The 144,179-nt window shown below is 41.2% G+C and overlaps 1 protein-coding gene across 2 annotated transcripts; it reads right to left on the bottom strand.

Moving 5' to 3' along the window:
- Positions 1–31,779: 31,779 nt before the first annotated feature.
- SCN10A (sodium voltage-gated channel alpha subunit 10) lies at positions 31,780–133,372 on the bottom strand. 2 transcript variants are annotated; one of them, XM_031952469.1, is made up of 28 exons: positions 133,134–133,372; positions 121,718–122,052; positions 120,873–120,991; positions 119,423–119,503; positions 110,464–110,592; positions 108,228–108,319; positions 105,947–106,165; positions 102,481–102,544; positions 95,863–96,016; positions 93,078–93,275; positions 92,083–92,238; positions 80,300–80,665; positions 78,812–78,938; positions 75,613–75,851; positions 73,177–73,350; positions 68,453–68,803; positions 67,755–68,222; positions 62,283–62,417; positions 60,697–60,820; positions 56,428–56,582; positions 54,063–54,236; positions 51,693–51,815; positions 47,778–48,059; positions 43,077–43,130; positions 41,513–41,650; positions 40,507–40,611; positions 38,463–38,733; positions 31,780–36,752 (listed from the first exon to the last, which is right to left on the bottom strand). In XM_031952469.1, exons 2-28 carry the CDS (start codon positions 122,000–122,002, stop codon positions 35,518–35,520), a joined length of 6,018 nt encoding a protein of 2,005 aa, XP_031808329.1. In that variant the 5' UTR covers positions 122,003–122,052; positions 133,134–133,372; the 3' UTR covers positions 31,780–35,517. The 2 variants fall into 2 exon arrangements, with proteins under 2 accessions (XP_031808329.1, XP_031808336.1); XM_031952476.1 differs by having other exon boundaries at positions 95,875–96,016.
- Positions 133,373–144,179: the final 10,807 nt, after the last annotated feature.

The raw sequence follows: 144,179 nt of genomic DNA, 5'->3' as shown, positions 1-144,179 counted from the left end.
TGCTTAGGGTCACACAGCCAGACTTTAGTCCATCTCCGAGGGTCACGTCCAGCTCTCTGCCCACTGCACCCTCTGCCTCTCGTTACATAATAATAATGACAGTGGTGACAGGACAGAGCTCATCTCCTCTGATCCTGAGTCAGCTACACAGGCGACTCTTCCACTTCCGGAGGAGACGGCACATGCTTTTCCCCAATATCAGGGTGGTCTCACACAAGTCCAGGAAGACCTGCTTTCTCATGGCCATGGCAGAAACGGCTCAGGAGGGGAGTTTGCTGCCTCCCGGATGGCACCGGGAAGTCCCAAAGCAGTGGATCCAATGGCACCCCCAGGCGACTCCCCCCCCCGGGTGCCCTGAGGTGGCTGTGAGGGCTGCTCTGCCTTCCCTCTCATTCTCCTCTGAGCCAGGAGCAGGGATGAGATCTGGGCCCCTACACGTGGATGTGGGCGCCGGGCATGGCTTCAGATTCTTTCGGGGCCTATGTCCGACACTGGAGCCCAGAGACCTTCGGAGGGTCACATTCTGTGTGTTTTCTGCTATGATTGCTCGTTTGTCTTCAAAAAACAGCCCTGAAGCTGCTTCCCAAGGTTGCGTTCTCAACAGCAGGAGAGCCTCGAGTACCCCCAGGGGAGGGGCCCAATGCCGGGACCAGGGAAGGGCACGGCTGCCGGGAGTGTCTGCCAGGGGGTGGGGCGTGAGGCTGGCCCGGAAGGATGAGGAGGGAGATGGGCATCCAAGGGAGGGGCAGAGCCGAAACGCGGCCCAGGAGAGGTTGGACACGGTCAGTTCATGTCTGTCTTCATTTTGGGGACTGACCCAGGTTCCCCCCTCTCCTGGCTGGGCTTCAGCCTTTGCTTCCACTCTAGCACAAACTCCATCTTCTCTTTATCTCCACTCCCTCCCTGTGTTATCACCCCTTCCTCCCATTAGAATGTAAGCTCTCTGAAGGCAGGGACTAGCAGGCTTTTGCTCAGATCTGTATTCTCAGCTTTAACACAGCACTTGTTGCCTTGCTGCCTTGCCCAGGGGATCATGGGATTTTAGAGCTGAAGGTCACCCATCCCAATATCCCTCCTTTTGGAGAAAAATAAATTGAGGGTCAGAAAGGGAAAGCCATGGACAGCAAGAAAAAGCCCAGTGCAAATTTGTAGCTAGGCCCAAAGGGCTGTTAAACCCTTGGATCCAGCAGTGCCGCTGTATCCCAAACAGATCACAAGAAAGGGAAAAGGACTCACGTGTGCAAAATGTTTGTGGCGGCCCTTCTTGTGGCGGCAAGGGACTGGAAACAGAGGGGACGCCCATCAGCCGAGGAATGGCTGAATAAGCTATGATATAGAATGTTAGGGAATATTATTGTTCTATAAGAAATGATTAATAGGCTGATTTCAGAAAAGCCTGGAAATATTTATATGGAACCGACGCTGACTGAAGCAAACAGACCCAGGAGGACGTTGTACACAGCAACAACAAGATTGTGTGATTTCTCCACAATTCAGTAATCCAAAGCAACCCCAATCAATTCTGGATGAAAAATGCCGTCTGCGGCCAGAGAGAGAACCATGGAGTCTGAATGTGGATCAACACACACTATTTTCACCTTTTTCCTTTCTCACAGTTTTCCTCTTTTGTTCTGATTTTTCTCTCCCAACATGACTCATAAGAAAATATGTAAAAAGTGAGTGTACATGGATAACTAAAAAGGAAAGGAAAAAAGGTAGAACTGGAGGATCTGAGTTCAGATCTCAGCTTTGCCATGGACGGCCCCTGTGACTCTTGACAAATCATTTCCCTATTATGGATTCATTTATGAAATGAAGGAGCTGGAAAAGGGATCTCAGGGTGCTCTTTGAGCTCTAGTTTATGAGTCTATAAATCTAGTGATCTTTCTATGAATAACCAATAAATGTCTATTAAATGTCTTATTTTCTAGACACTGTATTAATTTCTCGGGACACCGGTAAAGGTCAAAGTCAATCTCTGCCATTAAAGAACAGCCATCTTCCCTCAAGTCCCACTTCAAAGAGAGAGTTCCCAGTTATCCCATTTCATTTCCCATTGATGTTCCCGCCTTTGGTGAGTCTGGGGATCTCATTCTAGGCTCTTCCCAAGCCCACCTTAGGCCCTGACCTCTCCTTTCCCTAGTGGCTCAAAATCAGAATGCTGCACCTCTCGTTAGCCATTAAAACTCGAGTCCGAATGAAGACTCCAAAGGCAGATTTGGGAAAGGGAGATAGGAGCTTCTGCATAGGTCAGATTTTGATTTTTACCGAGGGCCACCGGCCAGGGCAGATAATCATAGCAGGTCACTGGACAGGAAGTCAGCCACTTACTCACTGTGGGGCTTTAACTTTTCTGGGATTCACTTTCTTCATCTTAGATGACAGTCAGTGATTCTCATTTGAACACAAACAGTAACTCACTCTTCCTTGGCTGCTCCTGGGGATTCCTCTTTAGTTACGAACCCTAGGAGTCTTAGGCAACAGGGCACAGAAAGCAGGTGGCACAGTAGACACAGATTGTCCCTGAAGAGGAGATGACAAGGTCCATCTCTCTTCCTTCTTTTCAGAGGGGGGGCCTAGGGGTATGATACACTGTATATACTCTTGGACTCAGCTAATAAGCTGGTGGTGGTGGTTGGTTTTCACTGGACTCCTTCCACCTTTTTTTAATTCTTTGCTATAAATGCTGGTTCTTGGGAAGGGGACGGGGAAAGGAGATATTTGGAAATGAAAATGATGTAAAACCAAAAGAAATCAATAAAAAAATTAAAAACCCAATACATAGAGTTACCACCACAACAGATAGGAACCACTACAAGAAGAATGAATCCCGAGCAACTGACAAGCTGATAATGGTCCCAGAAAAGAGTGAATAAAGCAGGTCTTGCTCCCCTGAGCAGAAAGGGAAAGTAGAAAGGATCAATTATGATCCCAGGAAGTGGTGATTTTGCTGAACTGATTTTCTTTGATAAATTTCCAGATAGTGGGAAAATTCCTATTTGCAGAAATGAATGAGATGTTCAGACATGAGGCAACAGAAGAATGTAACATTTTAAAAGTCAGGCGGTATGGAATGGGAGTCACGAATGGCCACAGCCTTTCTGTGTGACTTTCCACAAATCACTTCTGTCTTGCTTGAATCCCCTAGGAGGAGAAGGTTGCTCTAGATATGCTCTAGATATCTCTAGAGTGCCAACCAGCTCTAACTTCCCAGGAGTCTTCTCTCTCTCTCTCTCTCTTTCTCTCTCTCTCTCTCTCTCTCTCTCTCTCTCTCTCTCTCTCTCTCTCTCTCTCTTTCTCTCTCTCTCCTCTCTCTCTCTCTCTCTCTCTCTCTCTCTCTCTCTCTCTCTTTCTCTCTCTCTCCTTCTCTCTCTCTCTCTCTCTCTCTCTCTCTCTCTCTCTCTCTCTCTCTCTCTCTCTCTCTCTCTCTCTCTTCTCTCTCTCTCCTTCTCTCTCTCTCTCTCTCTCTCTCTCTCTCTCTCTCTTCTCTCCTTCTCTCTCTCTCTCTCTCTCTCTCTCTCTCTCTCTTTTTCTCTCTCTCTTTCTCTTTTCTCTCTCCTCTCTCTCTCTCTCTCTCTCTCTCTCTCTCTCTCTCTCTCTCCTCTCTCTCTCTCTCTCTCTCTCTCTCCTTCCTCCTTCTCTTCTCTCTTTCTCTTCTCTCCTGCTGGAAAAGCCAGCAGTCTTGTTTAACGATCTACCCCCTAATGGGAGAAAGGCAGATGGCAGACCCAGAAGAAGCCACAAAGATGATTTTACCCAACCTCCTTGGCCCCGAGGAGCTACCTTGCCCAAATCCCTGACGAGCCCAGGCCAAGTGTTAGAACATTTCCGATGATGGAGGGCTCACTACTCCACTGGCCAGTCACAAGGCAGGCTGACTGTTCCATTGCTGGACAGTTCTCAAAGTGTTAGAATGTTCCTGTAATGAATCACCCAGGAAGAATGTGGAGTCAACCTTCACAGCTGCCGGTCCCTCTCTCCTGGCTGCCCGGCTCCCTAGTCTCTCGTTCCTCACCCTTGCCAAGTTCAGCAGGGAAACCCCTTCCCCCAACTCTTAAGTCTATATGGCTCAGACAAGGACAGAAACTTTTCCAAAGGAATTGTGATCAAGAAATTGAAACCATCAAAATGTGGAATTCCGGACCGGCTGGAGGACGGGGTCAGACCCAAACCTCCACAAGATCTAGTCTCAGATGGACTTGGCTGGCTAGGGTAATTCCCATCCCCTTTGTTTCCTTCTTCAGCCCTCTCTGGATGGCTCAGAGGCCATCCAGTCCAACTTCTCATTTTACAGATGACAAAACTGAGACCAAGATCGCCCAAGATCACAAAATGGCAAGTAGAAGCAGAATTTGAACCCAGTTCCAATTGCCCTGAAATCTATTCCCCGATTCATTGCTGGTTGTTAGTCATTTCCTCCACCCACAGCCTTTGGCTTTTTCAATCATTCATCCAACAAATGTATATTTTGTACCTACTATGTGCAGAGCATTGTGCTAGGTACTGGCTTAGGTAGAAGAGCCTGAGATCTTTGAGTAGTGAATCTCCCTCAGACTCTAGTAATATCAACAAGTTAGGACAGAAGGAGAAAAAAAAGTATAAAGACAAATGATATTCCTCCCCTCGAGGAAAGAGACGTGGAAGCTCCTTGCGGCCAAAGGCCTGTTTTTGTCCTTTGTGTGGCCAGTGCTAAGCACAGTGGCTGGCACGCAGTAGGTGCTTCTTTGATAATGTCTCCACTACCGTTTGAAGCCAGTGACCTTGTCCAAGAGGCAGCGTGGTATATACTGCAAGGAGCTCTGGGTCTGTGGCCAGACAAGCCGGGCCTGGATCCTGCCTCTGCCACCTGTCGTTCCAAACAAGTCACAAAACCTCTCGGTGTCTCGGTTTCCTCATCCGTCCAACAAGCGGGGCTGGGCTCAGAGTCCCAGAAGTTCTAAATCGTCATCCCCCTGTCTTCTCTCCTCCTGGAGCAACTACCTCCAGCCCTGAGACCTTGGCTCACATGACAGAGACTCTGGATCGCACCACCATAGCGGTCACCTATTTTGACAACACACGTTTGTCAATGACCCTCGAAAAATGCAGGGCCCGGAACTGAGCACAATGCTTCAGATGTCATTTGACCGGGACAGAGGACGGGGAGGGAGCTGGCTGATCCCCTCATCATTCCGGACACTAGATTCCTGCTGCTCTTGGAGCCTTAACTGGCAGGAGGGCTCGGAACAGGCACATCGCCCTGTTGGCCAACACTGGCTTTGTGGGCTAGCGAAAACCCCAGGGAAGCCGGCCAGGCCAGATTTCACAGCCCTCATATTTGCTTTCTTTTTCTTTTTCACTTAAATGCTTATAATCTGTCATGATTTAAATTTTTACTGATCAGAACCTTGCCAACCCTGAAATCATAACTCCTGCCCCCGTCCCCTCCTCTCCATTCACACATCACCTCTCACCCAGAAACCATTGCAATAGATTCCTAATTGGGCTCCCTGCAACTAGACTTTCCATTCTCAGACCAATCATCCACACGGCTGTCAAAATAATTTCCCTAAAGCTCAAGGAGTAAGGTGTAGCAGAGAGAGTGCAGGCTATTGTAATTCTGACACATTAACTGTGTGACTCTGGGCATGTCACTTAATCTCTGCCTCAATTTCCCCATCTGTAAAGTGGGGATAATAAAACCGCCTATTTCCTAGGGCCGTTGTGAGGACTAAATGATTATAAAGTGCCTTGGGAACCTTTAAGTGATTATAACAATTATTATAAATATTATTTACCACCAGTATTAAGGAGATTCTGTGATGGCAGCCATTTTAAATGTTTTTGTAATGTCAATGCCTTGTATATAGTAGATAATAAATGCTTGTTGAATGAGATTGATTTGGGTCATTCATCGTATTCATTATTTCTCTCATGTCTGAGTCACAAGCTTGACAAACAAATGCTAAAATAGTACCAGTTTACATTTAAGGACAAAAGTCCAGTGGCCTGCCACTAAAAAAGTCAAAGGACTTTTTATAGGCTGACACCGATCAGTAGCGTACACAATAGTGTAAACTTCACAAGCCTCAGAACTGGAAGGAACGACGAACGACGGATGGCATCTGTCCCAGACTCTTTATTTTACAGATGGGGAAACCGAGGCCTGGAGAGATGAATGGGTTTGCTCAGAATCACAGGCACTGTCTCTATTGAGGCAGACCTAGGATCTGAGCCCACGTCATCAGACTTGGATGTAGTGTTCTTTCCATCCCGCCTGCTTGACCACTTGGGAATCAGGCCAGTTTTGGTCAAAGGGATGTAAAGAAATACTCCGCCAAAGAGAGTCACAGGCTCGGCGCCAGGAGGACCTGAGTTCGAATATTGCTTGTAGGGAAGTTCCTTAACCTCTTTTACCCCTTCTTTTCTGTAAAATGGGGGTAAGAACTTGTCTGCCACATACTAAGGTTTTAATAAATGTTTGATGACTGATAATAGGGTTGTTGGGAGGACTGAATAACACAATACATCAAAACCATGTTTCAATCTTAAAATGCTATATATATTTTATTATTATTATTGCAAAATCCACCTACATGCTATCTGTGGCACTACTCAAATAACCCAGCCAAAAGAAATGGTTAGTTTTGTGTTAGTTTTTCATAGGGAACCTGGGCTAGGTCTTGGTGATCACCTGTTTTCACCAAGTGCTCATAAAACATTTGCTTCTTTATCCTGCTAGAACCTGTTGAGGGTTATTGGCGTTACCTAAAAGGAGCCATCCCCCTGTCTTCTCTTCTCCCGGACAAACCATCTCCAGCCCTGAGACCTTGGCTCGAGTGACAGAGACTTTGGATGGCACCACCATATCAATCACCTATTTTGACAACACACGTTTGACATCGTTTGGACTTAATGGCATTATAAGAATGGAAAGACCAGTCTATAAGCAATGGAAACGTAAGACTATGGAGGATATCTAGGAGAGTTAGGGGAGGAGGGGGTTAAAGGTGCAAAGTCATGTTCTGAGAGTGTTCTCCTCTCTACCTGACCCTAATCCTAGCCATACTTTAAGATCCAGGTCAAGTCTTGCCTCCTTCTTGAAGCCTTCCCCAGCCACTCACACTGATCATCTTTAGACTCCTTGGTGTCTGCCCCACTCACTCTGCCACCCAATCACACACTGTCTTGTATTATTACCCAGAAGTAAGCAAACAGTGATGGACCTCAGAAGCCACGCAGCCCAGCCCCTTTATTTTCTAGAGGCTCAGAGAAATAAAATTTGAGGTCACAAAATGAGTCTTTTCCAGACCCAGGTCTCCTATCTCCTAACTTTCAGTTTGTTTTTTTTCCCCATTTTCCCATATAACTCTTGGCAATCTTGCTAAAGGGGGCGCACCCCTCTGCCCGTGCCTCTCTGGCCCCCTTGTCACTCTTCTTACACTCCCTCCCCCACACCCACTCAATAGTCCGGCCAAACCAGACCTCTTTCTGTCTCTCATTATATGCCTATTTCCAATTTCCATGCCTTTGCCCAGGATGCTCCCCAAGCCTGGAATACATTCTCAGATCCCTTTCTCCCTCTAAGATGCAGCTCAAGCACCATTTTCTACACGAAGCCCTTCCCTGCTGGCAGCCCCACCCAGCACCTCCTATCTATTTTGTCCACATCGCACCTATATTCATATTGTCCAGACTTCCAATAGAACGTAAGCTCCTTGAGATCAGAGCAATTCCCAAAAGCAATAGCCATTGGATGTCCAGAGCTTAAAACAGATCTGGCATACAGTTGTATCTATTAAGTGCTTGTCGATTGGCTGCTTGATTGACAGTGAGATATTATAACAAAGCTTCCAAGTTCCATAAGAACTAAAGAATCACCCAATTTTTAAAAATCGGATTCTTAATAGAGGAAGAAGTGAATTTCCCAATATTATTATGTCATAGCAATAACGTGATACTCTCTAACAATAATAATGTAATAATAACACCTTATGTAACACTCCACATCCTAAATCTTCACCTCTACACACGGAGTCTCTTGGGTGTCCATGATTCCTCAAAGATAAGGCACAACGTCACCCATCCAGATGAGTTTTGTTGAAAACCCTCTCAGTCAGTCACTATTTCCCCTTTCTCACTGGGCCCAATCAGATCTGTTTCCACAGGACAAATAAAAGTCTGGTGTCTAGTCTGGGAATAATCCCAGATCTATTTCATCTCACCCAAAGGGAAATGCTTATCTCTATTTAGAAAAGACACAAGCAGAGTCCAGACTCGGATTTCCTAATATTTCATACTTCAGCAAAGTCTCTGAACCCCCATAAGTCCCTGGGATCTCTCAGTGGGGACCTCCCTTTCCATTTCTCCCTCTCCCCCTCCCAGGTACAGTCCAAGCTCCTCCGGGCGCTGAACCCTGCCTTCCCTCCTCCCCATAATCCTCATTCCCAACTTCATTGATTATGTTATCTCAGGCAGGTCTGATCCCAGTCCCACCTTATTGGGACTGTGTGATGAGCACTTTCTAAATCAAATGACAGGAGTGTTAACTATTATTTATAATCATAATTTTGGTTACTTGAGTTGGATGGAGCCTCGGTCAATTGGCCCAACCCATACCGAGCACAATCTATATGATATTCCTTGAAAAGTCCGCTAGTGACAAACGACTCATTCCTTAGCAAAGCACCTCACTCCCCTTTTGGACAGCTCTAACAATTAGGAAGTTTTTCCTTCCAGCAACTGAAATCAGCCTCTTTCCTGCTCTGGCACCTGGCTCTGGGATCATGCAGAGTGGGCTAATCCCTCTCTCCCCACTCACTCCCGTGACAGTCCATCTGAAGGCAGCCACTATGGCCCCTGAGTCTTCCCTTCTCCAGGCTACACCTCCCTAATTCCTTCCACAGATCCTTGATCTGCATGATTTCCAATTCCCTCAACGTCCTGGGAGCTTTCCCCTGGGCCTGCTCTAGCTCATCAGTCTTCTTCCTAAAATCTAGCTTTCCAAACTGGACACGGTCCCTTCCAGAGACCAGGGAATCTGATTATTTAAGAGTCTAAGGCCCTCTCTGCCCCCCTCCCCACTTTCTCTAACCTGAAAAACAATAGTATTGCACTTGATCTCCCAGGGCTAAGTATTCTCAGATGGAAGAGCCGAAGAGGAGGAGGACACAGTAATGGAGACGACAGACAAATGTGTCACCCCCTTCTGGGTGACATGAATGTATTTCAATAGCTGCCTTCTGACGGGAAGACTTAAACAAAGGAATGAAATGCTAAGGGCAGAAATTTAGGCGCTCGGGTGGGCTGGTGGTGAGATAGCGGGGCTCTCTCAGCGCCTCTTAAATCAGGGGTGGGATTATTCTCTAAGACAGCTATTCACTTCATCTAGATATAAGACCGGCTGTGGACAGCCCACTCAAAGGGCCTTTTTGCAGCTAATAAGAACAATATTCACAACAATCACAACGATCTGCATGTGTTGTAGGTTCTTTGATCAGATAGACTGAATTCAGAAAGACCACCGAGGTTATCCAGTCTATGCTCCTCACTTTACAAAAGGGGAAACCGAGGCCCAGGGAAAGGAGTGGCAGAGAGAGAAGCAGTTTTTGTCCTCCCAGTTTTGTTTAAGCTCGTTGCCTCTCAGAGACTTACTGATTTCCCTTGGACTGATGTACCTTTATTGCCTTTTAACAATGGACAGAGAGAAGGACATTGAGTCAGGAAAATCCTACCTCATGCACTTAAGTGTGTGACTGTGGGCAAAGTCACTTCCTCAGCCTCAGTTTCCTCATCTGGTAAATTGTGACACTGATAGTATCTACATCATAGGATTGTTGTGGGGATCAAATGAATATTATATCTATAGCTTTATATATAGGGATCAAATGAACATATATATAGGATTGTGGTGGGGATCAAATGAATATATATATATATATATATGTGGGGGTTTATATATATATATATATATATATATAAACCCCCACATATGTATATACATATATATGGCATTTCACACATTTTTAACTAGCTATACAAATGCCGGCTATTATTCTTTCTGAAAGCAGTTTGAAGCTAGGCTGATTGTAAGCTCGGCTGCGTAGACAGCCCTATTCAAAGGTACTGGGCAAGGGGGAAATGCTCTATGGAGCTGTTCCTCAATCATGTTTTCAGACTTTATATTAATGCATCTATTAAGTGCCTCCTGTGTGCAGAGATGTGCTTTGCTGGGGAAATGATTACATTTCCTTGGGATTCAGCGTCTTTATCAGTAAATGGCCTGAGATGGGAAGACCTCTTTCTGGGATGGGAAGACCCCCTTTCTGGGATGGGATCCAGGGATTTAGGGGGGCAGGTTTCAGCCGCTTTGGGGAGTTTCTAAAGTCTTCCCCCCAGGAAATTCTCAGGTGGGTCTGGACTCCCTTCTTTACCTCCTCCTAGGGCTAGACTCGGAGGCGGGGCTAGCCCAACGGGGTCCTGCCATAGCCCAGTGGGGAGCCCGATGTGCTGCCGGGACCCGTTCCCGGAGCATGGAAAAGCCTCCTCGGGCGCCGGCTGGCCAAAGCGCACGGCGCAGGTGAGGCCGCCGCGGCCTCCGACTGGCTGGCGAGGCAGCTGGGTTTCCGTGAACGTCTTTCTCCCGGGCCCCTCCGCCGGTCCTGAGGGACGTTTGTGCCCAAAGCCTCCGAGAGAAGAGCACGTGGGCAAGAGGATGCCTTAGGGCAGGGGAGGGAGCCCGGGCCTGGCAGTGCGGGACTGCCGCCGTCCCATTCGTGGGGTAGGGGGGCAACCTCCCGCCGCAGGTTCCCACGCAGGGACGCCCAGGACCTAGCAAGGAGGGGGATGGAAAGGGGCCCTTTCAGCCCCATCTTCAGTCTCCAGTCCCCGGCTCGAGTTAACCCACTAGTCCCGGGACACCAGGGGCCTCCAGAAACCCGCAGAAACGCCTCCACAGACGGCGAGGTGCCCCCCCCCCCCCCCCCAGCTCCATCAAGAGAGAGAACACAGAGTCAAGAACCATCTCTAACCACCGCCCCCTCCAGCACAGGTAGTAGAGATCTCTTCCAGTCCAAGTCACAACACACGACCAAAAGGCTTTGCACACAGTAGGTGCAAACGAAAAACCGTGTGAAAGGTATCCAAAGAAAGCGAGATCTTTCTCTCTTCAGAGAGATTATCGAGATTTCCCCCTTCCATCCCCCCCACCCCCCTACACACACACACACACACACACACACACACACACACACACACACACACACACACACACCAGAGAAAACAGCAATCGGACAGAAATCGGGAAGACACCTGCTCCAAAGATGAGGGGACCTCTTCCCACCATTCCAAGCTTCTCTTGCCTGTCAGCTAACGTCCTCCCCCTCCTGTCCAACCTGAGAACCCCCAGTCCCCGGAGCCCCCTCCCCCAGTCGTTCCCTCCACCCCCCCCCCCCAGTCAAGGCTGTTCTGACCTTGGGGGCTGTTCCGTTCCACAAACCTCAGGGTCCGAGTCTTCCTCAAACCCCAGAAGAAAAATAAAGACCACGATAGCTGGGGGGGGGGGTCGAAAACCCGGGGGCTTCGTTCCTTTCTTCCACTGGCCCCCAACATCGCCACAGTGACGGAAGGAAGCTTCTACCAGGGGACTGGGATTGAGGCGGGGGAGAGGGATGGGGGAGACGAGACACGCCTGGAGACGTTTCAGCCCCGGAAGGGGGGAGGGACGAGGGTGGAGGGAGGGTCCAAGCTTTGGAGCTGCGTCCCTTTCCGCGGGGGGCGGGGAGGGGGACGAAGTCCAGGATAAGGGGTCATGGGAACGCAGAGGGAGACTCCGGGGGAGGGGATTCTCCCGGGGAAACCTCCGGAGGGGGTGCTGGGGAGCCCCGGAGGGGCGCGGGAGGAGGAGGGGGCGCGGGGTGGCGCACCCCGGTCCCAGGGGGGCCCGAGCGCCCCAGGGCGGGGCGGGGCGGCGGCAGCCCGGGCCGCGGGAGGGGGAAATCCAGCCCCAAGGCGAGCCGCCGTCGGCCAGTCCGGGGACAAGAAAGTTGGGCGCCCCGGGGCCGGCAAGGCGCCCGGGACGGCGGCTGCCTCGGGGCCCGGGTCCGGGTGGGGCGGGCTGCTGTTGCAACGCCCGCGCTTGCCACCTGCCGCCCGCCGGGCTCTCCTGGCGCCCCTCCGTTGCTCCGGCTCGGGCTCCGGGCACCGGTCCCCCTGGGCGGCCTTTCCCCAGCGCCCCCCGCCTTTTTCCTCCTGCTCCCGCTCGCTCGGTTCCCGGCCGCCCGCTGCTGCTGCCGGGGCCGCTCCCGGGGAGGCGCGGGCAGGAGGGCCGGCGGGCGGGCCGCCTGCCTCCGGGGGCGGGGCGGGGCGGGGGGGGGGGGCAGGGTCCGGCCTCGCCCGCGGCTCCGGGCGCTCGGCCGCGGCCGCCTGGCGGGCTGGCCTCCCCCGACGGCGGTTTTCCCGCCCTCTGCGCCGGGCCGTGCGCGCGGGGCTGCCGGCTGACTGCGCCTCCTCCCAGCCGGGCTCCACACTGCGCTCGCCTCCTCCGCTCCTGCCCCTGCTCTCGGCTTTGGGCCGGGCCTCGCGCCGCTCCGGGGGGGGGTGGGCGGAGGGGGGCTGGCCCCCTCCCTCCCCGCCCGGCCCCGCCCCGCCGGCCGGAACTTTCGGCCGGGACGCGCTGTCCCCGGCTAGACACGGGCGGCCCGGGTTGGCCAGTGGGCTTGCACGCCGGCCTGTACGGGCACTCCCGGGGCCACCGGCCCCGCCCGCGTCCTCCCCGGCACCCGGACGGGAACGACTCCGTGTGCGGTCCTCACGGACTCCCCCCCACACCCAGGGCTATCCACAGCTGGAGAGCCCGGGCTTGGAGTCAGAGGAACGGGGCTCCAGCCTCCATCCGACGCTGAGGAGCCTCGTGTCCCCGGGCCGTTCTCCAGAGCTCCCCGAGCTCCTCTAAAATAAAGCGCAGGCCCACCTTTCACCTTTGACGCAAACTAGCAGGATGTCCCCGGACTTAACCCTTTGGCCCTAACTTTTCTGCTGTTTTGTTGTTCGGCCGTTTCGGTCGTGGCCGACACTTTGTTGATCCCATTTGGGCTCTTCCTGGCAGAAATAACCGGAGTGGTTGGCCTTTTCATCTCCAGCTCATTTTACAGATGAGGAAACTGAGGCAAACAGGATCAGGTGACTTGCCCAGGTACCAAGGCTAGTAAGTGTTTGAGGTAAGATTTGAACTCACGAAGAGAAATCTTCCTGATTCCAAGGCGGCCATTCCCTACGCTGTCCCGCCAGCTGCCGTAACTTCTAAGACCCTTTACTGGAGGTATCATAGTGGGCATTTCAAATACAGCAGGAGTTATAATCTCCTCAAGAAATGCCCAGTTGTGATCCAGCAAATGGAGGAATTAGCTTAGACAGATGTCCTCTAAGAATATCTCTTCTACCTCAAACACTTTTGATTCTTGTTTCTTTTCTTTTTTTTACTTCCTTTACTTTGGCCCCTCCAAGATTTCCTGGAGGTCAAATAGAACCAGCTTCAAGGGGGCAGCTTCTCCACATCCCTCCAGAAATAGGGGGAGGACGTGGCCTTTGTCCTGGTGGCTGAGTCTAGACCGACTCTGGGGAGTGATAGACTGATAGACTGGTACTGGAGAGATGGCTCTGGGTGAGCAGGGTAGGGGTATGGCCATTTCTAAGAGGAAATCAAAGAAGGTGCCAAGGAGAATGGGTAGGGATTCAATCTAGCGCGGGGGTAAGAAGGCACATGGGGTGTTTGGGAGATAGTCAAAGCTAGCTCCAAGGCTGTGTAGGAACATGGAAGTCAGGGGGAAGGGCAGTACCACGGACAGAAATAGTGAAGAAGGAACATACTTAGTGGAAAATGTAACAAGCTCAGCTTCTGGACCTGTTGGGGTGGGGGGTGGGATATGAGGGGTGGATATTCTGGAGGTAGTGGAACATAGGAGTCTGAAGAGAGGTTATAACTGGTTTCTTGTCCATAGGGAAGTTGAGGAAGGTGGAGGAGGAAGTGAATTATTTTTTCAAGGGAGGAAGAATGAAGAGAGGAGGGGAATTAAGGGCAAATCCTTGGGGAAATCCTATGTGTGGGACCAGAAAGAAGATTAGGAATCCCTAAAAAAGATAGAGAGGATGCTGCTCGAGAAGTAGGGAGAGAACCGAGAGACCAAAGTGACTCTGAAGCCAAGGGAGGAGAGAGCTGAAGCATTAGGAAGTGGTTCAGTCTTGAAAAAGCAGCAGGGGGTGGGAGAAGAGGAGTATGGGAAAAAGGCCATTGGTTGTGATAAAGAGAAAGTGTTTGTAGTTGTGGAGGAGTAAAAGGATAGAGATTGGGTTATAAGACTGAGGAGGCAGTAACAGTTTTGAGTTTCGATAACTTTTCTCCTAAAAGTTTACCAATGGGAAGAGGAATATAGATATATGAGTCAAAGTCATGGGTTTGAATATTACTTCAGACATAGGACTGCAACATCCTTCATCCATCATTGGAAAGGGTCTCATAGACCATTTCCTGGACTTCCTAATTTTACTGATATGGAAACTAAGGCCCAAGGAAGCTGGGTTCCCAAGGTTACTCAGGCAGTTAAATTCTGGAGCTAGAATTTGAATCTAAATCTTCTGTCTTCAGAGACAGTGCATTTATTAATTATATGGCCCAGTCATTTCCCCTCTCTCATCTTTAGTTCCTTCGCTTGTAAAATAGGAAAAAATTATAGCACCTGTCTCAAAGGATTCCAATGAAATAACATGCAGACATTGCTGAGTGATATGACAATATCTAATATTTATATGGTGCTTACTATCTGTCAGACATGGTACCTGATAGATAATATAATATGAGATATTAATATAATAATTATTATCTCATTCAAACTTCACAACTTTGGGAGCTAGGTGCTATTATTATATCCATTTCACCGATAAGGAAACTGAGGCAAACAACAGACAAGTGATTTACCCAGGGACATACAGCTAGTCCTTGTCTGAGGTCAGATTTGAATTCATATTTTCTTGAATATTCTATCTACTGTGCCTACTACTAGTTATTACCATTATTATCTAAATGGTATAGATGGGTCAAGAGAAAAAAATAATTGGGAGATCTGGATATGTTTATTCCAACGAAGAGAGGAAGGAAGGAAGGAAGGAAGGAAGAGGAGGAAGATATAGATCTGGTAGCTAAGAGGAAAGAGAAGGGAGGGTGGGAAGAAAGAAGCAATAAAATATTATGTTCAGGAAGTAGAGCCCCTGAAACACATTCGTTATTACTTGGATGGACATCAAAGGACAGAGGCAGAGCAGTCAGTGTCTTCTGTAAGAGGGAGTGAGCTACACTTACACCTAGGGGTGGTGACAGTGAAGATAAGTCATTTCCAGCCCCTTGTAATCACCTTCGACTAAAATGATCATCGTTGTTGTGTTCCCTGGATTCCTGGGTGGATGGTGTACAGAGTTGAAAGGACCCTTGTGTACATGGATCAGATGTCTCCTCCTACTATAGCCTCCCATCCCCTCCACCTCCCTCTGTCTCCTGCAGGAACCACAGCTTTGCTCTCTCTGTTCCTGGCTCCAACCACTCCCATGTCCATTCCTGAGCCTCCGTTCCCTTCCACTCACCCAGGGAATGGCAAATGCCAGATGCTTGATACTTCTGACCTTGATTCTTGGAGGCAGGGAGAGCAGCTCCTGGATTCATATCCTGCTCTTCTCTGGAGCTCAATTTCCTTGCCTGTAAAATGAGGGAGAGACGGTACGATGCAGTGAAGAATGTTGGGAGTCGGAGGACCTGAGTTCAAATCCTCACCGCCACTTTTTACTCATGTGATATTGACTGTCATTGTTCCTTTGTAGCGTCAGTTTCCTTAGCTGTAAAATGAAGATATTTAACTTTATGGTCTCCAAGGTCTTTTCTGGTTCTAAGTAGATGAGCCCATGATCCAAAGAAAGCTACAAAATTCATCCAGGCACTTGCAGGTCATTCCGAGACCTGCTACAATCCTACTACTAGTCGTGCTTCCTTGAGTCAAATATTTATGCATGCTAGGTCATCCAATGAACTAATGAATGAGTGAGTGAAAGTATTTATAAAGCACTTACTGTGTGTCCAACGTTTTGCTAAGGAAGGAGATTTCAAAACAAATAAGAGAGTCCCTGATGAGAAGGTTAAGGATGTATGTGAATTTAGAGGTCATTGAATCCAACCCCACTGGTTTACAGATAAGGAAACTGAGTTCCAGAGTGATTTGCCCAAAATCATTCAGGCAATTAGAGGCTTAGAGGGGATTTAACCTCCTATCTTCTGACTCCAAATATTGCACTTCTTTCCACTGTGCCTCAGTCTTTCCACTATGCTGAGGCTTCCTCCTGAGAAAAGTTTTTCAAATCTGCCAGGAGGAAGAGAAGAGACAGTGGACAAGAAGCCCCAGAGAGCTGCTTGTTGAAAAATGGGAACTAGTCAGTGGATAGAGTGCAGGTCTGAAGTCAAGAAGACTCATCTTTGAATTCAAATCTGACTATGTGATGCTGGGCGAGTCACTTATCTCTGTTTGCCTCAGTTTCTTCATCTGTCAAATGAGCTGGAGACGGAAGTGGCCAATCACTCCCGTATCCCTCCCAAGAAAATTCCAAATGGAATCACAGAATTGGACATGACTGAATAACAACAATGTTGACTCTTGTCTACTAATTCAACTAGGAAATATTTGCTGTATTTAATGGCCATTTAAAAACTGTAATCCAGATGGTTTTATGTGATTATAGCAAGTAAAGATGGGGGACCAGCTTCGGAGTAGAATCCATATATCTTTTAAGTTTTTTGGAGGCAGTTTGGAGCTAATGGTACAAATCATCCAATTTCCAATAGTGTGGGAACCAAGCCGGCTGAAGGCTGAAACAAAGATCTGGAGGGAGGGCTCTTTGGAGGCGCCTGCTGGAACTCAAGCCCTCTCCTGCTTCTGGCCCTCTCCTGGGGGATGCTTGGGCGTGTCAACCCTTTGCAGACAGGGCCTTGGGAGTTTACAGCTGGACACTGCCCACCGCTGGCCCGGAGTTTAACCAACAGCTCCCACTGCTGGCCTTCGAGGAGATGGCTGAGGATTCTTAGTCCTTCAGTTCATCCTGCAAAGGAAGGTGAAGATGGATGGTGTGGGCACATAGGGAGAGAAGGAAGGAACCCGAATTCTGTGCTGTTTGCCAGGGAAAGCAGGGAAATGAGGCTGGGAGCCTAAAGGCTCCCTGATCTTTCTTCCTAACATCAAAGAAGACCCAAGGGGAAGGAAGGACAACTTTGACGGGTCCTACTCAACAAAGATATTTTAATATCCTGCCATGTGCCAGGCTTGCCGAACACCGGAGTTCAAAGTTCTCCCAGTGGTCTTAGAGCAGAGACAATTCCCTTCTTTGTCTTGACACTTCCAGTGTGGACCGTCTGACACATGGGGAGTTCTTAGGAAACATTTGTCCCTTGATTGATTTCATGCTACATTCCTTGGTGGGATTTTAGTGCCTTAAACTGTGCCTGAGACAAAGGAGATGTTTAATAAATGATTATTTGACTGAGTCAACTAGGAGTAGACATTCTGATGATATTTTAATAAGATGAATTTTAATAAAATAAAATTTAATAATATAAAAATAACATTTTAATAATAAAATGAAAATAATTTTTATGCAGATTAGCTCACTGGAATCTCACAATAGCTCTGGAAAGTAGTCATTAATACTTTAAGTAGGGTAGTACTTTTAAGTATTATCATTCCCATTTTTACAAATGAGGAATCTGAGACTCAGAGAGGATAGATACTGCCTATGGTCCCACAGCCAGGCGAAGGTGAGATTTCAAATGTCCAAGAATCTACCCTGTCTCCCAGATGAGTTAATATGAGATAATTTGAGGAGAGGGAAAATGCTAACAACCTGGGGAAGAGAGAAAGAAAGTGAAGATGAAGAAAGGCTTCCCTTAGGAGGTATAGTCTAAATTGACAAGTAGGGATTTGGAGAGATTGGCTGTGTGATATTGGGCAAGTCATTTAACCTATCTGCCTCATTTTCTTTAACTGTAAAGAGGGGATATTAACAACACCTACAGCTGTTGTGAGGATCAAATAATATGATACTTGTAAAGTACTTAGCATAGCTCCTGACACATAGTAAGTGTTACATAACTGCTTCTTTTGCCTTGTTCTCCCTACCCCCCTCAAGAATAGAGCAGTTTCTTTTGAGATTTTTTTAAAATGTAGTTTAATTTTCTTTTAGTTTTCAACATTTACTTTTATAAGATTTTGCTTTTATCTCCCTCCTTCCCCTCCCCAAACTCTCTCCAAGATGGTAAGCAATCTTATATAGGTTATACTAGTACAGTCATATTAAATATTTTCCACATTAGTCATGCTGTGATAGAAAAATTGGAACTAAAGGGAAAAACCACAAGAAAGGAAAAAAAAAACCCAAAGTGAAAATAGTATCTTTTATCTGCATTCACACTCTATAGTTCTTTCTCTGGAGGTGGATGGCATTTTCCATCATGGTTTTCTGAAATTTTCTTGGATCACTGAATTGCTGAAAAGAGCTCAATCCATCAGAGTCGATCATCGCACAATGTCGCTTTTACGGTGTCCAATGTTCTCCCGGTTCTGCTCACTTCATTCAGCATCAGTTCATGTAAGTCCACGTTTTTCTGAAATCAGCCTTTTCTTAGGGCACAACAGCGTTCTATTACATCGATTTACTGCAATTTGTTCAGCCGTTCTCCAATAAATGGATATCCTCTCTGACTCTTGGTTTTGAGAATGTCAGAAGTGATGAGCTGTCACAGAAAGGGCACAGAGTTAGTGCTGGGTAAGACGCGCGATCTCAGTTTCTTTATATATAAAATATGGACTGGATACCTCCAAGCATGTTACTCTCTTTCTCAGTGACTTCAGTAGCTCCCTATTGATTCAAGCTAAAATGCATATTTCTCTACTTGTTAAGACCAATCCTGCTCATCTCTCTAGGCTTATTACCGATGATTCCCCCTCATGTTATCCTCAGCCCGGTAGAGTACAGCCTGAATCTCTGTACGCAACATTGTCTGCCACCCTGCCTTGGCAAGGGCTGGCACCCTTGCCCCCTCTCTCCTCATCTCTACTCCAGGGACCGTCTAGCTACATTCTCCCTTTTAAAATTAACATTTGATTTTGAAAATAATAATAGGTAACATTCAAGTTATGTGTTAAAGTTTGCCAAGAAGCTTTGCATATTATCACCCTTGGGATAATCTTTTTATCCCTTTACCTCTTAGATTTAATCTTTCACCAAGTCCTGAAGGCTTTATTTCTTCAGCCTAGTTCCCTGGGTCTATAGTGCCCACCTTCCTCTTCCTCAACTTCCCAATTTCTGCCTTTCTTTTGAAGTGCCAGCCACTCACCACCTCCTCTGAGGAAACCTCTTGTGCCCTTGCCCCCAGTTGGTGACATCCCCTTTCCCTTAGTCCTTTGCTGGCACTAAGTTTCATTCAGTATTAATGGTGTTTATCTGAGGATACAGTGAATAAGGCTGGCTGAAATCCCATCTACCTTTGGTATTTCTTTCTTTTTAATCTATCTATCATCTCTCTCTCTCTCTCTCTCTCTCTCTCTCTCTCTCTCTCTCTCTCTCCCCATCTGTCTGTCTGTCTTTATTAAAGCTTTTTATTTTTCAAACATATGTGTGGACAATTCTTCAACATTGGCCCCTGCAAAAACCTTGCCTTCCAAATCCCCTCCATGCCCTTCTCTCGATGGCAAGTAGTCCAATATATGATAAACATGGTACAAATCATGTTAAATCCAATATAAGTATTGGATTAAATCCAATATAAGATGATTTATATAATCATCGTGCTGCATAAGAAAAATCAGATCAAACCAGTAAAAAAAAAGAGAGAAGTGAAATAAAAGGCAAACAAACAACAACAAAAAGAGTGCACATTTGGTATTTCTTAGCTGTGTACCTAAGGTAGAAGACCCGAGTTCAAATCTGGCCTTTGACATTCAGTAGCTGGGTGATCTGGGCCAGTTACTCACTTTGAGCTGCCTCAGTTGTCTCATATTTTAAATGGGAATAATAATAGCACTTATCGCCAGGTTTATGATGAAAATTAAAAGGAGATTTTTTTTTTTATAAAATGCTTTGCAAACCTCAAAGTGCTATATAAATGCCAGCTGTGGTGATGGTGATGATGAAGTCTTTATCCCCTTGAGCCTCTGGCAATAATTCAGGCTGCCTAAGGCACAGTGGTAGCAACCTTGCTTGGGGGAAGGAAGCCATCACCTAGGAAACCACTGGTCCTTGACTTCCTGTTTCCCCAGTAGACTGGAAGTTCCATGAGGGCAGGGCTTGTTTTTCCCAGGGCTCCCCCCACAAGCAGCTATCGAAGTGTAATTGGGTCTTTTCCCTGTTCTCTGTTTCCACTTTCATTTCTCCCCTCTGTTGCTTCCTTTCCTGACTTTCTTTAAGACTCTGCTGGAAAGTAGCCCTCTTCAGGGGGCTTTTCCTGGGCCCCCCCAGTGGTTTGTACCTTCTCCTCTAAGGTTATCTCCATGTATCTTATACTGTGCCTGCTTTTTTTTATTATATCTTTTTATTTACAAGTTATATGCATGGGTAATTTTGCAGCATTGACAATTGCCAAACCTTTTGTTCCAGTTTTTCTCCTCCTTCCTCCCACCCTCTCTCCCAGATGGCAGGTTGACCAATACATGTTAAAGTATAAGTTAAATACAATATAAGGATACATGTCCATACAGTTATTTTGCTGTACAAAAACAATCGGACTTTGAGATAGTGTACAATTAGCCTGCGAAGGAAATCAAAAACGGAAGTGGACAAAAATAGAGGGATTGGGAATTCTATGTAGTGGTTCTTAGTCATCTCCCAGAGTTCTTTCCCTGGGTGTAGCTGGTTCAGTTCATTACTGCTCCATTGGAACTGATTTGGTTCATCTCATTGCTGAAGAGCCACGTCCATCAGAATTGATCATCATATAGTATTGTTGAAGTATATAATGTTCTCCTGGTTCTGCTCGATTCACTCAGCATCAGTTCGTGTAAGTCTCTCCAGGCCTTTCTGGAATCATCCTGCTGGTCATTTCTTACAGAGCAATAATATTCCATAATATTCATATACCACAATTTATTCAGCCATTCTCCAATTGATGGGCATCCACCCAGTTTCCAGTTTCTGGCCACTACAAAGAGACCTGCCACAAACATTCTTTGTGCCTGCTTTTCTAAGTGATTTCTTCCTCATTAGACTGTGAGCTCCTTGAGGGCAGGGACTGTGTTTTGTATTTCCAGAGCTATTGGGGCTTAACAAATGTTTATTGATCATTGGTTGGATTTTATAGCTGGAGGAGATCTCTTTGTGCTTCTGATCCAACCCAACTTAAAAAAGGGACCCCTCCACTCTAACACACTTGAGAAAGAGTCATCCAGATCCGTTATTGAGGAGAACCTCCTCCCTCCCAAGGATGCCCGTTATGCTTTTGGATAATTCCTGTTATTCAGTTCTTTTTCCTGCCATCACTTGTGACCTATCTCCCTCCTCCTGGTACCCCTCGTGCCTGGTTCTATCCTTTAGGGCCAAGCGGAACAAGATTAATCCTTCCATGCACAGACAGCCTTGACACATTTGGACACGACCACCTTATTTTAGGGGAATCTTCTTTTCTCCAGGGTAGCTATTGGCAATTTCTTCCCTTGGTTCTTCTATGATGTGGACTCAAGGTCTTTCAGCTTTGAGCTAGGGACAGAGCTCATGGGAACAGAGATTAGAAGATGAGACACTGAAAGCCAGAAGGGACCTGAGAAATTGAGACCAATTCCCCCATTTTACAAATGTGCAACTGGGAACTCAGAGAGATTCAGTCGTGTGCCAGGTGAATTTGCCTGGAAATCAAACATGGGTCTCCTGTCTCCAAGGGCAACTCTTTCCCCTCTGAACTACGGTGACTTCCTCTCCAATTTATCCATATTCTAGCTGAACTAGGGCTCCCAGAAGGGACCATGATGTTCCAGATGTCACCTGAGCAGGGTGGAAGAGAAGGGGGACACTCATCCTTCTCCCGGGAGCTATGCCCCATAATGCAGCCCGAGGCACTTATCACCACATCAGACCCGGCAGGACACTAAAAACCCAAGAGATTTTCTCTCAGTATTTAAAAGTGGTTTCTGTCCCACTGAACATGTGCAGGCCCCAGTCCCCACCCGCTCTGCTGGCTTCTACAGGAATCGCTTCAAGCATGAGGACCATGGGAGCATCCTCGGCCCTTCTAAAACCTGACACAAAATATCAGAAAACATGATGGGCTCTGCTTCCGCTAACACCCCGCCCTGTGCCGGAGCGGGGCCCCATCCCTCCGGTTTTTACTTGTGATATTTCCTCCTCTTGTTCGGCTGTCTCGGAGAGGGAGCTTGCTAAGTGCTTCTCTCCTGGCCAATCTTTCTTCCCACAGTAACAAAGCAGAACCTGTCATGTCACTAGATGAGATTTTGGTAGGCAAAATGTATTCATCACAGCTCCGTTTCACACTTAGCAAAAGGAAAGGTCTGACTTGTGTCACTGGGAATTAAAAGCCTTGGGTTGGAATACCAGCTCTGCCCCTTATTGTCTCTTGTGATCCTGAGCCTCGATTTCCCCATATTGGATCAGGATGGAGATCATCCAAACCTGGGGCCCGGGATCTCTTGGGTGGAGCTTGGCTTTCTGGCATTGTCCAGGTTCAGGCAGATTGATGGATACCCCAGACTGGGGGCTTCCTCCTGGTGCTCTCAAGGATCCTCTCTCCCAGGCTGCCAGTCTATGGCTAACGAGGGAAGCTGCTTATTGGTTATTAGACAGGATGGGAGGAAGCTTCCTGTCACTGTTGGTCAGGCTTGAAAAAATACAGAGCACGGTACGGGCAGCCTTCTTCCGGGTTATTACGCCCTGAGTCTGGCTCTCTAGTTTCCTTTGCAGATCTTTTCATGCTACAGTGAAACAGGGGTCAGATTCCCTCTGGCGGCTCAGGAGGTTGGCACTGGACTGTGTGTGCCATGCCTTGTGCAGGCCAGGATCTCCCTCCGGCCCCCAACTGGAGGACTCGGTGCCCAGAAGAGATTTAGGGAGGCCTTCCCAGGAGTGGAAAGCCCGGCCAGCTTGATGCTCAGCTGCTGTGGGTTTTTCAAGGGACCTCAGTCATCCTACCTACTTGGCTACAGCATTTGGAGGCTGAAGCCTGGGAAACCGGAGTCCCTTGTCTTCTTCCCAATAATGGAGGAGGGAGTGACAGAATTCTGGTAACGGTTGGCTGAGTCCCCCACCCTCGCAGCCATTGAGAGGAATAAGAAATGTGTTCCCAGCCCTAGACTCTAAAGTCAGTCAATCGGTAAGCATTCATTGAGCATGTACTATATACGGAGGCCTGTGTCTTTCCTCCGACTTGCCCCTTGCCTAAAATGCCCTGACTCTTGGATTCCTCTCTTCTTCCAGAACTCAGTTCGTGGGCCTCCTCCTCCAGGACGCCTCCTCCCACCCCTGCCAAATAGCTTTGTTTTGTGAATACACATATGTGCACATGAAATGGAAGCTTCTCCAGGGCAGGGAGGCTTTCGTTTGTGTTTTTGGATCCCATGCTGAGTCTTGATTTGTCCCCTGCTCAGATCACAGCAAGCCCAGCCCGGTCAAATGCCACCTCCAGATGTCAGAGCTGGGTATTTGCCAAGTGAAGAGGGAGCCAGCATCTGCGCTGCCCTCAGCAGAGCCCCTCGGACTCGGGAGGGTCTGGTCCTCGTGCCTTTGAATCCCGCAGGGACTATGATGGTTCCCACAAGGAGAGAATCCGAGAGAAGTGAGCTCAGGGAGGGTGTTGCTGACCCAGGGTGATGTTGGGACTTGATGGTGGTCTGCAGAGAGAAGGTCCCGTCCAATGTCCACAACTGGTCAGAACTCCAAGCCAGTGAGGCTCTTGTCTCATGCCCCTGGATGGCCTGGATGGGAGGTGGCAAAAAGGCTCCAGTAGCTGCTCGCTCTCAACAACTCCTCACCTACTTATCCAGAGCATGAAGTGAGTAGTCGTTGCTCCTGAGACTCTAGGCCTGGAACCCTCTGAGGCCGTCAATCTAACCCTTTTGCTTTACAAATAAGGAAACTGAGGCACAGAGAGATGGAATGCCTTGTGATACTCACTCAAGTAGGAAGAAGCAGCAAATACAGCAGCCTGGCTCCAGCAAGTCAGGGAGACCCCCCCCCACACACACACACACAATCATAGTGCCGTGGCTAAAAGGCCGGAGTCACAGGTTTCAAGTTGAGAGACCTCAAAATCTCCTAATTCTGTAGGTGAGAAGTTGGGGTCCAGAAAAATGGAGAGACCTTAGGAGCCAGGTGCTCTTACTCCAAGCGCAGTACAGACAAACCATCTCACCTAGCAGAGGCTCTCATTGTCAGGGCATCTTCCTGAACCCCAAGCTTAGATTTGCCTCCTTGGCTCCTGCCCCTTCCTTGTGCCTAAGGCTTCAGCTGGAGTCAAGGAGAACACACCAAACCCTTCTGTGATGGTGAAGGCAGAATCCTCCAGGCCAGAGAACCCCAGCTCCTTCTATTGTTTTGCTTACAACCCCATCTTGGGGATCTTCCCTGGCTGGTGGCCCACATCTGGACGCTCTTCTTCTTCTCGAGGTGAAGGGGGAAGAATCTGTCTGATTTCAGCCTGGGTTGCAGGTCCAGGCCTGATCCACCCCCTCCGCCCTGAAGCAACCACAAAGGAAAGAGGAAGAAAGAAAGGAAGACATGAAGGAAGCGGGAAGGAAGAAAGGAAATTAGGAAAAAGAAAGAGAAGAAGAAAGTGTGGAAGGGAGGAAAGAAAGAAGAAAGGGCTTTCCTTTGGAGACAAGCTTCAGGTCCCCAGAACAGCTCTTCCCCAAACTATAAATTGTAAGAACGATTCATTTATAACATAGCTGGCTCTGAAACCAGGATGCTGGTAGACAAACCTCAATCTTGACCTTGATCTTGAAGGATGAGTAAGGTTTGGAAAGTGGGAGAAAGCAATGCACACATCCCTAAGTGGGAGCCACTGTGTGTCGAGCAGCTGAATCCCCCTTGTTGGGAGAGAAGTGAAGAGAGAGCCTCCCCCCCACCTCTTTCCCTCCAAGTTGAGGCCTTCACCATCACCTCTCACTCTCACTATTGCTATAGCCGCCTAATTGGAATTTCCAGAATTGGGCCACTCCTCTGCTCGATTTCCGCTGTTTCCTCTTGCCTTTAGGACAATTTAAGTCCATTTAAGAATTCCCACAATCTGGTTCTGGGGTTACCTTTCCTGACTTACTTCCCATTGCTCCCCCTCATACACTCTTCCCACGGAACTGGCTCTCTGGCTCCCAGTATTCAGCCTTCCATCTCCTACCTGCATATGTGCATTCCTCATCTCCATCTACCTTTCAAGGGGCCACATTTTAAGGGAAGCTTTTCTTACCTCCCAGTTCCTGCCCTTAAATTGTGTTGTGTTTATTTATCAGGGCAAACTGCTGAGTAAATTGAGGGACAGAAATCATACCCTCCCAGGGAAATGTCATCTTCTGGATGGGAGCCAGGGTTTAGTTCCATTTTGATCTGCACTCCAAGTCCCTGGCACATAGTAGGCCAATTTTGTTGGATTGACTCACAAAACAAAATGGCGGTGGGGACCAGATAAGACTGGCGAGATGTTGAATTAGTACAGACCAAAATGAAGGGCTATGGAGAGATGATCCCCATCCAACGTCCACAACTGGTCAGAACTCCCCGCTAACGAGACTCTTGTCTTGTGCCCCTGCTCCAGCCACAGGGGCAGCACAGCTAAGAGATGCTCCCTGCTACAGGGACAGGCAGGACAAGAGCATTGTGGGACCAGCGAAGGGTCTCCAATAGAAAGACTAGATTTTGACACATCCCACCAGTCTGGCTGATCCTCTTTTGCAGGGGCTGTGGGATGATACCCTCCCCTCTAGTTCTTTCCTTTTTTCCTACACCTTCTGACTGATGAAGTCACCAGTAAAGCCAATGACAGGTTTTTATCCCAGAGCCTGCTTTTAGCTGAAAAGGTCTTTCAGCAGATGGATGAATAGCTGAACTTCCACAGCACAATTGTGCTTTGCATCCGCTGACAGCACCTGCTACATCTAGGGCTGTCAGGTCACAGAAGAAAAAGGGACAAAATAATTTGGGGGAGAAAAGGAGCTCAGCAAGAGCCTGGAGCAGCTCACTGGAGTAGTGGAGGGCACTCAGTCTGAAGTCACAAAGATGAAAGTTCAAATCCCACTTCAGGTACTTACTACCTGTGTGATCCTGGGCAAGCCACTTGCCTCGGTAAAATGGGGATAATAACAGCACCTTCTTGTAGGGTTTTTTGAGGAACAAATGATATAATATTTATCAAGTGTTTAGGACAGTGCCTGGAGCACAGTAGGTGTTCTGTAAATACTCAATCCTTTACTCTTTTCTCTTCATTTAGGAGATGAAGTTTGAGAATAGCTTCCCCCATCCCCTCACTACAAACAGGCTACCATATTGGTCTGGTATCCATATCTTTGGATAGAATGGAAACTCCTTGAAGGCAGGGATCTTTTGCTCTTATTTTTGTATCTCTAGCAACTAGCACAATCCTTGGCACATAGTAGGTGCTTAAAAACGAATACTTGTTTGTGTCTAGGTAGTTGGTACATATGAACCTGACTATAGAACTGCCTGTTTCCCTCTAAGTTTCTTGTTTCCCTGCTTTTGCTCCCATGATTTCTCCAAGCACATTTTCAATTGTATTAACAGCTATTTAAGCTTTATTAATAATAAGCATTTTGGCTGATCTCCCGCTGCTATCTCCTTTCTGGAAAGTTGGTCTTTGCCTCCTGGGCTGTCTAACCAAACGTGGAAGTGAGCCCGGCAGAGGCCCCCTGGCCCTGGTACCGGTGCCCTCCGCTGCCCTGCTGCGGATCCCTTGTCAGGCCGGCCAGCCAGCACCACCCAGTGGTCAGCTCCTGGGCCAGTTCACCAGCGGGTCCAAGTTTTCACCTTGGCCAGTTCCAAGCTGGAGGCGGGAGGCGTCTGTGAGTGGGAGACGTTCTATGAGTGGGAGGCAGCTCCAGCCCTCCATTCTCCTGTCACTCTGCCTTTGAGAAAGCTGGCTTCCTAAGCCCACCCTAGCTATTGGGAGCTGCGCACTCCACAGCTCTCTCTTTCACAGGCTGATGTGCCCTTAGAGAGAAGGCAGTTGTGGCTCCTTCATGCTGTTCTGACCTTTCCAGTTCTTTGGCATGAAGTAAAAAGGTAATGTTTCTACACAGTCAGTGTGCTGCTGTGGAAAGTTCCTGGGCTCTGGCGTCGGGCTGAGCTCCAATCCTGGTTCTAAACCTTCTTCCCTCTGACCTGGGGCACAGTCCTTGTCTCTGGCCCTCAGTTACTACACCGGGGAAAGCAGAGGGCTGGAGCAACTGTCCTCAAAGGCATCTTCCAGCTCTCAACCCTACTGTCTTCAAATTTCCTTCTCTCCCTCTCTTCTAACCCTCCGCAGTCTGGCTTCTGACTCCATCACTGAAGAGAAACTGCTCTGTCCATCTTCCTCTCTGTTAGGTCCTTCCTTTCTCAGTTTCCTTTGCTGGTTCTTTCCTCAGAAAGTTCCACTAACCGTGGGTGTGCCACAAGGCTTTTTTTTTTGCCACCACATGTACTTTTCTCCCTCCTCTGCTCCCCTCCATTTGCGTCCTCCCGCACAGATGTTTGTTGACAAGTGAGGGATAGGACTAAAGCATATGGGACAGGTGCTCCCAGACCCTGGAGACTGGATTACCTGCGTCCTCTCCTTCCCCCAACCAAAGAGTTCTAATGTTTTTCTTAGACCTGGTCCTTTAGCCCTGTGGTGTGCTCTAGCTCCCAGAGACACTAGAGGGCAAAAATGAGTCAGATGCCTGCACTCTGTGCCTCTTGGTCTTGGTCTTTGGACAGCAGAGGGCTCAGCAAGGCAGGTAATGGCCCATCTTTCCACTGAAGCCCCCTCCTTATCCCAAGACCTGTGCATCCCCCCAAAAAATTGGTGAAAGAGGCCACGTCTCCTTCTTAAATAGCTTCTTCCTGTTCTGGGAATTTCATCTCACCCATCCTGCTGCCCAGTATCCTGATGGGGATTCCGATGTTTTCTGTTTGATTCTATGATTTAACTTTTATACCATTAAGATTCATAATAATAGAGGCAGTGTGGTATAATGGATAAGGAGCGAGTGTTGTTGTCAGGAAAATGTGGGCTTCAGTCCTGTCTGTGATACAAATACAGGTTGCATGACCTGCCACATAGAGTCAACTTCTCAGGGTTCTAAGATATCCCTTTAGAACATATCAAAATAATACAACGTCATTTAGAAGCTGATGCATTTGCACTGGGAGGAATCACATAAAAAGTGGTGTAAAAAGAGATCTTAAAGGAAAGACCCACATGTGCAAAAATGTTTGTGGCAGCCCTTTGTGTAGTGGCCAGAAACTGGAAACTGAGTGGATGCCCATCAGTTGGAGAATGGCTGAGTAAGTTATGGTACATGAAGGTTATGGAATATTATTGCTCTGTAAGAAATGACCAGCAGGATGATTTCATAAAGGTCTGGAGAGACTGACAGGAACTGATGCTGAGGGAAGTGAGCAGAACCAGGAGATCATTGTACACAGCAACAACAAAATTACACAATGAGCAATTCTGATGGATGTGGCTCTTTCCAACAATGAGACAATTCAGGCCAGTTCCAATATCTTGGGTTGGAGAGAGCCATCTACACCCAGAGAGAGACTGTGGGGACTGAGGGTGGATCACAACATAACATTCTCACTCTTTTTGTTGTTGTTTGCTTGCATTTTGTTTTCTTACTCATTTTCTTTCCTTTTTGATCTGATTTTTCTTGTGCAGCAAGAGGATTGTATAAATATTTGTATGATTGTATAAATTGTATGATTGTATAAATATATATAAATATTGGATTTTTATATATTTTAACATGTATAACATATATTGAATTGCTTGCCATCTAGGGGAAGGAATGGGGGGAGGGGGGAAATCTGAAACATAAGGCTATGCAGAGGTCAAGGTTGAAAAAATTATCCATGCATAGGTTTTGAAAATAAAAAGCTTGAAAAAAAATAAAAAAAGAAAGCTGGGAGTGAGTTGGATTCTGAAGAAGGGTAGGCATTCTAAGGGGTAGATGTGATGAGGGAGTGCATTGGAGTCATGGAGCACAGCCTATGCAAATGCATGGAAGTGGGAGATGGGTGAGAAATACGAGCAAGGAAACCAATTTGGCTGATTATAAAATGAATGCAGAGTGAGAGCACATAATAATCCTGCAACACCAGTTTGGGGAGCAGCCCTTGGGCAACTGTGAAATGCAGATCAAAGGAGAGATTTGAGGCTAGGGACTAAATGGGAGTCTTACTTAATGAGTCAGAATTGGCCATGGGAAGAGAGAGAGAAAACATGCTTCCTGCCCTCAAGGAGCTCCCAGTTTAACAGGAGATACAGCAAGCAAACAGCTATTCCAATCAAGGTGTATAGGAGAAATTGGAGACAGAAGGAAAGCAGCAGCATTGAGGGACCAGGACAAGCTTCTTGAAAGTGGGATTTTAGCAGGAAGAGCAAAGTCAGGAGACAGAGAGGAGGAGGAGGGAGACCGAGTCAGGCTTGCAGGACAGGGAGAGAAAATGTCCAGAGCTGGAAGACGGAGGGTCTTGTGTGAGGAAGAACTGGGAGGCAGCATGGGGCACAAATCTGTAAGATGGACTGGAGTTGGATGGGTGGTTCCCTGGCCACCCAAGGGCCCTTCCTCCCACCTTCCACCCTGAGAATCAGATTCCAGAGAAAGAACTGATGATGTCAGACATGGGGATCCACATAAGGGAACTTGTATTTTATTCTAGGGTGAAGATGGAACTCCTGGAATCTCAAAGGCAGAAGGAGGAGGCAGAGGGCTCCAGAGATGAGGAAATGAGTGAATAATCATAACAACAACGGCATTTACATAGCGCTTAGAGGTTTGCAGAGCACTCTCCCAACAACAAACTGCCTGCCCCTGACTTTCCTCCTATTCCTAAGTCCTGCTCTGGGCCCCATCGGGTTGCCAGGAGAAGCTTAAGGGAGCTAGGGGAGGGCAGAGAGCCAAGAACTCAGTCCCTCCCTGAGAATTACTTGAGGGGACATGCTGATTTCAAAGAAATTAACTTTAATTCAGGAGAATGATTGGGCTGCCAGGTCCCTCCTGGAGAATGGCTGTGTTCCCAGAGAACAGGCCAGCTCAGAAGGCAGAGACCTTGGCAAGCACACGCAAGGAAAGGCTGCGGTCAGGTCATCTTGCCTGTTCCTTGGAGAAACAGACCTGCCCACCTGGCCCCAACAACCAAATTGAGAGCAGCTGTAGGATATGGGGACCCTTGGTCTCCGCATCCTCACCTCCTGTTCTGAGGAATCAGCCAGATCTACTTGTAAGTGCTGATCAGCACCTGGACAGCTCAGCTCTGGACTGAAGCTAGTTGGGGATGTGGGGTGAATCTTGTCCTACAAGTGCAATGGTATCCTTGGGAGTCACCTACCAACTGCTGGATGGCAAGGCAACACCAGACCCGGCCCTTCTTCTGACCTCTTCCCACACCCGACCCCACAGGATCTCAATTTGCTCCTGGCAGCATCTTGGGGGTTTGCCTGAACCCTTTGTCCTAGCAGATGCTTCCTAGACCTTTCCTCAAAGATGTTACTGGTGGTCCTTTAGTTCATAGAATCTCTAACAAAAAAGTAGAACTAGGGTAAGTGAATCAGTGCTTTATCTCAGGGTGTTAAGTTTCGAGGGTGCAAAAGGCATCCTCATCCTAAAGAAGCACAAAAACAAACATATTCAGCATTGAATTTGGGGGATATTTAAAAATAGATGTGTGATTATAAGGAATGTCTGCCCCTTCTCTGCATTTACATTTAGGGAATAGGGGTGATAGGAGGGGTGAGACAACTTTACACAGGGACTGGGATTGTGATTTCATTGGTCGAGGGAAGTCCCAGGTGAGGAAACTCCCTTTAACAAATGCAGATCAGCACTTTCTCTGCAACCTCTGATCTTTAAAAAAAAAAAAAGTTATTTATGCTTATTTATTTTAAATTAATATATTTTATATATATTTATATTAATTTATATAAATATATGTATATATTTCTATCTAATTGATATATTTTTATTATTTTAATTAATATATTCTTTCAACCTCTAGTTTTAGAGAATTGCCTGGAACTCTAGGAGGTTAAATGCCCCTCCCAAGGTCACACAACCAGGATACATCAGTTAGTCAATAAATATTATCTGCCAGACACTGTGCTAACCTCTGGGGATATAAATAAAGGCAGAAAGCATCCTTGGTCTCAAGGAGCTCATAGTCTAAAAAGGAGACAACTTGCAAGTAGTGATGTGCAATCAAACTATAAACAGGACAAACTGGAGGCAATAAGCTGAGGGACGGCGCTCTCATTAAGGGAGAGCAGGAAAGGTTTTTAATAGAAGGTGAAATTTTAGCTGGAACCTGAAGGAAGCCAGGAATCTGACAGGTGGAGGATGAGGAGGGAAGGCAATCCAGGCAGGGCGGAGTGCTAGAGAACGTGCTTGGAGGCCAGAGAAAGTCTTGTTTGAGGAACAGTCAGGAGGTCAGTGTTGCTGGATTGCAGAGTAAGTGGTAGAGACTGAAGCATAAGGTATAAAAAACATAGAGGGTGGGGTGGGCAGGTGATGAATGGCTTTGAACAATCAACGGACGTTAAGCACTAAATACAAGATTTTATATCTGATCTTGGAGGCACTAGGGAGCCATTGTGGATTATTGAAGGGGGCTGTTGATGGTGATGATACCATCAGACCCAAGCTTGGGAAGGTCACTTTGAAGACTGTGGCAGGCAGAGCAGCCAGCTAACTCCTGAGTGTTCCAGGTGTGAGATGAAAAGGCTTTCAAATAGCCCGGGCTGGAAGCAGCGGCAGAGAGGACACGAGTGTGGATCCAAGAAGTATCATCAAGAGCAAATCCACTGAAGTTGGCAGCAGATGAGATGAGGGGCCAAGGGAGCGGGAAGAGCTGAGAATGACTCCTGTGAAGTGCTCGGCAAACCTCTAAGTGCTATGTAAATGCCATTGTTATTGCTGTAGGGATTTTTCATTCTATTCTTCATCTCTGGGGCCCTCTGCCTCCTCCTTCTGCCTTTGAGATTCCGGGGGCTCCGTCTTCACCCTAAAATAAAATACAAGCTTCCTTACGCAGCATCCCCACATCTGCCATCATCAGTAATATATTTAAGATGTACAACAGGAGCCCTGGTATTGCATAATTTGGGTCCCCTTGTTTATAAATCACATCTCACATGGCACAGGCTGTAGAGATGAGGAGTAGATTGGTCTGTACTTCATGACTGGCTGGGAAACTTTCCTTCTAGTAAGGAAACACTGGCTTAATGCACTAGAAGGTTTTGTGTTTGTTTTTTAAAGCACAAGGCCATGGACTGTGACAGTCTGAGAAGTTGTACTAAGCTGTCCCTTCATCCTCATGTTATAAAAAAGGGCAGAGAAAAGCAAGTTAAAAAATAAAAAGAACAGAACATGGTATTCTTAGATGAAGAGCAAGAATAAGGCATCTTCACGTCCCAAGCAAAGTCTGGAAATCATTGTCTCTGACTGTCCATGGAAGGCTTTTAGCCTGAAGTAAGAAGCCTTAGCTATCTATAAATCATGGAGAACTGGTCTTAAATATATATTCACTTATAAAAAAACTCTCTTGCTCCTCCCTAAATACTGTTCCCTAGGAGGCTCCTGTACTTCCTCTCTCTAGTTCCAGCTCTTCTTGAACATTCTTCTCGTTGAAGAAAGCTTTTTTTAAATAACTTTTTATAAATTTTGTAATTTGCTCATTGTCGTTGAAAGAACACTGAACCCGGAAACAAAGACCTGACTTCCATTTTGGCTTAGCCTGAGATAGTAGTTGACTTGTGCTTCATTCCCAGAACTACCATCATGACTCAGTAGGATTTCTAGGAGTTGGGGATGCCCAACTCCTCCAAAGGCAAATACCCAGGCTGAGACCTTGCCATGTCCTCGACATATCCCGGATGTTGGGGGCGTCAAAGAAGACTAGCTACCATCCAATGGGTGAGGACCTCGGCAGCTCAGGGTGAAAATGGAGTGAAACAGTGGGAAACTCCTGGAGTGCAATCCCGAGCTAACCAGGAGGAACAAATTGCTTGAGAGTTGGGGACTAGAGAGAGAATGTGTATTTGGTCTCTGCAGTGAGCCCTAATGTGAATGGGGGAATCTCAAGTAAATCTGAATTAGAGTCCATGGGCTTTGCGCCAGTAGTGAGACCAGCAGCGGGAGCAGTGACAAGGAGACCCTGGTCCACCATTAAGATCTGTATTCTCAGAGCTGAATGAACTCAGGGCTTGTCACCTAGTAAGTGCGCAGCCAGTGCTTTTCATTCGTTCCTTTTGATCTGAAGGGCCAATATCTGTTCTGTCTGAAGTTTTGGCAAGGGGGTCGAGGGTGGCGGGCTGAGGATGTGGGGGGTGAGCGTAAGGTGGGCAGCCCCAGCGTTCAGAATGCGTGAGAAATCAGCAATAAAAGCGTGCCCGATGCCCTGTGAGTGCATGTGAGTCTATGGCAGACACCATGGATGGGACAGCCCTTTGCAAAGCCCTATGCAACTCCAAGGGATTATTTTATCATAACTATTTTGGGGACATGAAATGGGCTTTGCCTTCAAGAGATTGTATCCTACAAAGAGAAAAACAAGTTGTAGACAGATAATGATAGGGACTGGTACTATGACTGTAGTGGTGGAGAGAGGGGACTTAATGCCTTGCTACCCACGCTGGTGGGTACCTCTCCCTAATTCACAGTCTTAGAGAGTTGTCTGGGGCACTGAGACATTTAAGAGGGAACGTGACTTGTCCAGAGTCACACAGCCAGAACGCATCAGAAGTGGGTTCCTGAGGAAATATAGGTCTTTGAAAATCATTGTTAGTCAAGATTAGTTATTATTGCTGTTATTTTATCTCTGCTGCCATGCTATGTTTTCTTGTTTTTACTATTAATAGTCGATTAAAAGAGAATGCTCTAAATCTTGTTTTTCTGCCCACCTGCTTTCTCCTTTTTTAGGGACTAGAACAAGGAAAGAAGGGGAGAGTACAATGGTCATGGTCAGTGAGCAAGGGAGAAGGAAAGGGTGTTGAGAGTTATCTGTGCCCAAGGGAATGTTGGGTCCTGATTCTGAGCTGAGCTGAAGAAATAAATGATATTCACTAACGAATCCTAGGTCAGATCAGCCCAGCTCACTCAGGGACTGGAGGGGCTCCTGGATTTTCTTCTCCTTTCTTCTTATTACATTCAACATCCTACAACTGCCTCCCTGATGCTCAGTTTTCTCATTTAAAAGGTAAGGGGCTGGGATTAGAGCAAATCTAAATTTTCTTCCAGCTCTAGAGTCAAAAAGGCACATTTCAGCTTGATGTTGGAAATGTCCAAAGAGAAGGAGCAGTAACCTCTGCTCTCTTGGTCTCAGATACCATCTCTCCATGAGCAATTAGAAGTAATGACTGCAATTAATCTAGCTATAAAATAGCAAAGGCAGAGGAAGGGAAGGGGGTAGTGTTAATGATAAATACCAATCTCATTTCATTTAAAAATGTGCTTTAAAATGGGATGTTGGTCTTGACAGTAAATCTCCTTTTTTTTTTAAAAAAAAAATCTACTTTAATAGCTGTACCAAGTTCTTTTATAGCATCTCCAGGGAGTAGTACATTGGGCCAGAGGGGTGACACTGGATCTCTAGCATGCAGCCATGCAAAGTTCTAACTAAGGTCTCAGGTCCCCATAGGTGATGCTCGCTGGCCTGCCTCTGAACTCCAACATGCTGGTAATCATTCCGATCCTGAGAGTTTTCCCCTTCAGAGTCTCCGCTCCTCTTGTTTTCCCAGCAGAGAAAGGTCAGAGGAAAGAGGAAGAAACTCCTTGTGGCCTCAGTGACAAAGCTCGGAGAATAAAGTTCTTTATTCTTTACAAAGATGTTGGAATTCACTTCTGTATCCCACCCTGTCTATGATGAAGATTGAGTCTTAGGGCAGGTAGGTCAAATAAAAAAATTAATAAAGTTCAAGGTCTGGATTTTCTCTCTTCCTCCTCTCCAGGATTGTAAGAAATCCAGTTTCAGTTACCAAAATGAAAAAGAAAAGAACATGAAAACGCAATGTCCTTGTTTTAATTTTTAAATGAAGTTGGGGCTTTGGGACTTCTGGCAGAACAGTTGGTTCTCCCCTCCCTGGGGATGTGGTCCTGACATATCCATTTGCTCTTTCCCAGACCTCCTCCCCTCTGGCCCCTGGCATGCATTTATGAGAGGTGGGCTGAGCCTGAGGGGCCATCTGTGGTCAGGGAAAAAAGCTAAGGGTGCATCAAGAATTGTGTATGAGTCCGTGCCGAGCATATTTAGGAGCTGTCCACGGTGCTATATCGATGAGGCTTTGTCCACAACCTGGGAAGGTTGCTCATAGCCAGCATCTTCCTCCTTTAGGCCGGTATCAGATGTGTCCAGCTGTCCTTCCTCACTGAGGCCTCTGGTGACACTGTCGTAAGATGGGGGGAAGGACATGGTTGATGCAGTTTCTGACTTGTCCGGAAGCCCGCTGTTTTCCTTCATCATGAATTCAATCAAGCCTTCATCTTCAGTGGCCCTCTCACACACCCGTTCCCCAGAATTATTAGGACGTGCATCGACGACCTGCCGGAAGGACTGCTGGATGAGGTAATTTCTGTAGGCCCTTTGAATGATGGAAGCGGACACATTTTCCTGTTTTGATCTCAGAGTCGTTGCGATTGGTTCATAGGACTCTTTAGAAGGATTAGCCGCCATGAACTTTTCCTCCATTTGGGCTTTCAGTGTGTCCATATCCCCAGATTCTCCCAGCACTCTCTTGGTAAAGGCAAACAAGATGTCTAAGCAGTGGATCTTGTCCCCCGTGACCAAAGGCAGGTCCATCTGGATGAGCGTATTCTGGTTAGGTTTTGGAATGCGCAGAGGTTCTGTCAGAGCATCTGCAAAATCTGAGAGGGCTGAGAACGTAATGAACTGCGTGGCCTCTGGGTCAAACTTTTCCCAGGTCTCGTAGAACATGTCGAAGTCGTCCTCGCTCAGCGGCTCCGTGCTCTCCTCCGTGGCCACGTTGAAGTTCTCCAGGATGACGGCGATGTACATGTTGACCACGATGAGGAAGGAGACGATGATGTAACTGACAAAGAAGGCGATCCCGATTGTGGGATTTCCACAGTTTCCTTTGGATTTATTGGAGTTTATTAGATCTGGGTCACAATATGGCTGCCCCCTGTTGAGGATGGGGCTGAGCAGCCCGTCCCAGCCGGCCGACGTGGTGATCTGGAAGAGGCAGAGCATGCTGTTGGCGAACGTCTGGAAGTTGAACATGTCGTCGATGCCGGCCTCCTGCTTCACATAGGCAAAGTTGGCCATGCCGAAGATGGAGTAGATGAACATGACCAGGAAGAGCAGCAGGCCGATGTTGAAGAGGGCGGGGAGGGACATCATGAGGGCGAAGAGCAGCGTGCGGATCCCCTTGGCCGCTCGGATCAGCCGCAGGATGCGGCCGATGCGGGCCAGGCGGATGACTCGGAACAGTGTCGGGGAAAAATAATTTTCCAGTGACTTCATGATGCCAGAAAACACCAAACCTTTAAAAGAAAGGGGAAGGGGGCTGTAAATCTTTAAAATTCTAGGACCCAAATCAGAACAAGGACAACATAAATTGTCATCTCTTGGTCAGTTCCTTGACTACTATATTTCTTCTTTCCTCCCTTCCCCTTCTTTCTTGCTTGCTCCTTTTCTCCCTCCTCCCTTCTTTCTCCCCCTTCCTCTCCCCTCCCCTCCCTCCTTCCTACTTTCCCTCCTCCCTTTCTCCCCATCTCTCTCCTCCCTCTCTCCCTTCTTTCTTCCTTCCTTCTCTTTAGTACAGGGCCCTGTCCATAGTGCATGCTAGATAAATGATTGTTAACTGAGAGGCTGATTGAATCCTACTATATACATCTTAGAAAAGCATTACTGCCAGAGATGTCACAGTGAACTTGGATGTAAGTCCTGGGAGAATTTGCTAAGCAACCATTGTCCAGTGTTAGTCTAGAAGCTTTTAGTCCCTTTGAAAATGACTTGGGGGAGAATCCATTTGGCGCTAATGGAAGCTAAAAGAGACTGGAGAAATGAGCAGTGAGAGGGAAGCATGATGTATTTCCAGGTATTTTTCCTCCTCTTCATTTCCACCACCCCAACCAAGTGAAATTTTGGAAAGGAAAAACAAGGATTTTTGATAATTTTGTGGTCATGGTTATAATCTGAACCTAGATTAGGGAGATTTTTACATAACTGAGTATCTGAAAAAGTCAGGTCCCAGTTTTCTTTCCAGCAGGAAAATATCATTAGAACAAAGCCAATGTTTATGGCAATAAAATACAGAGTTTGCTGGAGAACATGACTCCTGGTTTCCATCTGGGAGGGACACCAGCAAACATGGCTAATGTCTACACAGACTGCTATCTTTAAACTGTACTGGTTCACTTCCCATAATGCATTCTCTGGATTATATAGAACAGTTTTCTTCCCCCCGCCTTTTAAAGGGGGGCTGGATGTGTGATTTCACTGTTACTGGGAATCCTCAGTGAGGAAATTCCTTCTTTCAATGGAGATGGGCAAGTGTTCTGGAAGGTGGAGTTTCAGAGAGTTGCCTGGAACGCTGAAAGATCAAGTCACTCTATGAACCACTACACAGAATTCCCAATCCCTCTATTTTTGTCTGCCTGCATTTTTGATTTCCTTCACAAGTTAATTGTACATTATTTCAAAGTCTAATTCTTTTTGTGCAGCAAAATAACTGTATGGACATGTATACTTATATTGTATATAATTTATGCTTTAACATATTTAACATGTATTGGTCAACCTGCCATCTGGGAGAGGGGATGGGGGGAAAGAGGGGAAAAATAGGAACAAAAGGATTTGCAACTGTCAATGCTGAAAAATTACCCATGCATATATCTTGTAAATAAAAAGCTATAATTTAAAAAAAGAAAGATCAAGTCACTTTCCCAAGATCACATGGCTCTGACACACGTCAGAGATGAAACTTGAACCCAGCACCTCCTGACTCTGGGACCAATTCCTTCACTACTCTCACGGCACACAGTTTGCTTTAACAATCTCCGAAGCACTTGCTCCAAGCAAAATGGCTCAGCACTAAGAAGACTTCAGAGGTCAAGGGACTTTGAGGGGGGTTCCTGGATCAATGAGGGAAGTTCAAAGAAGCTCCCCTCGTGTCTCCCTCATCAGTTTCTAAGCCAACTCTGCCCAGATCACAAGCTCAGGACTCCCCTTCCCTCCACACGATCACTTACTTGCGATTGAGAGGACCACAACAATTAAATCAAATATGTTCCACCCATTGATGAAGTAGTAATGTCTCAGAGCAAACACCTTCAGAACACACTCTGTCGTGAAGACGGCAACGAAAAACTGGTTGATCCGGTTAAGGATTCTGGTTTTCTCTTTACTCTGGTCATCTGTCTCCACCATCATGGTGATCATATTAAGGCAGATGAGAACCATGATGGCCACATCGAAGGCTTGCCGGGTCACGATATCAAACACGAAGCCTTGGTATTTATTCTGGGAAAAAGAGAAGGGGTCACGTTGGCCAGACAATAAGCATTTATTAATGTGTAAACGAGGTTTAGAAATGGGAACTCCGTAGCACAGTAGAATTTGCTGGTGCTCACCCCAAAATGCTTTCAGGATAAGAATACTGAGCATGTGAATGTGTGTATTTGTGTATATGTGTGTTCTTTTATGTGTGTTTGTGGAGGGAGTGAAGAACGGGGATGGACAAGACTATGAACCTCAGAACATGTGGCATCTCCTATCGCAGAGGAGGAAGCCCCTATGTGGTAGCTTCCCATTTAATAAATGAGTCTAGTTCACTCAATCCATACTTAGCTGTGTCTGGTAAATAGAAGTATTTTCCATGTCCTGGAGCAAAGCTCTGGACATCCTCCCCTGGTCGTAGGTCTGGGTAAGGGTTCTTCAGCTAGTACATATTTTCTTTTCTTTTCTTTTTTTGCTAAGGCAATTGGGGTTAAGTGACTCTCCCAGGGTCACACAACCAGGAAGTGTTCAGTGTCTGAGATCAAATTTGAACTCAGGTCCTCCTGACTTCAGGGTTGGTGCTCTGTCCACTACTCCAACTAGCTTATATGTATTTTCTTACCTTTGGTTTCCTGCTTTTTTCATCCTTCATCAATCTGCCCCCAAGCTATGTTGATTCTTCCATCAAAGAATCTCTCCATCCTCATTGTCACAATCTAATTTAGTTCTTCAATGTCTCCTCCCTGGATTAATTTCCTGGATCCCTAAGTGTTCTTCCAGAGTCTCACACCCTTCCTATTCATGGGGAATAAAAGTAGGTCTAGGGGCATCTCGGGGGCACAGTGGATAGAGCGCCAGCCACGAAGTCAGGAGGACCTGAATTCAAATCTGATCTCAGACACTTAACACTTCCTGGCTGTGTGACCCTGGGTGAGTCATTAAACCCCAATTGCCTCAGGAAAAAAAAAAAGTAGGTCTAATGAAAATGATTGGTTTTGGAGTCAAAGGGCATGAGTTTGAATATTGGATCTGAAACTGACAATGTGATCTATCTTAGATAATTTTAGTCACTTAGCTCTTCTTTTCCAGACTTCTAAAATGAGGGACTAGATGACCTCTGACTTTGTTCCCTGCTCTTCATCTATTATCCTACAGTCCTATGACAAGAATTATATTTAGCTGTAATAAAGAAAGCAAGATTGGCAATAGAAGAAGAGATTGGAAAGGGTAGAAGAAACAAGTTATTGTGTTATTGATGGTTTAGTTCTTTCTTAAACAACTGTGAATACTCTGGAGTTGATGGAGCCATGTGGGACTTTATTTTGTATTTCCTTTTCTCATCTGAAGTTTTGCTGTTGTCAGTGGCTTTTTGGTGAATTGGTTTCTTTGGCCATGTAACCACATTCTAATACGAGACCTTCTTCAGCAAAGCAGACCAGGAACACCTCTGGAACTTAGAGTCTTGGGGAGTTCACTAGGAGCATCAAAAGTTTACGCATTGCTCAGGGTCACAAAGCCAGTAAGTGTCAGAGATAGGATTTGAATCCTGGTCTTCTTGACTCCAAGACTGATCTGCTAGCCACTATACCACACTGCCTCCCTGTTGATGACTATTAAGTGTATAAGAAAACAAATATATATATATATATATATATATACACACATATACAGAGAGAGAGAGAGAGAGAAAGAAAGAAAGAAAGAGAGAGAGAAGGAGAGAAAGAAAGAGAGAGAGAGAGAAAGAGAGAGAGAGAGAGAGAGAGAGAGAGAGAGAGAACAAGAAATTCTAAGACTTACCAGTGGTCTTGGGATTGGTTTTTGAGGCTTTTTGGATCCCAGTTTTTTCATGGCATTATAATATTTCTTTTGTTCTTCAGTCATGAATATATCTTGACCACCTAAGTACAAGAGTTAATATTATCATTAACAAAGAGAATGGCCAGCTGCACACACACACACACACACACACACACACACACACATACACCTCTAAAGTTTCATAGACTCAAATATATTTGGAACTGGAAAGAACCTAAGACAGCTCCTAATCCAGGCTCTAGGAGTCCATGGAAAGTCACTCTTCTGGACAGTGACCATATTTAACTCCACTCTCCTCCCCCAATGACTTAAACTCTTAATCTCATCATCGGCTCCAAGTCTAGGACCACAAGCCTATGTCCACCTGTAAATTCTAATTCTCTTTCCACAAGAATAATCATAGTCAGTCAGGGGCCAGACCTTGTTTGGGACAAACCTGTGGCCAGCTATAGAGGCAGAGAAGGATGCCCTTTATCAAGTCTTGGGATTGTAGTCATATACAATAGCCTCAGACAACTGCCCATCCGACCTGCCTTTCAACCTAATTGTCCCCAGTCCAGCGTAAACATGTTTATGTTCAGTCCTCATCCATGAGGGCAGAGACCATGCCATAGGCTAAACCTTTATCCCCTCCATTATCAAGTGTACACAGTAGAGTTAATAATTGTTTTCTTGAATGACTTGAGTGAATCCCTGGGTAGAAGAGAAACAGGGACTCAAAAGGTTCTTTCCTGGCCACCTCCACCTCCAGGCTACCACCACTAGTCAGAGAGAAAGATGGGAATTCCTTGAGCTCAAAGACTCTTGCTTTTTTATCCCTTGCAGTTAGCACAGTGCCTGGCACTTAGTTTGTAATATTTATTGACTATTGGCTAGTGGAAACGACTCCTGCACCAGTCTTCGAGGGCTGAAGCTAGCGACTCAGAAAGCCACAGATAGGATCACTGAAGAGCTTCAAGAGATTATCCACTTAAGGGAGACTTATCTTTTTCTTTTGTTGATTGAAATTGTCGATTATAACTCCAACGAAGAGGTTCAGTGTGAAGAAACCCCCAAAGATGATGAAGATGACAAAATACAGGTACATGTACAGGTTGGCCTCCCACAGGGGCTGCTCCTCTTGCTATGGCCAAACAGAACAGAAGCATTAGGAGCCCAAGCCACAAGTTTGTGTGGACAAAGATAAACTGAGTTATTATGAACCCAGGGAGATCGTCCAAGGACTGGTGGCCCAAGAGTTCAGGTTTGCCTCAGTCCCAAAATGGACCTAGAAGGGAAGCTCATGGCAGGAAATGAGATAAAGTCGTGAGAAGATTGGATTGAAAAGCAAAACAAAACAAAACAAAACAAAACCTTCCCAAACCCCAAACAAACCAAAATAAAACAAAAAAACCAACCCACAAATGAGACTTTGATGACTGAGCAGAATCTTGACCACTGATAGGTGGGCATTGATGACTCCTGGGAGATTCTGTGCCTATGGGGACACTAAGAAGGGCTTCCTTTCCTTTTTGCTTCAGTCACCAAAGTTAAAGGTTGTTTTGAGATCTCACTTCTCCATAAACTAAAACCACAGAGGAAGAAGGTAAGAGGTTCTAAGATGGCAACTTTCTCCAAGCATCTTTCCCCCTATCCTGACACTAGGCCTGAAATCAGCCCCCTTAAAGAGCCATTCCTTGGCTAAGTCATGGGCTTATCTAGGCCCCTGTCTCAAAATGCAAATTTTGAGGGGGAGAGAGAGGAGAGACATGGTTAGTTTATATTATCTTGGGGAGAATGATTATGTCAAATAGATGCAAGGGAGGTGAGAGTTGGAAAATATTTTCACCCTCTTCCATGCTCCCTCCATCCCTTACATGGGTACCTTTCTCTCCAAGGCTCCCTTCCCACTCCTCAGCATTTATGTTATAACTACCGCTTTGTCAATATTATTTCCCTCATTGGAACATAAGCCCCTTGAGAACAGAAATCATTTTTGCCTTCATTTTGGCATCTCCATTATTTAGCCCAGCGCCTGGCCCAGAAGAAGTCCTTGAAAAATGCTTGTTGACTGATTGATTGATTGCTACTATTAATTGCATCACATCAAATGAAGAATTGCTCTCTCTAGTCTCCTCTTTTCCAATCTCACAACAGCTCAGGGAGAACCTCTCACAATCTCTAGCCTCTCGTCAAATCCTTCCTCCGAGAGGAGGCCCAAGGACAGAGGGAGCTCCAGCAATTGGGACGATTTGGCAACAGCTGGTGCTATGGACGGGGGTCCCCTCTGGGGCAGCTGGGAAGGGCTTTTTTGGAGGTGGGAGGAAGACAGTTCCAGTCACCTAAGCCTCATTCCCAATCCACAATAAATTCTATAATTTATTCTATATAATATATAATTCTATATATATAATAATATAATATATAATTCTATATAATAAATTCTAGCACGTGGCCACTGCTTTTGCCTTCACCTATGAAACAGGGGGATCATGATGTTGGTACGGACTGAGAACGATTACATGAAGACGTGAGATGGCAAGAATTCTACTCCAAGCTCACCGACTTACCTTCCGGGAATCCACAGCAGCATACATGATATCCATCCACCCTTTGAATGTTGCCTGTAAACAAAGGACAGATGGCAAGTCTTAAGAGTTGGGCAGCAGCATGGGCCTGAAATCCTAGTTTCAAATACTTTCTATCTTATGTCCCCAGACAGTTGGCAAAGAGTTGCCAACTGCCTCAGTTGCCTTCTCTCTCTCTCTCTCTCTCTCTCTCTCTCTCTCTCTCTCTGTCTCTCTGTCTCTCTCTCTGTATATATATATATATATATATATATATATGTATATGTATGTATATATATATATATATATACACACACACACACACAGACACAGACACGGACACACACAAACTGCTTTGCATATAGAACTGAAGGAGCTTCCAAGGCTCTCAAACACGGTGAGGAGACAGGAGCCTGTGGTAGGGCAGAGGAGAAGGTTCCTAGAGATGTGGATAATCACTTTATGTCAGGAAATATGGATTTAGCCATTGTGTGGGTCTGACCCAAAGCCTTTTGCATAGGTGGGGAATAGGGGAAAGAATGCTGAATTGGGAATGTGGGGATCTGGGTTAAAATCCTGCCTCTGACCATACCTGGGTAACCTTGGATTTGACACTTAAAATTTCAGATCCAAGTTTTCTCTTCTGTTAAACAAGGGAGTTGGACTAGATGAGCTTAAAGATTCTGTTCAGCTCGACATTTATGGTTTAAATCCCAGACCTGTTATTTACTGCCCATGTGTCATTAGTGGCACCGTGGATAGAGTGACAGGTTGGGAGTCAGGAAAAAAAACGAGTTTAAATCCAGCCTGAGACACTAGCTATGTGACTGGGCAAGTCACTCCTCCTTAGTCTCCTCATCCCCCACATGGGGATAATAATAGCTCTTACCTCCCAAGATTGTTTTGAGGACCAAGTGGAATAATTACTGTAAAATGTTTAGCACAGGGCCTTAAAGGTAGCAGGTACTAAATAAATGTTAGATTGACCTCTGTGGGTTCCTCATCTACAAAATAAGAAGGCTGGACTAGCTGATCTTTTAGGAGCTTTTCCATTCTAACTTTGTGATCTGATGATTCTAGTTGATGCCTGACATATATGTTTGATGGGGAGGAGGAGTCAGTTTTTTATATTTCTATATTTCTGCTTTCTATAAGACTCTCCATAATCATGGCTCTGGCACATCATTCATCCTGGCTTATATTTGAACAAAAATCCCTCCTATATTATCCCTAACAAGCAGTGCTACCGCCTTCCTTTGAAGACCATTAATGGTGAAAAGCCCATGACATTTCAGGCAATGCTTCCCATATGGGGGAAATTTTCCTTAGAACCTGAATTTGTATAAATCAGAATAATCAATTTCCCATAACAATCTTGTAGGTATTTGAAGACAGTTATCCCATCTTTCCCAAGGTTCATTTCCTCCAGACTAAATATCCTTGGTTCCTTCAATGGCTTTGCCTAAAACATGGTAGCCAGATGAAGGACCTCGTTTCAGATATATAGGGTGAGCAAGGAACGCACCTTGAAGCCAATGGCTCTCATGTTGAAAATATAATGGTCAAACAAAGGAATGGGGAACTCCCATTAAGGAAATACTCTTTGCTAATACAGAGCAACACCCGTCCTGTGACTTAAGAGTCTTGTAGGGTTGCCTGCATCACTAAGAGCTTAAATGATCTGCCAAAGGTCAAACAGCCAATATTTGTCAGAGATGAGATTTGAATTGCAAGCCCATTTCTCTAGCCATCCTTCACCAGGATGGTTCTTTTTATGGATACCATGCTTCTCTCAGATTAGTTTGTCCTTTGTTTGTCAGGCTATACTGCCTATTCCTACTGAGTTTTGTAAGTCTGTATGTCTCTAGTGTCTCATCAGATGGCTGCCATCTTACTTGTACCAACCTGCCCTTTATACGTAGCTGTCACTTGACAGTGGAAGAAACATAAACGTTATATATTCTCTGTAGTCCCTGGAAAGTTTCTCCTAGAGAGGAAGTGAAACAGTTTCCTTTCCATCCCTCCATGCTAGAAGGGATAACCCTCCTTTCTCTGTCGTTCTTAATAGTAGCTCTTGTGGATAACAGTCTGTTTGCCATAACCAGGGATTAGTTGTGATGGTGGAGGAGTGTCTTTGGTGAGGTTTTATTTATTGAAAGGGTTTCCACCTTTTATTTTTCTCTCCGTTTCCTCAGTTTTTTGTGAGCTTCCTCTTGCTTGCTCAGCTGGCTTTTATTCCTAATTAGTAGAGGTAGGATTCCAGTGCTCCAATGCCAATAGATTGCTGGTAGCTATTGTCTGTAAGCAGCTCTTAAACAGAAATCAAGCTGACAGCCCTCTCTCACCTCTGAGATTGCCCACTTTAATCTCTTTCCCAGGGTCCTTCTGTTCCTGACATATTACTTGAGCAAGATTCAGATGTGATGTTGTCTGTGAAAGTAGATCACGTAAATGGATGATTGACCCAAAGCACAGCCTCAAGATGTCAGGAAGCTAGTGCAGGAAGCGCCGTCAGTAGGCTGTTTTCATGAGGGGTTGCTATTGGCCAGACCCTCGGCATGGCAGCCACCCCAGGACATCAACACCGTTATTGGCTCCCTAGGGATGTTGAGTGATGTGAATTGTGCCCATAGGGCCCTCTGTGTCCATAGCAGCTGATGTTCTGCTGGAGACTTGGTCGCCATGTCTTGCATTTACCATCTTGGATAAATCCTTGTGTCCCCACTGCTGAGCTGCCATCCTGTAAATCTTATTCCATTGATTTGTGGGGTCCCATCTCTTAGTGGAAAAGGGATAGAGGAATCTGGAACACAAGGGGGATGGCCCAGCCAGCTCTGCTAGGAGGGTCCTGAGTTCCCTGCTGGTGGACTGAGGTATAGCCGGTGGGGAGGAGCTGTTCAGTCTTCTGGTTGAGATAGTGCCAGGATGGTGTCTGAAGATATCCATGTTGTACAGTGGAAACTGTATGGACTTTAGAGTCCATATCACTCCTATGCAACCATGTCAACCTCTCTGAACCTCAGACTTCTCATTAAAATGGAGAGAAAGACCTTTGCCTGCTGTATCTTACAGAGTTGTGGAGATGTCATCATTGTAGGGAATGATCAGTGTAGAAACTCCTTTTGATGGTCAAGAAAGAGGCTGGTTTTGGGGTCAAAGGATATAAGCTCAAAACCTAGTACCACAAATTTTAACATGGGGGATCTTGGATAAGTCATTTCTCTCTAAACCTATATTCTCCTCTGTAAGATGAGGCATGAAAGGGTCATGGAGTTAGGAGAGACTTTAGAGGCCAGCCTCATCATTGTGTGCACAAGGAAACAACCATGGAGGTTGAATGAAGGGGTTGGGCCAGCCGGCCCTGACAAATCCCTTCTAGCTCCAGATCTAACAGCTACCACACAGAGAGCCACCCTCCTGCAGCTTCTTTGTCTTAGAGAGATGCCCAACTTGCCCAATGTCCCACAACCTGAATGTCAGCAGCGGGACTTGAGTCTCCTGAATCCAAGACTAGACAGACCTCTGTCCACCTGTGGAAACCTTAAAATGCTATAAAATCCCATGAGTTCTCGGTACCATGCCCCGGTTCCCGGAATGAGGCAGTGGCTTGATGGCATCTAGGAAGGGCAACAGAGCAAAGTTTTGCAGAATCACAAATTTAGAATATATAGGGCTTCAGTCATCTGGTCCAAGCCTCTCATTGTAAAGAAGAATTAACATACAGAGCTGGGCTTCAAAACAGGTCCTCTGGCTTCAGACCTAATGTTCTTCCCCTGTACTTTGCCTGATCTCTTACTGATTATATTTAATTAATTAATTAACCAATTAATTAAATTTTTAAAAATTAATTAATTAAATATTCATTAATCCTTTGCTTATTTTGCTGTAGCTGTAGACTTGAGAAATTGATGCAGCAGATCCCTCAGGATTCCTGTAGCGAGGAACGGATACATGCCCTGGGAAACAACAGCTTTTGTACTGGGCCCAGTGAGCAGGAATTGGACATGTTTTCTGTTCTGAACCTTGCAACCCAGGGCAAGCATCGGGGAACAGAAGCAAAGGACTCAAGCTGGAGAAGTCATTTTCTGGGGGGGATCTGTAGGAGGAGATACCACTACATGGCTGGGAGGATGGGATGAAAGTTCTCTTTCTCATCTCTTCTGCTCTGCTTATTCTTTAAATATCTTTTGCCTTGGGCTAACAAACCTCTGGCTGGTTTGGTAAAACAACATTTGTGAGGGTTTAAATGAAAGCTGATTTAAAACATGCCTTTAACCTAAAGTTTTCTATGCTTAGAATATATAATGATTAGATTACTTAGATTGAATAGAAGACTTGTCCATTTCTTTCTATCATTCTTTTTTTGTTTGGGTTTTTTGTTGTTGTTGTTGTTGAGGCAATTGTTAAATGACTTGCCCAGGGTGACACAGCTAAGAAGTATTAAGTGTCTGAGGCCAGATTTGAATTCAGGTTCTCCTGGTCTTTCTGACTCCAGGTGGGGTGCTCTATCCACTGCACCACCTAGTTGCCCCTCTTTCTGTCATTCTTAAAGACAAATGGAATGGCAGAATGCTCGGTGACCTTCGGTTTTTGCAAACTCTTGCTGCCGTTTGGCTTTTGGATGCCATATTTCTATGACTTCTCCTTGGCCATTGCCTCTATCACATTACTCTCCCATTGACAATAGACAAGAAAAGGACTTACCACCTGCAGAAGAGCAAGGTAACCTATTCCCACATTATTAAAGTTGACTTTCACAGTGTCCCAGAAGAGACCTGAAGCACTCTGGTTATTACATTGGGTCTTGTCATTGGCGATGGACACATTCACAGGGGAGAAGTCTCCCACGGTGAGGTTAACGCATCTGCCAAATTTTCCTGAAAACAGGTTCACTCCCATGATGCTGAAGATGAGCCAGAAGATGAGGCAGACCAGAAGGACATTCATGATGGAGGGGATTGCACCAACCAGGGCATCTACGACCACCTGGAAAGAGAGAAAGACACAGAGAGAGACAGAGACAGAGAGGGAGAGAAGTAGAGACAGAGAGACAGGGAGAGACAGATACAAAGATAAGAGAAAGCCAGAGACAAAGAGACAAAGAGATAGACACAGAGAGAAGAAAGACAGAGACAGAGACAGAGAAGAGGGGGAGAGGGAAAAAGGGAGAGGAAGAGAGATAACAATGACTATATTTACTTATAAAATGGACAAGTTACAGAAAAAATGTACTGATTGGACAATAGAATAATTTCTGTCTTTGGTAAAATATCAAAATTAGACACTCATTAAGGCTGCAGAATTGGGTTTCCTCAGGGTTTTTAGAAAAAACGTCTGACTTTCACTAGTTAGGGATGGATTCAAAATACTTCTCCTAGGACAAAGAACACCAGAGTCCAGCAGTGTGGTGGAATGGATAGAGCACCCCCTGGAGTCAGAAAGACCAGGGTTCAAATCCTGTCTCAACCTGCTTGTCAGCAATATAATTCTGGACAAATCTGTTAACCTTCCTGAGCCTCAGTTTTCTTAATTATAAAAAAGGGGCTAACAAGATTGCTTTGCCAATCTCACAGGGTTGTTGGGAGGCTCAAATAAGGCTCAAATATATGTATAAAGCACTTTACAAAGCTTCAAGGATTATGTGAGCATCAGTAACTAAGAGATAAAGACAATTTCATAAGCATAGTGAACACACACACACACACACACACACACACACACACACGCTCCGGATCCTTGCTTTGATATAATGAATCACAACCTGGAAACTGGTGCTGTGTCTCTCCAAAGCAGACCCAGATGCACCTGCCACTGGTGACTGTAGCTGCTTTTTTCCCCCAAGTGTTTTTAGGTATGAAAAGTGCTTTCCTTACATTCTCTCACTTGAGCCTCCCAGGAGGTGGCTACTCTACATATGGTTATGAATGAGGAAATTGAAACACAGAGAGATTAAGTGACTTGTGCAGAGTGACAAACGTAGCAAGATTTCAGATTCCTGATTTGAACTCAACTTCATTCTGTCTTCCAATCCATGGAGTTCTATCCATGCTAATGTGATTCTTCTTGAGCTGTTGTTGTTTGTCCCTCGTTCTGGTAGAAGACCATGATAGCAGGGAGCTGATGCTATGACATGCAAGGGAATTGGATTTGAATGAGGGAGGGCTGGGCAAGCTCACCAGCCTCAGTTTCCCCTCCAGAGCCATCTAGGTTTAGTGGCCAGATCTAGATTGAGACCATGTAGTCGTCTCTACCCCAAACATCAATACTATGAGAGTCTTTCCTTTTCTTCCTCTTACCTCTTACCCAGGCATTTATACTTGGATTTGAGCTCTTAGCTACTTTTACCAGTTACCAGTTACTAAGGTAACCCTGGTTCTCAAAGTTCTTCTATGGAGCAGGACCTTTCCCTTTTTCAAACATCAATGATTTCTTTGTGGCTACTCAGTCAGCAGGATTTTCCTTTTAGGATAGAGTTTCTACCAAGGATCTCTAGAGAACTTTTTAGATGTACATTACTTTAGGGCCACTTTTGCACTGGGGAAATGGGGAAATTCAGTGATACCAGTCTTCTTCCAGAATCAAGAACCTTTTTAATATGACATGGCAACAGAGAAAATTCATGGCTAGGAGAGCCACAATGAGTTGAGCTCCTCTCCAGCACTCAGTCTCACATAGATGCTTGCCTGTCCGCCCATACGTGTGGGGTAGAACCCCAGTCTAGCGCCTACAATTATAATTTTTATTATTCTTGTGACACATTGCTTTTATTACTGATCATTGTTGCAGGAATTCTGGAGGCAGGGCAGACACACACATGCACATTAAGGCAGATTATGGCAAGAAACCAGCCACTTTGGAAGTTTGGTAGATAGGACCTACCCAGGTAATAATCAGAACTGACATTTGTAGAGTGCTTTGAGATTTGCAAAATGTTTTATGCATTATCTCATTTACGTAGGACTACCTGATTCGAGACTGGAAATGCAGTCAAATTAATTTTAAAAGCCCTTTTATTTGATAAAAGTTACAACTGTGACTTCAGAAATAATTGAATCAATTAGGATTGCCCTTTTCCTCATTATTAAAATGAGGAAAGAGTATAATGTTCTCAAAAGAACCACTATCCCAGAAATGAGTTTGAATTTTGGCTCTGCTCCCAAATGCCTGTTTAACATTTGCATGAACAACAATGATGTGGTGGGAAAGAGGGAAGGAACATTGGGAGCTGCAGCAAGCAGCTGGTTTGGATGCATTGTCAGTTACCTATGCATACAGAAAGTGCTTATCCAATATTTGTGGGATTGGATTGGATCAAATGTAGGAAAGAAGGAGAAAGTAAGACTGAATAGGGAAGGTGGGACTATATAGTATACGGTCTTCAGTGCTGGGATGAAGAAACTAGAATTGTCCTATAAACAACAGGGAGCCATGGAAGATTTTGGAGCAGAGAAGTAACATAATTGGAACCACACATTTGTTAGGTTCCTCTGCTGGTGCTGTACATTGGATTGGAGAGAGGACAAGAGGTTTTTGAGATAGAGAGCTCAGATTTGTCTGGTGAGGCAGTTCTTGGATATGAACCTTAAGGAAAATAAATACAAACAAATGAATGAAAGAATGAATAGATAGATAGATAGATAAATGTGAATCATTGGCATGAAATTGACTATGATGTAGGTCCAGCTTGGAATTCCTTCCAAGGGGCTCTTTCTATAGGGATTAGGAGGACCTGACCCAGCCTTATTCTAAGTGTATTTACTTACCCAAAAAATGTAGCCACTATCAGAAACAATAGCTAGAATTTATAGCATCTTAAGATTTATAGAATGTTCATATACATTATTTCATTTGATTCTCATAACAAGCCTAAGAGTTGGGTGCTACAAATCAGCCTTTCTCCATTTTGCAAATCAACAAATTGAAAGTTGGAGAGGTCGAATGTTTTGCCCAGGATCACATAGACAGTGAGTCTCTGAGGCTAGATATGAATTCATCTTCCCGACTCTAGATCAAACTACATCATGCAGCCTCTCATTTATGGAACTCATCTTTTACAGGTAGATTGTGGGAGCTACTTAAATGACATAAACAGACCTGGGGCTAAAAGGTCCATGAAACATGCAAATGTCCAAACCTGGATGAAAAAAAACCCTTAAGGAGTGAGAGGACACTCAGCTGTGGTGGGGACTTTTATTCACATGTTCATTTACATTCAAAAGGGCCTTTCCCACTTGATGGATACAGCTGGATAGGAATTGAGAAATCTTTCTGAATATCTCAGTTGGATTGATGCAGAGAAACCACCTTAGCCAGACTACGATAAGCACCAATTTTTTTGTGTGTATCAGGCTTGATAAGGGTCAATCAGTAGAAAGAGATCTGCATTTAAGTCTGAAGATCTAGGGTCAGATCCTAACTTTGCTCTCTGTGTGATCTTCAGTCAGTCACTTCATTTCTATGGGGATCCATTTCCTCATCTCTAAAGCGAAAGGAGTTGGACTTGATGGTCTCTAAGGTCTTTTCCAGCTCTTAATCTATAAACCCAGGGGAAAGGAAATGGCGGGTTTCAAATGCTTTAGAAGGGAGATCATTTTACCATGTTTCCCATTTCAGCCTTACCCTCATGCCTTCAAAGCGTGACAGTGCTCTCAGGGGCCTCAGCGCCCGGAGGGTCCGCAGGGATTTAATGGGACCAATGTCAGAGTAGCCAAGAGTAGTTGCTATGAGGCTTATCATTGAAACCTGGAAGAAAGCAGAAAAGTTAGAGAACGTCATTCTTTGAATTAGTTTTCTTTACAAAGAGGAAAAAACCCAACCCACAGAATTGGGAGAGTGAATGCAGTGGAGGCCATCAGGGTTCTGCTGGTAAAGGTTTCACTGATTCTTTGGGGGGAAGGAGGGAATGTATCCATGACACTTTTAATCCATTGTTAATTTTCCATCATTTTCTCATGCCCAGTTAACAAAAAAAGCCAACAACAAATTAACTTAACTTGTAGCATTTGTTGATTTTTGAGGTTAAATGCTCACATTGAAAATTCAACAATTAACTCCATGAGCTGGGATAATCTGACTCCAACCTAGGCTTGGACCACAGTGGAAATCTCAAGAGATCTCCACACACTAAAACATTGGCTGAGTCACATCAAATAGGGACAAATGTAAAATTGTACACTTGGGTTAAGAAATTGAACTTGCCAAATGTGGAATGAATGAAGCACAGAGAGAAACATTTCATGGGAAAAAGGTCTTTGCGTTTTGATGGGAAAAAAGAACTTGGACAGCCCTCCATGAACTCAAGAAAAGAGAAATGTTCTGAATCCAAAGTTAATAGCAAAGCTCTGGGATGGTCAGCTGTAAATGATTATTAATTTCAGCAGTGCAATGATCCATGACTACTCTGAGGTACTTATGATGAAGAATCCTATCCATGTCCAGAGAAAAATCTGATTGTATCTGAATACAAATTGAATCATTCTTTCTCTCTGTTTCTGTCTCTGTTTGTCTGTCTTTCTGTCTCTTTGTCTCTCTCTTTCTCTCTCTTTCTGTGTCTCTGTCTTTCTGTCTCTCTGTCTCTCTCTCCCTCTCTCTTCTCTACTCTCCCCTTTCTCCTCTCTCTTTTTTTGGTCTCTTTCTCATAAACATCATTTTCTTGATGGTTTCTTTTATTAGGGTGGGAGATCTACATTTTCTCTCACAATATGATTTTTACCAAAATATTTTGCATAATTTCACATGTGGTTTCTTAATAGTGGCTGGGGATGGGGATAAGGTAGAAAATCTAGAACTCAAAAGTTTAAAAAAAATGTAAAAAAATTGTTTTAAATGTAACCAGGGAAAATATTAAATAAATAAATAAATAAATAAATAAATAAGACAACTTGTCTTATAGAAGATGGATCCCAGAAAATCTAGAGCAGAACTACTGGATGGAAGATGCAGAGTAGATTTAGTCCTGAGTAACAATGAAACCTCTCTAGAAGGTGTATATAAGAAAAACTTCCTTTTCTCCTTCACTGGGGGTTTTCAGGTAGATTCTGTGTGGACACTTGCCAGGGATATTTCAGGTCTCAGTTGGACTGGAGGTCCACTGAAGTCTCTAGCAATACTGAAAACCAGTGAATTTGCAATTCTTGTGACTTGAAGCACTAGCCTGGACACTTGGGAAATGTTTTGGAAATTCTTTTTTGATTCTGGATTTGAAATTAGAGAATCTTTGTATGAATCGTGTGTCTCACACACTCATTGTATGACAACTCTCTTTTCTCTGAACTAGTTCCCTCATCTGTAAAAGTAGTTTGAGAAGGAAATGGCCAATTGCTCCAGTGTCTAAGCCAAAAAAAACCCTAAAATGTGATCACAAATGTATCTGATCACAAAATCAGATACAACTCAACAACAAAGGTGAGAGGTCTGGACTTTTGTGGGTCTAAGGCCTTTCTAGTTGTCAATCCTGGAATCTCATGAGTCAAGACGACTGTGGGCTTCGGTGCAAAACAACCTGCTTGAGTTGCTTGGTTCTCTCCCAAAGTTTGCTTATTTATAGTCGATTAGGGTTCCGGTCCCTGGCCCTGGAGTTTCTCAGCTTCCATTCCAGAGTTCTCCCTGAGAACTGAATACCAGTTTCTCATCTGGCCTTTTCCAAATGGAAAACGCCACTGAATAGCAGTGCAGAACACCTCTTGTGATACCTTTATGTTTCCCACAGACAGTTCCAGGCCTATGCAAAGGCAACGGAGAGCAGGCAGGGCTCTCAGTTTCTCTTTGAACAAGGAAATAAGGGCCTGTGAGTAGTAGACAGCAGCTCAGATGCTCCAGAGAGTTGCTGTTCTTTCCTGTTTCATCCAGCAGCCAACTCCAATCTCCCGAGATGTTGTGAGGTTCAGTCCACAGCTGTCTCGGGAAAGGGCCCCCTGAAATTTTGACTTTGTCTTGGCAGCCTTTCTGTGCCACCCAACAGAGGAGAGGGTCTATGAGGGCAGTACTCACATCCACGATGAGGAAGTCCAGCCAGCACCAGGCATTGGTGAAGTAAGTCTTGAAGCCATAGGCCACCCACTTCAGTAGCATCTCGAGGATAAAGATGTAAGTGAACACCATGTCAGCAAAATCGAGGATAGCTTTCAATGTGCGCCTGTTTTCCAGATAAACATCTTCGAAAGCCTGCAATGGAGAGGATGATGGTATGCCCACCTATGGTATCCCTTTTAGAAAAATTGTCAAGAGATCCTAGCTCTCATCCTCTCTGATGGCCTTCTAGGATGACAATGATCCATTTATTCCTCTCTCCCCACCCTCCTGTCTCTCTGTCTATATATATATATATATATATATATACATATTCATACATGGTACATTTTATATATATATATATATATATATATATATATATATATATATATACCCACACATATTTCAATTCAGTTGCCAAACACCCATTCTATCAGACCTGGTTGGGATAAATGGTCCCCATTCAAACAATCATGGGGAGTCCTGAAAACCATAACAAAAGGAACCTTTCCCAGGATCCAGATGTTCTTAAAGTTGAGATTGTGATCTTGTTTTGTTTTTGTTTTTTTAAATTTGTGGATAACTTTATTTGAATACAATCAGTTCCCTTTGTAATCCTATCTAATTTAAATGATGTATTTGAAAACATCTTTGTGAGAAGGGGCTTTGCCAGACTACCATTGGGAGCCACAAAAAGTTGGCAGAAAAGACCAACATCCTTGACAGGCTCATAGATTGAGAGGGACCTCCAAAGTCAAAGAGGAAACTGAGGGAGATGAAGTGGCTTGTTATGGTCATACAGGTTATCAGCAGTAGTGGTAGTATTTGACTCCCAATACAGCGCTCTTTCCATTACACCAGGCTGCCTTTCATTGGTTGTTTCAGACTTTGGAAATGAGCCCGAAGGAGCTTATTAAGAACTGTAGCCTGCTTTGTTTAAAGCAAAGGTACTCCCATATTTTGATACTTGAATAAATTGTGTTTTTCATCATTGTGGATAATCTTTCCATCAATGCAAATCTCAACCCATCTGTGCTTTCCCATCCTATGCTGCTTCTGTCTCTATTTCCTGTAACTCTTCTTAGCAGGGCTTCACCCCATGTCCTGGGGCCTCCTTTTACTTATCTGGACAATGAGGAGATGGACATTGATGGACTATATACTGGTCACTCCTCACTCTTGCCATGGAACTGGCCTAATTTTCCCCCCATTATATATTTTCTTACTAGAATGGGCACTGGACTTATTGCAAATATAAGAGGAGCATTGGGCAGTGAGGAATGGTTCTGGTTTAGAAAATCAACTTTAATTAAAAAACCACAACAGGGGGACAGGTGCTGTGTCCCAGAGGATGGACAGGCTTCAGCATCAGGAGGAGAAGGAAGAAGGAGGGGTAGTAGAAATAGTGAAAAAGGTGTTGGAGTTGGGGGAAGAGATTCTAATCTGGTTGCAACATTTATTACTAGCTGTGGGGCTCTGAGCAAGTCTGAACCTCTGAGGTCTAAGTAACTCTGGAGGACCATAGATTCTGTATATTTCAGAGGGATTGCCCATGTGATTTAGCACCTGCTCCTCATATCTCATTGATACACTCACAGGTCCAGAACAAAACAAGCCAAAAAAAAGATCGACTATTTTCACTTAGCTTGTTTCGTGAATTTATACTCCTGCTTTCAATAGGCAGCAAGATTTTTTAAACTTTTTCCACTTGTGACCTCTTTTCACCCAGGAAATTTGTATGCAACCCCATGTATATAGGTATATAAAATAGATGTGCAAATCAAACATATACTGATAATAAATCATAATTTCATGACCCCCACATTAAGTTATGAGATCCCATATGAGGTCATGACTCCCAGTTTAGAAAACTTTAAGTTTAAAAGTTTAAGTTAAGATGTTTAAATATAGAGGATAAAGCTGGAGTCAGCAAAATCTGAATTCAGTTCTTGTCTCAGATACTTAACGATCGTGTGACCTTGGGCAAGTTAACTTTGCCTCAGTTTTTTCAACTGTTAAATGATAATAATAGTAGCTAAATCACGAGGATCAAAAAGGATAAAAAAAGATAAAATTTATAAAGTGCTCAATACAATATGAGGCCCATAGTAGGTGCTTAATTAATGCTTACTCCCTCCCCTTCCCATTTTCTGGGTTAGAATGTAAGTTCTAGGGGGGCTGGGATTATTTTGTTTCTTTGTCCTCTCAGTACTTAGGGAAATGCCTGGTACAGTAGCTTTGTTCAAAAAACGTTTGGTAATGAACTCAATCTGACTTCAAGAAGAAGCGTTCTACTTATTATGCCACATTGCCTCCCTTGCTCCCAATTCAAAGCTCCAATTACCAAGGCTCCACTGCTCAGCAGAATCATGAAAATGATAAAACTCTCAAACCAGTTGTGTTCTACAATATGGTAGCAGGTTTTTCTCAGGTTCCAGAAGAAAGATCCAGGAAGCCTTTCTGTGTCCACTGTACAGCATGGACAGCGCCGAATGCAGTCTGGAAGAAGAGAGGGTGTGAAGTAGGATGTACAATATGGCAGCCGGACAATCTCCCCATCTTCAATTCCCCAATCATTATCCATAACCTAGCTTCCTTTTTTTTATACTTCTAGCTTTTTATTTTTCCAAATACATGCAAAGTTAGTTTTTAACATTCACTCTTGCAAAACCTTGTGTTCTAAATTTTTCTCCCTCTCCCCTCCCCTAGACAGCAATAATCCAAATATAAGTTAAACATGTGCAATTCTTCTAAGCATATTTCCACATGTATCATGCTGCATAAGAAAAATCAGATCAAAAGGGAAAAAATAGGAAAGAAAAACAACAACAAAAAGGTGAAAATACAATGTTGTGATCCCCATTCAGTCCCCATAGTCCTCTCTTTGGACTCCATCTCTCATCACAAATCTATTGGAATTGTTGTGAATCACCTCATTGTTGAAAAGAACCAAATTCATCAAACTTGATCATCACATTATCTTCTTGTTGCTGTAGACAATGTTCTCTTGGTTCTACTTATTTTACTTAGCATTAATTCATATAAATCTCTCCAGGCATTTCTGAAATCATCCTGCTGATCATTTCTTATCTATATCCATATCCATTCCCCTGATAGACATCTACTAGATTTCCAGTTCCTTGCCACTACAAAATGGGCTGCTACAAACATTTTTACACTTGTAGGTCCTTTCTCTTTTTCAATGATCTCTTTGGGATATAGATGCAGTAGATCAAAGAGTATGCACAGTTTGATAGCCCTTTGAGCATAGTTCCAAATTCCTCTGGTTGGATCAGTTCACAACTCCACCAACAATGTACTAGTGTCCAGTTTTCTCACACTCTCTCCAACGTTTATTATTATCTTTTCCTGCCATCCTATCCAATTTTAGAGGTGTTAAGTGGTACCCTAGAGTTATCTCAAATTGCATTTCTCTAATCAATAGTAATTCAGAACATTTTCATTTGACTAGAAATGACTTTAATTTTTTCATGTAAAAATTGTCCATTCATATTCTTTGACCATTTATCAATTGGAGAATGGCTTATATTCTTATACATTTGAATAAATTGTCTATATATTTTAGAAATGAAGTGTTTATCAAATACCTTGGATATAAATTTTCCCTCCATTTTCTGCTTCCTTTCTAATTTTTGCTGCATTGCTTTTGTTTGTACAAATCCTTTTTAATTTAAAATGACCAAAACTATCTATTTTGCATTTCATACTGTTCTCTAGTTCTTCTTTGGCCATAAATTGCTTCCATCTCCACAGTTTGGAGAGATATCCCATTGTTCTCCTAATTTGTTTATAGTGATCCCCTGGTTCCTATGCTTTCGGCAAGGACGTCCAGAAGAGATGGCTCTGGGGGTCATCTGGTCCAACCTCTTTATTCTACAAATGAAAAAATTGAAGCCAAGGAAAATGATGTCTAGAGGAATTGTAGAAAGGAGCATTTAAAAAAGGGTTAGGGACTATCTAGAGAAGGGAACAGGGATTATAAAGGGTCAGTGTGGTTTCTTTTTTTTTTTTTTTTTTTTTTTTTTTTATTTTAGTTCATCTTCTTAATGTATTTTTTTTTTATTTAATAGCCTTTAATTTACAGGATATATACATGGGTAACTTTACAGCATTAACAATTGCCAAACCTCTTGTTCCAATTTTTCACCTCTTACCCCCCCCCACCCCCTCCCCTAAATGGCAGGATGGGTCAGTGTGGTTTCATCAAGAATAAGTCAAAGTAATAACTAGTTCAAAAATTTTTTAAAAATTAAATTTAAAAAAAGATCAGGCCATGCTTCACTAATCTTTTATTTTTTGAACAGAATAATAAACCAGATCAGGAAAATATATTTTTATCTAGATTTTAGAAAAGTATTTGATGAAATCTTTTGGGTTATTCTTGTAAAAAAATATGGAGAGACATGGGCTAAAAAGAGTAAATAATTATATGGTTTCATAATAAGTTGAGCTTTTTTAGTTTCATTCATGTAACTATTTAGAGATATGATATTTCCCTTAAGAACTGCTTTGGCTACATCCCATAGATTTTGGTACACTGACTCATTATTGTCATTCTCTTGGATGAAATTATTGATTGTTTCTATAATTTGTTGTTTGAATCATTCATTTTGGATTTAGATTTAGAATTAGATTATTTAATTTCCAATTGGCCCTGAAATGAATATAATTCTATTACATCACAGTCTGAAAAGGAAACATATATTTCTGCCTTTTTGCATTTGATTGTGCCCTAATATATGGTTAATTTTTGTGTAGGTTACATGTACTGTTGAGAAAAAGATATATTCCTTTTTGTCCCAGTGACTTGAATAGAGAGTCAATATACTTATCAAATTTGCAAATGAAGGGAAGTTGGGAGTGTTGGCCAATACACTGGATCCAAAAAAGCTATCGGCAGCCTACGGCACTAGGTGACTTGAACAAAATGAAATTGAAAGAAATGAATTTAAGGTCTTGGATTTAAGTCTGAGAAATTGACTTCATAAGTACAAGAAAGTGAAGGGGCATAGTTTATCTGAAAAAGTTCTAGGGGTCTTAGTTTATTGCAAAGGTTAATATGAGTCAAGGATGTGACATGGCAACCAAAATCTTATTTTAGTTTTTGGTTTCCATTAAGAGAGGTATTTTCAGTCATTTTTTTTCCAGTCATGTCTGACTCTTTGTGACCTCTTTGGGTTTTTTTTGGCAAAGTTACTGAAATAGTTTGCTATTTTCTTTTCCAGTTCATTTTACAGATGAGGAAACTGAGGTAAACAGGTTTAAATGACTTGTCCAGGGTTATATAGCTAGTAAGTGTCTAAGCCAGATTTGAATTCAAGAAGATGTGTTTCTGACTGCACTATCCACTCTTCCATCTAGTTGCCCCTAAGCTATGTCCTAAGAGAGAGAGAACTTCCAGAAAAGAAGATAGTTCTTTGGTATTTTGTTCTAGTTGGACCATACTGGGAGTACAGGGTTCAGTTCCAGCCACTACATTTTCAGGATAATGACAAGCTTGAGAGTATCCAGTTAGTCTTGAACCAGTAGAAGGAAGTAAGAATGTTCAACTTAGAGAAAGCTTAGAGAAAAGAAAATTCAGTGGGGATATGAGAGCTGTCTTCAAGTATCTGAAGGGTAGTCATGAGGAAGAAGAAATAAGATGCTCTACTTGACCCTAAAGAGCCGAATTAAGAGTAATGGGGAAAAGCTGGAAAAAGGTCATTTGAGCTAGAAGTTAGGAAAACAAAATAACTCCCAAAGAACTAGAGCTGTCCAAAAGTAGAGTATGCTGCCTTAAAGGCTTTGGAACCAAAATATAACTTTGGGAGTTACATAACACTAAGTTGTGGATGTCATGGAGAACTTTTTTAGAGGTACAGATTTCATTAAATGATTTCTGAGGTCTTTTCCAAGTCTAAAAATCTGTGTTTCACAGAATGAATTTCTCTGTTTCTCTGATAATGTCTCTGTTCTCTCTCCTTTTCTCCATCCAACCCACACTCCATCTCTGTTTTTTTTTTTCCCTTGTGAGAAACTGAGAAGTCTTCACTCCTGACTCAGCATGTTCTTCTGGGGTTAGGACAGGTACGGATTTATAACTCAATACCTATCTTTTCAGATGAATAATTGTATGCCTTATATTTTTAGTATTATTATGTAATCTGCTTTTATTAAATGGGAATCATTATTGAGATAATTCATTGTTGATGAGTTCATGGTCCCTGTGCTTGATATTTCAACTGCAATTGAATCAATATATTCATTATGAAGCTGTGAATTTCTTCATAGGCTATAATCTTATAGTTCCTGTTAAATAGAGCTTCCATGTCATTATTTTGTGGGTTAAACTTACTAAGATGAAAGCCAAAGGAGCCTAAGATTTGGGATAGCCTGATTTGGAGATATAGCAGACTCAAGAACTGGAGAAAGTTGGGGATTCTCTTCCAACTTTGTACCCCATTCATGCTAACACTACATTCATGACCCAGATGAAATTGGAAGCTTTCTGTGTCTGTGGCATTCAAGCTAGAAGTCAGGAAAATAAAATAACTCTCAAAGAAAAGTCTTCCTCCAGGACTAACCGGGGACTGAAATGAACCCAATTACTGACCCTCTGTGAAGCAATCTGCAGGTTCCTCCAAGCTCTCACTGAGATCTGTGATTTTCTTTAGAATTATCTCTGGATCAGGGATGTCCACAGTGCTGCCTTCAGAGCAACTCGAGACATCACCTTTCTGCAAGACAGAGATACAGACCAGTGAATCCCTTGTGGTCAAAGAGCCCAAGATGATGAAAGCACCTAAGGCATCCGCTAGCACAACTCATTGTAATCCAGAGGGGGGAAATCATGTGTTCAAGTTCACACAGGTTGCAAGTGGTAGAACCTAGACCTATCATCACAAAGATTGCATTGATTTTGATACTCACATCTCTTCAGGACTCTTCTGTCCCTGTCCCTCTGGAGGCAGGAGAACTGAGCAAATAACATCTCCTGAAACCCCCATTAAAAGAGGACTCAGAAAACTCAGACAATTCATTTGCTACCAGTTGCACTGATTGGATTGACTCCACCACCATCATGCCCCTTTCCCAGAATACCTTCTCTTCCTTCCTTTTTCAGCTTTCTTTTGTGTCTTTTCTCTTTTCTCCCCTGCCTCCCAACCCCTTCTGCTTCTAGTTAGATTGAAAGCTCCTTGAGGGCAGGGACTTTCTCTTTTTTCTGTCTGATTACTTAGCATTTAGCACCTTTGTTAGCACATAGTAGGAGCTTTATAAAAACTTGTCGCTGATTTCCTCAGCTGAGGATCTATCTTTTATATGACGTGTTTCTGGATTTTCCCCAGCAGCTAGGACCTTTCATTCTAAGGTTACCTTGTATAGACTTTGCAGCTTGAATATACCCATTATTATATATGTAACTCATACCATTAATATGTCATACAATTAATATGTCTATATGTATCTGTAATATGTATATTTTTACCATTGATAAGCCTACCATTTTATCTTTAATATACTTATTGTATATGTATTTGTAACATTATTTTGTATTATTATTTGTAATTTGTATATTATTTGTAATATTATTGTATGCATCTTTAATATACCTTTATTCCACTGATAAGCCTATTATTGTGTCATTAATATCTTCATTACATATGGATAGCTTTATACCATTGATATGCCTATTATTGTATCTATAACATGCCTATTTATTCACACACACACACACACACACACCATATAAGATAAGAGCTACTTCACTTTTCTCATTCTCTTCCCAGGATTTAGCCCATATACTCTAGACAATTAATAAATGTTTACTTATCAATAGTGGGAAAAGAGGAAAACATCCAAATCTGACCTCTGTCCTTGGTTTCTCCTTGCTTGCTGTCTCAGAAGCCCAACTTTTCCAGCTCATCAGTCTCTCACATCATTCTTTCTTTCCCTCATCCCCAAGCTTAGCTCCTGAACATAAGCCAGCACTGAAACTCTGCTGAGGCTCAAATTTGTTTATTTTTCTCTAAGGCAGGCTGACATCTTTTGGTTCTGGGCATCTCTGACTCTAGGAAAGGGCTCATTTTGCCTGGTGCCCCTACTCAGCGAAGAAAAGCAGAGTATTAAAATAGCACTGGTCTATATTAATAGACCAAATTGGTTAGCCTCCTGCTCTAGTATTAAAATACCCAGCATTACCTCTGTGGGGCTGCCAACAGATTGGATATCCTTCCATTGCTTATCGAGGTATAAGGCCAGATCTTCAGAAGAAGTGTCAGATGTGAGGTGATGATTGCTCTCCTGTAGCCTTCGTCCTTCTTGCGGTGGGACTTCCTAATGGGAGAGATGCTCAAAGATTATTTACCTTCAGGGTCATCTCTGAGAGGTCAGTTATCCTTCCCTTGGTAGGGAGGGATATCTTATATGATAACAATTTAAACAAATGTGAAGTTAGAGGCCATTGCATGAGAGCTCCCTCAATAAAGTGTATCCTTCAAAGCTTCTCAGATGACCACTTACACTTTCCTTTTTGACTTCCTTCATGAAGAAGACATAGCTCATCTCTCTATCAGTGCCCAAGACTCTATTCCTACCCACATCAAAAATGGATTGTAAAGTCAATAGGTGGAGGAGGACAGAAGAATTTCTCTTTACCACCAATAGGACCTTATTTTATGTCTGATCCCTTTCCCCCCAAGCACTTGATTCAATTATTCTTGAAAAAGATGTCTCCATTTCTACACTAGCTGTGCTCGTCTCAGTACCTTAGAATCTGACACTCTCTGCCACATTCTGCATTATCTAAGACCTCTTAGTCACCAAATCCAATGGCTTTTTAGTTATTCTGGGAGAAAAAAAGATTAAAAAAGAGATAGGACCTTTGTTTGGGGTGGATGAAACCATGGTAACTGACACTAGAGAGAAGGCAGAGATATCTTCATTTGTTTCTTTTTTTTTCTCTTCAAAGGAAAATGACCTTTCCATTGTAAAATTGCAGAACAAAAAGACTGGTTGTTGTCCTTCATTCTTGAAGAGGACCAAAATGACATCACTGTGTTAGAGCTAAGTGACAGTGGGTCTGACTGTGGCTGATCAGACTAATATGATCTTGGAATGGGCTCCCACAGGTTGGGTACAAAAAATCCCTGTGATTAACTGGGGAGGATCCTCTAACTTTGCACAAATCACATTTCTTTTGAGCTACTTCAATTTTGCTCTGCTCATAGAGCCCAGGACCGTCTATGAGAAAGGCACACCATGCTGGGTGGTCCTGTGCCAGTGTCTTCCATGTCATTCAATCATATTCTAAAGTTCTTGAGAGTGTACTTGTATCTCTTTTTCTGTCCACTCATGAGCACTTGCCCTATGTGAATTCTCTTTAAAATAGTTTTGGGCAAGTATATATTTGGCATTCAAGCAATGAATGTTGCGCTCTCTGCAGTGGCCTGAATGCTTGGCAATTTAGTTTAAGAAAGGACCTCAGTGTCCTGTATCTCATCCTGCCAGGGGATCTTCAGAATCTTCCTAAGACAATCCAAATGGAAATGATTCTGTTTCCTGGCATGGTGCCGGTAGACAGTCCAGGTTTCAACGCCATACAACAATGAGATCAGCACCATGGCTCTGTAGACCTTCAGTTGGGTTGTCAGTCTGGTACTTCTCCTCTCCCACAGACATACAACAATGAGATCAGCACCATGGCTCTGTAGACCTTCAGTTGGGTTGTCAGTCGGGTTTTGATTTGTGGCCTTTTCAAAAGGAAGCACTAATCAGTGCAGTAGCTGACCTTGATGCCATGCTCGTTCATGTTGAAGTCATTTGATAACATGGCTGAAAACATCATGCTGAAAAGTATGGGAGCAAAGTCCATGGCCTTGTTTCACCCATTGGAGCCTAGGAAAACATCATAAATTATCCAGAACCTGGGCAAACCCGACATTATGAACTTGATGTACCATATTGATGAATTTTTCTGGAGAATCAAATTTTACACAATTTTCCATAAGCTCTCATAACTAATGGTGTCAAAGGCTTTGGTCAGATCTCGAAATGCTGTGTATAGACATCTCTGTTCTGCTCCTGGCATTTCTCCTGGAGTTGTCAGGGAGCAAACACCATATAAACTATTCCTCAGCCCCTTCTGAAGCCACAGAGGCTCTCAGTTAGATGACCATTTTCCAGGTGAAGCATCAGCATTCTGGCAGGAATCTTATCAGCAAAAGCTAAGAGAGAAACCTCATGTTGTTACAGGACAATTTATTCCTTTTACTTTTATAGAGATGGACAATGGCGGCATCCTTGAACTGCCAATATAACCTGGAAAATTTCAGTTAGCTTTTTGTAAGAGCAATGAACCCTCTCTTCTATCCTGTAAATCTCAGCTGGAATAGAATCAGCACCAGGTGCTCTGCCACACAGATGGAGACTAATAGCATTTAAAAGCTCTTCTTCAGTTAGAGAAGCATTGACTTCAACCTGAGATAAACGGTCAATGGCTTCAGTACTGATGTGATTTAAGATGATCTATTGAAAATGTCTTGGAAGTATTTGGTCCATCTCTTTGGGGTCATATCCTTATCACTAAACAATGTGGCTCCAATAGCACTGGGTATTGGAGATGCCATAAATGACCTTCAGGGCTTCATAAAAGCCCTTTGGATTGTTACTATTGGCTTAAGATTGGATTTCATCTGCTTTCTTACTGAACCAAGAATTCTGCATCTCCCTAAACTTTGTTCTTTACTTTTGATGGAATTAAATGCTGTCTTCTTAGAGATGGAGCAACCATCCTGCTGGTAATCCTGTGGTATACTTAGCCCCTTCATTTAGCAGCTTCTGAATTTCCCCATCATTTTTGTCAAACCAGCCTTGATGTTCTAATCCAGATGAAGCAAAAGTGTATATTATAATACAATATATAACATATATTATATATATATATATATATATATATATATATAAATATGTATTGGATCTCTGAAAGCTGCTCGCTCCTTTTCTGCTCCACTGTTGCCAACCACACGTTGACTCAGTTTTTCTTCTAAGTTGGCAATAAACTGTTCCCACTCAGAAATTCTCTAAACTACTGCTATCAATTCTTCTGGAAGTCTTTTTGCCTTGAGACTGCACTTTTATTGTATATGAAGATTTAGCTAGGAGAGCATAAATCTATGATCAATCCAGCACTCTGAGCCATACATTGACTTCATTACTCTCACATCCTGTCTCTTCTCCTTACAATAACATCACCTTTTAAATGCCAATGTTTGCTGTGAAGGTGCATTTATGAAGGTTTGTTGCATTTCGGTATAACGAAGGCATTTTGGGTGATGAGAAGTCATGAGATGCACAAATCTTCAGTAGCAAGTGACCATTGCTACTTTTGTTTCCAGTTCCATTCCTCTGCCCTGTCTGGTTGTTCGACCCTACTCTGCCATTAAAGTCACTCAGAATTACAAGCTTGTCATCTTTTGGCACATTGAAGATAAGGGTGTCCAGGTCTTTATACAATTTTTCTTTGACCTCAACAGGGTTTGTTATGGAACTAGCACAGATAATGGTGGAATGGCATTTTCCTGCGAGTGGCAATTTGTTGTCAGAAGCCTGTTGTTCACTCCTTTTGGTAGGCATTCGAGCTTATGACTAGATTAATTCTGATCACAAAACCTACACCAGCTTCGTTGCACTCCCTTGCACTTTGGCCACGCCAAAAAAACCTGTATCCAGCTCCGACTTCTGAAGCTGGCCCTCATTCACCGGCCTCATTTCACTCAGGGCTGCTATTCGGGTGTGATACCTACTGAGTTCTCTCACCACAACAGTCGTTCATCTTTCCAGTCTACTGGACTTTGTATTGTCTATAGTATGTGCACATTCCATGCACTGATGGTGAGTGGAATCAATTCTGTAGAAGTTTTTGTACTTTTATTTTGTATTTTAACCACAGGGTGGGGGGAGGGGGTCCTTGCCTATAACTTTCTGTAAGTAGACAATTTTAGGGCACCTTTTCTAGCCCCTTCCTCACATCAAGGTGTGAGCAGTGTAATCCTTAAAAGGCTGCCAGACACCCTGGGGGCTGCCGAATCCCACCGCTGTTTCCCGTGAGCATATGATCAGGGCTGCCTGTGTGCAGGGTTGTGACTATAGCTCCTAGTGTATCTGAACCTGCTGCTTCATCATTTTCCCATTGCCACAGGACTTTCGGGTAAGTAAAAATAGTAAAATGATATGGATAATGTCTTTTGATCCGTGAATAAATTGGATTTAAATGAAGCAGTTTCATGAAGTCATCGGCTTCATTCTCTCTGGTAGAGTTATCACCAGACTCTGTCAGGACAAAGTCAAGACAGCTGGTGATGGTTTAGGAGGCAGTGGATCCCTTTAGTATCTGAATGAATTCTAAGCTGCCTTTATGGCATAGTCTTCTTATTTGCCCATTTCATCATGAAAAGTCTTTAAATGTTTGGGATAGAAACTCTCCAAGTTCACCAAACAAAAAGACTAACTACGAACTGATCATTGTTATAAGAAAAAGAGCTTCCTTGGATGCCCTCAGATCTTCTGGTTCAGATGAACCTGTTCAGGATAGGAAGTCCTGGCAAGTATGATGCCATGGAATAGTCTCTGGGAGCTTGTGGAACATAGATTGGAGATGCTCTCATCCTTTGGCTACAAAGACCCAATGCTTTTTGGATTTCCTTTTATCTCATTGATCTTTTCCTCTTTCTGTTTCCTTTGCTTAATCCAGATGCTCCTTTCCTAATCCCGCATGGCAAATGATCTCTAAATGTAGGCATCTAAATGGGACAGTGGGAGAGTACTGAACTCAAACAAGTCTTGAATTCAAATTTTATTGTACTTACTAACTCTGATTTTTGAGTCTGCCTCAGTTTCCTTGCTTGTAAAATAGGAATAGTGATAGCACCTACCTCTTCCCATGATTATTATGACTATAACCTTATAAATATATAAATGATAGCTGTTATTATTATTATTCCCAAATATCTGCCCTTCACCCTTTTCTCTACTCTTTCCTTTGACAAACTCATTCATTCTCTAAGCTTCAGCTCCCATCTTGACATAGAGATCTTCCATATTTCTCTGTGCTCCTTTTTCAAACTATAAGTTTTCAAACAATTTTGACTGCCTACAGATGAAGTCACAGTTTCTATACCTTATAATGATATTCTATTATGTATCCCAGGTACTAAGCCAGGTGTTGGAACTAACACAATAATAACGGTTATATTAATAACAATTCATATTTGAATAATGGTTTAGGGTTTGTAAGGCACTTTATAAATACTATCTCACACAACCCTAAAAATTTATTATTCTTTCCACTTAACCAATAAGGAAATAGAAATAGACAGAGGTAACTTGCCACAGGTAAAGTCCCACAACCAGACAGTTTCTGAGGCCAGATTTAAATTCAAGTCTTGCTGAATCAGTGCTCTAACCACCATACATCTTAACTACATCCAGGGAATGGTAAAGCACTCTACAAATATATAAGTATGTATGTATCTATATCTACATGTATACACACAAGTATATATACATAGATGTATATCTATGTATATATTAAAGAATTCCATGAACTCTTTTGGTACAGAACCTAGAGATTTCCCTTTCATCATTTTACAGATGCCCCAAATGAAAAATCTTCACCTGATTTGGAGGAGCCATTTCTAACGCCACATTTGGCTCATCATCATCATCATCATCTTCAAGATCAGATTCTGCTGTAGCTATAGGGACTGAGATCTCCGTGTTGCTATTGATCATGAAGTTCCCAGGGTCATTAACAGGGCACATGGCCAACTCCAAGGCCAGCCCATTGGGAGCTGGGTTGTCTTTGACCCGTCCAACACTGGTGAGAAGTTGGGTGGTCATGTGGTTTGGGGCCCTTGATTCTGAAAGGGCCATTTTCACCATCTGTTTCTGTTTCTCCTCTTTGGCCTTCGAAGTCCAGAACTTTCTGCCCCAAAAGTCCCGAATGGCCTGCCCTACAAGATGCGCAAACTTCTGGATTCTGGCCAGGGCTATCTGGAGATTGTTCAGCTCCCCATCATCTTCAGAGGCTAAATTGTCGGCACTGAAAGAATTCAGTAGCAAAGCAATGAACAAGTTGAGGACCTGGTGATGAGAAAGGAAGAAAAATCAAATGACACACCAAGTTATGGAATCCCTATGGATGGTGCTTTCTTCAACTATAAAAGGGAAAGAGGAATTGTTGAAACCCTGAATGTGAATATTGGGATAGAGTCCAGAGAGTTGCTAGGACGCCCCTGACACAGCTTTGCAGCCCAGGAGACGTGTCTACAAAAAGGAATGGGGACCCCCTTAAATGGAATCTGGCCACTTACCACCAGGTTCCCCAGCATCATCACCATCAAGAAGACGACGAGACACATGTAGGGCCCGTTCACTTCCATACAGTCCCACATGGTCTCTATCCATTCTCCACAGAGGATCCGGAACACGATGAGGAAAGAGTGGAAGAAATCGTGCATGTGCCAACGAGGCAGCTGCCCCGTCTCTTCACTACGCAACCGCTCGTAGTTGTCTCCAAACAGCTGTTTTCCGACCACTGCGAAGATGAAGACGATGATGGCCAGGATCAGGGTGAGGTTGCCCAAGGCTCCCACGGAGTTGCCGATGATCTTGATGAGATTGTTCAAAGTTGGCCAAGACTTGGCCAGCTTGAAGACCCTCAGCTGGGGAAGAGCAAAAACATGGTGGGGGGAGCTGGGTTATTCAGTGTCTTCATGATCCACTCAAATGCCCTTAAATCTTCAAAGAAATCATTTTCCTCAAGAGATAGTGGACTGAGAAAGAACCAAATTTTGAGATCTGGGATCAAAGCTTTACTTGGCCACATACTTAGCTGTCATGAATCAACATGAACCTCAGTTTCCTCACTTGTCAAATGAAGATAATGATGTCTGATTAAGTGAGTAGATGCACACAAAATGCTTTGAAAACTTCAGAGTGGTTTATTAGTATCAGCTTTGTTATTAATCCCATTGATCAATCAAAAATCAATTAATAAGCTTTCATTAAAAGCCTATTATGTGCCAGGCCCTGTCCTAAGCACTGGGCATTTAAAAAGAGGCAAAAGACAGTCCCTGATCTCAAGGAGCTTACAATCCAATGGAGAAGACAACATGCAAACAAAAAAAGACAAAAAAATATATATCCATGATAAATAGGAACTAACTAAAAAAAAGAGGCAGTGGGATTAAGAGTTTAGGCAAAACTTCCTGGACAGTATTGGGCAGCTGAAATAGAGTTTTTAAAAGTAATAGCCTTTGGGTCCCTGTCTTTCCAGTCTGATTTCATGTCCCTCCCCCTTTACACAGTCATCCTTATAGTCAATATGGTGGCAGGCAATCTCCTGCTCATTTTATCCCATATGTGTGCCCTTCAGACAACACAGCCCTGCCACCACTTCTATCTCTTAGAATCCCAGATCCTTTCAAGGCACAGCTCAGGCTCCGACCCCTACTTGGGACCTTTTTCATTCTTCCCAGCATCAAGCGTTGCTCTTCTTCTGTGTATCATGATCACTCATCTGGGTGCATGTTGCACACTCCTGGTGGGTGGGCAGAGACAGGACTTTGCCTTCATATCCCAGTGATAAGTATGATGCTTTGTATACAGGAGTCCTTTAATCAATGTCTGTTGACATGAATTCTGTCATCTTTTAGAAAATTTTGACTGAGTGTGGATCCCAACATCGTATTTTTGCTTTTTTATTGTTTGTTTGCTTTTTGTTTTTTCATTTTTTTTCTTTTTGGTCTGATTTTTTTTTCTTGTGCAGCATGATATTTGTGAAAATAGAAGAATTGAACATGTTTGACATATATTTGATTACTTGCCATCTGGGGGAGGGAGAAACAATTTGGAACCCAAAGTTTTGCAAGGATGAATGTTGAAAACTTTTTATGCATGTATTTTGAAAGTAGAAAGTTTAAAAAAAAAGAAAGAAAGAAAATTTCTCTCAGGCTTAACTGGCCATATATGGCATCAAGTTCTATGACTTCAAGTTTCCAGTCTCTGGCTGGGGGATCAGAGGGCAACAAGGCTGGAGTTGTGGCCATTCTGTGGGTCATTGGCTACCTTCTGTTCCAAAAGCGCCCCTTACCAGCAGCTGTCTGGTGATTATGTGCTTTGGGGTTTGGGGTTGATTGGGGAGGGGGAAAGGGAGCTGGCCAGGGTCTTTGGATGAGTCAAAGCAAATTCATCCCCCGCCTGGCAGAAACAATTCAGAATCTAAGGCCCGAATCTCTAGTTCGGATCATCGATTTGGGACTGCAGGGAATCTTAGATATGTTTAACCTCAGTCCCTCATTTTCATCAGCATCTGTCTGTGAAATGTTCTCTGAGTTCTGAGCACTATGCGTGGGATACAGAGACCAGGTTCAAAACCTTTCCTTGGGGAAGCAAAGGAAGGGAGGAGAATGCTGGGCGAGGTCTCAGAGAGGATTCCAGCTCTGTCACTTCTACCTGCGTGGCCAATAATAGACCAGTCACTTTCCTTCACTAAGCTTCAGTCCTTCACTAAGGTTCAGTCCCAGCCAGGGAATCCCCTGACACTCACTAAGTGTGTGACTCTAAGGGGGCTGCTCACTCTCCCTAAAACTTAGTTTTTTCACCTGAAAGGAAAGGATTATGGGGTCCTTCACGGAGAGTGATCAGGAGTCTTTGAAGCTGCTGAGCCCAACCCCCTTGTTTGACAGACAAGGAAATGGGAACCGTTAGGATAAAGACATCATCCAAGGTCTTGCAAAATTGGAAGGGGGAGAACTGGGATTTGAATTCAAGTTTTCTGACACTCCGTCTAATACCTATTCTACTTGAGGAGGTGGTTCTAAGGTAGGTGCTTTGAAAGCCTCAACCTGCTGCACAAATATGAACTATTGTTATGAATAATTAGCATTTATAGTTTGTGAGGGAAACTGAGTGGCTCAGTGAATAGTGTTGGGCTTAAAACCAGGAAGATTCTCCTTCATGAGTTCAAATTTGGCCACAGATACTTACTGGATGTATGGTCCTGGGCAAGTCAGTTAACCCTATTTTGCCTCAGTTTCCTCATCTATAAAAATGAGCTACAGAAGGAAACGGCAAACCAATCCAGTATCTTTGCCAAGAAAACCCCCAAATGGGGTTATGGAGAATCAGACATGACTGAATAACAAGGTTTGAATATATTGTTACTTGTAATATTTGTTAGTTTATTATTTTTACATTTTATTATTATTGTATTTATATATTAATAATAACTATATTATTATATTATATAATTATTTATTGTATTATATATTATATAATATATAATTATTAGATCTCATTTTCAATAATATTATTTTTCTCAGGGTCAAGGCCCAAGCAAAAGTCATTCTTCTTAATTTTCCAACCACAAAAATGGCTATAGCCTAGTGCAAGACAAAAGTACAAAACTGAGTCTGAAATAGCAGCTTCCCTGACTGAGGAAAGCCAGTGTCCACTCCTGTGAAAGCCATGCAGAAAGATAGCGGGCTCAGACTAGAATGGGGCTGCTGTCCTGGAGGGGAGTGTCCCCTGACTCTGGGAAGAGTTTGCCCCAAATCCTTCTGAGTGAAGGGCAAGGAGCAGGTTCCATGGTGGAAACCAACCAGCCCCAACTTTCCAATTCTTCCTTAAGGTCAGAACAGTAGCAATATCTGAGACACAGCAAGGACTCCATCTAAGTGGTTCCATCCCCTGCCTGGTAACCTGATCTCTTTCCAAGGGTGAAGGTAGCAGATGAGGCTCTGACACCCAGGGGCCCTTCAGGCAAGATGAAGATACAGACCCACTATTTGTACTTCCTCCGGGTTTCTCGCTCAGAGACAACTGGAGAAAGTCTCCATAGGTTGTATTTCCTGGGTATTTCCCAAACACTGGGATCTTCCCAGTGTCTGATTCTCAGTCTACAAACAGCCAGAATTTGAGAGGTGGGTGGGACCTTAGTGGTGACTTAATCTATTCCATACATAGAATAACCTACATCAGAAAGGGTCAGTCAGCCTTGCCTGAAGATTTCTGGGCCCTCCCCACCCGAGGCAGAATAGCCCAATGGCTCTAAAAGCAAGGAAGTTAGCCTGCACCTCAAGCCTAAATCTCCCTCTCTGCAGTTCCTGTACTGCCTTCTGGGACCAAGCTGAGCACGACTAACTCTTTCTTCATGTTGAGACCTCATGTAGGCCTTTCAGGAACTTGGTAAAGCCTTAGGAACTCTGCTCAGAACAGTCATTTTAAATGTATAAAATTTAAAACAACAGAATTACTAAAAAACCTACTTATTTTGGAGTCATTCTCCACATATTAAAACAAACCCAAATTCATGGATCCTGTATTAAGAACCCTGGATTTAGATCAGTGCCTTTATTCTAAAGATGTCTGGGCACAGTTAATGGCACAATGGGTTCTAGACTTTAGGGCTCCAGACGCCATGGCGCAGAATCCTTTATTTGCCTTCCAAAGCCCTTCCCAACCTGACTCTATTTGCCCTTTTCAGGGAGAACAATATTACTGATAAATTATATTAAAAATTATATTAAAAACTTTTCTTGACATATTCTACATTCTATTAAAGCTATTATTATTCTCATGTCCCTCATATTTGAATTGATGGCTGAGATATAATTCCATGGATATATTAATGGTCAGCTAGATGGTCTGGAGCCAGGAAGACCCAGATTCAAATCCCACCTCAGACACATACTAATCTCTTAGTCTCTTTCTGTCTCAGTTTCCTCAGCTGTAAAATGGGAATAATAATCGCCTCAACCTCCCAGGGTTGTTGTGAGAAAATATTTGCAAGTCATTAGCACGGTGTCTGGCGCATAGTAGGTGCTACAGAAACATTATTCTTGTTATTACTGTCACCCCTTCCCCAGGAGAGTGGGAGTCCTTTGAGGGGGGAACAATTTTGTGGGTTCCCCCTCCCCTTGCACACCCAGCGCCTGAGGCACGTTGCCTCTGGGATACAGACTTGTAGAGTGGAGATGAGTGACTTAAATTGAATAAAGGGGCATTTCCCAAACTTCCCGAGAAGAGCTCTCACCAATCTGAAGGAGCGGAGCACCGACAAGCTCGCTTTTTGGGGCAGACCCAGCTCCACCAGGCTCAAGGTGACGATGACGCTATCAAAGATATTCCAGCTCCTTTGGAAGTAATAGTAGGGATGGAAGGCGATGATCTTGAGCACCATCTCAGCGGTGAAAATCACTGTGAAGAACTGTGGTGAGAGAAGAGGTTTTCAGTCAAGTTGGAGCCTAAGCCATCTTCTCCCTCAGGACCAAAGCTGAGGGTCTGTTCCCCCATATACCTTCCTGCTTAAACTCCCTTCGGAATAGAACAGAGTTACCAGAATCCTCAGCCTGAAAGATCGACAGAGAGACTGACAGCGGAGGTGGGATGACAAGGTATTCCGTGTCTGGACCCACCTGCCTTTGCTGGGCTGTGTGTGGGCAAATCACTTTCCCTCCCTGATCCGCTGATATATTCTCCCACGTAGGTATAAGTGTATAACCACACACACACACATGCTTATACATGAGCCTGAATAGTATATCTATTGCATGGATACACATTCATATATCTCTATTGTATATATATATATATATATATATAGATATATAGATATATATAGATATATGCGTGTGTGTATGTATCCATACACTAGATACACAAGCAAGTATCTTATATGCACATTTATTGCATGGATACACACATATCTATCTGTATATCCCATGAATCACAACATGTATCTATTGTATATCTATATACTTATGTATATCCATATACATATGTTTATACATGAGCCTGAATATTATATTTATTGTATGGAAACACACACATATAGCTCTATTGTATATCTATATACATGTGTATATCCATACACATGTTTATACATGACCATGTATATTATATGCACACGTGTGGATAAACATGTGTATGTTTCTATACATACTAGTGTGTTTAAGGCAGCTAGGTGACACAGTGGAATGAGTGTAGGACTTGGAATCAGAAAGTCATGAGTTCAAATGCTGCCTCAGATGCTAAATGAGTGACTGGGCAAGTCACTTAACCTCAGCCGGCTTTAGTTTCCTCATCTGTAAAATGGGGATAATAACGATACCCACTTCCCAAGTGGGTCAGATTCTATAGAAATGCACTGCAAACTATAAACATTATATAAATTCTAGTTTTTCATATGGCTGTATATTTGTATGTGTACATGATGCATATATACATAATCCACAATACACACAAGAACATGGAAGGTCCATATGAAAGAAAGCTTTGCTCCTGATGGGGAGAAGGAGTGTCTCTAATTACTCCTGTTAAGAGAAGCTGTGTCTGGTCCACTACTTAAACCTCCTCAGTGAAGCACAATTAATGAGATAAAACGCAGCAGATGAACATTTCTCTTGCCTCGCTTATGGCCTCCAGCCCGACGGGCCATGTATTGAATTTGGGCCCCGTTCTGCAGGTGCCGGCTGAGGAGACAGGGCTGGGTGATAACCCGCCATCTCCATCACTAACAACAACAGCTTCCGTGAGGCCCTTTGTCCGGCAAAGTCCATCACATGCATTATTGTGTTTGGGAAGTCACGCTGTGGTTTCTGACCTCAGCCCGCTTACTGCCATCTGGGTCATGGAAGGCAGCGAAGGCAGAAAAATGAGAACCAGTGAGAACCCAGAGGTCGATGCAGAGATGCAGGGCGGAGGTGAGAGAGTTCCCCATTCTGTTTGGAGAGGAAGAAGTGGAGCAAAAATGTGCACTGGAAAGCAAAGTGAGAACAAGGGACGGCATATCATGGCCGACATGGCCCGCTGATGCCCTTGAATGAAAAATTATGGACCAGAGCCCCTGGAGAAATGGGCAGCAATGAGAGGTTGCAAGCTGCCTCCCTGGAGGGGGCAGCTCCATTACTGAAGTGCACTAAGTGCAAGGCAGGCAAAGGTATTTTTTCCTTATACTGCGATGGAGCTGACATTTGCATGATTCCTTGGAGAAGGATCCCAAAGGATCTAGCACAGTCACCAAGATTGTTTCCAATCCTAAAATAATAAAATTTGGAGCCAGAAGAGACTTTGAGACTCACTTAATGGCTTGCCATCAGATGGATAGCATATTGACAGACAAGGCAACTGAGGCCTGTAGAAGTAAGATGACTCACCCAGGTATACACAATTAGTGGTGAAGAAAATTAAGCCCAGCTCCCTTCCTGGCACTTCAGTCACATGAGCCTGTCACTCACCTCATGGCACAATCTGAATTTTGCTATTCCCTTTGTCTTCAGCATTCCACCCTACCCACTTTCTCCATCCTCCTTCTAGCTCCTGCAATCAGCCGCCTCGCTAACTAAGGGTCTCCTCCAACCACCTGCCCCCGACATAACCTTTCCTCAATGGTATTTCCCATTCCTTCCATCAGCTGAAGTTTGATGTTGCCCCTTTTCCCACTAGTCGGTTAATAGAAAATATGATTTACTATATTGCCTGTTTGGAGCATCCAAGAAAAGGATGGGGTCATATTATAGTGCTCCATGGACATGAACAGAGTGTTGGCCACAATGCAGAGGGTGACGATGAGCTCCGTGAAAGGGTCCATCACGATCTTTGAGATCAGATCCTTGAATTTCAGCCAGGTCTCACAGCATTCCCAAATCAGATACTTCCGAGCAAAGCGGATCCAACAAGGGGGGCACCTCTGCTCAGATTCTTCAAGTTCTAAATAAAATAAGAATCGACCCATAAGCGCTCAATTACATGTTAAAAGAAAAAAAAATTCTAGTAAGCACAGAATGGAAAGAAATGCAGACTCTGAGCTAGGAAGGACCTCATGTGGGGTTCCAAATTTTTAAAAAAGCCCCAGGGATAGAAATTCCAAACATCCCTCTCCCCCTGGCCCAGGGTTAAATAATCACAATATTTAGAAAGTTCCTCTCTATGTTTCACTGGATTCTTTCTTACTGCTTTAATGAAGACTCCCAGCCCTTTCTGGAACTATAACATTAGAGGGGAGGATTGAGTTATAAAAATGTTTTAAAGATTTGATTAAGTTGTCCCTCAGTCTTCTTGTATCCAGGATGATCTCTTCCAACTTTCAGCTTTGCCTTAGAGAACCATTCCATCAGCTCCATTGATCTTGTCTGGATTATTTCTGGTTTCTCTATTCAATGTTCAGGATGGGATCTCTGAAATTCATCTCACTAAACTTTTGCTGGCTTTCTTCCTGCCTTATAGAAGTTAGAGTTAACTCATCACATATACAAACATGAGTCTGTAGACTTGGTCTTTGGAACTCTTCATCTCTGTACCACTCAAAATTCACTGACCAGATTTTGTTCATTTGCAAAAGCAGAGAAAAGGGAAAAGGAAGGGAACACTTCAGAATGACTGTTCAGATTTCTGAGTTCATAAGTATTTCTATGGAAGAAACACTTGGAGAAAACCTAACCCTAACTAACTCTAAATGTTTATTAATTGATTAATTATTGTAGTTATCTAAATGACTTTCCCAGTTAGTAAGTTCAAGAAGTAGAATTTGAATCCAAATATTCCTGACTTCAAATCCACTGCCCAATTATTACAGAAGAAGTGTAATAATTCTTGATAAGGTTTAGGTTACAAGTTCTTAACCTAGTGTTCTAAGACTGTTTTTAAAAATATCTTAATAACCATAATTAAATATAAATGTCTTCCTCTGTGATTATATGTATTCTATACATATGCATATGTATGAATCCATATACAAATTTGAAGCCTTTAAAAACCATTATTCTGAGAGGGGAAATCTGTGTGGACTTCACTACTCCCAAGGGATCATCCCAAGGGATGATAATGTCATCCCTTATCTGCTTGTCTTCTATATCCAAAGGGAGAAGACATAGAAAACCAGCTTCCAAACCCAAAATTTCCCCAAATTTATATTTTAAAAATCTATTCCTTTACCTCCTGAGGAACATTTCTAAAACCCAAAGCCGAGCAATTAGCTGTGATTTATTTGAGGATTTTTGTCCATTATCCACAGCCCACTGGCTGCTTCCCCTGTCATGAACATGGAGGAAAGACCAGCTGCAGAGTGAATGTCCCACAGGAGACCATATCTGTTGTCACATCTCATGGGGGCTCAGTCTCCTTCTTCCTCTGGGGATTTAGGTCTCCTGCTCCTATCTTTCCTTTCCTTTCAGTCATCATTTGGGAACAGGTATATTTCATAATCCCAGCTCCTGACTGTTCTCAACCACCTAATTCAGTCACTCCAAAACAGTTTTTCAAGATAAATCAAAGTTTTTGAATGATAACAACTGACATTTATTTAGTACTTTAAAATCAATGAGGCACTTTAGGAGACAAGCCTCATGGACACCCTTTAAGATTTATTTGGCAGGTGTGGTAACCAAGGATTTGAGAAGGGTAAGGGAGGTTGTCCATGTTCTCACACAACTGGCACGTGTCAGAGTCAGGGTTTGAGCTCCTGAACTTCTTGAGGTCTCACATTGGCACTGGGTTCTCGACATTGCAACACCAATGGAGAACAAGCTTTGGCTAACTGGTTCTATTGGGGACTTTCTGGATCTGTTTTCTAGATTTCTAGCATTAAGGGTTATATTTCTATCACTCCTGTAGTATCACTTATTCTTTATTCAGAAATCTCTACAGTCCTCTAGTCTCAGTTTTCCATCTCTTGGACCTATTTGTCCAAGTGGCTCATCTCTTGACCAAGATGCCTTCAGACCTTCTAATCCTCCTTATCTGTTTCTCTTTATATATGAGTGCCCTTCATGTTAGAACATCTGCTAGAAATTCTTATGCCCGGGATATAAAAGCTATACATTAATCACACATTATTCCCAGAGCAAGTGGCACAAATTCTGTTCTCTGTTAATATGAAATTAGAAGTGACATGAGAGGAAGCCTATTATTTCTGATAACACGATGCTAAATTTGTCTGTTTCTCTGCTCTCCAGGAATATAGGACCCTCTAAATTTGGTGCCCTAGGACAAAGGTCTGATGGCCCTGCCCTAGTAATTGCTTTGTCTCTTGTTCTGGATTCCTGTTTTACTTTCAGATGTAATTTTAGGGTTTTTTTTCTCTATTTTTGTCTTTATATGTCCCTTGTTAGGGGCTAAACCCATGATTTCCTTGATGTAAGAAACTCCCAATAAGAAAATTTACTCTATCACTGTAGATTGGCAACTATTCTATAGCTTAGATTCTCAGGAGAGTGATTTGGGTCCCTGAGACGTTAAAAGACAACCAGTATGGGTCAGACACAAAATTGACCCCAACTTTGAATCCAACTATACTATATAGTTGAATACAACTATACTATACTGTCTTGCTGCTTTGCACATAGTAAGTACTTAATATATGCTTTTTGAGTTGAATTCAATGGAATCTCCATTTCTCTTGCTCTATTCTTGTTAGCCAGCTCTGGGTCCTTATAAAGTTAGCTCTTCTCCTAAATCATGCGGACATTTTGCCTTCAAGAAATGACTCTGGCCTTAGTCAAGTATTTCTAATATCCCAGTGTGGACTGATGGGGGTGGCTGGTGATAAACTTCCATAAAGATGTGAAAGATAAAGCCACATGGGCAGGATGAAGCTAACTTTGGTGGTGGATCTTAGCAAGGACTGTAACAAAAGCAATAAAGAGAATATATTAAAGTGAAAGACAGTTTACCCTCAAGGACAGAGGTAATGATACTGACTACACTCACTGCCCTTTTCACTCGGAATGGTTCATCGCAATACTCTGCAGACAAGGTGTGGGCTGCCAAGGTGTTCTTCTTTCTGGCTTCCTCAGAAGTCTGTGGACATACAAACATGCAGTCAGGGGGGAGCCATCCCATGGGACTCACTCAGCATCATCACTGGTAGGGAAGGGTGATGTAGATGCAAATTGTAGGGGAAAGATGTAGAGGGGGACAATAGAAGGGTGGCTCACACAATGTGGCAACCAGGCTTCTGAGACACTATTGGGGAAGGAGGGGGTGCTAGGAATAGGTGGGTGGGAGGAGCTGTATTCTCTGCCCTGAAACTCCTCTCCTTCTCATTGGATGGCTTTTCTTGGAACCCCCATTTAAGGAGGGCACCCAGACCAGCACACTTCCTCTGCCATATCCCTCCCCACCCCCCATTTCCCTTTCTACTCCCATTTTCAGCTTTTTAAAAAATGTGTTATTCCCCTATTAGAAGGTAGTAATCTTTCTTTCAACTGGCTTTTGTATTTCCAGCATTAGCACATAGTAAGCACATAATAAACATGTGTGGAATCGACCAACTTGGAGATCATCCAGTCCAGTCCCTATTATAGAAAGCATTCCCGAAATTGATGGAAGTTTGGACTGGCTGATTTTTGAGATCCCTTCCACCCCCAGGTTTCTATGCTTTTCCTCAGTTTTACAAATGAAAGAATTCCCCAAAAGGGAAGTGATTTCTCTAAGATCACACAACTGGTGAATGGCCAACCAGGATAAGAATGCAGGTGATCTGGTGACCTCAGTCATATCACTTTTTCTACTTTTTATCTGCTTTATCTAGACTTTCTATGATATGGTTTTCAATAGCCAGTGTCCTAGTGGATCTGAGACAAATAGTTTGAATCTGAGTCACAAAGTGGATATTGAAATCCTGCCGAAATGTGAGGGAAATCTCGCTGAGGATGCACCAGGAAGTGAAACCAGATCTATGAGGGGCCTCGGGATCATGGAATGTGAAGGACAATGAAAGAAATTAGAAATCATGCATCAGAAGAAAGGATGGGGTAGGAGTGGAGAGAAAATAGGGTAGTAGTCTTCAATTAACCAAAAGATTGTCATGTGACAGAGGGATTTGATCTATTCTTCTCACCTCCAGAGAAAAAGAATCAGGGCCAATGAATGGAAGTTTCAAAGAGGCAAATTAAAATTTGATGGTGAAAAATTTTCCTAATAATCTGAGTTATCCCAAAATTGAATGGATCATCTCATAACAAAATAGGTTTCTTCCCTTCCTCCATTCAAACTCTAGGCAAAAAGTAAGATAGCCATTTGTTGAGGGTGCTGGTGAGGGCATTCTCATTAAACATGGGGAGGGACCAGATGGCCTCTGAAGTCCTATCTCTCTCAAAGAGTCTTGGGTTGTTCCATTCTAAATCCCAGACTAACCAATACTGGCTTTCCCCTCTTACCATATCTACTTTTCCAGATATTTCGATCTCCCCCGAAGATGTGACATTCCCAGATATGGGGTCTCCACCAAGCAAAGAAGGCTTCCCATTGCATTCCCCAGGGTTGCTTTGCTCTTTGCCGTCTTGCCTGGAGGTGGGCATGGGAGACTGAGATGAAGCGATCCTTTGGTTTTGCATACTCAAGCGTCGCCCCATATGTGCCAAAAGCAACGACCCTCGACGACTCTCATTGTCCTTACTGGTGGTTTTCTCATCGTCAGTAAAGACAGAATCCAGACCATCTTGATTCTTGAGATTAAAGTTTCCATAGCTGTACCTTCTCTTGCCTGAATTGCCATTGGGACCATAATTGATGCTAAGGAAAGACTGGGTACCATCCCCAGTGGAAAAAGGAGAAAGCCATATTAAGAAAACAAAACAAAGAAAAAAAAACAAACAAAACAACTTACAGAACAACAGAGCCATCTTTAATTGAAACTGGCCTTTTCTTATTTCCTGAGAAATCTTTTGCCCCTGACAATCACCCCTTCTCTGGTGTCAAACTTAATTTTCCAAGTAACTTATTCTCTTACTTATTATTGTTCCAGGTTATATTCCAGGCTCCAATGACTCATAATTCTATGATTTTTATGGGAATGAGCATTATTGCCGTATAGTATTATAATAGTGCAGTGTGGGGAATAGGGAGCTGGCTTCAGAGCCAAGAAGTTTCATTTTCAAGTCCTTCCCCTGACCCATCCTGGTTGTAGGTCCCTAAGCAAGTCCCTCAACTTCTCAGTTCCTTAGGCAACTCTTTGAGGCAATAAACATTTAGATGAGCTATGAATTTGTATCAGTGAAGGATGTTTCCCTACGAGGATTTCCTTGTGCTGTTAAATTACAGGTAGAGACCAAAAAGGCATAAGGAACTACACTGCTAGGTGCAAATTTGATACAAAATCAAACAGGATTTGGCTTTCTCCTGAGGCTGGCTTCAAGAAGCTTCCATTTGGAAACCCAGGCTTCCCTCTATGTTACAATGAGGCATCTGAAGCTAGATATAGAGCTGGGAGGGAGCAGAGAGGCCATCAAATCGAATCCACTCATTTTATAGAAAAGGAAACTGAGCCCCAGACTATGGAAGGGACTTGTCCAAAGACAGAATGCTAAGAGGAAAAATTGATTTTAGTGGAGTCCAGTTAAATATCTTTCTGAAATAAAATGATTCTGTGAGGGTATTTATTGGGGATGGGGGTGGAAGTGGACAGAAAGAGTTGAGTGGTTTGTGGTTTTTCAAACATAATTCTCCATTAAGTATGAGGAAAAAATTCATAATTTCCAGTGGGGATAGTGGAAGGTACTGGCAACTCTATTAAAACCTGATTATCCTAACCTTTACTTCTCTTATCAGACTGTATTATAAATACAGGAGAGATATAGGGATATAGGATATGGGGGTTCAGTAGGCTCTTCATGGGGACAACTCAATCACCAACCCATCTGCCAAGATTATATGCAGCAGTGAGGATCCCAGGTTTCAGCTTATCAGGAGAAAAGACCCACAACAAAACATCAAAAGAAAAGAGGCATGGATTCCCAGAACCTCAGAGATGGAGAACACGTTCTGATCCCTGGGCTGGATTTGAGAAAAGTCAATTTCAAAGGGTTTAAAGAAATTATAAGCAGGGTCTTATTTCCTAAAATTAATTCTACCTGACAAATTAGCTCAAAAAGTTTAAGAAGCTCTCAAGGATGCATTTTCAAAGACAAAAAAAATTATACAGGACAGGAAAAAGGGGAAAATAATTTAAAGAGACTGATGTAGGGCAGAAGGAATTTATCAACCAATTCAGATTAAGCAAGGAGGGGTAATGGAGGGAACTCTTAGCATAGCGTCAAGAATACACAAAGATCTGAGCCTGTGGTGAATGCTAAGCAAGTAAAGGGGCTACTAGAGGGAGAGGAAAATCAAAGAAAGAATAGAATTACTGATCAAAGTGGATGGGGCAATGATAATGGAAGATCAGGTGAAAGTGGAACCACTCAACTTATATTTAATTCACTTCTTTTGCAAAGATGAATGATTTTTATATTGGAAAGAAAAAAAAAACGACTATTAGAGAATTGAAACTCTCAATGAACTCAAGTCACCAAGCCCACAGATGACATCATATGGGATTAAGAGAACTGGCAAACTTAGTTACCGAATAGCCAGAAATCTTTGAAAGAATATATTGAGTAGATTTAGAGTTCAGGATTAGTCACAGGAAAATGTTGTATTGTTTTTTCCCCCCTAACAAATTACTGGTTGACATCTGTAAACTGTTGACTGGTGACCCTGGCTTTGATTCTTGGCAAGAGTCTACAATGCATTATTAAAACGATGGTTAGTAAACATAGAGAAAATGAAGTACTGAGCACAAAGATAACATGGCTTTACTTAGGACAGGTCATGTCAGACTAATCTCTTTTACTCTTTAGATTGGATTACTAAGAGGGGTGTGTTGGAGCAAGCTGAAATGGCTTATGAGAATGGATGGTTTAATTGTTAGTGTGAGGTTTTCTACCTCCTAAAATGCTTCAATGCTATCAAGGGCAAGGCCAGCATGGGAATTTGCTCACTTGTGCTTGATTGTTACAATGGTATTCTTTTCTTCCTTCTTTTCTTCCTTCCTTCCTTCCTTCCTTCCTTCCTTCCTTCCTTCCTTCCTTCCTTCCTTCCTTCCTTCCTTCCTTTTTTCCTTCCTTCCTTCCTTCCTTCCTTCCTTCCTTCCTTCCTTCCTTCCTTCCTTCCTTCCTTCCTTCCTTCCTTCCTTCCTTCCTTCCTTCCTTCCTTCTTTTCTTTCCTTTTCTTCTTTCTCTTAGTTGTTAAGAAGGAAGAAAAAATGCTTGATAATTGAAAAAAAGTCTTAAAATTAAAAAAATAAAATAATAGTTTTGATGAACTGTAAAATTATATTACTAAAGACAGCATAGTGGATGACACAATGGAAAGAAAAAAGCAATTTCAATTATGGAATTGGAAAAAGATCTGGCAGCAAAGCAGACAAATGTGGTGAGTATATATTAGATCAGAGAAATAAAATTTAAGAATCACAATTTTTCTTGAAGAAAAGAAGCTGAACTTTAGATTTTGTCATTATACAAGAGAATCTTTCCTCAAGTATTAAAATGAATAGATTATAAAAAGTTCTCAGAATGTTAAATGAACCCCAAATTAAAATCACCTAGCTATATCATTATTAAGCCTCAGTATTATAAGACAAAGAAAGTGATCCTACAAACAGCCAAGATAAAAGTTATTACATATTAAATAGTCATTTGAACTTCACAAAATTGAAAAATAACAGTAGTTGAAATATTATATTCAGAAACATAAGGGGGAAGTTTCAATTCTTTCCTGCCCCAGGTCAGGTGATATCATCACTTGATAGAATCATGGATGATAAAGTATTAATGTATTGAACAAGTATGAACACTCTCATCTAACTCTCTACAGTAAGAATACCCTTTTCTTATGGTATCAGAATGGGCAAGGTCTTTGGCTATCCTAAAAGTTGATCAAACCCCTGAGGGTTTTTAAAGGGATGGAATGAACACAGTTCCAGCAGGAACTCTCCCAAGAGTCACCCAAACTCTGGTGGAAGTTGGAGAATTTATCTTTCCTCTTCCCCCATTCCCTATTAATAGCAGAATTACTTGCTCAGAATAAGATTCTCTTTTCAGGAATTGGAAAATAAATCTGAGATTTTTCTGGGCCACCTAGAAGATCAAAGGGATATAAACTCTTCAGGAGGCAGAAACAGAGAAATCCTTTAAAAAGTTTAAAGGCTTGCTATGAACTAAAAAAAAAAAACAAAACAGTTTAGCTTTGGCATTTAAGACTCAAGATGTGGAAAAGATGAGAACCTGGGAATTCCAGGACTGAGTCACTGGAAAAGCAGAGAAATATACTCTAGCAGGGTTATTTATGAAGACCATTCAAGAAAAGAAAGAATCTAGAGACGCTATTTTACCACAGTTGTGAACTGTCTTGGCCATATCCACATCCAACTTATGGGTATGTCTTCTAAGTATGTGCCCACTTTCTCCAAGGAAAACACATGCCTTTGGGGGTGAGTCTATCTGGGGAAAGTGTTTGGTATCTACTGAACTGTTAGTGCTTTTGTTAAGACTTAATTATATCTATGGGCTGACTATTCAGGGGGAAACTCACTGGTAGAAGATTGTGAGTTACAGTTTTTATGAATGAATAACCACAGTTGATCTTCAGACCCTGAGGGTAGTTGTTGTCTTTTAGTAACCCAACCTATGAGGAGGGGTGAAAGTGAAGGGAGTATCCCAGAGGGGGTGCTACAGAAAGATGAGAACTAGAGAACCCCAAATTAGCCTCCCAACATCCTTTCAGAAAACAAAAGGCTGACCTAATAATCAAGAGAACTTTGAACAATTCACGGTCAAAAAGGCCCAAAGCTGGAGAAGTTTTTGACTGGAAATCAGGAGAAGCCTTCAAACAAACTGGGTCATAAAGCTAAATGCTTTAATTAGCAAGTTCTTTACAATGATGACTAAGTAATTGCTATGTTAATATAATCACCACAAGGAGGGTTAAAAAACAAAATTGTAGTATTGTTTTGGTAAACTACTGAATGACATAATTGGGCTCAAATGAACAAAAGGAGACTATCATTATAAATGGATTTATTATCATCATTACAGACAGAAAAAAAAAAGGGAGTGAAAAGCAAAGCTCTGAGGTGAAAAGGGTGGGAATAATTTTTTAAAAATAAATAAAGGGATGGACTGACCTATGAATTTACTGAGATAAGGAACATCTAGGTAAGAAATTCTCTTCTTTAATGCAGATATTGGATAGACCAGTGAAATGTATTAGTTCACAAGACACAATAGTCAATGACTGACTGACTGACTATGATAATCTAGTGTTTGATAAAGCAAAAGATTCTAGTTTCTGGGATAAGAATTCACTGACAAAACTTACAGAGAAAACTAGGAAATAGTTTGGCAGAAACTAGGTACTGACCAACATTTCACACTCTATACCATGATAAGATCGAAATGGGTTCATAATTTAGACATAAAGGTGATATGATAAGCAAATTAGGAGAACAAGGGATAATCTATCTCTCAGATCTATGGAGAAGGAAGGAATTTATGGCCAAAGAAGAACTAGAGAACATTATGAAATGCAAAATGCAAGATAATTTTGATTACATCAAATTAAAAAGGGTTTGCACAAGCAAAACCAAATGTAGCCAAGTTTAGAAGGGAAGCTGAAAGCTGGAAATTTTGTTTTTTGTCAATGTTCCTGATAAAGATCTCATTTCTAAAATATAGAGAGAATTGACTCAAATTTATAAGAATACAAATCATTACCCAATTGATAAACAGTCAAAGGACAATTTTCAGATGAAGAAATTAAAATTATTTCTAGTCATCTAAAAAATACTCTAAATCACTATTGATTAGAAAAATGAAAATGTGGATAAATGCAAAGATAACACTTCACACTTCTCATATTGGCTAAGATGTCAGGAAAAATTAATGATAAATGTTGGAAGGAATGTGGGGACATTGGAACATTAAGGCATTGTTGGTAGAGTTGTGAATGATCCAGCCATTCTGGAGGACAATTTGGAATCATGCCCAAAGGATTATAAAACTAGGCATACCCTTTGATTCAGCAGTCTCTCCTGGGACCGTATCCTAAAAAGATGATAAGACAGGGAAAAGGACCCATATGTAGCAGCCCTTTTTATATATAAGTAGCAAGAAACTGGAACCTGAGCCCATCAGTTGGAAATGGCTCAATAAGTTATAGTGTATGAACGTAATGGAATATTATTGTTTTATAAAAAATGATCAGCAGGATGATTTCAGAGAGACCTGGGGTGACTTATATGAATCAATAAAAAGTGAAGTGATTAGAACCAAGAGAACATTGTACACAGTCATAAAACTGCATATCCTTTGATCCAGCAGTGTCTCTACTGGGTCTGTATCCCAAAGAGATCATCAAAAGGGGAAAAGGACCCACATATGCAAACATGTTTGTAGCAGCCCTTTTTGTAATGGCAAGGACCTGGAAACCAAGAGAACATTATACACAGAAACAACAAATTTATGTAACCAACTGTGATGGACTTGGTTCTTTTCAACAATGAGGTGATTCAAGAAAATTCTAATAGACTTGTGATAGAGAGAGCCATACATACCCAGAGAGAGGAGGAGGAAAACTGAATGTGGATCAATACAAAAAGAAAATAGATTTAATAAACATATAAACAGAATCATATAAAAAAATCAAGAATGTTGAATTTTATTCCACACACATATTTGAAACATAGAAAAATTGGAATTTTTATAAAAATTGATCATGTGGACCTGGCCATCCTCAGCAAAGAGATCAACCAAATCATTTCCAATGGAGCAGTAATGAACTGAACCAGTTACACCCAGCGAAAGAACTCTGGGAGATGATTAAAAACCATTACATTGAATTCCCAATCCCCATATTTTTGCCCACCTGCATTTTTGATTTCCTTCACAAGCTAATTGTACAATATTTCAGAGTCTGATTCTTTTTGTACAGCAAAATAACGGTTTGGTCTTGTATACTTATTGTGTATCTAATTTATATTTTAATATATTTAACATCTACTGGTCATCCTGCCATCTGGGGGAGGGGGTGGGAGGGTAAGAGGTGAAAAATTGGAACAAGAGGTTTGGCAATTGTTAATCCTGTAAAGTTACCCATGCATATATCCTGTAAATAAAAGGCTATTAAATAAAAAAAATAAAAAATAAAAATTGATCATGTATTACAACACAAAGGAAACATAATTTCTGTCATAAATAAATGGGGACAGAATTCTATCTCAGTCCTTCTATCAAGTAAATGTAATTCTAATCTTCAAAACCATCAGAAAATGAAAACTAAAGGTCAATATCATGTACTGATCTTCTCTGCAGAACTATTCAATTAAATAAGAAACATTCATTATGATAACCAGGAATACAGGGATGATTCAGTATTAGGGAAATGATCAGGATAAGAAATTGTATTGAAAAGAAAAAAATCTAAACCTTTCAATAAATGACTGAAACTATTGATAAAATACCATACTTTTTAATTTAAAAAAAAAACTTAAGAAGTATAGACACAAAAGGATTTGTCCTTATCATGAACCCCTTCCCTCCAACATTTATCAAAAACCGGCATTACAAGTCATGGAAAAATGTCAAAGATTTTTCTACTAAAAAGAAGAATTAGTCATTCTAACTATTCTACAATGGTATGAAATACTAGTTATAGCAAAAAGGGTAAGGTCAAAAAAGTTAAAGGAGTAAGAATAGAGGCACAAATCTTTCTGATTGCAGACAGTGTGATCATAGATTTAGACGCTAAGAAAATTGATCAAAATAATATATTGTTTTTTTGCATTATAGCAAGATATCATATAAACCCACCAAACCTTAGGATTTTTAATATATTTCTAACAAAACAATTAGAAGAAATAAACATTAGGAGGAATACTATATCCAAGGTGTTAGACTTGGGGTAAGGAATGTCTGGGTTCTATTCTGTCTCCTGATATTTATTTGTACTTTATCATGGGAAGGTCACAGCATAACCATCTCTAGAGCTGGAAGAAGTCTCTGAGATTATCTAGATCAACTTCCTCATTTTACAAAAAAGGAAACAGGCCTGGCAAGAGTAAGTGACCTGACCAAGTTGAATTGTCCAAGGATCAGAAGTGGGACTAGTTTTTTTCCTGTTTCATCACACAGCTTCTCACTTGATTTATCTCAATTTCCTCATTTGTAAAGTGAGATATACAAAAGAGCACTACCTCAGGGAGCTGTCATGAGGTACAAATGAGATCATATTTGTGAGGAATTTTGAAAGCTTTGAAGCATTCTACAGATCTCTGTTATTGTTAATGACAAACTATTCAGTACTTCTCCCTTAACTGGCCATAACATACTCAAGTTCTATAAAAAGATAAAAAGAAAACAATTTTAATGAAAAAAATATAAAAATTAAATAACTGGAAAATTAGCTGTGGGCACAAGTAGGTCATACTTATATCATTAAAGACGAAAATCCTACATGGATGAATTGTTATTGTAATAGGTTCTAATTCTAATGCCAGTGGGTTGTTTCATAGAATTACATAAAGAGCTGGTAGTTCTATCCACAGTAATCAATGGGCAGAAATACTGAAATGATATACAAAGGAGGGAAGGAGGAAAAAAGACTTCCACAGTCAGATCTCATCTTCTAAATGAACAGGTATTAGAACTGTTCTAGAGTTGGATTAAAAAAATACAGATCAATACAACAGAATGTTTTAGAAATAGAGCTTTTGATTCTCTAGAACTTCTAGACTGGAACAGGATTAAATAGCATTAAAGCAAGGAATCATTATTCAATAAAACTTGTTAGGGAAATTGGAGAAGAGCATCAGGAAGAAATGGGATTAGATTAACAATGAGTTCCCAATGCATAAAGGATAAACATATTAAAAAAACATATTAGACAGAAGAAAATGGAAAAATATATGCCTCATAAGCATGGATAGGAAGGAAATTCTTGTCTCTTCAAATAATAAAAGAAATAGGTACCAAATGGATAGATAATTGTTATGACAGTGATTTCACTACTAGAATATACACACTGACGATGGTTTTGATAATGGAGGAAAACTACACAAACATAAATATCCGTAGAGGTTTCATTCAAAATAGCAAAACAACCAGCCACTACATAACCCCTTAGAAACAGCCTGTGTTCCCAGTGACTAGGGAATGATGGAATAAATTAGTTGCCATAAATTTATTGGAATCTGTCTTTACCATCAGGAGAGATAGATGTGAAAAATGCTGGGAAGGTTATGTAAAGTAATACACTGTGAACCCAGAGGACCTGGGAGTTTTAAAACTCCAAAGTTCATGGAGACTAGATGAAGTCTAAAAAATTTTTTTATCTTTCTAAGTCTATGAGTCTAAGAATATGAAGGATCAAAGAGGGACAAAGACACTAATTAGAGCAATGGAGACTAGTTTTTGTGAAGAGGACAGCAGAATGGGGAAGACCAAGACTGGGAAGAGATAATTGGGAGTGAGTTGAGGAGTGGGGATGGGGGGTGGAAAACTAGTTTTTTCTCGATTCATCAGAAAAAATATAATAAGATGAAACCAGCCCAAGTTAAAGCCAAGGAGCTGGTGGTCAAACATAAGCAATCTTTCACAAACTGTTTAATTCAAATCATTCCAATCCAACAAACATGTATGAAAATGCTGAATTTACATAGGTAAAGAAAGAAATCCCAGGAAAGGGGGCTTTCCCGCTCAGAGGCTGAAGGGATCTTAGAAATTAGAAATTCTCAAGTCCAACCATTGCATCTTACACAGGAGACTACACCTTCCATTTTATGTAAAAAGGGGAAACAGGGGAGTCTCTTTACCCATCTGCAAGACACTGGGCCACTCTGGTAACCCCCTTTCCCCTATCCCAAGTTTGTGTCACTATTCTCAAGTGCTGAGCTCAAACAAGCTTGTGAAAGATCACTTGAGTATGGTAGGGGTGGGGATGGGAGTGGGAGTGGGGGTATTGAGGGGCTGAATTGTTTTCCCCCATTACACTTACATTGGACATTCAAAAAACCTAGCCAGTTTGTATTACCTATCAGAGTGCTGCCCATGACAATCTGCTAAATAAATGAATGAATGAATGACTTCAATTGCTTGAAAAGTTCTGTGTTAATTTGGCTCCTTGGCTCCTAACTCTGTGAGGGGGCCTCTGTATCTGCTAAGTAACAGAAAAGGGCTTTATCATATTAAACGCTTTCAGAATTCCCCAAGGAAAAGCCTTGGGACTTCATTAATGTTTTCCTCAAGTCGCTGAAAGGAAGAACTCCAATCTAATTGCCTGGATGAAATATTCAATTTAGCCTCATTTCCCATCAGTTCTGCCATGGAGGGGAATTGATGACTTCCAGTAGTCTATATGCCTCACCCTTCCAACTGTCCTCCAAGCAACCCCAGTGGGCTTATGAGTATTTTACTGGCCAGTTTCCTATTACCCTTATATCTCTAAGATCAACTCTATCCCAGCTGGGTGAAAATAAGATCCAGTTCCAAACTGATTTTCCAGACTTTATTTTACCTTGCTTCCCTTACACAGCCTGGGTTCTGTTGTCATAGCTCATGCTTGGAACGTACCCTCTTCTCACCTCTATATCCTCATGCCAATATCCTTCCCTTCCTCCTAACCTAAGCTAAAGTGCTACTTTTTCCAGAAGCCTTCTCTAATCCTCCTCTCTCTCACCTTGCAACATGTTATGTTTGCTTGTCTGTGATGCTGTTGTACCTTCCCTACCTCCCTTCAGTGGAATGTCATTTCCTTGTGTATAGGGCCTAGGATTTCTTTGTTTGCTTGTTTTGCCTCTTTATCTTTAGCACTCAGGAAAAAAGAAAAGAAGAAAGGGAGCAAGGAAAGAAGGAAGGGAGGAAGGAAGAAAGGAAGGAAGGAAGGAAGGAAGGAAGGAAGGAAGGAAGGAAGGAAGGAAGGAAGGGAAGGAGAGAAGAAGGAAAGAAGGAAGAGAGTGAGGCAGGCAAGGAGGAAGGGAGAAAGGAAGGGAGGGAGGAAGAAAGCAAGGAAGGGAGGAAGGGAAAGAGAGAAGAAGGAAAGAAGGAAGAGAGTGAGGCAGGCAAGGAGGAAGGGAGAAAGGAAGAGAGGGAGGAAGAAAGGGAGGGATAGAGGAAAAGAAGAAGAAAAAGAGGGACAGAGGAAGAGTGGAAGGGAGAGAGGAAGAAAGAAAAGGAGAGAGGAAGAGAGGAAAAGAGGGAAAGAGGAAGGAAGAAAGGAAGGGAAGAACACACATTTATTAAATAGCTATTATGTGCTAGATATTATCTTATTTGATCCTTACAAATACCATGGGAAGCAGATGCAATTAATATTCCTTGCAGATAAGGAAATAGAGGTAAAGTTACTTACGCATAGTCACACAATTAGTAAGTATCTGGGGCTGGATTTGAGCTTAGGTCTCTCTGATTGCTGGTGTGGATTCTACTTATGGCATCATTTAGTTGTCTCTTAGCTAAGCATCTGTTAGATGCTTAATAAATATTAGTTCAATTGAATATCAAGTCAATTAGACATTTTCCTTCTTGTGAACTACTTGGTCCATCTGTAGATTAAATTATATTAGATTTATTTTTTGTTCCTCAGAATAATGACCCTCTCCCAACTTGTGACCCTGCCTTTGAGGTTCAGTCAAAAGAACAGGATAACTCAGGATATCAAGAGTTGACTCTAACTACTAGGAGGGCCAGTGTAGGGAAGCACGATTAAGTTTCATCTGCTTGACTTCTGGAAGGCTGAACTGGGGGCAAGGATTGGAACTGGAGAGGGCCAGATTTCTGATGTCATGGAAAGATTTCTAACAATTAGAGTCATCCATAAAAGGAAAAGGTGGCCCGGGGAGGCAATGGGTGTCCTTTCACGAGAGGGATTCTAGCACAGGTGGATACTTAATGAATGCTTGTTAACTGACTGACTAATCATTCTTTCCTGGTCTAAAGGCGTAGGCATAAATACCAACATGATTCCCCCCCCCCCCCAACACACACACACATATATCTGTAGGAAAGGCTTTGTTTGAATGGGTCTTGAAGATCTCTAGTAATCCAGTCACCCAACCTAAAAACCTAAAAAGGCATCTAGAGAAGTGTGCTACACTAACAAAGTCATAAATTTCTGGATGAACTGTTACCATCTTCCTCTGGTGAGGGTAGCTGGTATCTTCTATGGAGTCCTCAGATTTCATTTGATTCATCTTGTTTCTTCTTTCTTTGGCATTTTTGGAGGCTCGAGGTGACATTTCAAAGGAAAGAAGCGAGCTTGTGTCAATCCCCATGGCAGCCAGGACCTATAAAAAAAAAAGACATTGAGACCCTGGACCCAGAAGCACCCATATCAATTACAAGCATCATTGTGAAATGCTTAGGAACCATGGTACATTTATGCTCTGGGCTATTCTGCTCAAAAATTCTTTATTGGGAAAAGAAGCTTGTTAGGAAAGGCAAGGGCAGAGTGAAATAGTCAAGCACACCCACTGTAATAGAAGAACAAATTTCAGAAAACTTACAGGGGCAGTGACTTTGGAAGCCGGATAGTTCACCCCAGGTTATTGTTGGTTTTGTTTGTCCTTTATTCTCAAAAATAATCTTGATCTGCAAGTGAAGTGGATTTGAGGGAGGGAGGATAGTGCAAAGTCACCTGCCTCATTCTCTTCTTCAAAGCCATTTGGGTCCGGTGGCCAGATATAGATCAGGATGACTGGAGATGGCCCTGGATGCTATAGGATTCCTTGGCCTTTTCAAGTTAAGATCTTTAATAGGTCTCAATTTGATTAAGATAATCAAATTCCCATTCTGTGATTAAGGCTAGTAGGTATGAAAGAAACGAGGCAAAAATGGCCTTTTTTACCTGGCCAAAAAAAATGGAAATCAATCTGGAAAGAGAAGGCCTAGACTTGAATAAGGAGGGAATAAGAGACATAGGAAGATGAGAAGAAGAAAGTAAATGGAGAAAGAAGGAGGGAAAGAAGCAAGCATGAAGGGAAGGAAGAAAAGAGAGAAAAAGAAGGAAGGAAAAAGGAAGGGATGAAGAAGGAAGGAAAGGAGGATAGGAAAGTGGAAGGAAGAAAGAAAGTAACAAGGAACAAAAAGAAGGAAGGAGGGAGACAAGAAGGGCTGACTCACTAACCTCTTGCTCTTTTTTCAACATCTCAAGGGCCTCCTGAAACTTCTTTTCCTTTGCTTCTACTTCAGCCATCGTGGCTTCATTCTGCTCTTCATAAGCCATGGTCACAACTGCCAGGATCAAATTGACCAGATAGAAGGACCCCAGAAAAATAACAAGCACGAAAAAAAGCATGTAAATTTTCCCAGATGCTCTCAAGGTCTGTTGAGGAAAGAGAGACAGAGGGAATTAGCCAGCTGTCCCTAGGTCCCCCAGACTCTCTCTCAAAGACAAGCCTCCAGAATACACTTCCATATTTAGATAAAGAAGACACATTATGCTGGGGACACCCCATTCTATATAGGGCAAGAATCCCTGCTGTCTCTCCTCTCTTCACATATGGCGGAGACTGTGAGGGAGTCGAGATAAATTCAACCACATCCTGAGCCAGAAGCTTGAGTTTCCAGAGAGTGAGCAGCAAAGCAAGGCCATCCAAAGACTAGAGACAACGTGATGGAGGCAGAAGGATCCTAATTGAGGCATTGCCCTTAAGTACACTGGTACCAAGAAATCTCACCAAAGGGATAAGATTCCCATCAGTAAGTGTGATGTGAGCTACCATAGACCTTGGGGGTTTAACTTACCAATTTCTCCTTGAGTTCTTAGAGAGATCCATTTTTATTTTTCAGTTCAGATCTGTAATTTCATTAGTCAGTCCTGATATGGAATATCTTTCTACTCGTCCTTAAAGCCTTAGATAATTACTGGGGCATTACAAAATTAAATGACTTGCCCTGAGTCACCCAGCCAGTATATGTCAAAAACAGGATTTGAATCTAAACTTAGCTCCCTTTCCATTTGCTTTGCTGCCTTTCAACTCTCCAAAGACATCTAACAAATGAGGACTGAGCACAGATTTGTCACTGAATTCTGCCAGTGCAGAAAGAACCCCATTGTCCTAATGAACAGGAAAATGACATCAACTATACTTTATATAAAATCTTGCATGCTCAATGTTTTTTCCTCCAGGAATGATTTTGGTCCCAGTCAAAGCTGGTTTAAGGGTTCAACTATGGAAGAAGCTAAGTTTGATTTGGGGAACCCCTCTTAATTCTTCTCCCTCTGGACACAGAATATTCCCATGTCCCTATGTCTGTGTGGGCCCCTCAATATGGTAACTCACCAAAACCTGCCTTCCTTAGATGGAGTAACTGACCCAGACTTACTTCTTGACATCAAAGTCAAGCCAGCTCTCAAAGCTGTTGAAACGGATCTGATAAACTAACTCAATTATCAATAGCTGGTGCGATGAAATGTGTGCTGGACCTAGAGTCATAGAGCCTGTGTTTGATTCTTCTCTGTAGTGAATTTGAGGGGCTCCATCACTTATGGTGTGGCACTGGGCTAGTCATTGCATGTTATGGCCTGAGTTTCCCTATCCATAAAATGAGGCATTTGGGCTTCTGAGGATCCTTCTAGCTCTGAATCTATGAGCCTCTGATGGTTTCAGGGGTTACTCATCCTAGAAAAATTGACTTTTGAAGAAGGAACAATCCTCTAATCCAGCTTCCAACATAGGGGTACTTGGTATGAACCTAATGAATACTTATTGAATATCAGTGAATGGTGCAACATTAGACATTGGATAGCACCTAGTGGGAGAGGGTTTCCCGTTGCCCTCTGTGATATCACCCATTGAAAGGCAAATGTCCACCTTCTAGAGCCAATTCTGATCCTGCTTCTTGAGGCTTTAAAATCTTCCCTTGTGCCTGCTAACATCTTTCTTTACTTTTTTCACTTGGCTCTTATCTACAATTGGCCCATTCAATAACTCAACACTTTTTAATTTTGTGACCCTGGGTAAGCCACTAGGCCTCAGTTTCCTCATTTCTCCTTCCTGTAAAATGGGGCTAATTAACACTAGGTTCTGGTGAGAAAAGAGTTTTGCAAACCTCAAGCTGCTAATGATGCATGGGCTTCTCTTATTATTAGTATGATTATATAATATATAATTCTGTAAGTCTCCTCTAATAGGGTAAAATTGTACATAAATATGCTTAAAGATAAATTAGCTGGGGTCCCAAAAATACTTCATCAGGCACTGAGTTAAGTCAGCAATTTTCCCCTGAGTAATAATAATAATAACAACAACAAAAAGAATAATCACTAATATTATATTCTACTTTAAGTTTGCCAAGTGCCTTTCAAATGTTATCTCACAGATGCTCATAGCCCTGGGCATGGGGATGGAGGTGGAGGCTATTATCAATCTTTTTTTTTACAGAGAAGGAAACTGAAGCTGAGAGATTTGTTCAGGATTGTATTGCTAGCAAATGTCTGAGGTAGGATTCAAACTCAGATTTCCTGATGCCAAGTCTGGTGCTCTCTCTACTGTGCTACCTTGATAATATCATATATTTAGAACTGAGAGATCTCAGAGATAATCTAATCTGACCTGCTAATTTTATAGATGAGGAGACTAAAACTTGTGGAGGGAGAATAACCTGCTTAGGTTCACACAGGTAATAAATATCAGGGTCAAGGTTTGAACCCAGCTCCTGACTCCAAATCCCTGTTCACTCTCCTTTTTGTGCTATTTATGTAGGGCACTCTTCCCTTGGATGATCAATTTGTTTTCCATTCTGGAGATTAGATCATAAAGTTAGATCATAAAGTACAATCAATAAAAGGAAAGAAGAAACAAGGACCACTTGTTACACAATGCTGATCATAACTTGCTAGGATGCTCATGAAGTCAGTCTTTCCAATTAAGCATTTTAAAGGTACAGAGACTGAAGAGTCTGCAAACCCTATGAGAGACCTGCTGGTAGAGCCGCTCCCAGTAATCCTGTGTCATCAAGCGGAACAGAGCCAGGAAAGCCAAGCCAAAGTTGTCAAAACTGGTGTAGTTATAATCTGGATTGTCTCCTATCTTTAGACAGAAATAGCCTTTGGGACAGCTCCTGTGGACATAAATAAGATAGAAGGTGAGATTGAGAAGATCTGGTCCAAAGTCAGCATCAGCACAAAGCAACAAGAATAAGGGGCTGCATTTAAAGGAAGTTTTCCAAAGAAAATCAAATAAGCAATTTTAAAAATGAAAAATGAAAATGGTGAACTTACCACCAATGAAGAGGAAATTAAAGTGATAATTAAGAGCTATTTTGTCCAACTGTTTGCCAATAAATTTAATAATCTAAGTGAAATGAATGCTTACTTACAAAATACAGATTGCCCAGATTAACAGAGGAGGAAATAAATTATATAAATAGTCCCATTTTATAAAAAGAAATTAAACAAGCTATTAATGAACTCCCTAAGAAAAAAATCTCCAGGGCCAGATGGATTTACAAGTGAATTCTACCAAACATTTAAAGAAAAATTAATTCAAACTGTTTGGGAAAATAGGGGAAGAAGGAGTTCTACCAAAGTCCTTTTATGATACAGATATGGTGCTGATACCTAAACCAGGTAGGGTCAAAACAGAAAAAGAAAATTATAGACCAACTTTTCTAATGAATATTGATACAAAAATCTTAAAAAAAAAACATTTGCAAAGAGATTAAAGCAACTTATCACCAGGATAAAATATTATAACCAAGTAGGATTTATACCAGGAATGCAGGTCTGGTTCAATATCAGGAAAACTATTAACATAACTGATTATATCAATAACCAACTAACAGAAATCAAATGATTATATCAATAGATGCAGAAAAAGCATTTGACAAAATACAATATAATTGACAAAAATAATTGTATACACTACAAAATAATTGTAAATAATTGTAAACACTAGAGAACATAAGAATAAATTGAGTTTTCCTTAAAATAATAAGTAGTATCTATCTAACACCATTAGCAAGCATCATATATAACAGGGACATACTAGAAGCATTCTCAAAAAGATCAGGGGTGAAATAAGATTGTCCACTATCACTATTGCTACTCAATATTGCATTAGAAATGTTAGCTTTAGCATTAAAAGAAGAAAAAAAACTTTAAAAATTAGAGCAGGTAATGAGAGAAAAAATTATCACTCTTTGCAGATTATATGATGGTATATTAGAGAATCTCAGAAAGTCAACTAAAAAACTACTGGAAACAATTAACAATTTTAGCAAAGTTTCAGGATACAAAATAAACCCACATAAATCACGAGCATTCCTATATATTATTAACAAATTTCAGCAGCAAGAAATAGAAAGAGGAATTCTATTTAAAATAACTTCGACTATTATCTAAAATATTTGGGAGTCTACCTGCCAAGACAAATCCAAGCACTACATGAACACAATTACAAAATACTTCACACAAATAAACTTAAATCTAACCAGTCAGAAGAATATCAAGCGCTCATGGGTAGGCAAGGTAATATAATAAAAATGACAATTCTACCTAAATTAATCTACTTATCTAGTGCCATACCAATCAAACTTCCAAGAAATTACTTTATGGAGTTAGAAAAATTAATATCAAAATTCATCTGAAAAGAACAAAAGGTCAAGAATTTCAAGGGAATTAATGAAAAATGCAAATGAAGGTGGCCTCTCTGTACCAGACCTAAAACTATATTATAAAACGGCAGCTATCAAAATCATTTGACATTGACTAAGAAATAGATTAGTGGATTAGTGGAATAAGTTCACAAGATACTTCAGTCAATGACTACGGTAATCTAGAGTTTGATAAACCCCCAAACTCCAGCTTCTGGTATAAAAACTCACTATTTGACAAAAATTGCTGGAAAAATTGGAAAATAATATGGTCAAAACTAGGCATTGACTGACACTTAACATCCTATACCAAAATAAGGTTGAAATAGGTTTGTGATTTAAATATACAGGGTGAAACTATAAGCAAATTAAGAAGATAGGGAGAATAAGTTTAGTGGAGAAAGAAGGGATTTATGGCCAAAGAAAAACTATAGAACATTATGAAATGCAAAATGGATAATTTTCATTATATTAAATTAAAAAGGTTTTATACAAACAAAATCAATGCAGCTAAGATTAGAAGGAAGGAGAAAACTGGGGAAAATTTTACCTCTAATAGTTCCGATAAAGGCCTCATTTCTAAAAATATAGAAAGAATTTCTCAAATTTGTAAGAGTACAAGTTATTCTCCAATGGTCAAAGGATATGAACAACTTTCAGACAAAGAAATTAAATCCATTTCTTATCATATGAACGAATGCTCTAAATCACTATTGATTAGAGAAATGCAAATTAAGACAACTCTGAAGTACCATTTCACACCTCTAAGATTGACTAAAATGGCAGGAAAAGATAATAATAAATGCTAGAAGGGATGTGGGAAAACTGGCTCATTAGTACATTATTGTTGGAGTTGTGAACTGATCCAACCATTCTGGCGAGTAATTTGGAACTATCAAATTGTTGCTATCAAACTGTGCGTTCTCTTTGAACCAGCAATGTTTCTACTGGAGCTGTATTCCAAAGAGATCATCAGAAAGGGAAAAGGACCCATATGTGCAAAAATGTTTGTAGCAGCCCTTTTTTGTAGTGGCAAGAAACTGGAAACTGAGTAGATACCTATGAGTTGGAGAATGGCTGAATAAGGTATAGTATATGAATGTAATGGAATATTATTGTTCTATAAGAAACAATCAGCAAGCTGACTTCAGAAAGCCCTGGAGAGAATGCTAAGTGGATGCTAAATAGAGTAAAACCAAAAGAACATTGTACACAGCAACACCAAGATTATGATGATCAACTCTGATGGACTTGGCTCTTTTCAACAGTGAAGTAATTCAGACCAATTCCAATAGAATTGTAATGGAAAGAATTACCTGCATCCAGAGTGAGGACTATGGGGACTGAATGTGGATCACAACATAGTATTTTCACCACAAGCAAATAATGATTGTTTGCTTGCTTCTCTAATTTTTTTCCTTTTTTGATATGATTTTTCTGCAGCATGATAAATGTGCTTGTTTAGAAGAACTGAATGTGTTTAATTTATATTGGATTACTTGCTGTCCAGGGGAGGGAATGGAGAGAGAAAAATATGGAAACAAAGTTTTTCAAGAGTAAATGCTGAAAACCATATTTGAATATATTTTGAAAAATAAAAAGCTATTATTTAAAAAAAAATAAAGTAAGCTTTCCTATCGACCCTTTTCCTGAAGGAATGGTGATTCCCATGGTTCCTTTGCCAGGCTGTGTCTGCACACTTGGTTAATGTTCCATGCTTACTCTTGGTGCTGACAATGTAGTTAGAAACAACAGAATTTGGCCCTTAGTTGGCAAGAATTTTTAAATCAAGAAGAAACTATAGAGATCCTGGGATGGGTGAACTCCCTCAACATGTCTTGTTTCTTAGATTCTGATTACTTCCATCCCATGCTATTGCTTGCCCCAAGAGCCAAAATTCTGAGCTACGGCTCTGGCCTGGTGCATTTGAAATTATTTTACTGAGGTTACTGCCCCAAGGCGGGAAAAGGAAAAGGGCATTTCCCATGAGCCTTTAACTTTTTTCTTGCTAAATCTAGGACTGGTGTCTCATTTTCCCATTCTCTCTGGGCTCCAGGACATGAGCCATCAAGAACCAGTTTGTAAAGCTCTTTCTGCCAATTACATAAATCCAAATGGGGATTAGAATGGTATTTATATAGTGCTTTAAATTTTGCAAAGGACTTTCTGTCCACTATCTCATTTGAGTCTCCACAAAATTCTATAAGTTTGGGATTATACATAGTAAACTTCCTCATTTTTAAAATGAGGGAGCTGAGATTCCAAAGAGATTGACAGACTTGCCTGCTCAGTCAATAAATATCACTCCAGGATCTGAATTCAGATCTTCCTAACTCTAAGTGCAGAGTTCTTTTCACTATAGTGCCTCCCTAGTACCAAGGGACATCTCAGGGCTGTCTTTCCTTGCAGTGAAAAAATAAGATAAGAACATTGAAAATGAGCAAGCATCGGCTGACTTAATTTCTTTTGCCCTTTCCCTTTAATTAGAAACTGATATTCTGCTTTCATTTGTGGCAGTGATGACATATAGTCATTAATATCCCAAAGAAGGTGCTTTTACTCATCTATATTTATAGGAAGACACTTGTAGAGGCAGCAGGGCATGATGTAAGACATAATTCAAAGACCTGGGTTAAAATCCTATCTCTGATACAACTTGGCTGTATGACTCAGGAAAAGTCACTTCACTTTTAATATCCCAGGCAAATCTCTATTAAAAGAAAAAGTTGCAGGGGATTTGCTGGCTTATACTGCTTTGAGAAGTTTCCCTACCTCCACACAATAGCAAATTTTGACCCCTTCTCTATACTCCCCATTCCTGCCACCTATCTTGTTGACCTTCTATGCCTTTGGTTCTAGACCATTGTTTCTTTCTTCCTGCCTTTCATGGCAGACATATGTTCTTTAAGCTTTGCTTCTTCCCTTGCATATATGTCTATTCTGTACAGTTACTACTTTCTGACCCCATGCTCAGAGATGAGAAGCAACTGCATCTCAGTCCAAGGCTACTCCCTCACTCCAGAGAAGAGAATATTGCTTACTGATAGCAGCTACCTCAGTTTCACCATTTGTGAAATGGGGAAACTACTCTCCATACCATATATTTCAAAGGGCTTTTTGATGTTCAAAGGAAATCAGGGTGGCGAAACACTCTGTACCCCCCATGTTTCAGATTTTATCATTAGAAGGAGATCTATTCACTTTGGAAAAGTCACAGTGAGAAAGGGGTTAAAAACTTGAGGACATGGACCAGAACTTGGACTTTTACCAAAGCTCAAGAAGTCCAGAAAGAAATGATGGCTATGTACTGTTCCTCAGACCAGGGTTTGGGGCAGGCAGGGCAAAGAAAATGTCATTGTTTCTATTTTACTTTCAACTAGGGTTTCAAGCCAATCCTGGAGTGTTATATGTGCTATGAAATTTGTGATTTTGGCTTGGTGGATGGGAATGCTGAGCGTGATGTGATAAGTAAAGAGTGGAATTAGTATAAGAACTTTGGGAGAGGAGAGATATTCTTATTTCTTCTATAAGAGATACGTGTTATTCCAGGTTCTCTTTGGGGACAGACATGTGAAAAGAGAAAGATATTGGAAGTGGCCAACATGTAGGGGAAGCTGATTCCTCAACCAAAAGTAAAGTCATGTATACAAAGTCTGAAGTCATGTATACAAAGTGGGCAAAATTTCCCAGACTTGACTTGAAAGCTGGGCTATATAAAAAAATCCCTGGGAATGCAGATGGTTTGACAGTCTCTCAACAAAGATGTCAGACGCCCAAGAATGATTAGCTAAGATGGCAAAGTCACTCACACCATCTTCTACTGATTCCTGGATAGTTCCATTGGTAATATTCCAAACCTTGCTCCCATTTGGCTTCAATCTCACTACCCTAAAGAGCCATGTAAATGTTACCCGTTTTTTGTTAGTAGTAATAATGCTAGTTTCAAAGAAATTACTTTATTCCTACTGACTGAGCAGATCAAGGATCTCAAGCAATAATCTGCAGTCCCTTGTAAAAGACACTAGAATGGAAGTGTAGAAGACTTGTCTCTACCCATCTGGCTTCACTACTGCCTTAATTATATATATATATTTGTCAGCAGTCACACCCTCAGGCATCAATGCTATATTTTGACCAAAGAAAAATCTTGTTTTCTTTCTACATTCTTCCCTTTCCAGCAAAGAATTTGTAATTCTGCCAGTTCCTTGATACATACTTCCCTATATGTCATAAGCAGTATAAAGCGATACATAACAGAGTTCCAGGGACTTATTCCAACCATGTAGGACAACACATATGCACATATATACTATATTACATTCATCCCAGAACTGCCTCCAGTCTGCCAAGGCCAGCTCTCCAAACACTGGCATGCTAGAGCAGATAATTAAGGTTCACAAAACATGTGACAGCATCTATGGAAGTCATTCATGAAGTACATTAGGAGCACTCCAATAATAGGCACTGGTTGCTTACATGAGTACCCACTCCTCCCATTTCTTCCAGTAAGTTTGGTCATAGACCACAAACAGACCACCTATCCTGTGACTTCAAGTCATTGTATAGCCCACTATATTATGAGCTGGTGGATGTCCCAGAGTGCCTGGTACAATCCTCAGCCTTCTTGACCTGCGATCTCAGGCCTGAGCTAATTGTCCATGTCTTCAAGCTCTACCTGTAAAGCTATGTCCGTAATCAGAGTTTTAGGTCAGAAAGAGGCAGCCTCTGAGTTTAGCCTTCCCTCCCTCTCCCCACTTCCTTGTGCCCAGATCTCAGTTCACCCCTTGGACCATAAGCTCCTAGAAGGCAAGACCAAGGCCATAATCACACCTCCAGCTACTGTAATCCTGACTCAGGACCTTGCATAGCATGGGTTCAAGACCCACCTGTTGAATGAACAAATAGCACATTGCTGTATGGCATATACTCACCCTACTTCAGAGCCATTGCCACAGAGTAGGTGATCTTTTGTGCCAGGCTTTAACATCAAGTAATCTACATAACATGGAAAGGAAGAAGATCAGATTTCAGGTAACTTCTGCACACTCCTCCACTAACCCTTTAAGAGCTGAGGAATCTGGATTCTCCAGGGAATCTTGGGATGTGAACTGGACGGCACATCAAAATGGCTATTATAGCTAATGAATTATTTGTGTATTTTTGGTTTACATAGAACCTTCAAATTGAGATATCTCTGAAGTGCTTTGCCAGCCCGGAAGTGCTAGTGTTGTCATCAGGGGATATAATCTATCCCCTAAACTTCGTGTAATACAAAAAAGGCTCAGATTGCACTAGGAAAGACTTAGGTTCAAATCCTGGCTCTGATACCAATGAAATGACCACAGATAAGATATTTAATCTCTCCAAGCCTCATTTTTTTTTCATCTGGAAAATGGGGACAATAGTGCTTATATTGTGTACCCTGTAAGGTTGTTCTGAGGAGCATACATGATAAACCTCAAATTCTAGAAATGTGAGTTATTGGTATTATTATAGGGCAGGAATCCACTCAGAAGGAGTATGAAGACATCAGCATTTGGACAAGCTCACAAAAGAGGATGTTCCTGGGAACTTTGGACTGCCCAGAAAAAAGCAGAGGGTAGTCGAAAGCTGAGGCCGATGGATTTGTATAAAGGGGCCAAATGTCCTACTTTGTATTATAATCAAATTAAATGACATGTTGCAAACTTCACGCTTATGCCCTGTGAAGTAGCTGTCCAAGGTCTGGACAATCCACACCAGAGTCATGGCTTTCAGGAGCTATCCAAGGTAGGCTTAGTGGGACACCTGCATTTTGCTGTTTGTTCAGTGTCATTGTTTTGTGAATGGCCATTTCTAGACTAAGTAGATAATAAATCAATAACAATGTGCACAGGCAACCATCTACAGCTTAGAGCCTGGGATCCTTTTTGTAGACAGGACACTAGCCCCTAAATAATAGCACTAGCACTAGAAAATACAAAGTTTGAGCTTATAATTTTTTTACTTTTCATCTTCACCTCTGCTTCCTAGGCTTTCCCAAGTCCCAGGTAAAATCCCACCATCTACAAGATGCCTTTACATTGTCCCTTAATGTTAGTGTTTACCAATTCTACTTATTATCTCTAATATAACCTATCTATATCATGTGTATCTATTTTTGGAAGCGTCTCTATCTTTTGCCTTCTTTGTACTTCAGTACATTATACAGAACCTGGCACAAAAGAAAAGTTTAATAAATGACTGTTTAGAGATCCTCTGTTACCTGTTTCTCTTTTCTCCTTTGCTCTCCAGGACTTTTGGACACACCTTCCCAGTCCCTCTAAATGCTACAGACACCTGGGCACCTGACTTTTCTTTGATAGGAAGATAAGCTCCTTGAGGGCAGTGGCCATTCCCTGGTGTCTAGCCAAGTACCAGGCACACAATAAGTACTTTAAGGGGAAATGCACTCATTAGGTATTTTCTACATGCAGACACTTTATAAATGTTTGTTGATTAAAACTCCCTTGCTTATCCCCACCAGTTTCCCTGTGAAAAGCAAGCTCTCCATCCTGAGCTGCCTGGATCTCTTATCATTTCATCATCCCCATCTCTATCCTGTACCCTACCTATTGCATCTGACTATTAGACACTGACATGACATTGGCAGGATTCTAAGTCTTGTCTGATGTATTGGAGAAGGACCCTATCTATTATTGGGTTTGGACTTGGGTGAATTTTGATCAAGGTATCAGCTTACATGTGCACCACCAATCAAGAATTAATGGTTCACTATGACATTCATTTATGTATAATCCACTCTCCCTCCTCCCCTCAATAATGATCAATGTTGGATGAAAAGAAAATCCAACACCCTTCAGCCTATTTAACTATCGGTTCCCAGGCAGTCTGGGCTACATGTTGAAGATGAAAATTTCTTTCAGCCTGAACATTCTAAGAGTGACTAGTTTTACACATTTGGTCAGTATAGGACTTTCTAACTCAACATATTGAAAGTCTTGGGAACTGATGGTCTTTAATATCAATTCTACTAAAATGCTGGGTATGCTTCTCATAAAACAAATCAACCCTGAAACTCTCAACTTCTCATTACACTGATCTGTGTACATAGTATAGTTTCCCCTCTTGCATTTGAATGTAAGGTATCTGAGGAGACACCATTTTGTATTTATCTTTGCATCCTCAGGTCCTAGCCCAGTGCCTACTTTGTAGTTGGCACTTTAGTTCAATCTAACTAGTCTATTAAATTCAAATAATGTGGCAAATACTAAGCAAGGCACTGGGCCTACAAACAAAAGCATCCAATAACAGCTGATTGCAAGAAGTATATATTTTATGAGATATGTGTTGAATGAATAGATGAATGGATGGATGGATGGACAAATGAACAAATGAAATAGTCATCCTTTCTCCCTGTCTGAGGAGAACAGGAACCAGATTCTGCTCTTGATTCTCTTACTTATCAGCTTTTTCTTCCATCTGACTGCCATCTGACTGAAACTATCTGAGGATCTCTGTGCTGGAAGCTTGTGACTTTGGGTAAGTTGATTCACTTCTCTAGCCTCAGTTTCCCTGTCTGTGAAATGAGGGGGCTGTACTTGTTTTTTTCCAGACTGCTGCATGCAGAGATCTCTGAGATGAGGAAAAGGGAAGGGGTATAAGTCATGGAGAGCCAAGAAGAGTTCATGCACTCTGATAATTTCAGTTATTTCCCAGATAGCAAAGGGTCACTTTCAAAATTTATTCTATTTAAGAAGTTCATCTTCACTTGCCTCAATGTGCCACATTTCTCCCATTGCCATTTACCTTAAATTCGTGTTGTCCCAGATTATGAGAGAGAAAGTTCTCTGACAGTCCTTAAGTTCACATGTTGAAAAGGAATTCTGTTCTTTGGAAGCGTCCTTATTATAGGGCCATAGGATATTGGATCTAATTAGATCTCAGGGATCATCCAGTCCATCCCTCACCAAATACTAAGGCCAGGAGAGATGTTATGATATGTCTTTTGGTAGGGCCATATTTAGGAATCTAGAGCCCTGGAGAAAACATAAGAGATGAGTAGAAGGAGCTCTCCTGAAATATGGCCATGGTGGTTGTTGAGGAGATCTGGGAGAAAGATCCTCAGACACACCAGATGTTTTCTATAGAGCTAAAGAACTGGCCACAACTCCTCTGGAAGGAAAAACATCTCTATGGGACAATATTGTAGGTTTCCTATAAGTATTGGCAAATTGGGCCAATGCCCCAGTTGTCCTACCCTAGTTATGGTTCTGCCTAACAGCTCTCTCTCTTTCCTATTGTTGGGCTTTATTTGTGACACCGAGGTAGTGTTTTAGCAGTGCTAAACCATGATACTGATCTGTTAACTCTGTAAGACACAAGCACAAGGGGCTTTTGAACACACAGCAGATTTACCAGAGTCATTTTTGCAGAAATCCCATGTCTTGTTTTCACCGTAGGAATCACTGGTCGTGTTAAAAAATGTACAGTTCTTAGTGCATTTGTGCCTGAGATTCCCCTTAAAGAGCTGCAAGGCTACGAGGGCGAAGACGCTCAGGCAGAAGAGTGTCAGCACCATCACATCTGCCAGCTTCTTCACAGAATGGATCAGGGCACCCACAATCACCTTTAAGCCTAGAGAGATCAAGGAGTAACAGCTTAGAGGCCCCATAACAGGAAGAAAACCAAAGCCTTTCCTATAATACTGAAACTGCAACATGTGCTTCCAGGGTTTAACTGGGAGGGAGCAACTGGGATGCTTCCTCAGGAGCTATATTTAGAGGGTGCTACTGCAGTGACACAAGGGAACATGGAACATGAAGAGCAAGAATAATAAGTGTAAATAAGAAGATACGTAGTATACTCCTAGAGGCTATGACTCAGGCCAGCCTCCTCCAGGCCCCACTGAGGCAGCATCCCACATTCTAGGGGTTCCTCTTGCCAAGGTGTCTTTGGTCTTTTACCCTTCTCATGTTTCTTGCTGTTTGCTCCAAGCACATTTTGAATGATCTCAATCAATCTTAATCATCAGCAAACTTCCATTTGGTTTCTCTCATTTGCCTCTTTCCTCATTGTCAAAAAGAGAATAGATATGCATAAGACCTTACTATGTACAGTGGGTAACAGGGGGCATCCATTTATAGCAAAAAAAATTGATATTTATTTTGTATTTTCACTTCAGTGAATTTAATCACTTTCTGCTATTGGGAGAACAGTTTGGCACAAAACCCTGAGCTGGGAGTCAATAACCCTGGCCACTTACCAACTACCAGACCTCAAGCAAATGACTCAGCTGAAAAATGAAGTACATGGTTCAGCTCAGTGGTTTTTAACCTGGGGTCATTGTTTTCTTATTTAAATTTTTAATTATTGTATTTTAATAAAATTGGTTTCCTTTGTGATCCCTTATATTTTATTTTATGCATCTGAAAACATATTCTGACAGAGGACACAAAAAGGTTAAAAATTTCTGAACTATATGATCTATAGGATCATCTGCAAGTCAAGCATCTTCTCTGACTCTATGGAAAGTAGAAGACAATGATGATCCATGATCTCAGAAGCTAGAAAAGAGATTTTTGGATCAACTTTTGATCTCAGAGTTCTGCTTCGTCCCTGGAATATTGAAACTGTTCTCACAAGTGAAGGCTTTTCCATGTCTGAACCCAAAGGCTCTTGAGTCTTAAGATGAGAGTGCCAAAGGAATGGTAATTTATTGAGATTTGGCCAACATGGCAGCTATATTTCTTCAGGAAGGGAATAGTGGAACCTAAGTCTTAGCTAAATACTCTGTAGAGTCTGTAGAAAATCCACAGCCCATTGGCAGCTCAAGACCCAAAGTCTCTGTATCTTGTGATCCATCTATAGGACTAACAATCAAAGCAAACATTCATAATAAAAGCCATGTGAGAGCAAAGTAAGCTCTAGGTCATCTCCTGAGCAGTTGAGGCTCCTTGAAGTCATGGCCTATAGAGAAGGAGCTTACAAATCACTGTTCTTATCTAAAAACAAAAACTCACTCATGCCAAGACCATCTGAAAGCAGGAGAGAAAGGACCATTTCTACATGGTCCCAGGACCATTTCCATATGAATTCTATTGATGATAATGAGGAGAATGAGGCAACAACAAGAAAAATAAGATTTGGGTAAGAGTATTTTAAAGTTAGCAACATGCTCCTCTTCCAGAATCCCATCTGATAAACAGATACTGCAAGTGAGGAAACTGAGGCTCAGCCTTTCTCATTTGACTCATACCTATTAAATATCAGAGTTAGATTTCAAATCTGTCTTCCTTACTCCAAGGCCAGGGTTTTGTCCATTGTGCTCTAATGTCTCTGACATTACTCTGAGAAGAGGAAGTTTCAACTCTAGGACTAAAAGAACAGCAGTACTCAGCCCACAAGCAGTCATCGAGAAGATGATCCTGTCCTAAATCCTAAATCTGTGCTGACAATTCTGATAAATTGAGGCAGGCTGGCCTTGACATAGGGAATATGCATGGAAGCCACCCTGGGGAGAGGAAAGTCCCTGACTGAGGGTAGATCTCCTTCCAATTCCTCTCTTCAGTTCCCCTCTATCCTTTTACTGGCTTTGAGACTGTTCATTGGTAGGAGGTGAGCAAATTCCCAGTAAGAAAGCGAACAGTTTCCTTTAGATACTTAAATGCTTGCCTGGCCAGCAATTCAGTCTCCTTACCTGGGATCACTGAAACTGTTTTCAGAGCCCGGAATACTCTGAAAGTTCTTAGAGCTGAAACCCCACGTAGATCTGTAACTTCAGCAATGTACCTGCCAGATAATAACAATCAATAAACATTTATTAAGTTTATTAATTTATAATTTAAATTTATAATATAATATAATAAATAATTGTTTACAATATAAATTTATAATTTATAAATTTATTCAAAAATTAGTCAATCAATAAACATTTATTAAATGGTTATTATGCATCAGGAAAAGCAGAAACAGCCCCTGTCTTCAAGGAACTTTTGGTCTGGGGAGGAAACAACACGTAAACAACTATATATCAGAGATATGGACAAAATCGATGAAGAGATGGAAAGAAGCCTTAGAGAAGTATTGGGCATCTAAAGGAGTCTGAGAAAGGTCTTCTGCAGAAGGTCATATTTGAATTCAGCCTAGAAGAAAGCAAGGGATGTTAGGAGGATGAGGAGAGAAAGGAGAGTTTTTTTAAGTATGGGGGACAACAGCTAGCACCAAGGACACTGGAGAGGGAATGTCAGACTGAGGACCAGCAGGTGATCTAGAATGCTTTATATTGAAGAGAGTAAAATGTAAGGACATTAGAACGTAGGAAGTTGCCAGCCTCCACACAACTGTGTGGATAATCCTGAATAATGGGTCTGACCACAGCACTGGCCCGTTCAAGAGGCTTCTATGACTTCAGACTGCCTCTAATTTAAACACAGATGTATTAAGTTTTTGTCTTTGTGTACCCAGTGGCACAAAAAGTATAATGCCTGGCACAGAGCTGGTGGTTAATAAATGTTTGTTGAAATTGAATTTGAAAAAAAAATTTTTAAAAGAAATTGGATTTGATATGAGGAGCAATAAGGAGACGAGAATGAGCACTTATTAAGTACCTACTATATGCCAATTATGCTAATATTATCTAATATAGGAATATTAAAAATGTTTAGTTCATTTAAAATAATGATTGGGGATTGAACCCCAGGTGACTCTTTTGTTACTAATTCTCAATTACCTACTCAATATCCACTGCTATGCTAGGTGCTTGGAGATTCTTTTGATCCAGGTGCTTGGAGATCCTCTTGACCCATCCTTGGAAGACTGGCCTTTTATATTTGTTGAGGCCCATCTTTACTTCTATCTTCCTATGGACCCCTGTAATCTCATCCAGGTGGGCAAACTACCTCCCTACTTTTCATCTTGTGTGGTTTCTGATAATACCCCAGAGGGATAAGGAAAAAATGCTGGATTTGTATGTGCCAGGGAACCTGGATTCAAATCCTGGCAAACTCCTTACTACCTAAGTGACTTTAGGCTTTGGAACTGTTTCCTCACCTAAAATGAAGTGTCAGAGAATGTGTTCTCTGGCTCTCTTCCAATTCTAAGTCTTTGATCTTATGATACTAACAGAGACTTTTGTTTCTTCATTCAGACCATTACTGTTATTACACTGGCAGGAGGGACACTCCCGCTGCAAAAAAAAAATGCCTTTATAATTTATTGTTTTAGGGAATTAGAGCGCAAAGGATTTAAATAATTTGCCTAGGATCACATAGCCAGTACACACCAAAGACAGGACTCTGTGCTTTCTTTACTCCAAAACTAATACAAAATACCATACTGTCTCTTTATCACAAATCAGTGTCAAATCCTTAACTTCTCTCAACACACCCCTTTTGCCCCATTTCCTCTCTTTGTCATGTCCTTTGTTCAATTATTTTCTGTCATGCCCAATTCTTCATGACTTTATTTGGAGTGTTATTAGCAAAGGTGCTGTAGTGGTTTGCCATTTTCTTCTCTTGCTCATTTTACAACTGAAGAAACTAAGGCAAACAGGATTAAGTGACTTGCCCAAGGTCTAACAGCTAGTAAATGTTTGAGGCCAGATTTGATTTCAGATCTTCTTGACTCCAGGCTTGGTTCTCTCTATTTCCTAAGTCACCCAGCTGCTCCTTGTTATGTCAGGCAACCTTTTTGAATAGAAAAAACTAAACCCTATGAATAACAAGAAAACCCCTTAATTATCATTCAATTAAAAAAAAAAGATATTTAATACCCTCTCTAGGCCAGGTAGTTTGTTAAACTTTGGGGTTACAATTACAAAAATGGAATAATCCCTGTCCTCAAGGAGCTTACATTTCCCTCCAAAAGTTTTGGTTTTATAACATGAGTTCACAGTTGCACACATGCATATGTGTATATACATGAGAATTACTTACGCCAGGGAAATCACACAAAAATCCAGCCAATTCCATGGATCTCGAAGGTAGGTGAATTCATTCAGACAAAATCCTCGAGCCAATATTTTTATTAAAGATTCAAATGTGTAAATCCCTGTGAAGACATACCTATGAAGGTAGAGAAATACAGGGATATTAGTTACAATAGGGGAACAACGATCTGTTCATTTTTTTCTCCTTCTTTTTAAATCTTTAGGCATGAATTTCTAGCAAATGGAGAGGGGAAGAACATATTTGAATACAGATATTTTCTAAAAGCAAAAAATAGCAATACAAATAAGATTTTCAGAAAATAAATTGGAGGAAAGAAACCAGATAGCAGAGTAGAGGAAACATTCAATTGAGCCCTTCCAATATTCTAAACAACTTTAGAATAATGCCTCAAATCAAATTTTGAGATGACAGAGATAACAAAAAGGTTAGAGTGGGACATTCTTCCAGTCCAACATAATTTAGGAAGAAGGAGAGATCAGTGACATAGAGGTGGAACCTGGCTCAGAGCTCATATGGCTGCACACCAGTAGTGAAACCAGGTGGTGGTAAAGAATTGTTGTGATGAGAGCAGCTTCAGGAACTCCTGAGAAAGTCATAAAGAGATTACAGGCACTGGATGCTGGGTTATATATTGTTTGGCATTCCTTTGCAATTCCATTTCTGGGTCAAGTTCAAGGATAGAGAAGAACAATTTGATTAAGAGGGAGTAGGGGCTCTGAAAAGCAGTATCACCTCCAATTCTTCAAACCTCCAAACTTCTAAATTCACAGGATTAGCTGTAAAAACATCAGTGTAGAAAAAATCTGAAGCTTATGACATTCCCCATGATGAGAATTGAGTCCAACTTTGGCATTGATTTACAGCCAAGAAATAGGCTGGAAAAAATAAGGGAACAACAAAAAAGAACCTGACCATAAAACTCTATAATGATGACAAAGAAGATGGAAAACACAAACCAGAAGAATATAATGAAGTCAAAATAGCTACAAGCAAAACCTCGAAGAAAAAAAATGGATCTTGTACACAAGTCCAAAAAGAATTATTGGAAGAGTCTTTTAAAAATCAGATAAGAATGGTAGAGGAAAAATTAGGCAAAGAAATGAGCAAGTACAGAAAATGATAAAAAGATAATTAATAGCTTGGTTAAAAAAAGGCAAAAAATAGCACCTTAAAAATATCCAAGATAATTGGTAAAATGGAAAAGAAGATGTACAAGTATTCACTTATGAAAATAACTCTTCAAGAATTAGAATGAGGCAGCTAGGTGGCACAGTGGATAGAGTACCAGCCCTGAAGTCAGGAGGACCTGAGTTCAAATTTGACCTCAGATACTTAACACTTACTTAACAGTAAATTAGAATTGAATAAGTGGGTACTAATGACTCCACAAGACACCAAGAAACAATAAAATAAAACTTAAAAATAAAAAAAAGAAGAAAATGTAAAATATCTCATCAGAAAAACAACTAACTTGTAAAATAATTAAAGGAGAGATAATTTAAGAATTATTGGACTCTTGGAAAATCATGGATAATAAAAGAGTCGAGATATATTTTGAGAAATTCTAAAAAAAAAAAATCCCAACTGATTGATATTCTAGAACCAGAGGCCAAAATGGAAGGTGAGAGAATCTATCAAAAAGATCCTAAAATAAGAACTACCAGTTAATTATTTCTGAATTCCCTTGTAAAAAAATAATATAAACATCCAGAAAGAAACAATTAAAATATTGGGAGACACAGTCAAGATCACACAACATTCAGCAGATACCATGTTAAATGAACAAAGATCTTGGAATGTGATTTTGCAGAAAACAAAAGAATTATAGACTTAAGAATAACATACTCAGAAAAATAATTCCTTTTGGACTCCTACTCTATTTCAATTAGTATTAAGCAATTTAATAGAATCATACCAAAGTTCTGTATACAAGGCCCTAGAGCTGTGAGCTGCAGGTTAACTTGCCTAATTATAGAAACTTAACTAAAGACCTTCCACTCTTATTTTTCCTTGTGAAGATGACCAAGCCCAGCTTGTCAGAGGTGACAACTATACCAATCACATGTGCAATAGGAGCAGTTAACTATGTCAGATCACTGACTATGATGGCTTGCACCATTTCCTCCTATCCAAATTAAGAAGAAACCTGTATGTGGAGATATTCCTTGCTTTACCCAACTTGAGACCCTGCTGACATATTGCTTATTCAGTGAAACTATTCTATATTTGGCATATCTGTTCCAGAATGACCGGACATCTAGCCCTGAAAAAAGGCCCTGGAAGGAGGTGGCATCTCAGATTGTGAGAAAGATCTGAAGGCCACTTCATTAGAGTGGATCATGGACCCTTTAATAGAGTACCATTGGCTCCATCTATCCTATTGTAGATGGGATAATTTTAATCTCCACATCAGCAAAATTAAGTATAATCCTTCAAGGGAAAAGGCTAATAGTTAATGAAATAGAGTACTTTTAAGTATTTTTGATGACTGGAGTTGAACAGAATATACAAATTCTTTTTTAAAAAAGTAAATGAATTATAGGAGGAAATTAGGCAGCAAAACTATACTAATGGGGAACCTCAACTTTCCCCTTTCAGAAGTAGATAAATCTAACCATGAAAGAAGAAAGACGTTAAGGAGATAATTAGAATCTTAGAAAAATTAAAACAGAACAGGACAGAATATACAAATTCTTTTTAAAAAAAGTAAATGAATTATAGGAGGAAATTAGGCAGCAAAACTATACTAATGGGGAACCTCAACTTTCCCCTTTCAGAAGTAGATAAATCTAACCATGAAAGAAGAAAGAAGTTAAGGAGATAATTAGAATCTTAGAAAAATTAAAATATGACAGAACTCTGGAGAAGACTGGATAGAAATAGGAATATATCTTTTCCTCAGCAATACATGGCAGCTTCATAAAAAATGACTATGTATTAGAGCATAAAAACTTCACAATCAAATGTAGAAAAGCAGAAATAGTAAATACATCCTTTTCAGACCATAATGCAATAAAATTACATTCAATAAAGGGCAGTTGGAGCATAGATTAAAAATTAATTGAAAACTAAATAATCAAATCCTAAGGAATGAGTGGGTCAAAGAATAAATCAGGATTCATCAACAACTTCATTAAAGAGAATTACAACAGTGAAACACGTCAAAATATGATGGATTCAGCAAAAGCAGAACTTAGGAGTATATATTTCTAAATGTGTATATCAATAAAACACAGAAAGAGCAGATCAATGAATTGTTCATGCAACTAAAAAGACCAGAAAAAGAACAAATTAAGAATCCCCAATGAGAGAAATGATTATTAATAACTAATAATTTAAGTAGATTAAAAGCTCTCCACTACTTCCAAAGTCCTGATTTTAAAAGTTTAGTCTCTTGAAGAATTATGATCATTATGATAATGAGATTGAATTAACTCTCCTCAATCTTAGTCAAACATCACTCAACCTTACAAGAAATTTATATAAGGTAAGGAAGCCTACTGTATTCTGCTCAAACTTGCAAGAAGCCAGATTTTTATTTTGTCTAGGTAGCCCAGGCTGGAAGTGATATGAATATATAGTTTCTCTATTAAAGGATAACTTAATACCACTCTCAGCATCTCATTGAACACCTATTTCTTTGAAGAGTATATAAACTGTGACCCCACTAGCATGCTTATCTTTGGTCTAAGAGAGATGGCCAAGTGACCAAACAACATGTTGACTTTATTGTTAAAATTATTAAGTTACCCAGAAACTGTGTCTCAAACCTATTAATTCCCATACCAATTAAATACCAAATTAAAAGTCAGAAAACAAAGGATAAATTAATAAAATTGAAAGTTAAAAAATGCATCAAACATATTTTAAAAGTTTAAAAAACACATTAAAATCTGTTCTACAAGAAAAAATAAACCACTGATTAATTTGATTTAAAAAAGAAAAAAGAAAATCAAATTACCAATATCAAAAATTAAAGGAGTGATTGTCCCATCAGTGAAGATGAAAGTCAAGAAATTATTAGCAGTTATTTTATCCAGTTATAAGCCAGTAAAACCAATAATATAAGTGAAAGTGATGGATATTTACAAAAATATATACTGTCCAGATTAAAAGGAGAGGAAATGGAATACTTAGAATAAACCAATCTTAGAAAAAGAAATAGAACAAGCCATCAGTGAGGTTTCTAAGAAAAAATCCTCAACATTAGATGGATTTATAAATTAATTCTACTAAACTTTTAAGAAACAATCAATCACAATATTATATAAACTATTTTTTAAAAAAATAGGTAAAGTAGGAGTTCTATAAATTTTTTATGACACACTTATGGTTTTGATACCTAAACCAGGAAAAGCAAAAACAGAGAAAGAAAACTATAAACAAACTTCCTTAATGGATATGGTTGCAATCCTAAAAAAAGATCCCAAAGTTCCAAACCATAAATATAAATTATCACAGAGGGCTCTGTAAATATTTGCTAACAATTCATTTAATAAGGATTTACCAAGTATATATTTATGTGTGAGGCATTATGTTAGATATTGGGGATGCAGAGAAAAAATGTAATAGTCTTTGTCCTTAAAGAGCTTCTATTCTATGAGATGGTGAAGATAAGGAGGAATAAGAGGAGGAGGAGGAAGAGAAGGAGAAGGAGAAGGAGAAGGAGAAGAAGAAGAAGAAGAAGAAGAAGAAGAAGAAGAAGAAGAAGAAGAAGAAGAAGAAGAAGAAGAAGAAGAAGAAGAAGAAGAAGAAGAAGAAGAAGAAGAAGAAGAAGAAGAAAAGAAGAAGAAGAAGAAGAAGAAGAATTTTTGAGATAGATTCAATAAAGTCATAGGGGAAATTAGTAGTTTATACAAGAGAACACTAGCTTCTTGTTTTTAAATGTGTGTGTACATACAATTTTATTTCATTGAATATTTTTCAATTATATTTTTAAAAAATTTAACATTTAGAAAAAATTCTGAGTTTCAAATTCTCTCTCTCCTTTCTGCTAAAGCCTCCCCCCACTCTGTATAAGGCAAACCTTCCTGTTTTAATTGACGATTCTCAGGTGTGATAACAGCGAACAAAGAGCTCCCTTAGAGACAAGGAGACCTGGATTCAAGATCCATCTTGTGTGACTGGGCAAAGAACTTTTTATTCATTTCTCCACAACTGTAACTCATTATTTCTAAGGTATTAGACAGAATGTATATATTAAATTTTTTGTGCTCTGAACCAAAGCCTTTCTTATTCCTTCATAGTTATGACTTCAATTTCTTCTATGAGGAAATAGGCAGAATTGAGGACATTACCAACTAGCAAGTCTAGTGAGAAAACCAGCTAGGAGGGGAGGAAGTAAGTATAAGATAGAGACAGAAAGTGACTTTCTTGATAGAAGAAAGATCACTTAAGAATTTTATTAGGAATATTAAGACAGATTCCATCCTTGGGGTTTTCCTAGATAGGCTCAGCTAGCCATTGGGGGCTACTATTTAATTCCTCCTTGGAGATGCTTAATGTGATCCTTGCAGCCCAAGCATGTGTTAAAGAGGCTTCTCTGCCTTTTACCTGAGCAGTGACTACATCAGCTGCAGGGTAACTACCTTTGGGCCTGTTCTTATTTAAACATCATAAAAATTCTAATTAAATTATTTCCAGGAGTTTTATTGCAGTTATTACCTCAGATTCTCACTGTCTATATATGACATGACTATGAAAGCCTCAGTTTTTTTCAATTGTTAAATAAAGATAATAATACTTATGTTATTTATTTAATATGGAGTTTCGAGAGAAAAAAGTTACTTTGTAACCCTGCCAGAAATGGGAATTATTATATTAATTTCCATGTCTAGATAAATAAGCCCAGTAGAATGTAAGTAAGAATGCCTTCAAGGGAAGGCAGACTACAAACACACACACACACACACAGAGTTTTTCCCTTTGTACTCTTATTACTTAGCATAGTGACTGTCACATGGGTGATGCTTCTTTTGGTTTACTCTGAGAATTTATTTAGATGCTAATTTTCTTACATTTCTAAGTTAAGAGTTTTCAAAGGAGACAGGAGCAGATGATAGAGAACAGCCAGGAAGTTGTCACGCTCTCCTCAGGCTCCCTCAAAACAACATTAAATTAAGCCTCTAAACAAAAAAACACACACAGAAAAGTTGAGTGAAACAGTTTTCCAGCTCAAAATAACTTCAAAGGACTGAAGGAAAAGTCTATCTCATTGGGTAAAAGAAGAGTGTAATCCAGTACAAACCAGACAAGTCAGTGAGAGGCTCCTAGCCACAAGACAGATCAGCAGCCAATGGTCCATAGTCCTGATTCAAAAGGCCAATGGCACAATAAGCTAGCTGTGAGGCCTCCAGCCCTTGCTAACTGCTAGCCGTGGAACTCCTGGCACAACAGGCTAGAGGTTAGGCCACTCCAGAAAAGCGGGTAAGCTGCCAGTCCCAGAGGCCCTGAGGCAGAAAGCCAGTGATCAGGCCACTGGCCCCTAGCACAACAAACTTGGGATAGTTCTCCTTATACCTCAGGAGCTGAGCTCAACTTTAAAAGTCACAAAATAGGTTAGAAATGTGGAGGAGGATCCCTGACCACAAAAAGCTCTTATGGCAATAGGGAAGATCAAAAACAAACTCAGAAGAGGACAATGTCAAAACATCTACAGCAGAAGTCTAAAAGAAGATTATGAATTGTCTGAGGCCCAAAAAATCTTCTTACATGACCCCAAAAAGGATTTTAAGAATCAAATAAGAGAAGTGGAAGAAAAGTTGGGGAAAGAAATGGGAGTGACAGAGAGACACATAGAGAGAAATGGGAAAAGTAGGATAAAGGGAAATACATAGTTAGTAATCATAACTGAGAATGTGAATGGAATAAACTCTCCCATAAAAACAAAAGCATATAGCAAAGTGGGTTAAGAACCAAATTCCTACAATTTGCTTTTTATAAGAAACACATTTGAAACACATACACATACACACACACACACACATACAGAGGTACAAGGTACAAGACTGGAGCAGAATCTATAATGCTTCAGTTAAAGTAAAAAAGAAAGCATGGCTAGTAATCATGATCTCAGATAAAGCAAAGGCAAAAAGAAATCTAATTAAGAGACAAGGAAGGAAATTACATATTGCCAAAAGGTACTCTAGACAATGAAGTAATAACAATATTAAATATATAGAGACCAAATGGTATAGCATCCAAATTTCTAAAGGAGAAATTAAATGATTTACAGAAAGAAACAAACAGTAAAACTATACTAGTGAGGAATGCCAATCTTTTCCTCTCAGAACTAGATAAATCTGAGCACAAAGTAAATGAAAGAATTTAAGGGGTGAATAGAATTTTAGAAAAGTTAGATATGAGAGATCTCTGGAGAAATTTAATGGGGATAGAAAGGAATATATCTTTTTCTCAGTGGTATGTGACACTACACAAAAATTGACATATTTGGGCATAAAAACCTCATGATCAACGCAGAAAGGCGAAATATTAAATGCACTCTTTTGAGATCGTGATGCAATAAAAATTATATGTGCTAAAGGGCAGTGGAAAGATAGATCAAAAATTAATTGGAAACTAATGTAATGCTAAAAAATGATAGGTCAAAGAGTTTCTAACGTCTTCTCACATTCATTAATGCCTTTAACCTTCAAAACATTACTATGGGGTAAGAAAGACAAGGACCTATTTTTTATAATTATTTTTCTAGCTCTTTAAAGTAATTTCTTGACCGTTTGATTGGAGAGGAACTGAATAAATAGATTAATTTAGATAGAATTGTCGTTTTTATTATATTAGTTTGGCCTACCCATGAGCACTTGATATGCTTTTTTTTGAGGCAATTGGGGTTAAGTGACTTGCAGTCACACAGCTAGGAAGTGTTAAGTGTCTGAGACCAGATTTGAACTCGGGTCCTCCTGACTTTAGGGCTGGTGCTTTATCTATTATATCACCTAGCTGTCCCTTTGATATTCTTTCAGATTGTTTAGATCTGACTTTATTTGTGTGAAAAGCATTTTGTAATTGTGTTTATATAGTTCTTGGCTTTACCTTGGCAGGTAGACTCTCAGATATTTTATATTATCTATAGTTATTTTAAAAGGAGTTTCTCTTTCTATCTCTTGCTGCTAACTTTATTGGTAACATAGAAATGCTGATGATTTATGTGGATTTATTTTATATCCTGCAATTAAGCTAAAGTTGTTCATTGTTTCTAGTGGTTTTTTCAGTTGATTCTTTAGGATTCTCTAAGTATACCATCATCATCTGCAAAAAGTGATAATTTTCTTTTCTCATTACCTACTCTGATTTATTCAATTTCTTTTTTTTCTCTTATTGCTGAAGCTAACATTTCTAATACAATTTTATTGAATAGTGATGGTGATAGTGGGCAACCTTATTATAATGGTGAGAGGTACTGTGTAATAATAGTAATGATGACTAATATTTGTCTAGCACTTTAAGGTTTGCAAAGCACTTTATATAGAGTGACTCATTTGATCCTAGGCCCAGATTCTAAGAGTCAGGGAGACCTGAATTCAAGTTTTGCCTTTGGTATATGCTGGCTGTCACTCAGAATGTCCCTAAGACTATAAACTACAGCATGGATACTTCTCTGTATTATAGAAGGTCACTGGGAATTCCCTAGACAGAAAAACTCATAGGTCTAGACCCCCCACCTACCATCCAAAGATAATCATTACTCTCAAGAGAAAATAGAGGTTAAGCAAGATTTATGGAACATCACTATCCCCACAGCTAATGAATGTGAGATGAAAGACTTCTTCCAAAATCTCTATTTATATTATTAATAAGAAATCTGCAAAGCCAAAGCATATCAGGCAGAGAAGTGGGTAGGGGAATAGAGGTGGAATGTGACTGAGGAAGATAAAAGGAAAACATAAGCTGGGACAGGGCTGCCAAATGAGGAGAAACTACTTACTCAACAGTTGGTGGAGTTTCCGTCTTGGTCATGAACACACAGTTGACCATAATTGTCATCATGATGAAGAAACTGAACAGGGTGAAAAGGATTTGTTAAGGAGAATGTGTGACAGATTTCAGTGGGGACAAGAGACTTCCTTTTTGGAGGATCTTCTCCAAATGGGCTTGTGGATGATTCAATGAACAGCAGGTCTCTATTGAGCAGGAGGGAGGGCCTGGAAGCCTTTGCTTCCCTGAACTATGCTCCCTGAACATCCTTTCATAGGACACTTGCTTGGCGAGAAGGGCAGCCTGCCCCAGCTTGTCCGCATTCTAAGGAGACTGGACTGGTTTTCAGAATGCAGGTGCACTCACTCACTCTGATGACAGTAATCTGATGGCAGGAAATAGCTACTCAAAGGGGAAAAGGAAAGGAAGAGTTTCTTAAGACTATATGAAGAAATATTTGCTAATATTTAAAATAAAAGAACAATAATAACAATAACAGTGAGCCCTATCTATGCAGCACTTTCATGTTTGCAAAGAGATTTTAGGACATGCTCTCATAAGAGCTACGTCATGTCACATTATTGCCCCCCTTTTATAGATGGAGATACTGAGGTTCAGAGCTGTAGAATGACTTGGATTAAATACCAAGCAAAAAAACTGTCAAAGTGCTAGGAGAAATTAGGGATCGATTAAGTTTTAAACTTAATTCTCTTAGAATATCAAGTGAACATTTATTTTTTGTATTTAATCATTTTCCCCCAAAATAGAATTATTATCAGAATATTGACCTGAAGCTGTTCCTGGGAAAGTCAGAGAAATGGATGGGGGAAGAACCCACCCCTTTATGTCATTTGGAAGCTTCCTTTCTGAATAATTTTCTTGCAAATTAGATGAATGTCTGTTATTAAAAACAGAAACCTTTTTGAATGTTCAAAAGCAGGGAAGGGACTCAATGGATAGAACACTGGGCCCAAAGTAAGGAAGACCTGAGTTCAAATTTAGCCTCAGGCACTTAGTATATGATCCTGTGCAAGCCAATTACCCTCAGTCTGCCTAAGTTTCCTCACCTATAAAATAGGATGATAATAGACCCTATCTCCCATAGTGGTTTTGAGGATCAAATAAAATAATATTTGTAAAAGCATTTAGCACAGTGTCTGATACATAGTAGGTGCTTTATAAATTCTAATTGTTATTAAATGGATTGTTTCCATCTTGGGTTTTTTTAAAAACTACACCTGTGATTTCATTGGTGTGGGGAATTCCTGAGCAATTTTCTTTCCTGCAGATCGGCAGAATCAGCATCTTTCCCCTTTTAAATCTTCCCTTTTAAAAACATTGGAGGATTTGAGGCAAGCTGAATGTTCTATCTCAAGAGGACACAGAAACACATGTGGCACCAAGACCCAGATACACTCGACTTCCTTAAAAGGTAAAAAAATATCCATCATAAAGGATATGAATGGACCGATACTTTGATGGCAGTTCTCCTGATGGGATGGAAAGGACTGAGTAACCCCAAAGCCCAGGTCGCACTGAACCGGAAGATTGTCCGCCCTTTGTTTAGCACTATAAATGTCTGTTAAAACAAAAGTATAAAATAAAACCTAAGTAACTAAGCAGACCTGTCCCACAAGGGAACTTATTTACTTATACACCTGCCCAATGCTGATGCAAAAGTGGAGCACTCAACTTTGTCACCAGCATCAGATGTCCTGTGTCTGATTCCCACCCAGACAGTGTCTTAGAAGATGGGCATCCTCTGTTACTGACTGTTCTACCCAGGGCCATCTTAGTGAATGAAAACAAAGGTTACAGCACAAAACTTTTGGCTTATGTCCTTCTGCCCATCTCCACCCACAGATCAAGCACTCCATAAATGTGGAAGATCAAGACCAAGGACGGAGTGACAGGGACAAGTTATAGGATGTTGAAGGCCATCAACCCTGACTATCTTCAGTTTTAGGGTCGCTTTTACAATCCAGTTCCTTGATTATTGGGACCAAATTCTCATGATTACAGGGGCCAAAGTGCTAACCTGGCTACTTTCTGTTTCATTTCAGGAGTTTAGCAAAATGATCTACTAGAATTCCTCTTAAGTAAAAATGAGGAAAAGGCAGCCCTAGGTTGGCTTTATGTGGCTTTTGAAGACTGCATAGATATGTCAACTATCACAAAAGCTTTGGGTCACAAAAGAGGGTCAAAGGTCTTTGCAAAGGCCTCATGGCCAGACCTTTGGGTCCTCCCAGTCACAGTATCAATATAAGCACAAAACTACCACCTGAGTCAGGCCCTGGGATCTTACCTTGTGATTTTTGTAAAAAGGGTCCAGGTCCTCCAGGGGCTCCCCCACCAATTCTGGGGGAAGTTCTCCATAGAACTTGGGCAGTTGGTTGCAGGCCTTTAAGTCCAGCTGGGGTCGGGGCTTCTCTTCTTTGGCATTTGAGTCTTTCTCTCCCTCTCCCTCATGTTCCTTCTTCAACTTGTTCTGAAGTTTCTCCTCCTCAATCCGCCTTTCAATAGCAGCCAAAGATTCGGGAGTAAAAGGGTGGAAGTTGTTTGTCTCCAGGGAGCCAAAGGGATTTTCCATCTTTTCATTCTTCTTCAGAAAGCATTTTTAATTCCTAATAGATGAAATGACTGGAAAAAAGAATAGCAGTGACCACAATGGCTGGGAATCAGAAGGCAAGAAGACTTTATTTAAGTAATTGGTGGTGGACCCTTGAGCATCTCCAGATCAGCATGGCCAAAACAGAGCTTATCTCCATCCTCTTCCCCCAGCACTAACCTTCTCCAAACTGCCCCATGTCTACCAAGGGCACCAGCCTCCTTCTCAGCACAGAGATCTTGACTCTTCATTCTCCTCATGGCTCCCCCATCAATCAAATATTAAATACTTATTACGAGCTAACAACACACTGAATGCTGGGAGTTCAAAGAAAGGCAAAAACACAGACCCAGTCCTGAAGGGGCTGTCATTCCAGTACAAATCAATTCCCAAGTTTTGTTTATTTTTCTCTAGGATATGTCTTACATTCAATCCTTTCTCTATTATACTTACCCAACTGCAACCCAAATTTAGACCCCGTTCTCCTCTGACCTGGATTGTTGCAGCTGCCACAAAAGTGATCTTCCTGCCTCAAGTCTTTCTCCTGTCTCCAATCCATCCTCCACTCGGCTGCCAAGGCAATTTGCTAAAACCCTAGCTATGACCAAAGCATTTCAGGAGCTCCTGACTTTAAGGCTAAAAGGCAAAATCCTTTGTTTAGAATTCAAAGTTCTCTCCTTCTGGTTCCAGCCTCTTTCCCCAGCTAACTTCTCATTAATCACCCTCATAAATTCTGGGCTCCACTCATCCACACCTCTAAGTCTTGGAAGACTTTTGTTGTTGCAAAGTCATTTGAGTCATGTTCAACTCTTCATGGCCCCTTTTGGGGTTTTCTTGGCAAAAAAAAAAACTAGAGTGATTTGTCATTTCCTTCTCTAACTCATTTTATAGATGAGGAAATTGAGGCAAATTGCCGAGGGTGACTCCAAGCTTTTTATCTATTATGACACCACCTAGTGCCACTCTTGGAAGGCCCAGCTCTCTTCAAATGTCACCTCCTGCATCAGGCCTTCCCCTTTCCTGATATCCCCACTTGTTAATTCTAACTCCATGTGCAACAGTGGTTAGAACACCAAATCCAGAGTCAGGAAGAGCTGAATTCAAATCCAGCCTCAGACATTCTGTGTGTGACTTTGAGCAAGTCGATTAATCTCTACATGCCTCAGTTTCCTCATCTATAAACTGAGGATGATAATATATTACCTAACTTCCAGGGTTATTGTGAGGTTCAAAAGAAGTATTTGTAAATCACTTTTCAAACCTTAAAATGTGATACAAATGTTACCTATTATTATAACTCCCATAAGTCCATCCTAAACACTTATGCAATTTAAAAAAAAATTTTTTTTGTGTATATATATATATATATATATATATATATATGTATATATTTTTTTACTTTTCTGTATACTTGTAGTATCCCAACTCTCCAATGCCCTGGGACTAAAATGTGAACTCCTTGAGGTCAGAGACTGTTTTGGCCTTTAGCATCTAATATGCTGTTTTGTACACAGTAAGTATTTAATAAATGCTTGATGATTGACTAACTTACTGGCACAATGTATGACAAATTGGAGGCAATGAATTGAGTCTAGTATAACTGAAGTGAATTGATCGATTCTGCAAGGACCATTGAAGTGAAAGGCTCTAGACCTGGCGTCTCCCTTTGACCAGAGATGGCCCTAAAATGACAAATGTAATTTGCATTTAATTACTTTGGGGCATTAATGTTATTATGGAACTCTCCCCTACCCAGATTAAACTGTTCATTGGGTTCATCTCTAGCCAAGTCTCTTCAGTCCAACGAGCCACAGTTTCTATATTTCATCAAAGGTCTTCCCTCCCTGTCATGGGTCTCACCCATGTGTGACACTATTTAGATTCTTTGTGGCTGAAAAATTCACTCCTTGCATCTGACGGAGCAACGAATCCCTTTTCACACTTGACCAGACTGATCCTTGGACAGCAGGCACATGGGCTTCAGCCAGATCACATTTGACACTTTCTAGCTTTGGAGCACATGGCAGAACTCGCCCTCAACTGGCAAGGCCAATGGGACTTAGGACTGAGGGCTTGAGCAGGGAGGGGCTCCTTAAGATTCATGAATCCCTCCCTTGCGATAACAGCCAGTGGGTCCCTGGAGGGGGACTCTGGCCATCATCGAGACGCTTGGCAAGCCAGAAGACTGTGTGATTGACTTGTTGAATATTTAAACTACAGCCATTATCAATCATCTGACAAGTCTTTTTAAAGTGTTTGCCATCTTTTCTGGCACTGTGATGGCTGCAGCTCCTAGCAAAGAGCCTCTCTGTGGTCGTCAGACACTTTGACAAACATCCTGAGTGATAACGATCCCAAATCCTAGGGGTATAGGCTGTCCAGGAGCATGGGGACCTCATTCTTAATCTTTTTTCGACTCATTGGTCCCTTGGGTGGTCTGGGGAAGCCTCTGTATGGGCATTTACAATCATCATTTTTAAAATTGTTAGTTGGAGGTGGGGGTGGGGAGGGAAGGGTGTCATTTTCCCACCCATCCTTCTTCACAAATCTCCAAAAAGCTCACTAGGGATCCCAGTTAAGAGTTCTTGATCTACTCCAATTCATATCTAGAAAGAGTTCCCTCTAGAGTGTATCTGATGAGGGGTCACTCATCCCTCTTTTGCCCGTAGACATCCCTGGGGGGAAGGTGATGCTTCCTGCTCTACTTTGAAATATCCAGGATGGTTCATCTTAAGCCTGATGTCCCCTCAAACCCTCAGATCTCTGTGAATGTCCTGGTCGTTTTTCTGCTCAGAACGTGCCCCTTCCATGGATGGGGAAGGAAGACAGAGAGGAAGAACTAGCTACAATGACCATAGATAGAATAATACCAAAGCCATGTGGACAATTCTTGTGTTTATCCCTATTGAGAGAGAGCATGGGATGATGAAGAGGGCTCTGAGATTGGAATCAAGAAGGCTTAAGTTTAAATCCTGCCTCCGGCATTTACTAGCTGTGTGACTCTGGGCAAGTTACTTAAGCATGTCACCTTCCTATGCCTCAGTTTTCCCACATTTAAAATGAGGGGGCAAGACTTCATGGTTTTCCAAAATCCCTTTTCAGTTCTAAATCTATAATCTAGCCTCCTCTAATTAACTTCTCCAAAGGTCTGTTTATCCTAGAATGGCACATTCATAAAAAGACCCCAGCTCTGTCCTGTTGAGTGTAAAACAGTAATAACTCCTATGATTATAAGCCACCCTATAGCTATAGGCCTAGAATGCCTTTCCCTCCCAGTCTGATGGATTTTTGTCAGTCTTTAAAGTTAATACAAATGTTTCCTCTTCCAGGAAGCTTTCCTTATTTCCCCCCACTCCCTCTCGGACCTCACGTAGCATTTTCCTTCTATCTCTTTTATGTATTCATCAATTACTATAAATTAGTGTATATGTTCTTTAGGGGTCTACTGGAACCACCCCAAAATAATTTGGAAGAGCCTATTGTTAAATTTTCAGTGTGAGCATTTATAGTTATGAAAGTGTCAAACAGTATAAATCAGGACCTGACTTATTGTTTCTAGATTGTCTAGACATAAGAAAATGATGGAGAAAATGGTAATAACAGAGATTAAAGCATTTCCTGTGTACATTTTTTGGGGGGAGAGCTGGTTGTTGAATATTTCCCAGCGCTCCATTGATGCTATTCCTTTCCCTTACTCTATCTCTACCCTACTAAAGTATAAACTTCCTGAGGGCTATATAGGTAACAACTTAATGGAATAGAAATGGAACTAGATTGAGGATCAGAAGACCAGGAATCAACTTGCTTTTCTACCTTTTGACAGTAACTCCTTGGACAGGTCACTATTTCTGAATCTTAGTTTCCTCATCAGTAAAAAAATGAGACTGACCTCAATGATCTCTAAAGTCCCTTACAATTCTAAACTTTTGTTATTCCATGGCCTAAATTATGTTTAAGAAAGTACTCTAGAAACAGTTGGAACTTAATATTTGTTGAATTTAAATTATTAAGTCTTAATTTGTCTTTGAATGGAAAACAACACATTTTGCTAAATTCAGAGTTCTGATAATAAAGCCTTCAAAGCTCAGATTTTGTGCAAAATCCAAAGAGAAGAACATTAAAGATGCTCAATTGGTTGAACCCAATCCATAGCAGAAATGGCACTGGAATAAAGAGTCAAGAGATGAACTCAACTCCTCGGTCTAACACTTCCTAGTTGTGCAGTCTTGGGACAATCACAGAATCTTGTAGGTTCCTTATCCACAAAATGGAGACAATATTACCTCTGGCCTCCATGGTTGGGAAGGAAAAATTGGGCTGCATAAGAAAATAATGGAGGCCATTTCAATTCAATATGCCATTTGTTACCAAGAAAGTGGGGTCTCCTAAAAATACTTGCTGATTTTGGATGGCTTCATAAGCAAAGAGAATAAGAACTATTAGACCGTGATAGGTGGGGTAAGTTAGAGGTATGCTGGACTTGGAATCTAGAACAACTGGGTCCTCATCCAGGTCCCATCATTCACCATTTGAAATCACCTCAACTCTCTGAACTTGGTCATTCTTATAAAACAAAGGATACCACCACTTGCCAAGTGGCCAAGTCTTCCTTCTAGGGATGCTATTGGGCTTAAATAATTTGATGCATGTGTCTTACTCTCTAAGATGTTAAGCAAATCCTCTGCTTGGCATTCAAAGCCCTTCATAACCTGCCTCTACCTTTCCAACCTTCTTACACTTTCTCCCTGACACATACCCTTTGATCCAGTTACACTGGCCTCCTGGATGTTCCATAATGAAGACTCTCCATCTCTTGGCTGTGGGCATTTTCTCTAGCATCACTCCCTCATCCTGAAATGTTCTCCTTCCTCGTTCCAACTACTGGCCTCCCTTGCTTCCTTCAAGACTCAGAGAAAACATCCCACCACCTACAGGGAACCTCCCTACTATTTTAATTCCAGTGCTTCCTATCTTCTAATTATTTCTTATTTATCCTTTGTATATAGCTAGAACGACTGCCATAAATGGGAAAATGCCAGTTATTTTTGACAGTTTAAGCTGTCCTTGAAAGACAGCTTGGCAGAGCAGATTTGTCTGCACATTGTCTTCCCCACTAGATTGTAAGCTTTTTGAGGGCAGGGACTGTTTTTTGCCTCTTTATGTAACTCCAACATTTAGCACCCTTCCTGGCACATGGCGTACTTATGGATATTTATTGAATTGAATTGATTTGAATTAAAAGAAGGGCTTTTGCAGAACTTTGAGCTACTCATAATGCCTAAGGGAGGTCTCTAGCACAGGACTCCATCCACATCAGGCTCTTGAGTGGAATTAACTTGCCCACAGCACTTTGTAAACTGTAAAGGACTTTTTAAAATGTACATTATTCTAAAATCTTAAATTAATTTTTAAATGTCAATTATTCTGAAAGAATCTGGAGACATCTGGGTTCAATATTAGGTAGGTTTAGAACTCATTCAAAGACTAATCTAAAAGCAGAGAGATTAGTAAACCAATGTAAACACAGAAGAGTGGCTCTTCCTCTGGTTCCTCTGCTCCTAGCCTCATGTTGGTCAACATTTTAATCGATTACTTGGATGAAATTGTAGGGAATGGGTTTATCTAATCTGCAGATTACAGGAAAGTGAGACAGGTAGTTGATATATTGACTAAAACAAACAAGATCTATAGAGATCTCAACAGGACAGAATGAGACTACAGAACTGACTAATCTGAAATATAATAAGGACACATATGGTTTTCCACTTAGGTTTAAAATATTAACTGCAAAGGACAAGATGGTGAGACATCTTCTGTCTAATTGAGTCAATAAGGGAGAACAATGAATAAAGTATTGGATCTGGAGTCAGGAAGATTTGAGCTCAATTTAGCCCCAGACACATATTAGCTGGGTGAGCTTCGGCAAGTCACTTTAACCTCTGTCTGCCTCAGTTTCCTAATCTGTAAAATAGGAATGACAATAGCATCTACCTTCCATGAGAGAACATTTTACAAACCTCAAGATGTTATGTAAATGCTGACTATTATTATATTAGATGTTAGTTCACATGAAAACAAAACCAAAACTCTGGGGATTTTAGTGGGCAGAAAGCTCTATACAATTAAAGCGAATATCATCTTGGGCTGCTTTAAGAAGCCTAGGCAGAGTGAGAAGGATTTGTGAGGTAATGGTTCCATCCCTCCCTCCATTTGTGTCGCCTTCCCAACTGCTTAAATCAGGTGATGGCTGAATGATCTTGCTCAATTTTGAATATCACATTTCAGGAAAGAGATTGACAAGCTCAAGAACAGAACTATGATCAATGAGAAGAAATGGCAGGTTGAAATCTGTCCCCTTCCCCAGTACAAAGACATGGTCCCTTCCTCCCTAGAGGCTACAATCTTGTAGGGAAGTAAACCATATTTATAAGAATATGCTGCAAAATAGGAGGATGAATTCATAAGAGAATATAAGTAAAGGAGAGGTCAGAATTAGGGGGGATAAAAAAGGAATTTTTCTACAGTTTGGGTCTATCACACTCTCCCTCCATAAATCCCATTGGCTTCCTACTGCAGTCCATCTTCCACTCAGTCAGATTTGTCTTCTAAAGTGAAGATCTGCTCACACCTTATTCCAAGATAAGGTTGAAATGAGTTCATGATTTAGACATAAAGGGTGATACTATAAGCAAATTAGGAGAACTAATAGTTTAGCTGTCAGATCTCTGGAGAAGGAAGGAATTTATGGCCAAAAAGAACTAGAGAACATTAGGAAATTTCATTATGAAATGATGCAAAATGGATAATTATAACTACATTAAGTTAAAAGGTTTTGCCCAAACAAAACTAATGTAGTCTAGATTAGAAGGGAAGCAAAAAGCTGGGAAGAAAATTTATATATATATATATGTGTGTGTGTGTGTGTGTGTGTGTGTGTGTATGAGATATATACACACACTTATCTTTCCCAGTAGGAGAATGGTTTTCATTTTAGTTCTAGTATTATACGTATCTAGCAGAGTACTCAGTAAGTACCACATTTGTTCAGTTCAACAGAGTTGGAGAGAGAGGAGGCTCAAGGGACCTAGAGTTCCCAGCCAGACCTGCCAAAACTTTATAATGACTTTAACTTTGACTTTGAAAATGATCTTCTTCTCATAATCACTTTGGAGGGAACATTTAGAATGGAAAAGTGTGTTGGGATGCAAACTCATAGCCAACTGTCCTCAAGAGACTATTGTTCCCAACCTGATTCCAGCCGTGGCCAGGCTCCTGGAAGAAATAATTCATATGTTGGAAGGCAAAAGAAAGATGTCGTCCTGCCCTGTCCCCTCCACTTTTCCTTCCAGTAATAATAAAATGATAATAACAAATTAATGATAACGACCGCCTAGATAATGTTGTAAGATTTACAAGGACAGCTAAGTGGCCCTGCAAGGGATAGAGTCCTTGGCCTGGAGTCAGGAAGGCAGACTCATCTTCACGAGTTCTAATCTGGCCTCAGGCACTTATTAGTTGTAGGATCCTGGGAAAGTCACTTAACACTTGTTCTTCATCTGTAGAATGAACCAGAGCAGGAAATAGTAAACCAATGTAGTCAGTGTCTTTGCCAAGAAAACCTCAAGTGGGGTGAGGAGCGTTGGACATGACTGAAAACCAACTGGACAACAAAACTTTGTAAAGTACTTTACAAATGTTACCTCATTCTCCCAGCAGCTCTAGGAGGTAGGTGTTATTATGACCCTCATTTTACAGATAAGGAAATTGAGGCAGATAGACATTAAATAGGGTTAAATCTGAGGCTTGATTTCAACTTAACATGCTCTATTTCTTACTGATTCTTGTCCTAATACCTCTTGCAGGGCTATTCGAAAATTATATACTAAAACCTAAATGAAGAGTCCAAGTAATTCAACTAAAATACTGGTCTTGTAAGTCAGCTATGAAGGTAAACCCCTTCCTTTCTGACTCCGGGTCCAACACTCTGCTATCTCCCCTGGGCCAAAGATCTAGAAGGGTCATTCGTGAGTACCTCCCTCATTTTACAGATGAAGAAACTAAGGCTCAGAAGAGCTTACTAAGCACAGGAGGCAAGATTTGAATTAAGATTATTTGACTCCTTTCCATTGTTCTTGTCAGAGGGTCTCCACAGGCTACTGTGGCCAAAGCTCCTTCTGTCTCATTTCTACCATAACACTCTGTAATGAAGGCCATTCCATCATCTGCCATCCTTCCTTAGAGAATCTTGGCCAAGAGCCCACTATCAACCTTCAGACGCCATCAATTCTTTCCTCTACTGCTTGATCAATGTTGTCACTTCCCCAGGGTGAGCATTACGGATTCTAGAAAATAGAACAGGGGGCAGCTAGGTGGTGCAGTAGGTAGAGCACCAGGAGGACCTGAGAACAAATCTGGCCTCAGATACTCAACACTTCCTGGCTGGGGGACCCTGGGCAAGCCACTTAACCCAGATTGCCTCAGCAAAAAAAAAAAAAAAAAAAAAAAAAAAAAAAAAACCAATTACTCTGTTAAAAAAAAAAAAAAAAAAAAAAAAAAAAAAAAAAAAAAAAGAGAACAGAAGGTCCCTTAAAGGATATTTCTTTGCTCAGTTCTTGTAGGACCTCTTGAGGAAACATTAAATTTTGGGGGGGAAAGCTAGGAAAATATCTTATTTCTCTATTAAGTGAGCCCTAAAATTGTCTTTAAGTATTCAAAGGGCAGTTAGATGGAGGAGAAATTAGCTGGACTCTTCTTTGTCCCAGAAAGGGCAGAGGCAGGAGCAGCAGGTGGAAGTTTTGGAGAGGCAGCTTTAGATCTAATCTAATGTATTTTATAAATAAATTATATATATATATATGTGTGTATATTTATATATACACTTATCTTTATATATATATATATATATATATATATACATACACACACTTATCTATCTATCTATACATACACACACACACACACACACACACTTATCTTTCCCTGTAGGAGAATGTAAGCTCCTTGAGGGCAGGAATGGTCTTCATTTTAGTTCAGTATTATAAGTATCTAGCAGAGTTGACAATGAGAGCTGTCCTAAAGTGGAGGCAAAGAGATGGCTCTGGAAGGTACTGAGTTCCCCATTCCTGAGGATATTCAAGGAAAGCCTGGATTATTGAGGACGTTAGGAGGATAAAAAATATTGTTTGTACTTTGCTAAATGAATGTTAACTATATTGTTATTATCTCCAATTGGACCTATGGTTCCACTGATGGGGAGAGCTCCCAGGTAAAGGAACTTTACCAATGCAAGATGCTAATGAGTACCAGATTGTTGTGGGGAGCCCTGAGCAGCCCAGGGATTTGCCAAGAGTCATACGGCATGTAGGTACCTGAGGTGGGTCTCATACAAACAGAGCTCTGGCCACTGCCATCATTATTATTAGAGAGGATTCTTGTTCAGGTCTAGGCTGTCCTAGCTCATCTCTGGGGGTATTTCCAGTTCCCATGTCCTGGGAATCTACAAAACTTTTCTGACATTTCTATTAAGCACTCATTCAGTCCTTAGGGAATAGTGCTTTTCTCTCCTGACTGAACCTTTACCTTTTCCTCCTTTAGTGCCCAAGACCCATCCCCGGGGACTTGTATCCCAGATTCCTATCACTGTACACTTCAGTTGACAATTCAGCTGCTCTCGCTTTTTTCTGAGAGCTTTGAGGGTTGGGAAATCTTCTCTTCAAGTCCCAAAGAATCCCTTTAAGTGGTGAATTAACACAAAAATGTACCAAAGTTCTGGAAGAGAGAGACAGTAGAGACCATCAGCTTCCTGACTTTGGAGCCTGCTGGGGAGATATCGCAGGCTTCTTTCCTATCTGACTCATTTTTATCCTTCTCATAACAATACTCATAAGCACGTATCTCACTGACAGGGCCCTTAACAGCTTATTTATGTATCTCTTCCTAAAGTAATACTGTCTGCTGGGCTGTGCATTTTACAGATGTTGAAGGAAATGCTCAGAGAAAGTAATTGCTTGTTTATAGTCACACAACTAGCTAGTAAGTGGTAGATCTAAAGTTTGAACTCAGGCCTTTTGACTAATTTCATTTTTTTCCCATTCCCCTTCCTCTCTCTAAATCTCTCTTTTTTAATCAGAATTTTATCAGTATAGAAAAATCACCAGAGAGGAAACTCCCTCTTTTAGTGAACAACAGCAATTCATATCTATCTTTTAATCTTGGGGGGCTGCCTGAGACATGGGGAGGCTGAGACTCACTGAGGTTCACAAAGGCAGTGGCTGTCCCAGGTATGTCTTGAACCCAGGTCTACATCACAAAGTCTTTTACTGTCTCTTAGAAAAGAATCCAAACACACTCCATTGCTTTGGAAACTCTGCATGGCTACTTGGGTAACAAGGAGCCCACCGCCTGAGTTCAGCACTCTATACTGCCCATCCAGCATATTGCAAGGCGTCCCAGAAGCCCACTGTCCTTAGTTAGCCGAGGCGTGACTCCCACTGTCTGCCTGCCTGCAGACCCTCACCACTGAATGTCTTCAAAGTCTTTTCTGGGAGGGTTATTTTTTTCCATTTCATCAATGTTTCTAGAGCTATCAACCCAATATTCACCACACTCCCAACAAAACTGTTCAATTCGGACCTGCTGATTGAATTTTCTCTTATCCCCCGGGGGACGCCACCCTTGACATGATTTGTTTTACTAGCAGCAGACTAGCAGCAGACAGAAGTGTTGCTCATTTTACTAGAGGATGGATGGGCTAGTGTAGGGGCCCACCCCATGAGATAATCAGGGGAACCCTATGGCTTCAGAAGGGACCAAATCTGGATCTTCCTACTCCCCTTGAAATGTTGACCAATGAGGATACTAAATGAGAGACCCTTCAGTGGGCAGCCTTCACTTTCCCCCATAAAGTCCCCCAATTCACCACCATTTGAGGAGATAATTGATCAAATCATACAAATAAGTGAAAAGTAGAATAATTTTCAGGAGATGAAGAGGGAGAGAAACTTCTAACATTTGCCTTTCATCCATCTGAAAGGTTATATTGCCCAGCAGCGATGCAAGCCCAATCCCCTAGGCAAATTGCTAACTTCAAGTAAAAATTAGTGCAGACACTTACATTTTCTCCCTCCTCTTGCTGGTCAAGGTGCATCTCCTGACATCCATGAGAATCTCGACGGCCTTTCAGAGAATAGTAGACAATTTTGCTTCATCGGGTACCATTTTAATCTCCAGTCCTGGGTTCCATCCTGGCCGCCTCCCACTGTAGAAAATGCATTATCTAGAAGCAGGGAAGGAGGAAGGGAGGGAGACAGAGTGTATGCATGCGCCTGTGCAAGCCAGAGAGAGAAAGTTGTGTGTGTGTGTGTTTGTGTGTGTGTGTGTGTGTGTATGTGTGTGTGTGTGTGTGTGTGTGTGTGTGTGTAGGAACAAGTAACAAATGTGATTTTAAATGATCTCTAGGGAAATCCTGTAACCTGAGGAAGCAAGTCGGCAAACTCTGGCACTTAGCCCAAACCCAGACTTCTTTCTTCAAATATCAGTGAATGATTTAAGCCCCAAAGCAGGGAGCATCCTGATAACGGAGCAGGTTGTTTGATTCACGCTGGACCAGCCGATGAGAAAATAGGAAATGGAGAGCCGATGACTAGTGGTTCTCCCTTGTTTCCAGTCCTGCTTCCAGGATGCTCATGGGAGCTTATGGAAGAGACGTTCCTCTAAGTGCCTATGGAAGTCATGTGACTATCAAACTGTCATTGAGTCTTTGCATTTGGAGAGGGTGGGATCAAGAGAAAACTTTAAGAGTAAAAAGTAGATTAATTCCAGTCTCAGGAAGAACATTCAAGGCTTAGTCTCCCAACCCACGTGGGATGAACAGGCCTGGTCCCCTAAGGGATGCTGGTTATCTTTCCACGTCCGAGGTCTGGAGTAACCCTGACAGGTTATGTCATTGACTCGAGCTCCCAACTGGCACATTCCTTAAATATCACTTTTCACTATCAATATCTCTCCAATACCTCTGATAGCCACTTAACCTCTATTAACATTACTCAGAGAGACTGATTTGCAGGCTCTAGGAAGAAGCACAAACATATCGGCTCGAACCAGAGGCACTAACTAATCTACGCTTTGGTCCTGCTGAGGAGGACCTCAGACTTAGAGCAGTTGGTATAAAGCCTCTGATTTCATTATCTTTACTTCCAAATACAGCGTGGCTTTTTAAACCACGTAGCTCCCCTGCTTGCAGGTCACAACCTCCTGGCTCCCAGATTCAGTTACTGGTGGGCTGGATTCTTGGGGCTCTATTGACATCACTTACAGATTTTACAAAGCACTGGGCCTTTTAAAGGAAAGAAGATATAACCAGGACAGAGCCTCAACCAGGACAGCCCCTTCAAAATCCAGGTATTGGATTGCCTAGAAGGCTACATGCTCATAGCCTGACTCAGTGCCTGGGAAATCATACCCCCAGCTGGCTCTCCAGAGCTCAGAGTCATTCTTACACGTCATGGCCAGCAGGAAGGAAAGAGAGTGAGTTTCTCCATTGGCAGTTTCTGTATACACTCTTAGTTCTGGTCAATGTAAACCCAAAGGTCTTTCCTCTGTCATTCACGGGACAGGAAGCAATAGTTATACATTCTATGAAAACAAAAGCTAGGTCCTTCCACTCTGGGTCATCACTGATTTCTGGAAATAGGTTCTTCAAGGCTTCATGTGATCTGACAATGGCAGAACCTCCTGTAAATGTCTTAGAAATGGACCTAATTGGCCAACCACCACAGTAGCAATATCATTCAAGTCAAAAGTCATTCAAAGGCTTCAAACTGTAATATGGGAAAGGTAGGGCTTGGAAGAAAGCTTGGATATATATTTGAAAATGGACACAAATTTCAGATTACAATAAAAACAGTATCCCTAAGGTAAGAGGACCAAATGAAAACAGTTTAATTCTTGACCATCTCAGTAGCTGGATTGATGAATATATAACTGGACAGAGTCAAAGCTGTATCCTCTCTGTGCTTACCCTCCCTGTTCCCATTCCCACTGATAGATTAAGTCCCCATTGGGCAGCTGATTTTAGAGTTAACTATGAGAAGTTGTGACTTCATGAGTCCCCATCCAGTGTGATTCCCTAATATCTTTCAACCACTTGACATCAATTATTTTTTATAAAAGGGAATTGACTGAGAAGGCATATCTGAAATAATATTTGCAAAATAATTTTCCCCTCTTCCCACTCCTCCTCGCTTAGATGGAGGGGTATATTCTTGAATAAAAGCTCAGGTTTCTGGAGCAAAGTGGGCTCAGACTTAATGTACCAAGATAGCGAGGTACACAAGTAGAGAGCATATGGTCCAAGGATATTCTATGATTCAGTCCTGGAGTCCATCCAAAATTCTCTTCAAGGAATAGCGGTAGTAATGAACGAGTCATTCCTCTGCTTAGTTGGTATTGTTCCTTCTGCTAGAGACATCTTGGTTGATGAGTCCACTGTGGGGTCAGGTCACTCAGGTACTTTCCTGACTTGTGATATTTTAGCTTTGACTCTGGTGGTCTCTGTCCCCACTGCCAATTGTTGAGGGCATCTGTGAATACTTGTCTGAACTTGTCACATAATCTTGTTAATTCCATCTTCAGAGGCTCATTCACCTAAGATTGGGAAAGACTAACCATAAAAGAGACAAAAAAAAGGTGTCATGAATTCACAATCACATGGTGGCTGAGTGGCAGCTTGCCCTTGCTCCTTTCCCCATCCAGCAGCACAGAGCTGTCTTTCTCACTTAAAAGTACCAGAGAAGAGTGGAAGAGATTGGTTGCTCAAATATTTTTGTATGTTCATAATCACTTAATGGAATTTTATAAACTTACATTTATTATCTTCATAATTACAAGTAGAGTTTATATTTTATAATTATAATTATATAATGTAATTTTTATTCTGGTGTCTTTTGGGACAATTGTAGCTATTGTAAACACTTAATAAATTTGAAAGAATATTGTGAGTAATATATTAAATCATCCTGGTTGTTCATAACACATTTTTATTGCTGTTGAAAGGGGTTTGAGAAGCAAAAAATGTTAAGGGTCCTTCTAGCTCTGTTGACCTTTACATTTATAATTTTACAGTAAGTGTTCAGGGTCAGGACAGAAATCCATAAAGAATACACGGTAGAATTGTACTAAGTGAGGAATATAAAATCAGTGTTGCAACAATATTTACAAACTGTTTTGTTCCTCTTCTTTTGAGGATGGTCTTATTGGGTGATCTTTCCAGGATGAGTTCTCACACCTCTTTATGCTGTCTGCCATTGTTGGCAGCACTTCCTAGCATTTCTTGGCATGGTACTGAGACTCCTTTGCTGCCACAATTTTGTTTCACTTCTATGGTGATCATCATTCAAAATCCATGCTTTCCCATGACTATTTTTCTGCTACCTGTCTGCTGCTGTCTGTTTCTTCTCTAAGAAAGTTGCATTTTTATTTTCGAGTGAGACCAAGATCAATAGAGTCTTGCTTCTACTGTTAGTGAACTTCATAACTTTTTTTCTGGTTGATGAATTGATGGAGTTGGGAGTCAGAAGCAAAGCACTGGTGAGGCATGAAAGGGGGAAAAAAGAGAGAGAAAAGTGTAAATGAGGAAAAAGTAGGATGGAAGAAAATACACAGTAATCATAACTATGGATGTGAATGGGATGAACCTTCCTATAAAATGGAAACAAAGTAGATGAAAAGCTATAATCCTACAGTATTTTATTTACAAGAAACACATTTGAATCAGAGATATACACATAGAATGAAGCAGAAAATATTATGCTTCAGCTGAAGTAGAAAAAGAAGTGACAATCCTGATCTCAGGTAAAGAAAAAGCAAAAATAGATCTATTTAAAAGAGATAAGGAAAGAAACTACATCTTGCTGAAGGATGCCATAGATAATGAAATAAAATCAGTATATAGCATCAAGAGAAGCTAAATGAGTTACAAGAAGAACTAGGCAGCAAAACTATACTAGTGAGAGATCTCGACATCCCACTCTCAGATATAGATAAATCTAACCACAAAATAAAGAAGAAAGAAGTTAAAGAGGTAAATAGGATTTTAGGAAACTTAGATATGACAGACCTCTGGGGGAAATTGAAGGGAGATAATAAGGAAAATAACTTTTTCTCAATGAAACATAACACCTACATAAAATGACCATATATTAGGGTGCAATATTTCACAATCAAATGAAGAAAAGCAGAAATATTAAATATATCATTTTTAGATCCTGATGCAAAAAATTACATGTAATAAAGGATCATGGAAAAATAGATCACAAATTATCTTTAAAATAAGTAGATCAAACAAAGAAATCATAGGAACAACAATTTCATTCAAGAGAATGACAATAATGAGACAACATAGAAACTCACAGAAGGCAATCAAAGCAGTTCTTAGAGGAAATTTTATATCTCTAACTGTCTTGATGAATAAAATAAAGTAGAGATCAATGAATTGGGCATGCAAGTAAAAAAAAGCTAGAAAAAGATCAAATTAAAAACCCCCAATTAAGTTTCAAATTAGAAACTGTAAAAATCAAAGCAGAGATTAATAAAATTGAAAGTTAAAAAAAACTATTGAACTAACAGATAAAACTTTTTTTTAAAAAATGCACTAAAATAGAAAAGCAATTGGTTAATTTGATTAGAAAAAGAAAAAAGAAAGCCAATACCCATATTGGAACCAAAAAGGTGAAATTGCCACCAATGAAGAGGAAATTAAAGCCATAATTAGGACTTAGTTTGCCCTACTTTCAATAAATCTGACATTCTAACTGAAAAGGATGAATATTTACAAAAATAAAAAATTCTCCAATTAATAGAGGAGGAAATAAAATACTTAAATAACCCCATGTCTGAAAAAGAAATTGAACAAGACATCCATGAACTACCAAAGAAAAAAATCTTCAGGGTCAGATGGATTTACAAGTGAATTCTACCAAACATTTAAAGAACAATTAATTCCAATATTATATAATTTATTTGGAAAAATAGGGGAAGAAGGAGTCCTACAAAATTCCTTTTATGACACAAATATGGGTCTCATACCTAAACATGGAAGAGCCAAAACAGAGAAAGAAAATTATAAACTAATCTGTCTGATGAATATTGATGCAAACATTTAAAGTAAAATATTAGTAAAGATATTACAGCAATTTATTATCAGGATAATACACTATGATCAAATGGTATTTATACCAGAAAGGCAGGGTTCATTCAATATTAGGAAAACTATCAACATAATTGACCACATCAATAACAAAACTAGCAGAAATCACATGGTTATCCTAATAGATTCAGAAAAGGCATTTGACAAAACACAGCACTCATTCCAATTAAAAACACTAGAGATCTTAGGAATAAATCCATCTAAAACCACCAGCAAGCATTATATATAATGAGGATAAGCTAGAAGTTCTTCCAGTAGAATCAGGAATGAAACAAGGATGCCTGTTATCATCACTATTATTCAATATAGTATTTGAAATGTTTACCTCTAGAAATAAGAGAAAAAAGAAATTGGTAGAATTAGAGTAGATGAGGAAACAAAACTGTTACTTTTTGTAGATGATATGATAGTATATTTAGAGAATCCTAGAAAATCAACTAAAAAAACTACGTGAAAAAACAACTTTAGCAAAATTGCAATCTATAAAATAAACCCATGCAAATCATCAATATTTCTGTTATTAGCAAAATTCAGTAGCAAGAGATAGAAAGAGCAATTTTGTTTAAAATAACTGTAGACAATATAACATATTTGGAAGTCTACCTGACAAGATAAATCCAGGAACTATAGGAACACAATTACAAAACACTTCACACAAATAAAGTCAGATATAAACAATTGGCAAAATAATAATTGGCCATGGGTAGGCTGAGCTAATATTATTTTTAAAATGACAATTCTGCCTAAATTAATCTACTTATTCGGTGCCATACCAACCAAACCGCAGAAGAATTGTTTTATAGATTAAATAAAAAATAACAAACTTTATCTGGAAGAATAAAAGGTCAAGAATATCAGGAGTATTAGTGAAAAAAATTCAAAGAAAGGTGACCTAGCTATACCATATCCAAAACTGTATTATAAAATAATAGTCATCAAAACCATTTGCTACTGACTAAGAAATGTCAGTGGAATAGGGTAGGTAAATAAGAAACAATAGTTAGTGACTATAGTAATTTACTGTTTTATAAACCTGAAGACTCAGATTCTGGGATAAAAGCTAATTATTTTGCAAAACTTTCTGGGGAAACTGGAAAATATTATGGCAGAAACTAGGCATAGACCAATATCTCACATCCTATACCAGGTAAAGTCAAGATGAATTCATTATTTAGAGATAAAGAGTGATAATGTAAGCAAATCAGGAGAGCAAGGAATAGTTACCTGTCAGGTCTTTAGAGAAGGGAGGAATTTATGACCAAACAAGGCAAAGATAACATTACAAAATACAAAATTGTTCATTTTGATTACATTAAATTTGAAAGATTTTGCACAAACAAAACCAATACAACCAAGATTAAAAGGGAAGCAGAAAGCTAGGAAACAAATATTATAACCAGTGTTTTTAATCAAGGCTTCATTTCTAAAATATATAAAGAACTGAGTCAAATATATCAGAATGGAAGTCATTCCCCAATTGGCAAATGGTCAAAGAATATGAACAGTTTCTATGTGAATAAATTAAGGCCATCCATAGTCACATGAAAAAATGCTCTAAATTACTATTTATTAGAGAAGTACAAATTAAAATAACTCTGAGGTACCACCTTCACACCTATCAGATTGGATAAGATGACAGGAAAGGATAATAAAGAATGTCAGAGGATATGTAAAAAAAAAAAAAAAACTTGGATACCAATTTGGAACTATATCCAAAAGACTATAACATTGTGCATATCCTTTGATCCAATATTTCTACTACAGGATTTATGTCCCCAAGAGATAATAAAAGAGAAAAGAATCCACATGTGCAAAAATGGTTGTAACAGCCCTTTTTGTAGTAGAAAGGAACTGGAAATTGAGTGGATGCCCATCAGTTAGGGAATGGCTGAATACCTGAAAAGCCTAAAACCTGAAAAGATTTACATGAACTGATGCTAACTGAAGTGAGCAGAACTAAGAGAACATTGTACATAATAACAAAACTGTGTGATGATCGACCATGATGAACTTGGCTCTTCTCCACAATGCAGTGATTTAAGGTAATTCCAGGACTCAGGACTCACATAGCTCAATTCCCAAATTCAGCTTCTCCCAACAGTACTATGGTTCTTCTACCCCCAACTCTGGTTTCAAATAGAGAGAAAGAAACTGTCTGGAGTACATTGTAAGATATGAAACAAGCATTTATTAAGTACCTGTTATATGCCAGGAACTGTGATGAACACTTAAAAATATTGTATCATTTGTCTTCACAACCATCTTGAGAGAGAGATGCTTAGTATCCTCATTTTAGTTGAATAAATGGAGACAGATTTGCTCAGAGAGAGTTAGGGTCTGAGACTCTATTTGAATTCAGATCTTCCTGACTCCAGCTCTATCCACTTGGAACATGCTCCTTGGTACTGGGCTAGTCATTTCTAACCACCACTTAGTTAGAAGAGTGAACTAAAATCAAATTATACTGCTGACTTCATCCCATGAAATTCCCAGCAATCCAATCAACATTTCCTTAGTTACTTCCATTTATGTGGGTGGGTTACCTGCAAGATGACCCTGAGAATTTGGGGAAATAACTCAGAATGAGCTTTGAGGATCTCACAGTTGGAAGTGACTTTAAAGGCCATCCAGTCCATTTGTACTTGAATAAGAATCTTTTTTACATCATCACTCATGAGGGAGTCATCCATCCTTTGAATAAAGATGTCAATCAAAATGTATTTTTATGGATGAATGACAAAATAATAATATGACGAAGGACCTTAGCATATTTAGTCTCCCTCTCCCCCACCCTGTGGTGATTCTGTGGGAAGATAAGGACAATAGTTGCAAAGGATGGGTAGGCATGGATGGGTTGCAGTCTGTACAATTAAAAAATACTACTTTAGTGAAATCTCAGGTTCACTAGAGGCTCCGAAGGCATCAACCAGCTCCTGAGGCAATCTCTTGTACTTGGGGATAATTCTAAGTGTCAGGAAGTTTTCCTTATATCAAATTCTGCCTCTTATCAATGAGAAACCCAAAATTGTGGAGCTGAAAGGTACTTCAAATACCATCTAGGCTGAAGATAGACCTTGAGTCTTTGCCAATGCATTTATTCTTTCATTTCAAGTAAAGGAGGAATCAAGACCCTGTGAGTAACAAAGGATGAGGAAAGCAAGCCATGAGCAGATTCAGGAGTAGATCCCATGTTGGGTTTACCCACTGAGTGGCACTGCCACATCTCAACATGCATTTGATGGTACCAGTGCTATTTGGAAAGTACATTAAGATGAAGCCCACTCTCCCCAAAGATCAAGGTGTACAGGAGAGGATACACTTCTGAGAAGTTTGGGGAAATGTTTATATTTATGTTCTTGATATATTTTTGAGTAATTTTCCTTTGTAAAGGCTTTTTTTTTTAAATAAGGAAAGAAAAGATACCCTTTTACATATTCATTGACCTTTCATTGGATAAGCAACTTCGCTGAGGCAATTGGGTTAAGTGACTTTCCCAGAGTCACACAGCTAGGAAGTGTTAAGTGTCTGAGGTCACATTTGAACTCAGGTCCTTCTGACTTCAAAGCTGATGCTTTATCCACTGTGCCACCTAGCTGCCCATGTCTATGCAACTTTGATTAAACTACTATAATCTATATACTCTCCCCCCCAAAAAAAAAATCTAGGTCTGAACATCACTAAATATTTTAAATTCATAGAATTTGGAAATAATTGTTACAAAATTTCTGTCCAGTCTGGTTTGAGGGGGAATACAGAGAATGGACACAATCAATGACTCAATTGTTGGCTGAGAATGAGGGCCCAGGCCTCCCTTCAAGGCATTATGAAATTGTGTCAACCTTTTGAACAAGTTCATAGGAAGCACGGGGAGGCATTTCCTTTGGGCTTAACTGTTTTGTATTTGATTTTTAACTGGAAGGCAGAGCCAAGGCTGACTCTGCTCTCTGCCCTGAATATTCTAGAAAGTATTTCAGCTGACTCTGAAGTGAAAATGAGACAGAAAAGAAGTTTAATGGCACACTGTCCAGGTTTTGACTTGTTTTCTAAGGAAAAAAAAGAGAATAGTGAACTCATGAATTTCTCAAAGTTCTTTTCAGGGGGAGGGGAGGAACTCTTGATTGTAAATGCTGCCTAAGCCTTCAAAGGTGAAATAAAGGAGACTTTAGTGAGAGCCAGATTGTGAGCAAGGAATAGTAAGTGCGAATATAATATACAATATCACAGCTACATTTGTAGAGACTAATGGAGCTCCCTGATGTCAAGGGCACTGTTTGCGTTACTCTACTGAGAGTAGCAAAGGTTTTCTGAAAGCTGTGTATGTGTGCTCAAAAGATGAAGCACTTTTCTAAAAGACTCTTTTATTGAGGAGTTGATGAGTTTACTTAGAATGAATTCACAAGAGGATGACAACCCTTTCCCCTGGACATTTTGATTAAGGGAAGCCTTTCCATTGAAGGCTGACTTTGAACGGTTCCAGATTACTAGCTTCAACCCTTCTACTTACTCTACCAAGAGCACCATGTTTGATCTGCAAGAGTCTGAGTCCTATTTAACGCCAGAAGAACAGATTAGGGAGCATCCTAGGGAGGGAGAAGGATAATGACTATTCTATAGGGGGGTGGTGGCTGGGAACTGCCTTGCCTTTTTGGGTCAGTTTTAGTCCCAAATCTTTAACTACCTCAGGGATTCTCATATTGAGCATGTTCAATATTGAACTGCCTAAATTTGTATAACTGAGCAAATTAAGAACCTCTTTGGGTCTCAGTTTCCTCACTTACAAAATGAGAAAGTTGAGGTTTGGAAGGAGTGATCTATTATCTCTGAGATCCCTTCTATACTCTGTAACACTTTTCAATTTCACCTTTTCTATTTCTAGCACCACAATCACTTAATATCTCATGGATAAAAACTTGGGGTTCTCTTTGGCTCTTCTCTCTCTTGCCTTTCAAAACTAATCAGATTCCAAGTTTTAGTGATGTCACCTCTGTGATATTTTTTGCAATTGTCCTTTCATCTCTATTTCTATTGACACCATTATTGTACCAGTCCTCATTACTGACTTCATGGACTACTAAAAAAAATCTCCCTGATACAAGATACCTGTGAGGTCTTCTTGTCTTTACTCTCACCTCCCTCCAGTCCATCCTTTACTTGGCTTCCTGACTTAGCTTCCTCATGCCTAGATCAGGTGCTGCCGCTGCTCCTTTCAAAGTCCTCCTACTTGTCTTCCAAGGTAGCATTCAAGCTCCAATGCCCTGGCATTGCTTCACCTTTCCAAATGTATTTCATTCTACTCCCTGCCACTTAATCTTTGTTCTTACCAAACTGGACCAGTTTCTGCCTATTATCCATGTACTGTAATTTTCTGCCTTGATGTCTTCTCCTGTGTTCTTCCCTGTGTCAAGAATATGGTACCCTAAAGGTACTGAACTCTTCAAAGTCTTGTTGAGATCCAGCCTCTTCTCAGAAATCCAACATGGGCAATGACTTTTTCCTGTTGCATAATGCTTAGCAATGGCTTCTATTATGTATTGGTTTTGTCATGTATCATGTATTTTTATTATAGATACAAACATAGTATAGAGATAGTTAACACAGTGAATTGAGTGCTGCATCCAGAATCAAGAAGACTTGAATTCAAATTGTGACTCAGACACTTAATAGCTGTGTGATTTAGGGCAAATCATTTGCCCTCTGTCTGCCTCAGATAACTCAATTGTAAAATGAGAATAATGGTAGCACTGATCTCCTAAGGTTGTTATAAAGATCCAATGAGATGACATTTATAATGTGCTTAGGACAGTGTCTGTTACAAGGTAGGCACTTGATAAATGCTTGTCTCCTTCCTTCCTTAATTATAGATGTAGAAGCTTAGCAGTTTGATTGCTAGTAGAAAACAGTCTCAGTCATCAGCAATTTTCTGTCTTCTCTCCTCAGTCCTCAGTCCCTCAGTCC

Source organism: Sarcophilus harrisii, chromosome 1 (assembly GCF_902635505.1).
Source record: "Sarcophilus harrisii chromosome 1, mSarHar1.11, whole genome shotgun sequence".
Classification (NCBI taxonomy): domain Eukaryota; kingdom Metazoa; phylum Chordata; class Mammalia; order Dasyuromorphia; family Dasyuridae; genus Sarcophilus; species Sarcophilus harrisii.
The sequence above is the reverse complement of the archived record's forward strand: the minus strand, read 5'-3'. Positions and strand labels throughout refer to the sequence as shown.

Coding starts and splice junctions, on each gene's coding strand:
- SCN10A (XM_031952469.1), bottom strand. CDS start 122,002: ATGGAAAATCCCTTTGGCTCCCTGGAGACAAACAACTTCCACCCTTTT. Junction 106,166..108,227: donor AACAGTTTCAGTGATCCCAG/GTAAGGAGACTG, acceptor TGATCTCTCTAG/GCTTAAAGGTGATTGTGGGT. Junction 41,651..43,076: donor CTGCTGTGGATTCCCGGAAG/GTAAGTCGGTGA, acceptor GTTTGGCCATAG/CAAGAGGAGCAGCCCCTGTG.